Here is a 114,508-nt window from a genome sequence, read left to right on the forward strand (position 1 = left end):
ATATTCTCATTCTCATCCAGAATTGTGGGGTGCATGATGCCCCTGTTCTAAATTCATGGTAAATGTACAGGTCAGAGATTAATACATTTTTCTGCTCAACTGTCACCTGGCTCTATTTTCCCCATCTATCCTCCATTCTCCTCCCCTCTCCCCCTCTCATGTCCTCCCCTCTCCCATCACCTCCCCTCTGTAGACTATGACTAGGTCACACTGACCTAACAGATATACGGAGGTAATTTCACAGAGAACATCACAGAAGACGGAGACAAAACCATGGATGGAGAAGAAGAGAGAGGGAGGGAAACAGGGAGAGCATTGTAGCTTTGCATTCATTTTAGAACATTCTCTAATGGTCTGTTATTTTTTTAAAGTGAATAAGTAGAAGGAGATGTCTGCTTTATTTGTCTCAGAAACATTGTGTCCAAATAACACCTGCTATTTGGGGATCTGATAGTCCATGTGTTACGCTTCTCCCTGTGTATTACTCACTACCTATCAATTACTGTGTCATAAAGAGCTGATTCATATTCAACTTATGTTTCACTGGCACAAACTTCCTGACTGACTCGGAGTCCAGATGACAGAGAACATAGATTGGCTGCTGAGCTGAGGGTTGTCATACCGACTCACTGACTTCCTTGTTAGAAGCACCAAAGCTTCAGTATGCAAACACTCAGCAAAAACACATTAAAAAGGAAACTAATTCACTATAGTGCACCTATTCCGCAGGATACTTATTGAAATGATAACCAAAGTATGAGAAATAGCATATCACAACACCCCATTACTATAAAAGTCAAGAGCCCACTCCATGATGCCACAATCCCATTAAGAGACCAGTACCAACTTCCACTTTATGAACACTAAAGACCCCAGTCTGCAGAAGCACATTATTATGTTTACGTTCTGTGTATGAATAATTATAATTGACTATTTATTTCTGGGCAATAATTACAATATCTATAAAACACATCCGACACGTTTGGAAAACACCTGCTCTGGGTTGCAGTGATGTGTGGAACAGCTAAGATCCTTTAATCTTGACGAGATACTTCAAAGTGACTAGGCTACCTTCAAAGAGTAAAATACAAAACAGATATCATCATAGCTTTTTGATCAATGTATATATGAATATGCAAATGTAATTGATTTCAGTCTAATACAAATGAACACTTCAGAACCATTCTGCTCTCTCTCTCTCTCCGCTGTCTCTGACTTTCTAATTCCCATGTGAACTACTGTACAGTGCATTCTGAAAGTATTCAGACCCCTTCAATTTTTCCACATTTTGTTACGTTACAGCCGTTTTCTAAAATGGATTAAACCCCTCATTAGACAAAGCAAAAAACGTTTTTTATATTTTTTTGCAAATTTATACAAAATAGAAAACTGAAATATCACATTTACATAAGTATTCAGACCCTTTACTCAGTACTTTGTTGAAGCACCTTTGGCAGAGCTTACAGCCTCGAGTCTTCTTGGGTATGATGCTACAAGCTGGGCACACCTGTATTTGGGGAGTTTCTCACATTCTTCTCTGCAGATCCTCTCAAGCAAGCTCTGTCAGGTTGGATGGGGAGCATTGCTACATAGCTATTTTCAAGTCTCTCCAGAGATGTTTGATCAGGTTCAGGCTCTGGCTGGGTCACTCAAGGACATTCAGAGACTTGTCCCAAAACCACTCCTGCATTGTCTCGGTTGTGTGCTTAGTGTCGTTGTCCTGTTGGAAGGTGAACCTTCGCCTCCAGTCTGAGGTCCTGAGTGCTCTGGAGCAGGTTTTCATCAAGGATCTCTCTGTACTCTGCTCTGTTCATCTTTCCCTCAATCCTGACTAGTCTCCCAGTCCCTGCCGCTGAAAAACATCTACACAGCATGATGCTGCCACCACTATGCTTCATCGTAGGGATGGTGCCAGGTTTCCTCCAGATGTGAAGCTTGGCATTCGGGCCAAAGAGTTACATCTTGGTTTCATCAAACCAGAGAATCTTGTTTCTCATAGTCAGAGTCTCTAAGTGCCTTTTGACAAACTTCAAGCAGGCTGTCATGTGCCTTTTACTGAGGAGTGGCTTCCATCTGGACACTCTACCATAAAGGCCTGATTGGTGGAGTGCTGCAGAGATGATTGTCCTTCTGGAAGTTTCTTCCATCTCCACAGAGAAACTCTGGAGGCCGGTCAGGGTGACCATTGGGTTCTTGGTCACCTTCCGGACCAAGGCCCTTCTCCCCTGATTGCTCAGTTTGGCCGGGCGGCCAGCTCTAGGAAGAGTCTTGGTGGTTCCAAATCGTCTCCATTTAAGAATAATGGAAGCCACTGTGTTCTTGGGGACCTTCAATTCTGCAGGTACCATTCCCCAGATGTGTTCCTCGACACAATCCTGTCTCTGAGCTCTATGGACAATTCCTTCGACCTCATGGCTTGGTTTTTGCTCTGACATGCACTGTCAACTGTGGGACCTCATATAGACAGGTGTGTGCCTTTACAAATCATGTCCAATCAATTAAATTTACCACAGGTGCACTCTAATCAAGTTGTAGAAACATCTCAATGATGACCAATGGAAACAGGATGCACCTGAGCTCAATTTCGAGTCTCATAGTAAAGGGTCTGAATACTTATGTAAATAAGACTTGTTTTTTAAAACATTTTATACATTTGCAAATTTTTCTGAAAACCTGTATTCACTTTGTCATTATGGGCTATTGTGTGTAGATCGATTTTTTTATTTTTTATTTAATTTTTAAAATTATTTCATCAATTTTAGAATAAGGCTATACTTTCAGAATGTATTGTACATCCATGCTGAGAAACCATCAATCCAGACATGGCTTTATACAGCAATGTGTGTAGCTGTGAATTTATTACAATGCCAGAAAAATCTGATATGTATAGCTAATGTGTGCCCTCCAAATGTGTGCATTGCTTTTCTGGATGACTTGATGTGAAACTTACAATGAAGATAGCCTATATGGTTTCCTATTCACGTTCCCTGACAGAGGAGCTCTGATAAGAGGACCCACTGAAGCCCTCTGCACTTTCACAGACAAGCTCAGCCATTATTAATGTAATTGATTTACTAGGCTCGTGAGGCATGTTAAATAGCTGCAAGATTCCGCTACAATATGTTAATTGTGACCCTCAAATATTAGTTTTCATGCACTATCAATTACATTCAGACTACTACCTCTATCTGAGATCAATACCCTGATAAAGGTAGACCTATTACTTCCTCTTAAGGAATAGATTACAGGTCTACATAGGCCTTGATGATGAAATATAGCATCGTGGTAAGGCCCACAATGTAATATGTTTAATCATAATGACCAAACTATTTGAAGAAGCGTATCCTTATAAATCAGTGATTCATTGTTAATCATTATTTTTCCTAATTAAGAAATACTTTTAATTGGGCCTTACCTGCCCAAAAACCGAGCTGAGAATTGGGCGCAAATTGAAGTCGGATTCAAAGGATGCCGCACTGGACCTTCCGGAGCGGTGAGAGGATCGGCTGGACACGGGGATAGGCGATGAGAAAGCTGGGGAAGGCATGCTGGCATTCCCGCTAGTGGACGAACTTGGCCTTGTATGGTCCCTCGACTCAAAAAATAGCGCGGTGTCATCTCTGCAATCAGAGTGGGGCTGTATTCTGGGGTCCAAGTGGGTAGGTTGAGCGTGGCTGTGGTGGTTTGCAGGCGGTGGGTCGTCCCGGGTCGTTTTCCGGTGGGGTTGGATGACTTGCAATGTTTTCTCACACCTCGGCCCAAACCATGTTGCTCAGATGGGTCATCCTGGAAGTTGGCAGCGGGTATCTGGCCGTTGGAGGCGTGGGGCTGGCTCTTACTAGCTCGGGTCGTGTCCCTATTCTGGGTAACGTTGCGGAGTAGCGAAGGATGCCACAGGGGTCTCCGCGCACTAACGTCGCACTCTGCGGACAAGAATGACTCCTCTGCGACTTTGCTGCTCACTTGAATTGCAGCTGGACGATGATGATGACTTCGGTCGGTTCCTGTCGTGCGTTCAGGGAAGTATGTCGATCTACTGCTTACCGAGGAAGATTTCAGCAAGGACGTCCTAGATTCGGATTTGAGTCTTGCTCCTCGTCTCGTTTCAGCAGTAGACCTACTCATTGCCGTTTGGTTGTGTATTTTCTCACATTGTCGGCCTTCGTACGGTAACAACAAAACCATAGCTGCCTTCAAAAGCTGTTCTTAAAAGTTGCATTTACCACCTGATTGCTATGTGGCGCTGATGCAGGACGCGCGCAGACACGTAACGAAAATCATAGCACTCTGTTCACGTCGCTCACCTGTCACTACTATGAAAGTCCCTGGCACCTTGACATTTACAGTGTTTCGTTGTGGGAAGATCTAACACCGTGCCCATAAATGATTGTTGTAGGCAGTGGTGTAAAGTACTTAAGTAAAAATACTTGAAAGTACTACTTGAGTAGTTTTTTGGGGTATCTGTACCGTATTATTATTATTTTCACAACTTTTTACCCCATACATTTTCCCTGACACCCAAAAGTACTTGTTACAGTTTGAATGCTTAGCAGAATTGGAAAATGGCCTAATTCACACACTTACTGAGAGATCATCCCTGGTCATCCCCAGGGGAGCCGCCAGGGATTTTGGGCCCCATGAAAAGACATCACATTGGGCCCCACCACCACAGGCCACTCCAACCCTGCGCAATTGCTGTAACCACACACCTCCAGAACCCAATCAACCCATTCAAAGTTTTAAATAACTCTACCTTTGCAGGTTTGCAACTCTTGTAGTCCAATATTTACTGTACGGTATTTACTGACAGTGAGCTGTGAAAATGTAACATTGTGCAGACATGCAACATTCTGTGGAATTCACTATTTGATGCAGGACTGATACCCTCTATAAGAAATGTGCTAAAGGCCATCTTTTTACAGTCTAAATGTAATTTTAATGTTAACGTTCTTGAATAGAAAATTCTCTTAACATTTAATGAACAATTTAAAATAAATATACATTAACCTCTTCAATTAAAATAAATGAACATAACAAACAAAATAATAAAATCAGCAGCAGATTTTTGAACTAAGTATACATACCAACTAGAAAATAAGCAGCTGTAAAAGTGGAAATGAAAAGGCCTGATGGTGGCGCTAGAGGAAAGGTCAAAAGGTCACCAAATGAATAGGTTTCTTCCACTTGGGGTCTTGATTGTGCACAAGAAATTTTATGGCAATCCAGCCATTATTTTGAGATATATATTGTTCTCAGCCTGTGGGCATCATGTGTGTAGTGATCCAATATCCATAACCATGCCATTTAACAGCATTGCAAGACTGCAAAGGCTGTCCTGGGACATAGTGGAGCTCAATTCGTTTTTTAAAATCTGTTTTAGCTTACTGAAAGCTCTCGCCACCAGCAACAGTCACAGGCAGTGTGCAAAATATATGTAAAGCAACTCACACTTCTCCAAAAATGCTTTGCAGCTGCATCTTACAAATTGCATTCAGGAGACCAAGAGGGGACAAGTTAGGGGGGAAAGTGGCAGCATATACAGTGTTCAGGTGTCTTACTTCATGATGAAACTCAGGTGTAAGATCTCTGGAATACTTCATGATCAGTGGTTGGCACACAGGAGGGACTTTACCCTCACTAATCTGCCCAACTTTCAGAACAGCAGAAAATGATTCTACAATTATTGCAGTGTTCTGGAACCCAATGTCCAAGTCACTTATGATGTTGTCCAAAGCATTAAAAAACAGTGTTCTGGAACCCAATGTCCAAGTCACTTATGATGTTGTCCAAAGCATTAAAAAACAGTGTTCTGAAACCCAATGTCCAAGTCACTTATGATGTTGTCCAAAGCATTAAAAAACACTGTGTTCTGAAACACCGTTGCTGCACTGTCCTGAGCTGTCTCCTCTTGAGAGGTCTCATCATGGGATCTCTTCCTTTTCCTCTGGCGGCCGTGTTCCTTGCTAAATTGAGTTGCAACATCCATTTGTCAGTGTTGCCTCAGACAGGAGAGACTCCCATCCATCTCTAAGAGCCGGGCATCTCTTCCTTTAAGGCTCTGATATTGGCTGCCTCTGTGTCAACTGAGCTTTTTCCTGACTGGAGAATCACATTCCTGTCCTCAATGCATTGCAGTACCTGCAATTATGCCAACTGACATGTCATTCAACACAATGCTGCTCACCTCCTTCTACAGTTGGGAGTAGGGCTGGTTCAGGGGGGTGGGGATGGGGAGACACGGCTGCTGAGCCTGAAGCTGCATCTGTTGGGCCTGGCACCAAGCAGGGGGAAGGACAGGGACAACTGATTTAGAATGAATAGCTTGCTAAAAGTTTGCCTGCATTGATTAAAATGTCAACTAAAAGAGTGAAATGTAAACCCTGAATTCTCTGAGAAGATATTAAGATATTAAGTAACTAATGTTAGGGGAGCAAAATTTGCCTATTTCATGGTGGACTAAGCTAACAGGATCATTTCCACCTCTCACGGACTACACCCACCTTCCTTTGTGAAACATTGGGGGACATACTGTCGCCCTTTCTTTTCTCTCTCCTGTATTTCTTTTCTTTCTTTTCGTTTTTTGGAAGCCAGATTTTTCTTTAGGAAGCTGAGACATGATGCTCCACCGGCACTCCTCAACACATGCTTCACTTGTAAATGATGTCTCAGTGTTGGAGCATGCCCCTGGCTATATGTCAAAAGAAATAAGAAAATGGTTCCATCTGGTTTGCTTAATATAAGGAATTTGAAATGATTTATATATTTTTTATTTTAGATACTTAAGTATATTTTAGCAATTACATTTACTTTTGATACTTAAGTATATTTAAAACCAAATACTTTTAGACTTTTACTCAAGTAGGATTTTACTGGGTGACTTTTACTTGAGTCATTTTCTATTAAGGTATCTTTACTTTTACTCAAGTAGGACAATTGGGTACTTTTTCCACCACTGGTGGTAGGCTATGATGTCTTCAAATGGAATGGGTCATAATTCCACAGTGAATTTCTACTGTACATCTCTAATGATTTAACAAGACGTCAAAACTCCAATATGAATGTAGATAATAATTGTCTACTTTCATGAATACTGATGTTGCTATGCAAAAATTGATTAGATTATCTTGCCAAAAGGGTCCTCAAATTCACGGCAGGTAGCCTAGTGGTTAGAGCGTTAGGCTAATAACCGAAAGGTTGCTGGATCAAATCCCCGAGATGACAAGGTAAAGAAAGATCTGTCGTTCTGCCCCTGAGCTAGGCAGTTAACCCACTGTTCCCCAGGCGCCGAAGATGTCAATTAAGGCAGCCGCCCGCACCTCTCTGATTCAGAGGGGTTGGGTTAAATGGGAAGACACTTTTCAGGTGAAGGCATTCAGTTTTGCAACTGTACAACTAACCTTTGTGGCACTAACCTTTGTGGCACGCATTTGCCCTAACAGCAGGTTGCTGATCCATATTTACCTCCTCTCCATCTGCTCATACTGAAATATGGCACACCTACGCCCCCTGGTGCCACTAATATGAAACTGTAGAACAACATCATACCCAAGGGAATTGACATACATACTCACTGAATACACAAGCTGTTACAACAGTGTTACCATGCACAAATGAGATTCTGAATTCAAGACAGAAGTAGGCTGATTCAGATAATTTGCCATTTATTAAATACTGTTCAAAATGAGTACAAATGCCACAAATATGAATCTATTGGGGTAGAATATCACCATAAATTTGATATACAGCTGAAAAAAATCACAGCATTATATAAAATGTCACTGAACAATAGCCAAACATTTCAGATATCTAAAACTGAATGTATCAAAATGACAAATGCTCAGAAGAGAAGATGACATTACAGTACCAGTATATTAAGACCACACAATAACTTAACTATTGATTGTAAGACAATTATATTTCAAAACCTCTGATATGTTTTGTACTCCAACTCTATTTACAGAAATACAAAGATATCAAATACAACCATATTACAACCATTAATCAATTAGATAATTTACCAAATACAAGCCTTTCGTCTGTGTAGCAACAACACAGACTGTTTCAAGCAAATCATTTGATCTCTAAAAAAATGTTTCTATGTGCTTATCCAACCATGTTTTTGTGAAAGCTGTATTGATTTCTAAAGGAGAGCACAGTAAAGTATCACACATGGGCAGGGATAATCACAGAGATAAGGATTGGGGCTGTAAACATTCAAATATAACATTTTACATTATGGCTGTTTGGTCAAAGTCAGCAGGTGCTAAGAGTTACAGGGAGAAAGCAGATTCGAACAAGACAGAGAATATGTACACAGTGAGTGTGGGAACGGGACAAGAGAAATGCTCCCTCCCGCCCCACTCGCACTGTTCTCTACTTTTTTCACAAAATTTTGAAAGACATTCTCTCCGTTGCCCTTTACCTCTGTTTTTCTCTCTGTAGCTCTGTTTCTCTTCACCCCCCCCCGACAAACTCCTTGTCTTCTCAGCGCCCAGGGGTGAAGATGTAGTCCAAAGCCTGTCTCTCAGCAGCTGCCACATTAGGGTGCCAGAGGTCCACCATGAAGACCACCCTGGGGCCGTCCTCTGGGCCACCTGAACATAGAAAAAAAACACAGTTATGTCTTCCTCCAATCAACCCTTTATAACAGCTTAATAACACTTTCTCACAACAGTACAAACACACACACAGAACCCGGGTAGAAAAAGGCGAACCCTTTCAACCCCTCCACACACACAGCCGTCTCCCTCTCACCCTCATGGAAGGCCCTGTGGAGGAAGGAGTCATCAAACAGAAGACAGCTCCCCTCAGACCAGCACTGTGGTTCCCCGCCAACCACCAGCTCACAGGAAGAGGGCACTCTAAGACCTACGGAAGACAGGCAGCAAGTCAGTCTATATACAGTAATTACCAAGGAAACCAGGGAAAATATTACATGACACAAACACATACTGTATGAATATATTCTAAAATGTCAACTGTATATGTTGTCATGCAAAGAAAGCTTTACATCAACCCTATAATAGTAAACATCATTATTATCATTGTAATAGTTTCAGAGACACAGGTGAACACACACAGGGAGCCAGGTGCATCTTTGAAATCCCTATATTTAACAGTATTGTAGCCCTCCAGGCAGCTCCCTCCCCCTCTTACCCAGGTGGCAGCGCAGCCTGACGTTGGTTGGGCCGTAATGCTCAGTGATCAGGGCTCCCGGGGTTAGCACAGAGAAGCAGGCGTTTCCAAACACGTTGTTGGCGATAAAGGTGCGCAGCTGACCCAGCACCCTCCAGGCCCGGGGGCACCTCCTGGCATTGAGGGCCAGCGGAGTGCCCTGGTTCAACAAGTAGAAGGTCCACCACTGACCATGGGGGGTGCTGTTGGACTTCCAGCCCAAAGGAAGGGAGGAGCCAGCCCTTGCTGGGGGGGAGTGGTAGATGCTCTCAAACTCAGCCAGCAGAGCAGGGAAGCTCCTCTCCAGCAGCTCCACGTCGTGCTTCTGTGCGTCCCGGGAGAAGAAGGGTGCTGAGGGCAGGTCAGGGAGGAAGAACACCTCTGGTCTCTGGATGGTGGGCCGGCTGGTAAGGTAGCGACCCTGGTCTCGTACCCCTTTGTGTACCCTGCCCATGCCCGACCAGGTGTAGCGTTTGGCGTAATCTTGCAGGCTGTGGTACAGCTTCTGATTGAGACCGTCCCCTGTGTTGGTGCAGCGAAAGGACTCAGCGGACTGGCAGTAAGCAAAGCCGTTCTGCTCCTCCACCCCTGACACCGGCCTGCCTTTAGCCCTACCATCCCCATCTGTGCTGATCAAGGCCCCCCCACCCCCTCCTACTCGACTGGGCTCAGTGCTGTACCCCCCACGCAGGGGAGAGGAGCTGTGCTCACGACCTACCCTGTAACAGTACCACACAAAGAGCAGCAGCAGGCACATGGCTGTGCCAAAGGCACTGGACTCACAGTCCCTCATAGACTGCATCCCTCCAGCCACCATCTCCCTCACCCTCTCTAGTGACCACTCCATTCTGGCTATTCGCTAAAACCACTGAGTTTGGTCTAAAGAAACTACCGTTGAGAAGGTCAATAACCAACCCTGCCTGACACTGAAAATGGCTATTAGAGGAAAATGTTCCACAGGGTTTCTCAAAGGCTACTTTCAGGAAGCTCTTATCATCCCCCCTTCTGGATGCAGTCTGACACTATCTGATATGACACACTCAGGCTCCAGTCCTGAAATATCAGCACTCAGGGATGAGGGGAGGGTTCCCCCTGCATGGTGCCTGGCTGTCTGATATTTGTGCTGCTCCCTCCCTTGTTCATTTTCAACAAATGCAGACAGACAACACACCTCAGGGTATCTGGTCACTGCATCGGAGAGGGGGGGGGGGGGGGGGGGAGAGACAGGGAAAAGGTCATTAGACATAGGCACTGCACAACCAGATACACACAGCATCTAATAAAGAAGCAGAGTACCAACATGCAGATCTCATTGCAAGCTCAGTTTTCCACATTACCTCCCCCACTTAGCTGGTTTAATACGGAACTAACTCCCACCCTCTGCGCCACCCTTTACACAAACTCCCACCCCCACACTCAGCTCTGGACACACACAGTGCACCATGCGCACACACACACAGATGGCATTTAAAATTCAGTTCTCCACACACCTCCGCACTGCACTGTAGAAAGCCATGAGTCACATTGCTGCATTCAAACACCAAAACCTGTCTTTCTGACACACTGACACACACACACACACACAAAATCTCAGTAAGACAAAAATAATGGTGTTCCAAAAAAGGTCAATTTGCCAGGTCCACAAATACAAATTCCATCTAGGCACCGTTGCCCTAGAGCACACAAAAAACGATACATACCTCGGCCTAAACATCAGCGCCACAAGAAAACTTCCACAAAGCTGTGAACGATCTAAAAATACTTGAATCAGTTATAGAACCCATTGCCCTTTATGGTTGTGAGGTCTGCTGTCTGCTCACCAACCAATAATTCACAAAATGGGACAAACACCAATATCCTCAGTATATAACGTAAAACTCCAAATAATGCATGCAGAGCAGAATTAGGCCGATACCCGCTAATTATCCAAAATTCTACAACCACAGAAAAGGAAGTGATTCCCAAACCTTCCACAACAAAGCCATCACATACAGAGATTAACCTGGAGAATAGTTCCCTAGGCAAGCTGGTCCTGGGGCTCTGTTCAAAAACAGATCCCCAGAGCCCCAGGACAGCAACACAATTACACCCAACCAAATCATGAGAAAACAAAAATATAATTACTTGACACATTGGAAAGAATTAACAACAACAAAAACAGAGAAAACTAGAATGCTATTTAGCCCTAAACAGAGACTGTACTGTGGTAGAATACCTGACCACCGCGACTGACCCAGACTTAAGAAAAGCTTTGACTATGTACAGACTCAGTGAGCATTTCCCTGCTATTGAGAAAGGCCGCCGTAGGCAGACCTGGCTCTCAAGAGAAGACAGGCTATGTGCACACAGCCCACAAAATGAGATGGAAACGGAGCTGCACTTCCTAACCTCCTGTGAAATGTATGAGTGTGGCTCTAAGGCTATGTACACAAAACGAAATTCCTTTTCTAGAATAGCGCTTTTTAAATGTATTGTAGGAAGGATAAGGATAAGCATCATAGATTATTGAACATACTAACTGCAGTATTAAGCACTTACATAGACGAAAAGATACACTGTAACAAGCAAACTATGCAGTAAACATAAACACACATAAGCAAAGCTCGCACTGTACAGACCTTCCTATGCTTCTCCTGCACAACCATCTCACCAAAAATGGCCCGGCAAACCTGCTTGGAAAGACAGAACAGCCATCTCCTCTCGCGAACACAGCCCAGATGACAGTCCGCCGAGACGCACGCCCCCATAGAACCTCTCTAGCACAAATACACAGTTCGCTCGCTGTCTGCTGCCTTGAATTGAGGAACAGTCGTAACTGAACAAACCCTGAATGGGGGCAACCATCCATAACACTCGTCTGTCTGTCTGTCTCTCTCCCTCCCTCCCACTCTCAATTTCTCCAATATTCCTGCATCTAATGCCCATAAACCTGCATACATAAAGCTGTAGTTAGTCCGCCATCGTATCATGATTCACTCGCATAAAACCACGACAGATGTTCAGGGATTCACACTGTGTATTAACAATCTGCCACTTACACTTGTAGCGCATAAAAACAAAAAATGCAACATAATGATATTCGAAATAATAATAATGATGATAATATTAATAATAACTCACCCAATTTTCATGGTTTTGAAAGATATATAGACTAGCCTACAGGTTTACCATGTCACCAAGCAGCTAGTGAACTCTTTATCTAAGTATGCTACAAGTTTATTATTACATGTCAATCATAATTAGGCCCTAATCAATTTAGCAAAATGTAAAAAACTAACAGCAGCAAAGATGTTCTATTATATTGACAAGATAGTCAAGTGACCGCTCTAACAATGGAAAAACATGTCCCCAAATATGGAATGCAGGCAGGAGGATGCAAGATCAGGTGTGACCCTTCTAACCAATGAGACGGCAGATAATTGTGTGAACAACAGGCACATCTCAGAGGGTCGTCATTAGTTACCACAGCCACAAAGTCATAATTATGGCTAAACCCCGCCTATTTCTACAATTAACCTTAACTTTAACCCTAACCTTAACAACACTGCTAACCTTATGAATGACCTTAATCTTAAACTCGTATCGCCCAGAGTTCCCCCGCCTACTTCACTTCCCTCCATTGAAAATGAATAGGGCTCCATTGTTTCATCTCTCCTAATGTGTATGTGGAAATGCACTTTAATTCGGATAGTCACTCTTGCTTCACTCTCATGTGGGTGCTAGCAAACAGGCTAGGTAGTGCTAGGCATCAACAGCCAATCCAGTAGGGGCTGGAAGCTATAGTGAACTTCGATTGGTCAATACCGTTGCAATATCGCAGAGTATTTGCATAAAGTTCAGCTTTCCCCAACTTTGGTGTTATGTTGAAATGCACTGCGAGTAATTTTTTTCAAAGTTGCCGGAATGCCACGCGTATCCACTTATAACAGTACATTTGTAACAGCCTAAACATTACAAAACGTATATTCCATTAAATATACCTCACGTAATTCAACACTTTCTCATCAGTGGCATAGCACAGTTTTGCGGGGCCCCCACAAGGTCAGAGCAAGGCCTTAACTGTTTAATTCTAACATTAGGTTATTCAAGCATGTAATGCAAATCTCCAACCTCTTTTTGTTTTTTTTAATGGCACTATAAAATGCTTCAGGGCTAATTTCGTATAGCATTTTGGCATGTTTTTCTAGATTTTATTTTGTTACTTTTTGTTGCAGGGAGTTACAAGTACATTATCCATTTCAAATTATACGTTTATAAAACATGTACTCATAGGTTACCAAGCCCCTCCAAAAAATGTAAGAACTACATGCAAAGTTTAAGTTATAAAAATTCTGTATAAACAGGAAAAGAAAACAGAACCTCCCATCCCATCCCATTCCCCCAACCCCACCCAGCCAACATGTCTCCAATTTTTCTTGCAGTATTACTTTAGTCCCTTGTTGAAAAAAGGATGCATGTTTTGGAATATTTGTGTTCTGTACAGGCTTTCTCCTTTCACTCTTGACAATTGGGTTAGTATTGTGGAGTAACTACAATGTTACTACAATTGATCCATCCTCAGGCTTCTCCAATCACAGCCATTATACTCTGTCACTGTTTTAAAGTCACCATTGGCCTCATGGGGAAATCCCTGAGCGGTTTCCTTCCTATCCGACAACTGTTTGTAGTGACTGGGTATATTGATACACCATCCAAAGTATAATTAATAAATTCACCATGCTCAAAGGGATATTCAGTCTTTTTTTTTACCCATCTCCCATCTACCCTCTTCTTTGCGAGTTATTAAATGAACATTTTCCTGGTCTTTGTGGTTGAATCTGTGTTTGAAGTTCACTGCTCAACTGAGGGACCTTACAGATAATTGTATGTGTGGGGTAGTCATTCAAAAATCATGTTAAACACTATTATTGCACACAGAGTCCATGCAAATTATTATGTGACTTGTTAAGCAAATTGTTACTCTGGGACTTTTTTAGGCTTGCCATAACAAAGGGGTTGAATACTTATGGAATCAAGACATTTCAGCTTTTCATTTTTAATTGCTTTGACATTACAAGGTATTGCATGTAGGCCAGTGACAAAAAAATCTCAATTTAATCCGTTTAAATTCAGGCTGTAACACAACAGAATGTGCAAAAAGCCAAGGGGTGTGAATATTCAGACCCATTTCCTTTTTCCACATTTTGTTACAGTACAGCCTTATTCTAAAAATGATTAAATTATATATATAAAAAAAACATAAATACCTTATTACAAAACTATTCAGACCCTTTTCTATGAGACTAGAAATTGAGCTCAGGTGCATCCTTGAGATGATTCTACAACTTGATTGGAGTCCACCTGTGGTAAATTCAATTGACTGGACATAATTTGTAAAGGAACACACCTGTCTATATAAGGTCCCACAGTTGACAGTGGACGTCAGAGCAAAAACCAAGCCATTAGGTTGAAGGAATTGTCCGTAGAGCTCCAAAAGGATTGTGTCGAGGCACAGATCTGGGGAATCGTACCAAAATGTTTCTGCAGCATTGAAGGTCCCCAAGAACACAGTGGCCTCCATCGTTCTTAAATAGAAGAAGTTTGGAATCACCAAGACTCTTCCTAGAGCTGGCCGCCCGGCCAAACTGAGCAAACTGAGCAATCGGGGGAGAAGGGCCTTAGTCAGGGAGGTGAACAAGAACCCAATGGTCACTCTGACAGAGCTCCAGAGTTCTTCTGTAGAGATGTTAGAACCTTCCAGAAGGAAAACCATCTCTGCAGCATTCAACCAATCAGGCCTTTATGGTAGAGTGGCCAGACGGAAGCCACTCCTCAGTAAAAGGCACATGACATTCTGCTTGGAGTTTGGCAAAAGGCACCTAAAGGACTCTCAGACCATGAGAAACAAGATTGTCTGGTCTGATGGAAACAAGATTGAACTCTTTGGCCTGAATGCCAATCGTCACATCTGGAGGAAACCTGGCACCATCAGCGGCAGGGACTGGCAGACTAGTCAGGATCGATGGAAAGAGGAACGGAGCAAAGTACAGAGAGATCCTTGATGAAAACCTGCTCCAGAGCGCTTAGGACCTCAGACTGGGGCGAAGGTTCACCTTCCAACAGGACAATAACCCTAAGCACACAGCCAAGACAACGCAGAAGTGGCTTCGGGACATGTCCTTGAGTGGCCTGAATGTCCTTGAGTGTCATTGAGTGGCCCAACCAGAGTCTAGACTTGAACCCAATCGAACATCTCTGGAGAGACCTGAAAATAGCTGTGCAGCAACACTCCCCATCCAACCTGACAGACCTTGAGAGAATTTCTTACATTAGTACCCCAGGTCATCTTAGGTTTCATTACATACAGTCGAGAAGAACTACTGAAAATAAGATCAGCGTCAACTCACCATCAGTACGACCAAGAATATGTTTTTCGCGACGCGGATCCTGTGTTCTGCCTTTCACCCAGGACAACGGAATGGATCCCATGCAGCGACCCAAAAAAACGACTCCGAAAAATAGGGAAACGAGGCGGTCTTCTGGTCAGACTCCGGAGACGGGCACATCGTGCACCACTCCCTAGCATCCTTCTCGCCAATGTCCAGTCTCTTGACAACAAGGTTGATGAAATCCGAGCAAGGGTAGCATTCCAGAGGGACATCAGAGACTGTAATGTTCTTTGCTTCACGGAAACATGGCTCACTGGAGAGACGCTGTCGGGGGCGGTGCAGCCAGCGGGTTTCTCCACGCATCGCGCCGACAGAAACAAACATCTTTCTGGTAAGAAGAGGGGCGGGGGCGTATGCCTTATGGCTAACGAGACATGGTGTGATGAAAGAAACATACAGGAACTCAAATCCTTCTGTTCACCTGATTTAGAATTCCTCACAATCAAATGTAGACCGCATTATCTACCAAGAGAATTCTCTTCGATTATAATCACAGCCGTATATATCCCCCCCAAGCAGACACATTGATGGCTCTGAACGAACTTTATTTGACTCTTTGCAAACTGGAATCCATTTATCCGGAGGCTGCATTCATTGTTGCTGGGGATTTTAACAAGGCTAATCTGAAAAGAAGACTCCCTAAATTTTATCAGCATATCGATTGCGCAACCAGGGGTGGAAAAACCTTGGATCATTGTTACTCTAACTTCCGCGACGCATATAAGGCCCTGCCCCGCCCTCCTTTCGGAAAAGTTGACCACGACTCCATTTTGTTGATCCCTGCCTACAGACAGAAACTAAAACAAGAGGCTCCCATGCTGAGGTCTGTCCAACGCTGGTCCGACCAAGCTGACTCCACACTCCAAGACTGCTTCCATCACGTGGACTGGGACATGTTTCGTATTGCGTCAGATAACAATATTGACGAATACGCTGATTCAGTGTGCGAGTTCATTAGAACGTGCGTTGAAGATGTCGTTCCCATAGCAACGATTAAAACATTCCCTAACCAGAAACCGTGGATTGATGGCAGCATTCGCGTGAAACTGAAAGCACAAACCACTGCTTTTAATCAGGGCAAGGTGACTGGTAACATGACCGAATACAAACAGTGCAGCTATTCCCTCCGCAAGGCTATCAAAAAAGGTAAGCGTCAGTACAAAGACAAAGTAGAATCTCAATTCAACGGCTCAGACACAAGAGGCATGTGGCAGGGTCTACAGTCAATCACGGACTACAAGAAGAAATCCAGCCCAGTCACGGACCAGGATGTCCTGCTCCCAGGCAGACTAAATAACTTTTTTGCCCGCTTTGAGGACAATACAGTGCCACTGACACGGCCTGCAACGAAAACATGCGGACTCTCCTTCACTGCTGCCGAGGTGAGTAAGACATTTAAACGTGTTAACCCTCGCAAGGCTGCAGGCCCAGACGGCATCCCCAGCCGCGCCCTCAGAGCATGCGCAGACCAGCTGGCCGGTGTGTTTACGGACATATTCAATCAATCCCTATACCAGTCTGCTGTTCCCACATGCTTCAAGAGGGCCACCATTGTTCCTGTTCCCAAGAAAGCTAAGGTAACTGAGCTAAACGACTACCGCCCCGTAGCACTCACTTCCGTCATCATGAAGTGCTTTGAGAGACTAGTCAAGGACCATATCACCTCCACCCTACCCGACACCCTAGACCCACTCCAATTTGCTTACCGCCCAAATAGGTCCACAGACGATGCAATCTCAACCACACTGCACACTGCCCTAACCCATCTGGACAAGAGGAATACCTATGTGAGAATGCTGTTCATCGACTACAGCTCGGCATTCAACACCATAGTACCCTCTAAGCTCGTCATCAAGCTCGAGACCCTGGGTGAGGGGTGAGGGCCCTCGGAGTGTGGTGTCAGGAAAATAACCTCACACTCAACGTCAACAAAACTAAGGAGATGATTGTGGACTTCAGGAAACAGCAGAGGGAACACCCCCTATCCACATCGATGGAACAGTAGTGGAGAGGGTAGCAAGTTTTAAGTTCCTCGGCATACACATCACAGACAAACTGAATTGGTCCACTCACACAGACATCATCGTGAAGAAGGCGCAGCAGCGCCTCTTCAACCTCAGGAGGCTGAAGAAATTTGGTTTGTCACCAAAAGCACTCACAAACTTCTACAGATGCACAATCGAGAGCATCCTGGCGGGCTGTATCACCGCCTGGTACGGCAACTGCTCCGCCCACAACCGTAAGGCTCTCCAGAGGGTAGTGAGGTCTGCACAACGCATCACCGGGGGCAAACTACCTGCCCTCCAGGACACCTACACCACCCGATGTTACAGGAAGGCCATAAAGATCATCAAGGACATCAACCACCCGAGCCACTGCCTGTTCACCCCGCTATCATCCAGAAGGCGAGGTCAGTACAGGTGCATCAAAGCTGGGACCGAGAGACTGAAAAACAGCTTCTATCTCAAGGCCATCAGACTGTTAAACAGCCACCACTAACATTGAGTGTCTGCTGCCAACACACTGACACTGACACTGACTCAACTCCAGCCACTTTAATAATGGGAATTGATGGGAAATGATGTAAATATATCACTAGCCACTTTAAACAATGATACCTTATACAGTGCCTTGCGAAAGTATTCGGCCCCCTTGAACTTTGCGACCTTTTGCCATTTCTCAGGCTTCAAACATAAAGATATAAAACTGTATTTTTTTTGTGAAGAATCAACAACAAGTGGGACACAACCATGAAGTGAAACGACATTTATTGGATATTTCAAACTTTTTTAACAAATCAAAAACGGAAAAATTGGGCGTGTTGTGAAGAAGTTTAAAGCCGGATTTGGATCCAAAAAGATTTCCCAAGCTTTAAACATCCCAAGGAGCCCTGTGCAAGCGATAATATTGAAATGGAAGGAGTATCAGACCACTGCAAATCTACCAAGACCTGGCCGTCCCTCTAAACTTTCAGCTCATACAAGGAGAAGACTGATCAGAGATGCAGCCAAGAGGCCCATGATCACTCTGGATGAACTGCAGAGATCTACAGCTGAGGTGGGAGACTCTGTCCATAGGACAACAATCAGTCGTATATTGCACAAATCTGGCCTTTATGGAAGAGTGGCAAGAAGAAAGCCATTTCTTAAAGATATCCATAAAAAGTGTTGTTTAAAGTTTGCCACAAGCCACCTGGGAGACACACCAAACATGTGGAAGAAGGTGCTCTGGTCAGATGAAACCAAAATTGAACTTTTTGGCAACAATGCAAGACGTTATGTTTGGCGTAAAAGCAACACAGCTCATTACCCTGAACACACCATCCCCACTGTCAAACATGGTGGTGGCAGCATCATGGTTTGGGCCTGCTTTTCTTCAGCAGGGACAGGGAAGATGGTTAAAATTGATGGGAAGATGGATGGAGCCAAATACAGGACCATTCTGGAAGAAAACCTGATGGAATCTGCAAAAGACCTGAGACTGGGACGGAGATTTGTCTTCCAACAAGACAATGATCCAAAACATAAAGCAAAATCTACAATGGAATGGTTCAAAAATAAACATATCCAGGTGTTAGAATGGCCAAGTCAAAGTCCAGACCTGAATCCAATCGAGAATCTGTGGAAAGAACTGAAAACTGCTGTTCACAAATGCTCGCCATCCAACCTCACTGAGCTCGAGCTGTTTTGCAAGGAGGAATTGGAAAAAATGTCAGTCTCTCGATGTGCAAAACTGATAGAGACATACCCCAAGCGACTTACAGCTGTAATCGCAGCAAAAGGTGGCGCTACAAAGTATTAACTTAAGGGGGCTGAATAATTTTGCACGCCAAATTTTTCAGTTTTTGATTTGTTAAAAAAGTTTGAAATATCCAATAAATGTCGTTCCACTTCATGATTGTGTCCCACTTGTTGTTGATTCTTCACAAAAAAATACAGTTTTATATCTTTATGTTTGAAGCCTGAAATGTGGCAAAAGGTCGCAAAGTTCAAGGGGGCCGAATACTTTCGCAAGGTACTGTATAATGTTACTTACCCTACATTATTCATCTCATATGCATACGTATATACTGTACTCTATATCATCGACTGCATCCTTATGTAATACATGTATCACTAGCCACTTTAACTATGCCACTTTGTTTACATACTCACCTCATGTATATACTGTACTTGATACCATCTACTGTATCCTGCCTATGCTGCTCTGTACCATCACTCATTCATATATCCTTATGTACATATTCTTTATCCCCTTACACTGTGTATAAGACAGTAGTTTTGGAATTGTTAGTTAGATTACTTGTTGGTTATTACTGCATTGTCGGAACTAGAAGCACAAGCATTTCGCTACACTCGCATTAACATCTGCTAACCATGTGTATGTGACAAATAAAATTTGATTTGATTTGATTTGATTTTAGAATGTGCAGAGAAGAATTGGAAGAGCTCCCCAAATACAGGTGTGCCAAGCTTGTAGCGTCATACCCAAGAAAACTTGTGGCTGTAATTTTGGCCAAGGTGCTTCAATAAAGTAATCTGTAAATGGTCTGAATACTTATGTAAATGTGATATTTCAGGTTTTAATTTTTACTAAAATACCTGTTTTTGCTTTGTCATTATGGAGTATTGTGTGTAGACTGATGAGGGGGGAAAAAAACAATTTAATCCATTTTAGAATAAGGCTGTAATGTAACAAAATGTGGAAAAAGTGAAAGGGTCTGAATAATTTCTGAATGCACTGTATATATATTGTTATATATACAGCCTATAGGGAGGAGGTCAGATACCTGACCGTGTGGTGCCAGGACAACAACAATTCCCTTAATGTGATCAAGACAAAGGAGATGATTGTGGACTACAGGAAAAAGAGGACCGAACATGCCCCCATTCTCATCGACGGGGCTGTAGGGGAGCAGATTAAGAGCTTCAAGCTCCTTGGTGTCCACATCCCCAACAAATTAACATGGTCCAAGCACACCAAGACAGTCGTGAAGAGGGCACGACAAAACCTATTCCCCCTCAGGAAACTGAAAATATTTTGCAATGGTCCTCAGATCCTCAAAAGGTTTGTCAGGTTCACCTAGGGGTCATGAAAAGGGTTGTACCAAAATGTTTGATGTATTAGAATAATTGATTATGCTGATGTTGTATTAATAGAAGGGTAGGGGTTATAAGACTCCTCCCTCCTTACATTTATAGGGTCCTAGACTACAGATTAACAATATATATATTCATTATATAGTTTTAGAGTTGTTCTACAGTCGTTTGCTCTTTCTCTCTCTCTCTCTCTCTCTCTCTCTCTCTCTCTCTCTCTCGCATTGCACCCCCCCCCCCCCCCACTCTTTTACACCGCTGCTACTCTCTGTTGTTATCATCTATGCATAGTCACTTTAATGACTCTACCTATATGTACATATTATCTCAACTAAACGGTGCCCCCGCACATTGACTCTGTACTGGTACCCCCCTGTGTATAGTCTCGCTAATGTTATTTTACTGTTGCTCTTTAATTACTTGTTACTTTTATTTCTTATTCTTACTCACATTTTTTTTAACTGCATTGTTGGTTAGGGGCTCGTAAGTAAGCGTTTCACTGTAAGGTCTACCTGTTGTATTCGGCGCATGTGACTAATAACATTTGATTTGATTTGTATGTGTTGAACTTTATGGATTGTTTATTTGTATGTGTTGAGTTTTAGTTGAGATTATTCATTACAGAGTTAAGTATATTTGTCCAGGCCTCAATTGTTCATTGATTAGCACCAGAAATTCTCTCTGTTGATAATTCTAATGTTATAACTTTTAATAGTAATTGTATCCACTGTTGAATTGGGAGAGAGTGAGGTGATTGCCATCCAAGAGCCAACATATTTTTGTGGCAGTGCTGCCTGCTAGCAATAATCGTCTCTGAAAGGGGAAACAGTGAACAGTTGGGAGTTGGGGCCAATTTCATCGTAAAACATTTCCTTGATGTTAAATACAGTCTGTGAACAAACTTAAAATGTGTAAATTGATTGTTCGGTTAACTGGATGCCAAGGTAATGTTCTCCCATATTCTGTTCCAGTTAAAGGTTGTTCAGATTCAATTAGATCTGTGGACCATACTTTTTTAATGGCTCAGAATATGAGTGTTCCAAAAGCTGTTCATTTATTGTAGAGATGAGTCCTTGGATGGTTCGGTAGTTGGGTTTCCCAAGGGACTCCATAGGCCAGCATAGCTGACTTAAGTTGTAAATATAGAAAAAAGGATTTTCCTGGTAATGTGTATGTGTCTTTCAAGTCTTGGAATAATCTCAAAGGATTACTGCCCTTGATATTGGCAAGGATACAGATTCCTCATTTGGACCATTGGGGGGAAGCAAAAGGCTGCCCTCCAGATCGTAAGGCATTATGATAAAATATTGGAATATGGGCATCCCATTTTGATTCCCAGTTACATTGTTTTTCAATTTTGCGGCAAATAGAAATTGTATGATCAATAATAGGACCAAAGCGTAGTTTACATTGTTTAAGGGGTATATCAGTGAAGGATAATAGGAGACACCATATTTATCTCTATACTCAGCCAGGGGCGGAAGAATCATATCTAAACTAATTCAGGACGAAATACTAGTGCCTGAAAATACAATTGAAAATTTGGTACGGATAGCCCTCCTACGTCTTTCCCTCTTCGAAAACGTGTTCATTTTATCCGTGCTTGCTTACCTTGCCATATCCATTTTGAAACTGCACCATGGATTTTATCCCAATAGACAGAAGGGGGAGATAAGGACATCATTGAACTACAGATATTCAGCAGTGGAAATACATTCATTTTGACAGTAGATATTCTGCCCGTTAAAGCAACTGGGATATTAGTCCATTTACTGAGGTTGGATTTAATTGATTTGAGTGTTCTGTTAAAGTTTCTGGCCATGGTTTTATCTTAAGGACGGAAAAATATACACTACTGTGCAAAAGTTTGGGGTCACTTAGAAATGTACTTGTTTTAGAAAGAAAAACAAAAAAATGTGTTCATTAAAATACCATAAAATTGATCAGAAATACAGTGTAGACATGGTTAATGATATAAATGACTATTGCAGCTGAAAACGGCTGATTTTTAATGGAATATCTACATAGGCGTGCAAAGGCCCATTATCCCCAACCATCACTCCTGTGTTCCAATGGCACGTTGTGTTAGCTAATCCAAGTTGATCATTTTAAAAGGCTAATTGATCATTAGAAAACCCTTTTGCAATTATGTTAACACAGCCGGAAACTGTTGTTCTGATTAAAAAGGCAATACAACTGGCCTTCTTTAGACTAGTTGAGTATCTGGAGCATCACGACCAGTGATGGTAGTACAGCCTCCACGACCAGGGAAGGTTTCGCAGAGCTTCCGGTCACAACTTGTAGACGTGCTGCTGTGCGTTTTGTTGCTAACCTTACTTTGCTACCTGCCAACTTCACGGTTTTTACTTTTTAATTACCGTTTATATTTTTAGTTTTTCTCTCACTCAACTTTTTCACTCTGGATGCTTTATCTGGACGTGGTTTGTCAGGAACTCCACCAGCAGAAGCTAAGTAGTAACATTAACATTATGCCTTCTAATTGCAGTCGCTGTACTCATAATATACAGGCGACCTATCGCCTTACGGCGAGGATAGCTGTGCTACAAGCCCAGCTTCAGACGCAATCGTTAGGCAAGGATCATTTCAGTACAGATAGTAGTATAAATCCCCTCGCACAGTCCCTGCAGCCGGACAACTTTCTCATGGCTTCTGGAAGGAAATGCTGTAGGAATGCTCAACCAGTGTTGCTTATTCAGCCAACAGAAACTTTCAACCGGTTCTCCCCATTAAGCAGGGAGTCGGAGTCAGGCTGATCCTTCTCTGGTCTCTACTCCTCCTGTTACGGGGTCTGAGACACCGAAGCCTCCCACCATTAGCTCTGAGAAATTGAAAACCCTAGTCATTGGCGACTCCATTATCCGCAGTATTATACTTAAAACGAATCATCCAGAGATCATACAATGTTTACCAGGGGGCAGGGCTACCGACGTTAAGACTAATCTGAAGATGGTGCTGGCTAAAGCTAAAACTGGCAAGTGTAGAGAGTATAGGGATATTGTTATCCATGTCGGCACCAACGATGTTAGGATGAAACAGTCAGAGGTCACCAAGCGCATGTTGAATTTATTTTGGATTTATTATGGATAAATGAATAAACAATATCCCCATTTTAAATAGAATTGTATCTAGGTAAACTTATACTCTGTATGTTTAATAGACAATATGAGTTCATAAGAAGAAAGTGTGTGACAGGAGAAAGGAGTAATAAAATGTTAAAGAACACCATTCCAACTGGGCAGGAACAAATGGGTTGTGGACTGTGTAAACACATAAGGTCGTTAGCCTATGGTTCACCCAACTGAAACTTAGCTCTGGGGTTTTTAGATAAGGCAGTGAGTGCATTCCTAGGGTTTCTGTTAATTAAAACTGTCAGTTCAGTGGTGATCGATAATGTAGAGGGGTCAAAAGTTATCTGGGAGTGTGTTAGTAAGTTAAAATGAACTTTTCACCTTACTTTGTCCCGGTGGAGAGGAGGGGATTCGGTTAAGGCAGTGTAATGAAGTCATGATCTGTATATAAACTGATGCATGTGTTTGAGTGAGAGCGCGCTCTGAGAATAAATTCTATTACCTATTATGTAAAGACTGGTCTGCGTCTATTTTATGCAAACAAGAAATCTTACAAATTCTCATAAAATAGATGAAGGGCTTTCAATTGATGGAAGCACATTGGCATAATTAAATTATACTAACACGCAACATAGCTTCAGTGTGTAAATCAGCTAGAAAGATGTGTAGGTAATTGTCTCTGACCCCCTCCCAGTTAGGGGGAGGGATGAGCTCTACAGCAGAGCTCACAACTCAATCTCTGGTTGAAAACTGTTTTCTGCCCCTCCCAAAAGATAGAATTTGTAGTTAATTGGCCCTCTTTCTGGGAATCACTCAAAAACAGGACCAAGCCTGGCCTGTTGAGGAGTGACAGACTCCATCCTAGCTGGAGGGGTGCTCTCATCTTATCTACGAACATAGACAGGGCTCTAACTCCCCTAGCTCCACAATGAGATAGGGTGCAGGCCAGGCAGCAGGCTGTTAGCCAGCCTGCCAGCTTAGTGGAGTCTGCCACTAGCACAGTCAGTGTAGTCAGCTCAGCTGTACCCATTGAGTCTGTGCCTTGACCTATTTTGGGCAAAACTCAACATGGTGGTGTTCGCCTTAGCAATCTCACTAGAATAAAGACCTCCTCCATTCCTGACATTACTGAAAGAGATTGTGATACCTCACATCTCAAAATAGGGCTACTGAATGTTAGATCCCTCACTTCAAAAGCAGTTATAGTCAATGAACTAATCACTGATCATAATCTTGATGTGATTGGCCTGACTGAAGCATGGCTTAAGCCTGATGAATTTACTGTGTTAAATGAGGCCTCACCTACTGGTTACACTAGTGACCATATCCCCTGCGCATCCCGCAAAGGCGGAGGTGTTGGTAACATTTATGATAGCAAATTTCAATTTACAAAAAAAAAACGGTTTCGTCCTTTGAGCTTCTAGTCGTGAAATCTATGCAGCCTACTCAATCACTTTTTATAGCTACTGTTTACAGGCCTCCTGGGCCATATACAGCGTTGTAGTCATGGTAGTCATGGCAGATAATATTCACATTTTTGGTGACTTTAATATTCACATGGAAAAGTCCACAGACCCACTCAAAAGGCTGTCGGAGCCATCATCTACTCAGTGGGTTTTGTCCAACATGTCTCCAGACCTACTCACTGCCACAGTCATACTCTGGACCTAGTTTTGTCCTGTGGAATAAATGTTGTGGATCTTAATGTTTTTCCTCATAATCCTGGACTATTGGACCACCATTTATTACGTTTGCAATCTCAACAAATAATCTGCTCAGACCCCAACCAAGGATCATCAAAAGTCGTGCAAAGATTCCTAGATGCCCTTCCAGACTCCTTCTGCCTACTCAAGGACATCAGAGTACAAAAATCAGTTAACAACCTAATTGAGGAACTCAATTGAACCTTGCGCAATACCCTAGATGCAGTCGCACCCATAAAAACATTTGTCGTAATAAACTAGCTCCCTGGTATACAGAAAATACCCAAGCTCTGAAGCAAGCTTTCATAAAATTGGAACGGAAATGGCGCTACACCAAACTGGAAGTCTTCCGACTAGCTTGGAAAGACAGTACTGTGCAGTATCGAAGAGCCCTCACTGCTGCTCGATAATCCTATTTTTCCAACTTAATTGAGGAAAATTAGAACAATCCAAAATGTATTTTTGATACTGTCGCAAAGCTAACTAAAAAGCAGCTTTCCCCAAGAGAGGATGGCTTTCACTTAAGCAGTGATACATTCATGAACTCCTTTGAGGAAAGATCATGATCATTAGAAAGCAAATTGCGGACTCCTCTTTAAATCTGCGTATTCCAAAGCTCAGTTGTCCTGAGTCTGCACAACTCTGCTAGGACCTAGGATCAAGGGAGAGACAAAGTTTATTAACACTATCTCTTGACACGTTGATGAAAATAATAACGGCCTCTAAATCGTCAAGCTGCATACTGGACCCTATTCCAAGTAAACTACTGAAAGAGCTGCTTCCTGTGCTTGTCCCTCCTATGTTGAACATAATAAACGTCTCTCTATCCACCGGATGGATGTGTACCAAACTCACTAAAAGTGGCAGTAATAAAGCCTCTCTTGAAAAAGCCAAACCGTGACTCAGAAAATATAAAAAACTATCGGCCTTTATCGAATCTCCAATTCCTCTCATTTTTTTTTGAAAAAGCTGTTGCGCAGCAACTCATTGTCTTCTTGAAGACAAACAATATATACAAAATGCTTCAGTCTGGTTTTAGACCCCATCATAGCACTGAGACTGCACTTGTGAAGGTGGTAAATGGCCTTTTAATGGCGTCAGACTGAGGCTCTGCATCTATCCTCATGCTCCTAGACCTTAGTGCTGCTTTTGATACCATTGATCACCACGTTCTTTTGGAGAGACTGGTAATCCAAATTGGTCTACACGGACAAGTTCTGGCCTGGTTTAGATCTTATCTGTTGGGAAGATATCAGTTTGTCTCTGTGGATGGTTTGTCCTCTGACAAATCAACTGCAAATGTTGGTGTTCCTCAAGGCTCCGTTTAAGGACCACTATTGTTTTCACTATATATTTTACCTCTTGGTGATGTCATTTGGAAATTTTCACTGCTATGCGGATGACACACAGCTGTACATTTTGATGAAACACGGCGAAGCCCCAAAATTGCCATAAGGAAGTGGATGGCTGCAAATGTTCTACTTTTAAACTCGGACAAAACAGATGCTTGTTCTAGGTCCCAATAAACAAAGAGATCTTCTTTGGAGTCTGACAATTCATCTTGATGGTTGTACAGTCGTCTCAAATAAAACTGTGAAGGACCTGTGCGTTACTCTGGACCCTGATCTCTCTTTTGACGAACATATCAAGACTGTTTCAAGGACAGCTTTTTTCCATCTATGTAACACTGCAAAAATCAGAAACTTTCTGTCCAAAAATGATGCAGAAAAATGTATCCATGATTTTGTCACTTCTAGGTTAGACTACTGCAATGCTCTACTTTCCGGCTACCCGGATAAAGCACTAAATAAACTTCAGTTAGTGCTAAACACGGCTGCTAGAATCTTGACTAGAATCAAAAACTTTGATCATATTACTCCAGTGCTAGCCTCTCTACACTGGCTTCCTGTTAAGGCAAGTGCTGATATCAAGGTTTCACTGCTAACCTGCAAAGCATTACATGGGCTTGCTCCTACCTATCTTTCCGATTTGGTCCTTCCGTACATACCTACACGTACACTACAGTCACAAGACGCAGGCCTCCTAATTGTCCCTACAATTTCTAAGCAAACAGCTGGAGGCAGGGCTTTCTTCTATAGAGCTCAATTTTAATGGAAGGGTCTGCCTACCCATGTGAGAGACGCAGAATCGGTCTCAACCTTTAAGTCTTTATTGAAGACTCATCTCTTCAGTAGGTCCTTTGATTGAGTGTAGTCTGGCCCAGGAGTGTGAAGGTGAACGGAAAGGAACGAACCGCCCTTGCTGTCTCTGCCTGGCTGGTTCCCCTCTCTCCACTGGGATTATCTGCCTCTAACCCTATTACAGGGCTGAGTCACTGGCTTACTGGTGCTCTTCCGTGCCATCCCTAGGAGGGATGCGTCACTTGAGTGGGTTGAGTCACTGACATGATCTTCCTGTCCGGGTTGGCCCCCCCCCCCCCCCCCCCCCCCCCCCCTGGGTTGTGCAGTGTCGGAGATCTTTGTGGGCTATACTTCGCCTTGTCTTAGGACGGTAAGTTGGTGGTTGAAGATATCCCTCTAGTGGTGTGGGGGCTGTGCTTTGGCAAAGTGGGTGGGGTTATATCCTGCCTGTTTGGCCCTGTCCGGGGGTATTGTCGGACGGGACCATTGTCTCCCGACCCTTCCTGTCTCAGCCCTCCAGTATTTATGCTGCAGTAGTTTATGTGTCGGGGGGGCTAGGGTCAGTCCGTTATATCTGGAGTATTTCTCCTGTCTTATCTGGTGTCCTGTGTGAATTTAAGTATGCTCTCTCTAATTCTCTCTCTCTCGTTTTCTCTCTTTCTCTTTATTTTTCTCTCTCAGAGGACCTGAGCCCTAGGACCATGCCTCAGGACTACCTGGCCTGATGACTTTTTGCTGTCCCCAGTCCACCTGGCCGTGCTGCTGCTCCAGTTTCAACTGTTCTGCCTGCGGCTATGGAACCCTGACCTGTTCACCGGACGTGCTACCTGTCCCAGACCTGCTGTTTTCGACTTTCTAGAGACAGTAGGAGCGGTAGAGATGCTATGAAAAGTCAACTGACATTTACTCCTGAGGTGCTGACCTGTTGCACCCTTAACAATCACTGTTATTATTATTATTATTTGACCCTGCTTGTCATCTCTGAACATTTGAACATCTGAACATCTTGGCCATGTTCTGTTATAATCTCCACCCGGCAAAGCCAGAAGAGGACTGGTTCCTCTCTAGGTTTCATCCTAGGTTCTGGCCTTTCTAGGGAGTTTTTCCTAGCCATCGTGCTTCTACACCTGCGTTGCTTGGCCAGTCTGAGACATGGCTTTTTCATTGCAACTCTCCTTGCCTTTTTTTTTTTTTTTACATTTCCTTTTCTTCACATTTTCAAACAGTCCATTTATATTTTCCAACAGGGCTATACATTTGGGCGAGTTTTTTTTCTCACCTGAGTAGCCTCGTTTCACTGCCAAAAATAAAATGAAACCATCAGCGAAATAACAACACAATGTCAAATACAGGTAGCCTGGTCCAATAATTAACATCCAATCACGTTAACTGTTACTCTCTCGCGGGAATTCCACTAACGGTCCGTATGTAGCCAAACGTAGCTGCTGCTCATGTTGCACAAAAGCCATGACAGGGAGACATAGTGGAGTGGTAACGCGCGTGCAAGCAGTTGCTCCCAACGCCACTTGGGTACACTGCAGCATCCCCCGAGAGGCTCTTGCTGTCAAGGGAATAGCTGACAGCTTGAAAGACGTTTTGGAAACTACAGTGAAAATGGTTAACTTTGTTAAAGCAAGGCCCCTGAACTCTTGTGTATTTTCTGCATTATGCAATGATATGGGCAGCGACCATGTAACGCTTTTACAACATACAGAAGTGCGCTGATTATCAAGGGGCAAAGTATTGAGACATTTTGTTGAATTGAGAGACGAAAGTTTCTTTACTGGCCATCATTTTCACTTGTCTGATTGCTTGCGTTGAGACCAATTTCTCACATGACTGGCCTATCGGGGTGATGTTTTTTCTCGCCTGAATGATCTGAATCTTTGATTACAGGGACTCTCCGCAACTTAATGATTTTTTCTGTGCAAATGAACTCAAGCTTATGGACAATGTCAAATGTGATATAGTGAAGCACCTGAGTGAGTTGGGTGTGCAATTCCGCAGGTACAATTGCATTTTATCCATGGCAATTTGAATGCACAAAATTATCGTGACGAGATCCTGAGGCCCATTGGGAGACACATTTTTTTAAATGGATCTGTGACCAACAGATGCATATCTGTATTCACAGTCATGTGAAATCCATAGATTAGGGCCTAATGAATTTACTTAAATTGACTGATTTCCTCATATGAACTGTAACTCAGTAAAATGAATGAAATTGTTGCATGTTGCTTATATATCTTTGTTCAGTATATATATATATATATATATATTATTATTTGGGGGGGGGCCTTCCGCTTCCGTGGTATAAGTGGCATTATATGTATATGAATATATTTTTGATGAACTGTTTGTGGTTTTCCAAAAACAAAAGCCCATTTTGGAACAGTTGCATAGAGCGCACAATTTAGACAATCAAATGTTAGGAATGGAAAATCGACAAAGCCTCAAAGTCTCCAATACAGGCAATGTCACTGTACATTAAATAGCAGAGAAAATAAACTGTCCGGTGCGGAGATGTCTGTGAGCGCATGTGCAGTTAGCATTTATCAAGGTTATAATTGATAACACAACTCCAGCTTTTCAAATTCATTTTTGTTTATCTATGCATGTCTGGAAACAGAAGTGAAAGGACAGTGAGACACAGAAACGTACTGTAGGATCGATACGGAGGGTGCGGGGCAACAGAAGACAAACAGCAGAGGGGCCAAGGATTTTAGAGATTGGGAAAGGGCCGATGAAATGAGGGGAAAGTTTGCGGGATTCCACCCGGAGGGGCAGATCCTGAGTAGACAGCCGTACCCTCTGCCCGAGACGATAGCGGGGAGCCGGGGTTTGGTGGCGGTCCACTTGTCGACGATACCTGGAGGTGGTAATAAGAAGACTGGACCGGGCTTTCTTCCAGGTACGCCGACAGTGGCGGATGAACATCTGGGCAGAGGGTATGTTGACCTCTTCCTCTTGCTCAGACAAGAGCAGCGGCTGATAACCCAAGAAGCACTCGAAGGGCGAGAGACCAGTGACCGAGCAGGGAAGGATGTTCTGGGCATACTCCACCCACACAAGTTGCTGGCTCCAGGTGCTGGGGTTGACTGAGACAAGGCACCGAAGAGTCGTCTCCAGGTCCTGATTGGCACACTCTGACTGGCCGTTATAGATTGAGGATTGAGGACAGACTTGCTGGCGATATAATAAGGGTGCAGAACGCCTTCCAGAATCGAGACGAGAACTGAGGACCACAATCGGAAACTATGTCGACCGGAAGTCCATGGATTCGGATGATGTGCTGTATCATGAGTTGGGCCGTCTCCTTGGCTGAAGGTAACTTGGGAAGGGGGAGGAAATGGGCGGCTTTGGAAAACCTATCCACCACCATCCTTGGGGTGTTGCCATCAGACAACACAATGTCAAAAGCAGTGACAAAGTCCAGGGATATACAGTGGGGTAAAAAAGTATTTAGTCAGCCACCAATTGTGCAAATTCTCCCACTTAAAAAGATGAGAGAGGCCTGTAATTTTCATCATAGGTACACTTCAACTAACAAAATGAGAAAAAAGAATCCAGAAAATCATATTGTATGATTTGTAAAGAATTTATTTGCAAATTATGGAGGAAAATAAGTATTTGGTCAATAACAAAAGTTTATCTCAATACTTTGTTATATACCCTTTGTTGGCAATGACAGAGGTCAAACGTTTTCTGTAAGTCTTCACAAGGTTTTCACACACTGTGCTGCTGGTATTTTGGCCCATTCCTCCATGCAGATCTCCTCTAGAGCAGTGATGTTTTGGGGCTGTTGCTGGGCAACATGGACTTTCAACTCCCTCCAAAGATGTTCTATGGGGTGGAGATCTGGAGACTGGCTAGGCCACTCCAGGACCTTGAAATGCTTCTTACGAAGCCACTCCTTCGTTGCCTGGGCGGTGTGTTTGGGATCATTTGAAAATAAAGAGAGCCGCACACTCTAGGAGCTCAGATGCAAAAATGTAATTACCAACGTTTCGTCAGCCAAGCTGTCTTCATCAGGGTATAATCACAACACTGTGGGGTGACTCGTTTATGTAGTGTCAAAAGACACAGGTGTCTGTAATCATGGCCAAGAGTGGCCTAATATCATTGGTTAATTATCAAATATTAAAATGTCATACAAAGAACCGCATACAAACAACAAATGGAGAGCATACGATCATAGACAAATATGACTACACAAGCTTACAAACTATTACAATGGCAAAGTCACAATAATCACAAGAATGGCTTCAGATCAAAGTCTACGTTGAGACCGAAGGGCGCAAGGGTCTTTAAGTTAAAGATCCAGGCAGCCTCTAGTTTTAACAATAAATTATCAAGGTCACCCCCTCTCCTAGGGAGGGTGACATGTTCGATGCCAATATAACGCAGAGACGAAATTGAGTGGCCTGCCTCCAAGAAGTGGGCCGCAACTGGATAAGTAAAGTTTTTACACCTAATGGTGCTACGATGCTCTGAGATACGTACTTTTAATTCGCTCTTTGTTTTACCTACACAATTTTTACCACAAGGACAAGTTCTAAGATAAATAACTGCCTTAGTGGAGCACGTAATAACACCTTTGATTGGGATTGATTTCCCTGTTTGTGGGTGATTGAAGGATGTACATTTATAAGTGCCATTGCATTGAGCACAGCCATTACATTTGTAATTTCCATCCAGTAGGGGCGCAAATAGACGTTGTTCAGAAATATCTTGGGGTGGTAAATCAGAGTGTACCAATTGGTCTCTGAGATTTCTGCCCCGTGAGAATACGACCAAGGGTAGGTCCGAAAACACATTACCGAGACGATCATCGGATTTTAGGATGTGCCAATGTTTGTGAACAATTCCCTTAATTTGTTCAGAGCACTTTGAATAGCGGGGAGTTAGAACACAAGAATGCGTCTTTTTGCCAGACTGACCTTGAAAAAGATCATGTTTTGTTTAGAATTTTCTCAATGGCAATATTAATCTGATCATTCTTGTAGCCCCTCTCCTTGAACTTTCTTTGCGTCTCAGCCATATTTCTGTCAATCTGATGTTTTTTTGCAAATTCTTTTGATTCAACAGAATTGGCTGTAGGGCAAACTATTTTTCAAGGGAAGTGGGTGACAACTATCAGCCCTCAACAAACTGTTACGATCAGTAGGTTTCCTGTAAAGATCAGTGTATAGAACATTATCTTCACACAAGATCAGAAGATCAAGAAAACTGATTTGACGTGTATCAGATTGCATAGTAAATCTCAAATGCTCAGAACAGGAGTTAAGAAAAGCATGGAATGCCTAGAGCTGTTTTGCATCACCCCTCCATAGAACAAAAACATCATCAATATACCGTTTCCAAATAATGATGTGAGGCAAGAAAACATTTTTGAGAGGATTGAAAATAGACTGTTTCTCCATGTAACCCACACACAAATTAGCATAGTTAGGAGCCATGGGGGATCCCATAGCAGTACCTTTGTCTGTGTCTCTTCACAGTTCCCGTTGTTCCATAGTCTGTTCTGGACTTGGTGGCATGTGAAGAGACCTCTAGTGGCATGCCTTGTGGGGTATGCATGGGTGTCCGACAGCTCGGTACATTCAGCTTGTCAACACCTCTTGCAAAAACAAGTAATGATGAAGTCAATCTCTCTTCCACTTTGAGCCATGAGATATTGACATGCATGTCATTAATGTTAGCTCGCCGTGTATTTTAAAACGGCCAGCCGTCCTTCCCTGTTGTGAGCCAACTGCAATTTTCCCAAGTCTCTCTTTGTGGCACCTGACCACACGACTGAACAGTAGTCTAGGTGCATCAAAACTAGGGCCTGTAGGACCTGCCTTGTTGATAGTGTTGTTAAGAAGGCAGAGTAACGCTTTATTATGGACAGACTTCTCCCCATCTTAGTTACTGTTGTATCAAAATGTTTTGACCATGACAGTTTACAATCCAGGGTTACTCCAAGCAGTGTAGTCACCTCAACTGGCTCAATTTCTACATTATTCATTACGAGACGTAGTTGAGGTTTGGGGTTTAGTGAATGATTTGTCCCGAATACAATGCTTTTAGTTTTGGAAATATTTAGGACCAACTTATTCCTTGCTATCCATTCCAAAACCAACTGCAGCTATTTGTTAAGTGTTGCAGTCATTTCAGTTGTTGTAGTAGCTGACGTGTATAGTGTTGAGTCATCCGCATACATAGACACACTCTCCTTACTCAAAGCCAATGGCATGTCGTTAGTAAAGATTGAAAAAAGAAAGGGACCTAAACAGCTACCCTGGGGAATTCCTGATTCTACCTGGATTATGTTTGAGAGGCTTCCATTAAAGAACACCGACTGTGTTCTGTTAGCAGTGGCGGTTCTAGCTTGTATGGATCCCTGGGCGAACCCCCCCCCCCCCCAAGAAAAAAAGCACCATTCTGCACTAGCTGTAATTTTTATTCAGACATTTGGAACAACACAAATAATTAATCACAACAAAAAACTATATAAATGTAAAAATCTATACAAAAATAAGACCCAAAAAGAGGTCACAAAGACAAAGAGAAACAAATTGTAGTATATAAATAAAATAAATAATAAAATTATTACACTATTATCCTATTGCTAACAAAAACACACAAATAAAACTAAATTGCACAAATCCTATATCACACAAATACACAAATAGAATAACACACTTATAAAGAAGAGAACCTGATTATTACACTATTGCGCTTCAAACAAGAAAGACAAACTAAATTGCACAACTTCCATCTAAACCCTGACCTTTATGGCCTTCCTTGATGCAAAGTTATCAATTACATCATCATAAGAAATCTGCCCAGCAATTGCATGGTTAATACTGATGACAGCAAGGTCACTAATGCATTCCTGTGACATGGTGGAAGTAGGATTTGATGAGCTTCAGCTTTAAACTCCTCTCTGCTTCAGCTACGGTCACTGGAAGAGTAAGACAAATTCTGAGAGTGGGACACAAATTTGGATACATTTCTGAGCGCTCCCTTTCATGTATAAATATCAGCAGCTCAAGCAGGGTCCTGGTCTTCGATGTCAAGTCTGGCAAGTTCTTCAGTTCCTGTGCAAGCTCTTTGCCATCCAAGTCTGAGTGTTCTTTTATAGTGCAGTGTCATATTAAGGGCCTTCATTGTTCTGTCAGCTCCTCATTTGAGAGACTTTGGAAGGTTGACAGCACTCCAAACTTCTCTCCCACATTTTCCAATGTGGAAAATCTTTCCTGAAGGGCTGATGTTGCAGCATCAGCAACGAGATTGAAAAATGTCACCTCCAGCTTCTTCAGGGCATCACTCAAAGGCTCATCAACTTATTCATATGAAAAGTGCCGCTTTGTAGACCTCAGCCTTTTTGTTGTTGTACTGTAGATGGCCTCTACATTCATACCCTCGTGAATATCCTTGGCTGACGTTTGTGCAGTCATAAGGCCTGTTGCCCTGTAGTTGCTGAGACTTCTCTCTGTCTTTCTGAGAAGACTGACTGCAACATCCACATGCATTCTGGGAGACTGCATCAGCTTACTCACATGTTGGATCTGGCTCAAGATGCCATACCACACCACTGTACAGATGATGAAGCGGTATGATCCCACCTCCTCTGACAAGGACTGGGCCTCAATCTTTATCACAGTGTCTTTGGTTTGATCCCTAATCTCAATCAGTGCCTCTCTCACCACTGTGGCATGATACCTCAATGGCTCGATGCTCTTAACTTTACTCTCTCACCTTGTCTCAGTCCACATCCACATGTTTTTTTCAAGATGGCCCATCGCTGTGTGGAGGTTGAGAACAAGGTGTACAGTTTGTGTAAGATGCCAAAGTAACCTGTGACATCGACAGAACTTTTAGCAGCATCAGCCACAAACAGGTTCAATGTGTGAGCCTCACATGGCATAAATAGAGCTTTTGGATTCATTTCCAGTCTTCTAGTCTGGCTTGGACACCTTTGTTTTTGCCTCTCCTGTTAGCCCCATTATCATAAGACTGTCCTCTGCAGTCCTCAAAAGGAATTTTTAGCTCCTCTCATCTTTTGAGAATCAGGGATGCCAAATGTTGATCTGTGGACTCATCTGCCTCCAAAACCGCCATAAAATGTTCCTTTATGTGGGGCTCCTCCTTCAGTGACACAATTCTAGTCACAACAGACAACTGTCAGTGTGGCTGACATCTGAGGTGCAATCTAGAATGATAGAGAAAAACTTTGCCAGCTTGAAAAAATACATAATTAATGACTTAATTCTGTATTGGGTGGCCAAGGTAGCTGGTGGTGTGACTCGAGGTCCCTTTTTGGACACGTTTAAAGGTGCTTGTAACGGCTCTCCTCTTCGTCTGATGATGAGGAATAGGAATCATCATACCAACACGCAGCGTGGTAAGTGTTCATAGTAAATTTAATTAAATAAACTGAACACTGAATGACAAAAAACAACAGAGTGAACGACACGAAACAGCCCTGTAAGGTGAAAAACACAAAACAGAAAGCAACTACCCACAAACACAGGTGGGAACAGGCTACCTAAGTATGGTTCTCAATCAGAAACAACGATTGACAGCTGCCTCTGATTGGGAACTATACCAGGCCAAACACATAGAAATACAACACACAGAACAAAACAGAATGAAAAACACAGAATTCCCACCCCAACTCACGCCCTGACCAAACCAAAATAGATACATAAAAAAGGAACTAAGGTCAGGACGTAACAGTGCTCTTTCACGACTGGATCAAATTGTGCCATCAGTTCAACCTCTTTGAGGAAATGTCCATTTGATGGAGTGTACAGTGTTTCTGTGTGTCCCCTTAGTGTCAGATTTCTAATTGCCAGAGACTGCACAATAGCAGTCAGACGTGTCAACACCTCACTCCATCTTATCCTCTCAGCCTCCATAAGTGCCATCTCATGCTTATCAATTGTTTCCCCTTTTTTGATCCTCATTGCCAGTTCATTCCAAGTCAGCAAAGAACTTGCATGTTTCTAGTCTGTCAGTCGTGAGTTTGCTAAATTAATTTTCTTCTAAGAAAAGAGTTTGCAGCAGAAGCAGAAGAGGCTGTTGTTTCTTTCAAAATACACCAACCAACTTCTAGGGATTTTTTTCACCACTCACTAAGGTCTTCCTGAAATACTGGTGGTGGCAACTTCTTCCATCAGTCTCATTCCTTGGGAAAACAAATTTAGGTGGTACCTCACTTGTTCCTCTGCAAACTAGCTGTGTCCGAATTCTGTCAGTCAGAAAGGAAGGCCAGTCAGCAGGGTCCGTAGACAGTGGTTCATCCTCAGCAGCAGGATTTGGTGGGGATGCCACTACAAGCATTTCTAATGGCGAGCAGATGGGCATTAGTTTACACACATTACTCACAGAATGTATAGAGGTGGAACAACCCACATGCATACCCAGTGATAATAAAATAATTGTTACCTACAATGTGGAAACTTAAAACTTTGAAAAAGGGAAATTATTTGTTTTGTTTATGTAATGCAGGGATGCACACATAAACACATGTGCGTGAACCCACACACCAACACACACGTGTGCATGTGCACAAACACACATGAAGAATCCTGCTGGGGAGGTGGAAGCAAATGGGTCTTCACCCTCATCCTCAGACAACATTTGTGAAGACACCTGTGTGGCTGAGGAGGTGGATGGCTCCTCATCCTGAGACCCCAAGACAATTTCTGAAGAGGCCTGTGAGGTTGAGGAGGTAGATGGCTCCTCATCCTGGCCAGTGCCAGAGGGTGCTCCAAAATATTTCAGAAGTGCCCCTGAATTTTCATTGAAATACAGTATATGAGTCTGGCACCCTAAATACATTTGTTGCACAATTTAAATATTCATGTCATTATGCACAATTGAACAATCAAACTTTCAGAATAGAAACCAAATGAACCGTACAACCTCCTTGGCTAATTCTAGGCATAAGACACCCTTAAAGACTCAATATATCACAAAATATACAAAATATCAGCATAATATAGACGTATTTTAAGTTAGCCTACAGCATTGGAAATTCCCCTTACTGAGCTCAGGACCTAGTCAATACAATCACAGAAAACCTTTATGATGTCACCTCAATGAAAGTTAACTAAATCAATAACGTGCTAGTTAGGTTGTAATCCTTTTGCTGCAGGCTACACACATTATCATGATGAAACTGTGTGAAATTATATCCATTGTTATGTAAGTTGGTTGGACAGAAAACGGAATATTGTTTCCCTATGTGTAATAGCATAGCAAGCAACATAGGCTGACAAACATAAGTGTTATACTAGCCTATTTCATTACATGCATAATATTATACTCATAAAGAGATGACATAGCTGCATATCTTTATGTTTTGTGCGTTTCTCCTCGTCTTCTTTACTCTTTTTCCTAAACTGGAAACCTGATGGCTTAGACCTTTTTTTGTGTTGATTTGGCATCGATACATGACCCATCCCCTAACACTGTCAACCAAGAGTCAAGACTACATTACCCATCCCCCAACACTGTCAACCAAGAGTCAAGACTAAACCAATTCACCTTGGTGGTGTGCAGCCTGGTTTTATATTATTCTTAACGATTTTGCACAAACCAGAAAAAAACACAATATGTCTGTGAAACAATATACTCACAGTATTATGAATGAATGGTGGTTTATTTGGTAGCATTTCAGTGTGACTGATTTTACTAATTGCATTAGTACTGTACAAAGTTAGAGGTGTACTATTTGTTAGATTCCCCCCACTCCCCCTACCTCGGACTTCAAGTGGGGAGACCTGAGGTCAACCTACCCCCGCCCCATCTCATACTGCTGAGTGAGAGACCTTCCCAGGAAGTAGCCTGCCTAGCTCACAAACTAGGATCAGGGCGTCCACTCCAACAAACTTAATTGACTTGACGTGCAAATGAGCGATAGAAAACCGTTCCAATGTCACCATTCCAATTTGTTTTTGTGCGGGCACACTGTGCTTGTTTAGTGCCCTTTCCTATAAGAGTACTGAACGTGTGTTGTCAATTTGTTTACTGTGAAATAACATTGTATCTGGTCAAACACAATTTTTTTCCAGAAGTTTACTAAGGGTTGGTAACAGGCTGATTGGTTGGCTATTTGAGCCATTAAAGGGGGCTTTACTATTCTTGGGTAGTGGAATGACTTTAGCTTCCCTCCAGGCCTGAGGGCACACACTTTCTAGTAGGCTTAAATTGAAGATGTGGCAAATAGGAGAGGCAATATCGTCCGCTATGTCATGACGTTGGCCTGGGGGTAGGTTTATGACAGTCATAAATACCTCTTCCCCCCTTGTTCCTCTCTCTACCCTACTGATGTTACATTTGCAAACCCCTTGGTTAACATAGAGATTCTGGGAACATCAGAAGGTGGGGGGAAATGAACTATATTCTGGTAATGCGACCAATTGAACATATGCGGCGGTACTTAATGAATATGATGCCAGTTCGGTTGTCATCTGAGACATTCTCATCAATGATAAGATGACATAAACTCTACAGTGGAAAGTCTAAACAGCAGAGTTATCAGATTCACATGGAATTGTTGTTCAATTTAAATGTTTGAATATGAAATTATTCGTGATGGGATGAAATGGGATTTTAGCTTCTAAAATGTGAGATTTTGGTTTTGATAAGGTTAGGGCTCTGCTCAATCAGTGGCCCGCCCCTGTGAAGGGACATGGGCTATAAAACTTTTCAAACACGCCCTCCTCTCCCTTCCTATATAAAGCCTTGACGACAAAAATAACCTCCTGTTCCGAGGATGTGAGGACGACGGTCCGATGTCAGAATGGTTCAGATTATAACTACAGAACGAAGCCAACATCAGCGTGAGTTTTGGTTGCGAATGGTATGAACTTTGAGCTCTTATTCACTACAGAAGTGATACCTCCTAGCGTTGAGTTAGCAACGGCAGCTGCAAACGAGGGTTAGGAAGGAACAGACAGAGTATCCCGTCTATCACACAACGACGTTACTACAACGTATCTAATTGACCACCAGGGACATTCTTCAAAGGACTCGGTTTGGCAACACGGCCTTCCATCTACCACCAACCTACTGAAGCACAGCTCAGAGTAAATATTTATTGCATTTTCCTTTTCCAAATGGGCGGTAATTTAGAATGCATAAGATACTGTATTTCTGATAGCACAGCTTCGCCCTTTGTTCATCAGTCTTCCCACTCTTTCACTCAAACCCAGCCCTTTTCTTTTGTGTAACCAGCTGTCATATCTGTTCCGCCCGCTAGGGACGTTTTCCTTTATGACGTAATTTGTTAAGTTATGATTAATTATGTGTATGTGTAATTCTGTGTGATTAGTTAGGTATTTCGTAAATAAATAATTAAACCCAATGTTGTATTGCTGATTCAACTTGTTAGCCAGGGTTCGTGAAGATAACCAAGAATTTACAACTTTCAGATGAGACTGAATTAAGGTGACGATTAATATTGACTGATGTTTATGTAAAATATGACTAGGTCTTTAAGAGTTTATTCGGAAGATAATAGCTCTATAAATATTATTTTGTGGTGCCCCGACTCTCTAGTTAATTACGTACATTTACATGATTAGCTCAATCAGGTAATATTAATTATGGAGAAATTATTTTATAGAATAGCATGTCATATCACTTAATCCAGCATAGCCAAAGACACGACAGCTATTATCCTCAGTCATTTTCCATCCAGATTGTCAGACCCCGGTGGCTTGTCATTGTTGATAGACAACTGTTTGTTTAAATCTATCAAAAGTAGAGAACTGTACAGACTATGAATGGTCCTGTTGCACTACATGTAATGAGGATATGAATAAGGGGTAGAGCTGACCCTGCTCATTCCTGATTAATTTAGGATTTTAGACAAATCTGGCAGAGTTGACCAAATCTCTGGACACATGTTTTAGGAATCAAAGTTTTTAGAGAAATATTATTTGAAGTCAAAGAGGGCTATTGCAGGAAACTACATACGAAAATGTTTCAGTTAATATACATTTTTGCCAGTTTCTTTAAAAAAATGTAAACACTTTTTTTGACAGTTTGAAATTGGGATCCTTTGCTCCGGACAAGGGCATTTCCAGGCTTAGAGCCAACATGGAAATTCATAAAATACCTCACCCTGAGGAATGTGGGGGTGGGGTGGTGCTGTAGCTTGTGGTTGTTCATCTACAGTAGATGTTGAGCTCTTTGTTGGCAATTGCGTTATTTTGGTGGACTATACTGGACACAGACAGACAGATAGCCAGGCTCACTACATGTAAACTCCCATCAGGAGACATCCTGCAGAGAGGAGGATCGGCAGTAGATGGAGCCATTGCTGCGTTACTGTGCACCTCTGTCATCAACCCACAGAGTATGGGCATTGGCGGGGGTCCATATTCACGGTGATGGACAGCGGTGGTAAGGACACTTCATCCCCCTACTACAAGATACCACACAGACATCCAACTATTGAAATTTCAGAGGGGGATAAACACCTTTCATGCCATGTACCTTTGTTTATTTCAAAGGCACGGTCCGTCCCTCAGGAGTTTCATCCTGATCTACTGAGTGGATGCCCACAGATCTTTCAACTGATGACAGGTATTTGGAGTGAACATGACTAAACATGAACATGACTTGACTTGTTTCTGTTGCTGACAAGCATGTCCTTTCTTTCGCAGTGTGAGCTGTTTTTCTAGTTACTCAAGTTTTCCTTCATGTTGGCATCGTGGTGGGAATTCTGTGGAACTGCAGTAATCCTGGGGCAGCTATATCTTACTGATTAAGGCAGTATGTCAAGTGACAAACACACTATGCTGGTTTATAGGCAAGAGTTTTCAATCCTGGTTTAAAATCATTATTTAATGATGACATTTAGAGCCACTACAGTCATATATAGGATTGATTTCCATAAATTACATTTCCTCTCCAGACCCCAAACTCTTGCCTCCGTTCTGACAAGCTGTCTACTAATGTCAGCCTGCTTCTGGTTCTCCTCTCACTGCAAGAGGCAGATGGTTTTGCGGCTTCCTTTTGACTTCTCCCCTTTTCAATAAAATGGGATTATAAACGCACTAAACTGGACAAATGGCCAAGGGTCCCATGGACCTTTAAACAGGATGTTGTGATGTGCTGTCAGTTTGCTTTGTTTTTAATACCACTAATCAGTTTGTTATAAAGACTATAAACCAACATCATCTTCATTTGTAAACATAATAGGGCAAACTTCCACAGAAAATTTGAGAAATTACTATACTAGTCAAAATTGAATGGCTTGGCAAAATCCCTAAAGAAATCCACTCCTGATAGGCTTAACGGTCCAATGTAGTCATTTTTAAAGGGTAACAATTAAGTACCTTACTGTCATTGTTTTCAATCAATGGTAAAAAAAATAAAATACAATTATTTACCACTTTCTTGCAGGTATCCCTTTTATACATATCAGTGGATATCAACCAGCTTCTTCCATACCACCATCAAGCTGGCCAGAGAGGGTTTCCATGTACCCCAGGTTCTGGGCCACTTCATCCCACTGATCAACAGGGATGAGACCCTACCATTATGGTGCGCATGAAACTGGACAAACATAAACTAAGCTACAATCAGTAAATCATAACAATCTCAGGGATATGAAGATAGATAGATGCCGTGACCGAAGACCATTGTGGATAGAGAGAGAGAGAGAAGTCTGCTGTCCTGGGCTGCTTTATCCCACTGATCAACAGGGATTAGACCCACCCCACCATTACGGTAAGAAACACCCGGACCTTAAAGCGACAATCTGCAATTCAAACAATAACAAAGCGGCTATCCTCCCACTGATTTGGTAAACAGCTGAGGGATGGGACTGGAAAAATAGTACCACTCTGAAATTCATGGCTATGGATATAAGGACTGACCATTCATGATATCAACATTATAGTTTGAACCATGTTTTGGGGCTATACAGTGTTTGCATTTACATTGTTCATTAAAAAGTCGCAAAACAAGCTGATATTTTGTTTAAAAGTATTTCAAGACAACTGTCAAGCCATCATTCTGTCATCACATTGCAAGAAAATGACATTTGACCTGTTCTCTAGTCAGTTGTTTATAGATAAGGATGGAATCCTGCTGAAGGTTGGAAACACTGAAGTTTGAAACATTGGCAGATACTTTTCCAGTGTAAAAAGCAGCAGCGGATTTAATCTGCAACATAAAAGCTATGCTCTTATGTAGAGCAAAAACAATCATTAGCTTATTGATATTTGGGTAAACTGACACATAACTGACATTGATTATAATAATTTGAAGATTGAAAGCCTCATGGAGACCAGACAACATGCATTCTCACCTCCTTATTACATTTGACTTTTGTCTACAGAACACACCCTAAACTCAGCTTCTCTGATGGGAGAGCAAGTACTCTTTATTAACCTATCAACGCTACATCGAAGCTTGTAAGTTTTCCAACGGACTAAGGAAGTACATCTGTGATCCACACTAACTCAGGAGTAAGTTCCAGGAATGAATGATACAGTATAGGTCAAGACCAAGACGTTTCGTAAATCTAAGGATCTAAGTGGCTGTTTAACCCCAACAGGGCACTCTCAGTGTCACGATCATCATAATGATTGGGCCAAGGCGCAGCGTGAGTTCCAGATATTTCAATAAATCGAAACTCACCGAACAAAACAATAATGCACAACCGAAACGTGACGCTACTGGCGTGCACACAGGCAACTAACGGTAGACAAGATCCCACCAAGCACAATGAGGAAATGGCTACCTAAATATGATCCCCAATCAGAGACAATGATAAACAGCTGTCTCTGATTGGGAACCATACCAGGCCAACATAAACCATTAATCACCGAGATGACCCACCCTAGTCACTATCACGCCCCAACCAGCATAGAGAATAAACAGCTCTCTATGGTCAGTGCGTGACACTCAGGCTCATGTTGAGTGACAAGGGAGCAATATACAGTGGGGCAAAAAAGTATTTAGTCAGCCACCAAAAGTTCTCCGACTTAAAAAGATGAGAGAGGCCTGTAATTTTCATCATAGGTACACTTCAACTATGACAGACAAAATAATAAAATAAATCCATAAAATCACATTGTAGGATTTTTTATGAATTTATTTGCAAATGATGGTGGAAAATAAGTATTTGGTCACCTACAAACAAGCAAGATTTCTGGCTCTAACAGACCTGTAACTTCTTCTTTAAGAGGCTCCTCTGTCCTCCACTCGTTACCTGTATTAATGGCACCTGTTTGAACTTGTTATCAGTATAAAAGACACTTGTCCACAACCTCAAACAGTCACACTCCAAACTCCACTATGGCCAAGACCAAAGAGCTGTCAAAGGACACCAGAAACAAAATTGTAGACCTGCACCAGACTGGGAAGACTGAATCTGCAATAGGTAAGCAGCTTGGTTTGAAGAAATCAACTGTGGGAGCAATTATTAGGAAATGGAAGACATACAAGACCACTGATAATCTCCCTCGATCTGGGGCTCCACGCAAGATCTCACTCCGTGGGGTCAAAATGATCACAAGAACAGTGAGCAAAAATCCCAGAACCACACGGGGGGACCTAGTGAATGACCTGCAAAGAGCTGGGACCAAAGTAACAAAGCCTACCATCAGTAACACACTACGCCGCCAGGGACTCAAATCCTGCAGTGCCAGACGTGTCCCCCTGCTTAAGCCAGTACATGTCCAGGCCCATCTGAAGTTTGCTAGAGAGCATTTGGATGATCCAGAAGAAGATTTGGAGAATGTCATATGGTCAGATGAAACAAAAAAATATATTGTTTTGGTAAAAACTCAACTCGTCGTGTTTGGAGGACAAAGAATGCTGAGTTGCATCCAAAGAACACCATACCTACTGTGAAGCATGGGGGGGGGGAAACACCATGCTTTGGGGCTGTTTTTCTGCAAAGGGACCAGGACGACTGATCTGTGTAAAGGAAAGAATGAATGGGGCCATGTATCGTGAGATTTTGAGTGAAAACCTCCTTCCATCAGCAAGGGTATTGAAGATTAAACGTGGCTGGGTCTTTCAGCATGACAATGATCCCAAACACACCCTGGCAACGAAGGAGTGGCTTTGTAAGAAGCATTTCAAGGTCCTGGAGTGGCCTAGCCAGTCTCCAGATCTCAACCCCATAGAAAATCTTTGGAGGGAGTTGAAAGTCCGTGTTGCCCAGCAACAGCCCCAAAACATCACTGCTCTAGAGGAGATCTGCATGGAGGAATGGGCCAAAATACCAGCAACAGTGTGTGAAAACCTTGTGAAGACTTACAGAAAACGTTTGACCTCTGTCATTGCCAACAAAGGGTAAATAACAAAGTATTGAGATAAACTTTTGTTATTGACCAAATACTTATTTTCCACCATAATTTGCAAATAAATTCATTAAAAATCATACAATGTGATTTTCTGGATTTTCTTTTCTCATTTTGTCTGTCATAGTTAACGTGTACCTATGATGAAAATTACAGGCCTTTCTCATCTTTTTAAGTGGGAGAACTTGCACAATTGCTGGCTGACTAAATACTTTTTTTGCCCCACTGTATACAGCATCAGCTAGTTTTTACCTTTATTTAACTAGGTAAGTCAGTTAAGAACAAATTCTTATTTACAATGACGGCCTACCCCGGCCAAGACCTAACCCGGACGACGCTTGGCCAATTGTGCACCGCCCTATGGGACTCCCAATCACAGCCGGTTGTGATACAGCCTGGAATCGAACCAGGATCTGTAGTGACACCTCTAGCATTGAGATGCAGTGTCTTAGACCACTGTGGCACTCAGGAGTCTAAGGCACTGCTGCAAGCTTTGCTGTGCTCCAGTCTTAAATTACTATCCATCCCTGCTCCTTTTGACAGAGTGGAGTGGTCACGAAATGTGAGAAAAGAGCCCATTTAGCCAATATCACATTTCTGTGTGGGTCATTTACTATTGTGAAGTTAGTGAAGTCATATGCCTGTGTTACTGGCTTCTGTGGAAACTGAGAGCTTTGATCCATAAATTACAATGTGGAACATGAGCAGCTAACCTCACTAGAATTCATGTTTGTTTTAATGCCATTTGCTATCACAGTAACTCCAAATGTTGTTTGGGGGCCTGTTGTTGAAGGCATTTACTAGAGGCCTGCCACCAGCACTGAGACTGAGCTACGGATTTATTGAGTTCTCTCCTTTATGCTCAGCTGTCGTCAGCCAGGAACAGCAAAGGATTATTACAATCTTATGGGCTGAAGCAGAATCTATTAAACTACTGTGATCAGATATTCCTAGGTTTCTTTCACAGATTGTTCACAAGATGTCTTATCGCTGCACACCTGCTAGCCCTGAGACATGGCTGTATACTCGTAGGCGTCTGACTATGGCCTCACAGGATTCTGCAGCCATGCCTCAGGGCTAAACCCCTTTTCAAATCAATCACTATAGAATTAGGAATTAGAAAAGTAACTTAATGGGACCTAAATGTCACTCACACATAAAGCCAGCCCTCAAGATATTTCATTCAGATCTTAAGAACTGTGCACAGTTTATTCCAAACTGAACAGCAAACCATCCAAGAGGGTGAAACTAGAAGTGGCTAGTGATTCAACACACAGTACTGTTGCTACTGTAATGGAACATATACTGTAAATCCAACATCCCTGATCAAGGTCCATTTCCTTCCTTTGACCAGAGAGCACTTAAGTTCACTGAGCAGCAGTTTGCTGACCACTTCAGGGCCATGTTTAGCGGTGATGAGACCCATGATGCCCAGTACAACATAGTCACTCCATACCTGGACACCATGGGCAACACACATGTGTCTGTGATGGCTGATGATGGAACTGCTGTGTCTGTTATCTGCACTATCAACCACATGTGAGTAATTCACTGTGTAGAAGAATCCTTACAACAACCATCATTGGGGTTATGTCATAGATGTAGAATTGTCAATGACTTGTCAAATATCTTCTCCTTCACACAGGTTTGGATCCAGAGAGTTCTCCCCTATAACCAGTGTCATTTTCAACAATGAGTTGTCAGATGTCTGTGGGAACGCAGATCATAATGCCACCTTAATGATTTGTTTTATGGTTTGGCTTGCAAGTGAGCAGCTTCCCTGCTCCATGTCCACTGTTGTTTTTCAGTCCAAGTACAAAACCCTGGTGAGTGGCGGGTCGGGTGGCAGCATGATCACCACAGGGATGGCCTTGGTAAGTGACCATGGTATTAACTATATCGGATCAACATACACTTAGTATATATGCAAATACATCGAGCCACACAATAACAAATACCTGTGTAACACTCAACTACTGAACATGGGTCCTTTTGTGAAGTGTAACATTTCACCTAATTTTAACATTATGTCATAAAGCAATGGTTCTCAACTGGTTTTGCCTTGGGTCGCAAATTGAACCAGGTTGTCTCAGTGGTGATCCAATATTCACATTGCACATTCCTTTCCTTCCAATATCTGGAAAACTATTTTTAATATTGATAGTATGTGTGTCAGTTATATGACAAGGGAACAACAGTCCCACTTTTTTCATTGTCAATAATTAAATGTTGCCCATATTCTTGATGAAGAATGTTAAGTTCCCTGGTTTGAGAACACAAAATCAACTAAATCTGCTAAATAGCGGCACTAATAATTGTATATTGAAAATACTGTAATTAAGAAAAATAGTTTAGAGGTTAAATTATAGGTTCATTATAATTTCTACACACTTTCTATCTGGTTTTAGTCGTTTAAGTTCAATTATTAATTTTTAAAAAATTACTCAGACACTCGCTGCCCATTCAAAACCTCCCCCACCAGTTGAGAATCGCTCAACTTCATATAAACATGTTTTCCCATCCCAAGAGGTTCAATTTCAAAAATGACTATATGAAGTGCCTATTAAGTGCCAAATAAAGTAGCAGGGTTGACCATAACAGGGTTCACGATTTCATCTTAAACCAGTGATAAATTCCATTGTGATAGGGGGAATGGAAGCTTGTTGTGTGCAACAGGGTATGGCAATTGAGTTCACGCTTCACATTTTTGGTTTTATTATTGAAACATTTTTCAGAGTTGGCGTGTTATGCTCGACCCTCTCCGTTTTCCATCACAAAACACCAGAAAATGGCCAAAAAGAGTAGAACCCGCTCACCTGATTTAACACTTTCTTTCATTAATACATTTATTTTAAGGAACAGTTTCACCATATTAAAAGAGTTCAGAGTTCAGTTCACTTACAGTGTTGACCTTCAAATGAGGGACATACATACAGTATGTGAATCACTAATCACATGAAATAAATGATCATCTACAGAAATTACTTTGTTAAAGCAACATGGCAGCTAGGGCATTGCAGTGATGGTGAAAACTTTGAATCTTGTGGTTAAGTGGGATAAAATCTTCATAGAAGCCACAGTTGGTGCACTGATGGACATATCAAAATGTTGAATTTAAGCACTTTAGCAAGTCTTTATTAGATTTATCGAATTATCCATGTGGTCTATAAAAGGGAACTTCTTTTAATATAACAGGCTTGTAAAACGTAATATTGGTAGACAACTTCTACTTAACAGGGACGCAAAAGGCATTCATTTCGTGGAAGACCCACATACTGCACTGTGTGGCCAATATATGTTCTAAAACACTCTGTACCTTAAACACACTGTCATCGTAACATTCACTTTCAGTCCACATGCAGCATAAGCTCCCTGGTAGTAGTCCGTCTCCTCATGGTCTCATTTGTCGATTTCTCTCCTAGACCCACCTGTTGTTTGGAAAGAGTCTGGAAGAGGCTATTGCTGTCCCTGTTGTGTTTGTGGATTGCAAGAACGCACTAAAGTTTGACCAAGTAACAGCACACATCATGGAACTCAAAGATTAAAGAGGTATTCAGTTATGTTTCTAATAAATGATGGTCAATCACAGCTTTACACATCTGAGGGGCTAGTAATTCACAGGTTTTTCAGTCATTTCTGTATGTATTGTGCTCATAATTCAGTGTGTACGGCCTCCTGTTCCTGTAACTGTCTTCCTCTCTCCATAAGACTATTGTGGAAGATCTGAAGGCTCTAGGGCACACGGTGAAAGTTACAAAGTACTCTTACAATGTGGTCAATACAGTGGAGAAGGACAATGGTTGCATCTAAGCAGTTTCACATGCCAGAAAGATGGGCAAGGCAGCTGGGTATTAATCTGCCAGACCGTTGGTCATTGTCAGTGGCTATGGACAGTCTTCTAACTGTCTATATAGAGCAACTGTAGCTATAGTAAGAACATGGATCTGATTATATATCCGACACAGTGTGAGATGCACATTTTTAGTTCTGCCTTTAATGGAGTATGCATACAGCATATGTTTCTCATCCCTTGTATTACATCATCAACAGGCAAGGTGTAGAGCAGCAACCTGTGATATTAGTCATAAATTAGTCATTGTAATGTATTGGATGATTGAATAATTGCCCAATGCTAGATCTGTATTTTCTTCTCTTCCCCATCCCCTTTTCTATAAGTTATTGGATACTATTCCAGTACTGGAATGTATGTACTAAATAATATACAGTACCAGTCAAAAGTTTGGACACAGCAACTCATTCATGACAGCTTTGCACACTCTTGGCACCCCCACACCCCCACACCTCCTCCTCCATGCTTCACGGTGGGAACCACACATGTGGAGATCATCCGTTCAACTACTCTGCGTTTCACAAAGACACTGCGGTTGGAACCAAAAATGTCAAATTTGGACAGATTTCCACTGATCTAATGTCCATTGCTCGTGTTTCTTGGCCCAAGCAGGTCTCTTATTATTGGTGTCTTTTGTCACCACCGATAAATCTACGATAATCAAGGATTTCAATAAGAATTTTTCTACAGTTGGCCATGCTTTCCACCTGGCTACCCCTACCCCGGTCAACAGCTCTGCACCCCCCACCGCAACTTGCCCAAGCCTCCCCATTTCTCCTTCACCCAAATCCAGATAGCTGATGTTCTGAAAGAGCTGCAAATTCTGGGCTAGACAATCTGGACCCTCTCTTTCTAAAATGATCCGCCGCAATTGTTGCAACCCCTATTACTTACCTGTTCAACCTCTCTTTTGTATCGTCTGAGATCCCCAAAGATTGGAACGCTGCCGCGGTCATCCCCTTCTTCAGAGGGGGAGACACTCTAGACCCGAACTGTTACAGACCTATATATATCCTACCCTGCCTTTCTAAGGTCTTCAAAAGTCAAGTTAACAAACAGATCACCGACCATTTCGAATCCCACCGTAACTTCTCCGCTATGCAATCTGGTTTCCGAGCTGGTCATGGGTGCACCTCAGCCACGCTCAAGGTCCTAAACGATATCATAACCGCCATCAACAAAAGACAATACTGTGCAGCCGTATTCATCGACCTGGCCAAGGCTATCGACTCTGTCAATCACCGCATTCTTATCGGCAGACTCAACAGCCTTGGTTTCTCAAATGACTGCCTCTCCTGGTTCACCAACTACTTCTCAGACAGAGTTCAGTGTGTCAAATTGGAGGGCCTGTTGTCTGGATCTCTGGCAGTTTCTATGGGGTGCCACAGGGTTCAATTCTTGGGCCGACTCTTTTCTCTGTATACATCAATGATGTTGCTCTTGCAGCTGGTGATTCTCTGATCCACCTCTATGCCGACAACACCATTCTGTATACTTCTGGGCCTTCTTTGGACACTGTGTGTCGTGGAAAATTGCAAGATTATGTTATAATGCTTGTATTGCATTATAATGGTTGTTTTATTTAACAGACTAGAGTATTCTGTTAACTATTGTGTGTGTGTGTGTTCCACTGAGGATGGGCCTCTATGAGTTAACACTGACAGGGCAGATTTACGATGTCTTTGGGTAATAAAGCCTAAAGAGCATTCCAGATAACATGAGATAATGTTTTTGTGCTATACCGTACCAGGGTGAGACGGGTTCCAGTTTGGAGTAGGAGGGCCAGACACTGGTCTTTACAATGAAAACTGTTGACACAGCCGTTGCTGTCTGCTATGTTTTATAGATATCTTTCATACAAATCTTAACGTTTGAACTGTTCCTAAGATCTGTGGTTCGTCATGTAAGTTGAGAGGGGTGTATCTTGGCTATAAAAGATCTTTGTACTTTTCTGTTGGTACTTTCAATGGTTCATTAGAGATAGCGCATCATTTAAATTTAAAAAGGCTATTGCAAAGCTCTTGTGATTATAAAAAAAAATAGTTTAAGTATAACTCTGACTGGTGTGTGAAGTTTGTAACTCTCCTCATTTGGTAAAGCAGAAATATGCCACCACATGTGTTAACTAACCTCCAGATGAGCTTCAATGCCATACAACTCTCCTTCCATGGTATCCAACTGCTCTTAAATGCAAGTAAAACTAAATGCATGCTCTTCAACCGATCGCTGCCCGCACCTGCCCGCCCAACTAGCATCACTACTCTGGACGGTTCTGACTTAGAATATGTGGACAACCACAAATACCTAGGTGTCTGGTCCAACTGTAAACTCTCCTTCCAGACTCACATTAAGCATTTCCAATCCAAAATTAAATCTAGAATTGGCTTCCTATTTCGCAACAAAGCATCCTGCACTCATGCTGCCAAACATACCCTCGTAAAACTGACTATCCTACCGATCCTTGACTTCGGCAATGTAATTTACAAAATAGCCGCCAACACTCTACTCAGCAAATTGGATGCAGTCTATCACAGTGCCATCCGTTTTGTCACCAAAGCCCCATGTACTACCCACCACTGCGACCTGTATTCTCTCGTTGGCAGGCCCTCGCTTCATATTCGTTGCCAAACCCACTGGCTCCAGGTCATCTATAAGTCTTTGCTTATATCTCAGCTCACTGGTCACCATAGCAGCACCCACCCATAGCACGCTTACCAGCAGGAATATGTCACTGGTCACCCCCAAAGCCAATTCCTCTTTTGGCTGCCTTTCCTTCCAGTTCTCTGCTGCCAATGAATGGAACGAATTGCAAAAATCACTGAAGCTGGAGACTTATATCTCCCTCACTAACTTTAAGCATCAGCTATCACAGCTGCTTACAGATCATTGCACCTGTACATATCCCGTCTGTAAATAGCCCATCCTCTACCTCATCCCCATATTGTTATTTTACATTTTTTTTGCTCCTTGGCACCCCAGTATCTCTACTTGCACATTAATCTTCTGCACATCTATCACTTCAGTGTTTTATTTGATAAATTGTAATTATTTCGCCACTACGGCCTATTTATTGCCTTACCTCCCTAATCTTACCTCATTTACACACACTGTATATAGACGTTTGTTTATTCCATGTGTAACTCTGTTGTTGTTGTTGTTTGTGTCGCACTGCTTTGCTTTATTCTGGCCAGGTCGCAGTTGTAAATGAGAACTTGTTCTCAACCGGCTTACCTGGTTAAATAAAAGTGAAATAAAAATAAATAAATTAGTAGTGGTTTCTTTGCAGCATTTCGACCATGAAGGCCCGATTCACACACTCCTCTGAACAGTTGATGTTGAGATGTGTCTGTTACTTGAACTCCGTGACGCATTTATTTGGGCTGCATTCTGAGGTGCAGTTAACTCTAATGAACTTATCCTCTGCAGCAGAGATAACTCTGGGTCTTCCTTTCCTATGGCGGTCCTCATGAGAGCCAGTTCCATCATAGTGTTTGATGGCTTTGCGACTGCACTTGAAGAAACTTTCAAAGTTCTTGAAATGTTACATATTGACTGACCTTCATGTCTTAAAGTAATGACGGACTGCTGTTTCTCTTTGCTGAGCTGTTCTTGCCATAATATGGACTTGATCTTTTACCAAGTAGGGCTATCTTCTGTACACCACACCGACCTTGTCACAACACAACTGATTGGCTCAAACACATTAAGAAGGAAAGAAATTCTACAAATGAACTTTTAACAAGGCACACCTTGTGAGGCACATCTCATGAAGCTGGTTGAGAGAATGCCAAGGGAGTGCAAAGCTGTCATCAAGGTGAAGGCTTGCTACTTTGAAGAATATCAAATATCAAATATATTTAGATTTGTTTTAACACTTTTTTGGTTACTACATGATTCCATACAGTATGTGTTATTTCATAGTTTTGATGTCTTTACTATTATTCTACAATGTAGAAAATAGTACAAATAAAGAAAAAGCCTTGAATGAGTAGGTGTGTGTCACGTTCTGACCTTAGTTCCTTAGTTCCTTTGTTTTGTCTTTGTTTTAGTATGGTCAGGGCGTGAGTTGGGTGGGTTGTCTATGCTAGTTTGTCTATGTTAGTTTGTCTATGATTTTCTATTTCTGTGTTTGGGCTGGTATGGTATGGTTCTCAATCAGAGGCAGCTGTCAATCGTTGACCCTGGTTGAGAACCATATGTAGGTAGCCTGTTTTCCATTGTGTTTTGTGGGTGGTTATTTTTTGTTTTCTGTGTCTGTGTTTACCATACAGAACTACCCACCACCAAAGGACCAAGCAGCGTGGTGAGGAGCAGCAGAGCTATCTGGAGAAATGGACATGGGAGGAGTTGGCATGGCTGGCAAGGAAGCGTGAGAGGCAGCTCCAAAATTTCTTGGGGGGTGGCACACGGGGAGTGTGGCAGAGTCAGGAGTCAGACCTAAGCCAAATCCCCGTGCTTACCGTAAGGAGCCAAGGACGGAACCAGAGCCGGTCAGGGCGGAATTGGAGGTGAGCGAAGGGAGCGAAGCAGAGACAGTGAAGGAGTTAATGGGGAGATTGGAGGAGAGAGTAATGAGGGAGTTGCTGTGTCGGTGCATGAGGCACGACATCCGCCCAATGGAGCGTGTACGGGATTTGATGTCACCTGAGTCAGCTCTCCATACTCGTCCTGAGGTGCGTGCTAACCGTCTGGTGAAGACTGTGCCAGCCCCACGCACCAGGCCTCCTGTGCGCCTCCCTAGCCCTGCACGTCCTGTGCCAGCTCGGCGCTACAGCTCTCCAAGACGTGCTTACCATGGCGGGGATCGTACTGATCAGGCACCGTTTTATGCGGTGGAGCGCACTGTGTCTCCAGTACACGTTCTTAGCCCGGTGCGCTACATCCCAGCTCCCCGCATCTGCCGGGCTAGGGTGAGGAACCAGCCAGGATGGATGGTGCCAGCCCTGCTCTCCAGACCTCCAGTGTGTCTCCTCGGGCCAGGATATCCTGCGCAGGCGCTGCGCACTGTGTCTCCCGTGTGTCTGCACAGCCCAGTGCGTCCTGTGCCTGCGCCCCACACATGCCGGGCTAGAATCACCATCCAGCCAGGACGGGTTGTGCAGGCCCTTAGTTCGAGACCTCCAGTGCGCTTCCACGGCCCGGTCTATCCTGTGCCTCCTCCAAGGACCAGGCTGTCTCTCCGTCTCCTTCCTCCAGAGCCTCCCTCCAGCCCGGAGCTGCCAGAGCCTCCCTCCAGCCCGGAGCTGCCAGAGCCTCCCTCCAGCCCGGAGCTGCCAGAGCCTCCCTCCAGCCCGGAGCTGCCAGAGCCTCCCGCCTGTCCGGCGCTGCCAGAGCCTCCCGCCTGTCCGGCGCTGCCAGAGCCTCCCGCCTGTCCGGCGCTGCCAGAATCTCCCGTCCATTCGGGACCCGTGGCTAGGGTCCCCAGTCCGAGGTCGGCAGCGAGGGTCGCCGCTCTTAAGAGGCCACGGAGGCGGTTAAGGAGGCGGAGAAAGAATATGGTGGAGTGGGGTCCACATCCCGCGCCAGAGCCGCCACCGCGGACAGACACCCACCCAGACCCTCCCTTATAGGTTCAGGTTTTGCGGCCGGAGTCCGCACCTTTGGGGGGTGACCTTAGTTCCTTTGTTTTGTCTTTTGTTTTAGTATGGTCAGGGCGTGAGTTGGGTGGGTTGTCTATGTTAGTTTACCTATGATTTTCTATTTCTGTGTTCTGCAGCTGTCAATCGTTGTCCCTGATTGAGAACCATATTTAGGTAGCCTGTTTTCCATTGTGTTTTGTGGGTGGTTATTTTCTGTTTAGTGTTGTGTTGCACCTTACAGGACTGTTCGTTGGTTGTTTATTGTTTTGTTTTCAGTGTTCATAAAAAAATTTTAAAATATGGACACTTACCACGCTGCACCTTGGTCCTCCTCTCTATCTCCAGACGACAACCATTACAGAGTGTCCAAACTTTGGACTGGTACTGTATATGGAAGGAGCCTTTTAATCTGTTAATATGTATCTATACAATATGTCTAAGCAATATATATATTTTTATCCTATTTTAGTACATAACAGCATTAATGTTATCATCATTTCTAAAATTGATGCTGAAATGATTTCCATTGATAATTTCTTCATTTTAATAGTATAGTTGTTATTTTAATACCTGTATAACATAGCTCTGTTTATTTTACATATATGTTCTCTGAGTTAATGAAAGTTTCATATTTGGCGGCTACAAGCGAATTAACAGGCCTACAGCCACATGGCCTTTATAATTTATTCATATGCTGCGTGACACCTTATGAAAACATTCACTGACTCATAAATACAGATCACTGTTGGATAGGCATATGTAATATCTGATTTGTCATGGGAGTGGTGTTATATTAGCTGTGGTCTATCAGGTTGGTGATAGAAAAATGTTGAGGTAATACTGAAAGTTAATATCAGGCGTCACAGATTATGAGAGCATCCTACTGTTGACACTCCTAACAGAACAGTTACTCATATCATCAATTTGGTCTTCTGTCTATCAGGAGGTGCAGAGGGAAGAGCTTGTTTGCTCCAAATGTGAGAAACTGAGAGCTGTTGTGTTGCTATGAGGCCATAAAAAATAATTCCCCCTTGGGGAATAAGTGATGTTTCAGAAGCAGAGCTCATCCCTATAGTCTGCTGGATAATTATGTTGCTCTCTACCAGATTGTATTAGGAGCTGTCTGTTTGACCTCTTGGGGTTTCCCTTTTTTTTACAGTGTGCTGGAGCAAGATAATCAAATCAGTAAATGATTAATTGCAGATACAAAGCTCTTTCCTGGATCAAAGTTTCTGAGGGATTAAACTGCTCTTTTGTTTCCATGCTCTTTTGATTGTCTGATTATAGCAAGTGCTGTTCATATATAATATTTTTACTTCAATACTGTAAATGTAATCTGATCTGTTGGTATGATTATCATTGCCAGTCCAGAAGTTGTTAGCGTAGTAAACATATTGATGACATAGCCGGAAGATTTGAAGGGACTTCTATGTCAATGGTAGAAACCTTCATTGTGCCTTCAGAAATCATTCACACCCCTTGACTTGTTCCACGTTGTGTTGCAGACTGAATTTAAAATGGGTTAAATTGATACTTTGTGTCACTGGTTTACACACAATACCCCAGAATGCCAAAGTGGTATTATGTTTTTCGATTTGTTGACAACAAAAAAGAAAGGAAAAGCTGAAATGTCTGGAGTCAGTAAGTATTCAACCTCTATGTTATGGCAAGCCTAAATAAGTTCAGGAGTAAAGTCACATAATAAGTTGCATGGACTCTGTGTGCAATAATAGTGGTTAACATCATTTTTGAATGACTACCTCATCTCTACAATTATCTGTAAGGTCCCTCAGTCGAGCAATTAAATTCAAACCACAAAGACCAGGAAGGTTTTCCAATGCCTCGCAAAAAATAGTCTATGCACCTAGTGGTAAATGTGTAAAAAATTGTTTACAGACATTAAATATCCCTTTGAGCATGGTGAAATTATTAATTACACTTTGGATGGTGTATCAATACATCCAGTCACTACAAAGATAAAGGTGCCCTTCCTAACTCAGTTGCCGTTAGGTGTAGGAGAAAACTCGGATAGGAGAAAACTAAGGATGGATCAACAACATTGTAGTTACTCCACAATACTAACCTAATTGACAGAATGAAAAGAAGAACGTCTGTACAGAATACAAATATTACAAAACATGCATCCTGTTAGCAACAAGGCACTAAAGTAATACTGCAAAAAATGTGGCAAAGCAATTGAACTTTTTGTTCTGAATACAAAATGTAATGTTCGGGGCAAATCCAATAAAACACATTACTGAGTACCACTGTCCATATTTTCATGCATAGAGGTGGCTGCATAATGTTATGGGTATGCTTGTAATCGTTAAGGACTGAGGAGTTTTCAGGATAAAAATAAACGGAATGGAGCTAAGCGCAGGCAAAATCCCAGAGGAAAATCTGGTTCAGTCTGCTTTCTACCAGACCCTGGGAAATGAATTCACCATTCAGTAGGACAATAACTTAAAACACAAGGCCAAATATACACTGGAGTTGCTTACCAAGAAGACAGTGAATGTTCCTGAGTGGCTAAAACACAAGGCCAAATATACACTGGAGTTGCTTACCAAGAAGACAGTGAATGTTCCTGAGTGGCCGAGTTACATTTTTGTGTTAAATCTACTTGACAATCTATGGCAAGACCTGAAAATGGTTGTCTAGCAATGATCAGCAACCAATTTGACAGAGCTTGGAGAATTTAAAAAAGAATAATGCGCAAGTGTTGCACAATCTAGGTTTGGAAAGCTCTTAGGGCCCGATTCCAACCCGATTCCAACTCAGGTAATTACGCTTTTTTACGCACGCCTTTCCTATGCACTTCTCAGTAATTGGTATTCAGACTTACCTTATGAAGGTGCGTCACTGGCTTTGCAGGTGTGGTTCCCTGGCACGTGCTGAATGAATGTAATTCAACTGCTGAAAACCCTCCCACTTGCTGGCCAACTGATTTTCTTGTGGAGTTTGACGGTCGATACTGATAGTGGATAATATTTAACATAATAGAAATAGGAAACAGAGAAAGTCGGGGTAGCCTGTAATTAAGACATTCGAGAGTGCCCATCCCTGCAAGTTAAAAGGTCGTACGATTCAAATTCCGCATCATGGCACAGCATTTCATAAACTTTACTGTGGGAAAGTTGATAGACAGCAAAGAACACATTTACAGTGACGGCCAAACCCTAACGATGCTGGGCCAATTGTGCGCCGCCCTATGGGACTCCCAATCGCAGCGGGTTATGATACAACCTGGAATCGAACCAGGGTCTGTAGTGTCACCTCTAAGGCAGTGGTCTAAGGCACTGCACTGAGATGCAGTGCCTTAGACCACTGTGCCACTCGGGAGCCATGTCAATGTTAATATGGCAAACATTTGCTAGCTAGCTAACCAATAACTTTAACCATTTAATTAAGAGACAACAAGTGCTCATTGTGCAAATGTATTTATGATATCAATAAACATTGGAGACTAAATATAGTTTACAATCTACACCAACCCCGTCTGTTTTTCCCCATGATTGTGCACGCATCGGTTTTGTAGCTAAACTCTGACGCTCGTTGGATGTTGCAGGGCTTGCAAACTATTACGTAAACCCAGCTGCGAGCTGCCCAGTGACATGCAGACGGGCTAAATGCCTTTTACGCTCGCTTAGAGGCAAGCAACACGGAAGCATGCATGAGAGCACCAGCTGTTCTGGACGACTGCAGGATCGCGCTCTCCATAGCCGATGTGAACAAGACCTTTAAACAGTTCAACATTCACAAGGCCGCGGGGCCAGACGGATTACCAGCACGTTTACTCACAGCATGCGTTTACCAGCACGTTTACTCACAGCAACTAGCAAGTTTCTTCACTGCCATTTTCAACCTCTCTCTGACCAAGTCTGTAATACCTACATGTTTCAGGCAGACCACCATAATCCCTGTGGCCAAGAAAGCGAAGGTAACCTGCCTAAAGCGAAGGTAATCTGCCTACAACTACTCTGTGTTGTTGTATGTGTCGAATTGCTACGCTTTATCTTGGCCAGGTCACAGTTGCAAATAAGAACTTGTTCTCAACTAGCCTACCTGGTTAAATAAAGGTGAAATAAATTAAATGAAAAAATTACTACTGCCCAGTAGCACTCACGTCAACACCATCATCCCGGAAACCCTAGACCCACTCCAATTTGCATACTGCCCTAACAGATCCACAGATGAAGCAATCTCAATTGTACTCCACACTGTCCTTTCCCACCTGGACAAAAGGAACACATATGTGAGAATGCTGTTATTTGACTACAAAGCTCATCACTAAGCTAAGGACCCTGGGACTAAACACCTCCCTCTGCAACTGGATCATTGACTTCCTGAAGGGCCGCCCCCAGGTGGTAAGGGTAGGCAACAACACATCTGCTACGCTGATCCTCAACACATTGTTTATTTTCAGCGAGCTGGAAAGGTTTCAAACAACTCAATGCAACAAGTACACATGTCGATCAGGAGCTCAACCGGTTCCCTTATATACTGGTTACAGACACGTTCGCATTAGGCATAGTTCATAGGGTTGGTTCCGGCATGTGTCTGGCACATCTCCTTTCGTAACCTAAATAACAGCGTTCTGCCAGATGGTCCTAAGGAGGAGGTCATGATGCGCCCCCCCCCCCCCCCCCACATATTTTTACCAGGCACAGGCAGGAACCAAGGATTGTTTATGACACCAAAGACAAGATTAAAATTTTCAAGACTGTAAAATTTCCTTCGCAATGGCAACTGCTCGGCATCCGACCTTAAGGCGCTACAAAGAGTAGTGCGTACAGCCCAGTAGAGCCAAGCTTCCTGCCATCCAGGACCTATATACTAAGCCAGGGGTGGGAAATTTCAGTCCTCGAGGGCCTGATTGGTGTCACAGTTTTGCCCCAGCCCCAGCTAACACACCTGACTCCAATAATCACCTAATCATTATCTTCAGTTTAGAATGCAATTTGATTAATCAGCTTTGTTTGCGAGGGATGGAGAAAAAGTGACACACCAATCAGGCTCCCGAGGACTGGAGTTGCCCACCCCTGTACTAGGCGGTGTCAGCAGAAGGCCCAAAACAATTTCAAAGGCTCCAGTCACCCAAGTCATAGACTGTTCTCTCTGCTATCATACGGCAAGCGGTACCAGGGAGTGTTAAGTCTAGGTCCAAAGCCAAGTCTACCCCCAATCCATAAGACTGTTGAACAATTAATAAAATGGCCACCCAAACTATTTGCATAGACCCCCCCCCCCCTTTTGTATTTACACTGATGCTACTCGTTGTTTATTATCTATGCATAGTCACTTTACCCCTACCTACATGTACAAATGACCTCGACTACCCCTGCACATTGACTCGGTACCGGTACCCCCTGTATATGGCCTCGCTTTTTTATTGTGTTACTTTCTTTTTCTTTTTTTACTTTCAATTATTTAGTAAACATTTTCTTAACTCTACTTTCTTAAAACTGCATTGTTGGTTAATGGCTTGTAAGTAAGCATTTCACGGTAAGGTTGTTATATTCGGCACATGTGACAAATAAAATTGGATTTGATTTAAACAACCAACCCGTTTATGGAGAATGGTGTTTTTTCTATCTGAAAAAATAAAGTAGATGCTGTTTCCACTTGGAAGCGGTAGGTTCGCTAAACCTTATTTATGGTTTCCTCACATGTACAGGTGGTGGAATTATTAGGGAATCAAGTCAAGGTCAGAATACAGCGTATCTGTGAATACACCTCCGCCACGGCTTAATTTATTCAATCTCCACACAAAATGAATAGCAGGTGAATAGCACGGTATTCTCATGCTTAAGTTAATCGTCAGAATACGCATAGAGAAATAAGTGCAAAAAAAGGGAATTAGGTTCCATTTACGGGTCAGAATCAGGCCCTTAGAGACTTACAGACTCACAGCTATAATCACTGCCAAAGTTGATTCTACAAAGTATTGACTCTGGGGTGTAAATACGTATGTAAATGAGATATTTCCATATTTAATTTTCAATACATTTGAAAACATTTCTAAAAACATGTTTTCACTTTCTCATTATGGGGAATTGTGTGTAAATGGTTGAGAGGTATTTATTTTTTAATCCATTTTGAATTCAGACTGTAACACAACACAATGTGGAACAAGTCAAGGGGTATGAATACTTTCTGAAGGGACAGTAGCTACACTATACAGAAAAGAAAGAATCAAACCAAATAGTTTTCCCTTTGTTTTAGCAGAAGCAGGCTTGATTCAATAATCTATTCAAGTGTGCTTCCGCCTAACCCATTATGCAAACAGTATTGCTCTATCAGACAACATTCTCAGAATTTCAGATCAGTTCAACTATTCACTGGACAAAGGAAGAGGATTCAGAAAGGATGAGGCTCTATCTGAATGAATACCACAACACACTGTATTTTATGACCTTCAGATACATTTTGTGATTCTCTCTTCAAATAATACCCAGGAAGCCTCCAGTCATGAGCTGTGTGAACATATGAGATACAGCAAATCTGCCTGTCTTAAATATCAATAACATGCGAACTAAGACTTCTATATGCATGATGCTTAACTTACATATGCTATGTAAGTAAGACAAAATCTACAAGATGTGATGAAGTTACAGAGTGGCTTTCCTGAGGACTGTTACAGTGTGTATGTCTGACCTAGACCATGGTATTTGCGACCTGCGGATGTGACAGTCACACGGGGCCGTGACCATCTGTGGCAGCAGGAACAAAAGGACTGGGAGGAGAGGATGAGGGACAGGGTTAACCCTAACCTCGTGACTGACTCCCTGCCCCTGCCTCGCGCTTGTGCATGATGGGAGCTTCGGGTTTTTACTAGCGGAATGCAACAACGCAGATGACCCCGTGCCCTTGCACACAGCCAAACAGTAACCCCCAACTCCAAAAACTCTAGCCTAGCCATTCACATCCATCACCTCTGAAGCTTATAGTGTTGATCTGTTGTTTATTGACTCTTCTATACATCCTCCTATTTGTGCCAATGAGATCAGATCCACGGAAGATACCATTTCCATTGCTATTCACACGGCCGCAACACATCTGGACAAGAGGAACACGTATGTGAGAATGCTATTAACAATTCAGCATTCAACTATTGTTCCCATCAAGCTTGACACCAAGCTCAGAGTCCTGGGTCTGGACACCACCCTCTGCAAATGGATCCTGGACATCCTGACGGGCATACCACAGGCTGTGAGGACTGGTAACAACACCTCCTCTACAATAACTCTTAACACAGGGGCCCCCCAAGGGTGTGTCCTCAGCCCTCTGCTGTACTCCCTGTTCACCCACGACGCATGGCTTTGCACAACTCCAAGTCCATTATCAAGTTTGCTGACGACACCACGGTTCTAGGCCTTATAACAACAACGAGTCAGCCTATAGGGAGAAGGTAAGTGACCTGGCATTGTGGTGCCAGGTCAACAGCCTCTCCCACGTCAGCAAAACAAAGAAGTTCATTGTTGACCTCAGGAAGCAGAAGAGGGAACATGGCCCGATCCACATCAACAGGACTGCAGTAGAGAGCAAACAGTTTGAAGTTCCTCTGAGTTCATATCACAGAGGACTTGACGTGGACCAACAACACCACCACTCTTGTCAAGAGGAGGCAACAACATCTCTACTTCCTAAGGCGGCTGAAGAAATTCGTCATGCCACCCCGGGTCCACTCCAAATAATATCGTTGCACCATCGAGAGCCTCCTGACTGGTTGCATCACGGCCTGGTACGGGAATTGCTCCATTCACGTGGTGAAGGTGGTGAAGATGGCCCAGCACATCACTGAGGCCGTGCTCCCAACCATCCAGGACATGTACTCGAAATGGAGCCTGAGGAAGGCCCGCAGAATCATCAAGGACCCCACACACCCCAGCCATGAGCTGTGCACTCGCTTACCATCGGGCAGATGGTATCAGAGCATGAGGTCTGATACCAAAAGGCTCAGAAACAGTTTCTATCTACAAGCCATCAGACTGCTGAACAGTTAAACTGGACTGACCACCTGCTCTGATTCTCTGCACTTTAACAAACACGCATGCACGCATGCGTGCACACACACACACACACACACACACACACCACACAAACAACACAACTGCTGCTGCTACAAGACCTTTATAATGAATACTGCACAATTTAAACACTTGCCCCTCAATCCCCCTTCCCCGAATACACATGTAAATACTGGACTATAAATTGTGCCTTCCTGTATTATATTTATGCTCAAATATTTAATATAGTCTACTGAACCATTTACTTTATGTTGGTATTCTTATCTTTCCTTATTTCTTATAGCTGTTGCATTGTCGAGAAGGAACCTGCAAGTAAGCCTTTCGTTGGACGGACGACACATACAACTAATAAAACTTTAAACTTGAGGCCTCCCGAGTGGCTCAGTGGTCTAAGATACTGCATCTCAGTTCTAGAGGTGTCAATACAGATCCTGGTTCGATTCCAGGCTGTATCACAACTGGCCATGATCGGGAGTCCCATAGGGCGGTGCACAATTGGCCCAGTGTCTTCCGGGTTAGGCCAGGGGGAGCTTTACTTGGCTCATTGTGTTCTTGTGGTGGGGCCTGCAGGCTGACCCTCAGTTGAACAGTGTTTACTCCGACACGTTTTTGTTGAAAAGTGCGGTTTGGCCGGTCATTTTTCGGAGGACGCATGACTTGACCTGCCCCTCCCGAGCCCGTTGCAGCGATGAGACAAGATCGAAATTGGGGAGAAAATTACAAATTGTAACTTGAAACGAGCAGGTCAAAACAACCCATAGAGACAAACAATTAGCTCCTCATAGGTAATAAATGGATTCTCACATCCTCTCTTGTTTATACCAGCTCCCACACTCAATAATAACTTGAACATAGAAATGATTAAGGCTCTTGTGACCCTGATGCTGATCCTTTCTGGTAAACTTCATCCTTCAAACAGTTGCTTAGATTCACCGTTTTTATTGGCAGTGAAATTTCATTCAAGATATGGCATGAGATATACATACAACGACCCAGTTGACAAATAGTATAACAATGACACACGACGCTAACGTATATACCACGTGAGAAAAATATTTTCCTGTCATAGTTCTCTCCCAGGACAACACCTTTGATCTTGTATTTTTTTAAACACACACATACCTTACACACAAAGCACTTTCCTGTGCTACATTTCAGTGAACATGACAGTACTGGTAAGTCATTACTTTATTAATACCTTCATCTTGTGTGTCCCCTAATTGTTCCAGCAGAGTAGGTTAGTGTGCTCCTTTTCACAATTAGAATAATTACGGTAATTGCATGGTTCGACAAAGGACACAACATCAAAGCAGTAATACAAACCGTTACGACAGTAATCAGACAATACACAACAGCAAACACACATTAAACACCCTCACACATATTCAATCAGATGATACAACTATATTACTTTGTTATTCAATACATTGACTTCATTAATATCAGTTTGCTGAATGACCCTTATGTATACTATGGTTCCAGTGTGGTTAAGCTTCTCAGATATTATTGCGAGAAATGATTAGATGACTTGGAATAAACAGTTTAACGCATCAATGAGTTTGAAATGGACCTGAAGTCAATACATTTCTTACAATTCTTTAAGTGCAATGCAGCACAGAGCGCAGCTGCAGTTGGTAAACCCAACTTGACTAGCATGTGTTATTTTAAAGACCACCTCTATTCAGCACTACACCATACCCACCATGCTGATTATCAGCCCTGGCAATATAGCCTACAACGGAAATGTAACAGTCATGTTCCTCCCTTAAAACAAACAAGTAAGCACATATAAATGTTAATAATGACATATTGGTATAAAGGGTGGTCAGTATGTGTTTACATGTTGGGTACCCTTACTACAAAGAGATGAATGGGTTCACTCTTGGGGGTTGGCTGTACTGTCATTGATCCCACATGTATCCTAAAATGTAGTGGCTATGATAATGACTCAAATTGCTAAATGGAGCCGTGAATATCGGGGTTTTGGACACCGCAAACAATCAGTGAAAATAATCTGTCTATCGTTGAGTCCTACCTGTTGTCTTATAAGATGCCTTTGTTCATCTGCGGTGCACTAAAAAAGCCTGTGGAAATAGAACAGAGACATGTTTTGTGTCATCATTTACATCTACGTAGGTATTCACAAGTGGACATTTCGAAAGGGGGGGAAAAAGCAAAAAGTCTTGACTTAGCAGTTTTGCTGGCGTCACGTGACTGGTCGTCGGCTGTATAGTCTGTTGAACTTGTTTCACAGCCTTTGTTGAGAGATTAACAGAGAACACACAATGTGGAGCTAGGCCCTGCCTGCCAGGGATAGTCTCGGTGACAGTCCTGGTAGAGAACCCGGTTGGGACCTGCTGCTTCCAAACCAACAGCAGCTCATTAGACCACCAGCGTCATGCCGCTCCTCCGTCAGGCCGTCTGATCTGAAGTCCTTGGGATTTGCTCAACAGCTGCAACTTTAAGAGAGCGAGAGAGAGAGCACCTTTTCCTAAATTCGTTCAGCCCCCTCCAATGAAACCACACCTCGTTCCCAGGAGCACCATCCGCCAACACAGTAAGTCACTAACATAATCGTCAGTTACTGCGGTGGTCTTGTGTGGGTTAACTCATAGATGGTGAGAGATTATTTGGTGGCTGTGTTGGGACAAGGGTCTCTGAATGTGTGGCGCTGAACATCCCTCATGCCACAATGGGTGACTGGGCTCATGGTGTGAGGGGCAACAGGGGAAAGGTAGGAACTGGGAGCTGTGGGAAGGCCTTTCAAATACAGCAGGGCCGAGCCAGGGGGAGGTCACCGCATCACCTCTCACAGTAGTGTAGGGTGAAGTCCTTCGAAACCTTTCCACCCCCAATACCCCAAGGCTCCAGCTCATCTTCATCTTCCTCCTCTTCCTCTGCCTCCTCCTCGTAGTGGCTGGGCTCCTCGATGGAGGTTTCCATGTGGTAGCAGTAGGGCTGACCCTCTGTGTACTCGTAGATGGTTGGCAGGCTGCTCTTCAGGCTGCAGCGGCGTCGTAGGGCCACTAACAGAGGCTGGGGCATGGTGAAAATGTCCAAGTTGTTGCTCAAGTCGATCCAAACCAAGCTGGAGAACTTCTTGGGGTCCTTTAGGATCTCAGTCAGGTCTTTGACTATGGCCAGGGTCAGCCGGTTGCCATTGAGGGCCAGGGTGTTGAGTTTGGGCAGAGACCCCAGGTGGGGTAGCAGGATACGGAGGTTCTCGTCCAGGAGCTCTGTGAAACTGATGTCTACAGCCACCACTGCATCCCCACTGTTCTGGAGGTAGAAGGCCACGTGGCGTACGTCTCGACTGGAGAGAGGGATACCAGACAAGTCGACTCTGTCAGTAGATACCTTTCTCTGCAGGGTTGTCTTGAGACTGTAAAGGGATAACAAAAATATATTGAAAACATGTTCAGACATTCTTGGATATGAAAGTACACTTGCTCAGTTAAGATATCTCAGAACTTAAGGAACAGGAATGAGGGATATAGAGGGGCTGAGTGCGGAAATGTTGGTCTCAATTGTATCATCTATATGTGTGACCTGGGAACATGGCCTTCGTGCCATATTGTGTTTCCTGTGTTGTATAAAGGAAGGGGGTTGGGCACGCTTGGAGTGGAAGGCTGAATTAGAGTCTCCAGCATGAGGATTTAACAGTGTACACTGTGAAGGGCCAAAACATACGAAACACCCAACCTCCTCATTCAGAGAGTGAAAAGAATTGCGTTCCTTATTACCAATTGCCAAAAACATTTACCATCTGATTATATGACACAAAACATTACAGGGCTCATTTCTAAAAGAGAACTTGGTCTCAACATGACTCAAAATAAAGGTTAAATAAAAACATTTATTGGCTTAGTTCAAAAGTCAAACCATGAAATTGCAATCCTGTTTCAATGATTGAAACGAGATGAAACAAAACATGTCTAGAGAGACAAAAATGGCATACATTTGAATCAACTAAAGTTGCTGGCATAGAAAATGTATTTGATTGCATAAGTTGTGTTGCTTCAGTGGATTTAACTACTTTTCTGTAAATGGCAGTTGTGGGTTCCATTTGATATGAGGCTGTGACAAAATGTATTATCATGTCTGGATATCTGTCTCAGTGTATAGCCTCACAGCATGAGAGTATCAGAGGCAAATCCTCCTGCCTTTTGAAAGATGACATTTGTGTGATGTTGGAGTCCATGGCTGGATTTATATTAAAGGTATTGCACTTTGATGTTGCTTTAACGCTGACTTCCAGGAGTTGGCATATCATATCAGTGACTCATTCTGAGCAATGACGAAGAGAGACAAGGGCAACAACCACTGATCAACTGCACTGTTCTGCTTCATAAATACACATTACATTTGTATATCATCTGCATACCACCCTATAACAACTTTTCCACATGGCAAATATGCCATACTGTTTGAGGACTTCAGTGCTTAACCAATCCCCATTCTCCAGCTGACAGAAGAGCCCTGAGTCTCTGATGTAGTATGGGTTTGAATTACAGCGTCCCCCAGACATTCATCCTTTCTGTCCTCTGAGTAATGCTTCTGGACCTGACAGGAATAGAAATCAGCCGTAGAAATGTCATTTCCAAAGGCTCACCTCACATGTAAGTGTTACAGCAGTGCTGTGACACAATGGTGAAAATATGACTCTCTAATGTGAGTTTAATAGACAGGGGTCAGGTGTTCTGCCACTGTCTACTCTCTGTTTAGGGCCAAATAGCATTCTAGTTTGCGCAGTTTTTTTGTTAATTCTTTCCAATGTGTCAAGTAATTATATTTTTGTTTTCTCATGATTTGGTTGTGTCTACTCTCTCTCTCTCGCTCTCTCAATGTCACCCTCTCTCTCGACACTCTTAGAAAAAAGAAGAACCCTTTTTAGTTCCAGGTAGGGTTCTAACTGGAACCAAAAAGGGTTCTTCAAAGGGTTCTCCTATGGGGACAGCCGAAGAACGCTTTTAGGTTCTAGATAGCACCTTTTTTTCTAAGAGTGTAGAAACAGGATCTTAATTGAGCCCTGCACTCCTTTACGGCCCTTTCAATGAATTTATATTGTGGTCATTAAATCCAGAGGAATTTATATTGTGGTCATTAAATCCAGAGGAATTTATGTTGTGGTCATTAAATCCAGAGGAATTTCTTACAAGGGTCTGAGGGTCACTGTAAATTAGAAGGCTCATTGTGTCCCAATCTGGGTCTGACATTTCCAGGAATCTGAAATCATTGAAACTAGGCTACTTGAGCGTTTATAAATGTAATTGGAACAAATATAAGTGGATACCAAGATTCAGTCATAAATTATGCAGAATGAACACAAAAATATTGTTTTTAATTACCTAGGCAGGGTAAACTGCTAAATATAGTGACTGTCAAAATGAAGAGCCCCTAGAGAGGCAGATGGCCATGAAAAAGTAATACTGCTATGCACTACAGTTGAAAATCATTTCTTCAAGGAGTCCATATATCCCCTGAGCTACTGCACAGCGCATATCATTTTGTTTTTGCAAAGTCCTTCATGCTTAAAGCATTGCTCTTTAAACAGTAAACATGTCATTCATCTTTTCCCTTCACAACCACAGTAAATCCCAGAGCAGAGGGACAGGAGCAGAATGTCAAGTCGAGTCAGACTGAATAGCCAGGTTACCGCCCCTTATTTCCCCCTCCTCACCCCAGGTGTCTGCTGCACTCCTGCTGGCTGGCTGCAGGTGTGACATTTCAACTTGTGACAGACAGACAGAGAGGAAGTGGCCATGCCAGGTTACCAACTGTCATCATCCTTAGCTGACTCCTGTGTGTACAGGTTCCCTGTGGATTGAGCTGCCGAGCGGCGCAGCAGTCTAAGGCAATGCATCTCAGTGCTAGAGGTGTCACTACTGACACCCTGGTTCGATTCCAGGCTGTATCACAACCGGCCGTGATTTGGAGTCCCATAGGGCGGTGCACAATTGGCCCAGTGTCGTCTGAGTTTGGCCGGGGTAGGCCGTCATTGTAAATAAGAATTTGTTCTTAACTGACTTGCCTAGTTAAATAAAGGTTCAATAAGAAAATACAAATGATGATGGTCCTGAGATACTGTATTCTCATTAATCTCATATACAGTAGTATACAAATAAAGAGTATGTCTAAACCTATGAAGAGGAATTTGCAAATTAGCCGGGTGAGAATAAATAAATAAAAAATAGAATATGCCATGAAATATCTATAGCAGCAAATGTATTGTAGTGAAACTGCATAGTCGGTGGTTATTATGCATTAGTTTAGCAGTGTGGTATAATCGTGCGCATTGCATAGCATTAGATTTGTGACGGTTAAATGAGCTCCACTGATAATATCTGAGTTCAAGAATATTTGCCCCAGAACCAGAAATCCTTTATTTTATGTTTTGCTCCAACTCAATTAACTCTGAATACAGGAACCCTTTACAAAGTGCCATTAAGTGTTGAATACGAATGAGTGTAGTTTCCTTAGAGCTGAACCTAAAAGCGATGGGAGGTGATGACTAATGCTTGTCCTGCTGCCTCAGACTGTGTCAGATAACCACTTCATCTACAAGTTCAATATGGGAACATGCATAATCATATCCTGCTTATTTTTCATTAACATAATTACTAAAGACTCAGAAACAGAATAACCTGTCAATTCATTTGCAAGCGATTTCCATTTTCATGATTTGCACATCAATGATTACAAAACTGGCTGGTACAAATAATGTGTTTTCATCTAAGGAGCCAATGTATCTTATTTCTATACAACCCCTCTATTTCATCCCAACCAAACTGGCCACATTTGTAGGCAGGCTACTGTCTGTATGGAGAGTGGCCTGTTCTGAGTCAAAGAGGACTGATGCCATTGCACAAACCATTGCTGTGGTGACAGCAGCACCACACAGAGGAATGATTGACACTTCTGGTTGCCTCTGTGGTCCTGACCTGCCTGGCCAGCCCAGAGGCTGCTGTGTTCCAGCCCTATTGAATGTCAGACAAACCCACTCAAAACTCACTTAGGGTGCTTGTCATAAGTCTGGCTGTGGCATTGGCACCATTTTAGATGGCGGTGTTAGCATTTGGGCAGTTTAGAGAGTTTTATGTGTGAAAGACTGATGGCTAGATGGAGGAGCTTACCAGGCCTGGGACTTCCGCCTGGACATGCTCTGTCTGAGCCACTTAGAATGAGGTGTCAGGTGATAGATCAGCTGTCTGCAGATCTTATCTGATGACTTGATGGTGTCAGCATCTTTCTGGGGGAAGAAAGGCTCAAAGATAAAAAGTGAAGTGTAACAACAAAATAATACCAGATGCCCTCTTTTTTGCTTAGTTCTAAATATGGTTGTTACTTTTTGAGACCACGTATAAGAAAAATACAGCACCTTATATAACAGCTCAACTTTTGAGGTACATTGTCAATTTAATCAGAGCTGGTGTGCAACAGTGTGGAAAACAGGAGTCATGGTGAGGAAATAAAGAGGCCAGATAAAATACAAAATCTAGTGAACACTTTTTCTTGTTATTTCTATCCGTTGTCTGTTTATTGAGTTTTTGTTTTTTTTACAGGGACAGTGCACATTAATCAACTTTATGTAAAGTCTAACTTTTGGCATCCACATCCCATTTCAACTCAATGTGTAACTGTCGCAAAATTGAAAAATGATCATGTAATTGTTTTATCAATCTTCCAGCTCCTCTGTATGTGTCACACCCTGATCGGTTTCACTTGTCTTTGTGATTGTATCTACCTCCCTCCAGGTATTGCCCATCTTCCCCATTATCCCCTGCGTATTTATACCTGTTTTCTCTGTTTGTCTGTTGCCAGTTCGTTTTGTTCGTAAAACCTTCCAGCGTTTGTTTCCATGCTCTTGCCTGTTTCTTGCTCCTGTTTTCTAGTCCTTCCCTGTTTTGACTGTTCTGCCTTCCCTGACCCTGAGACTGCATGCTGTTCTGGACCCTTTACACCCTTTCTGGATTATTGACCCCTGCCTGTCTTGACCTGTTGTTTGCCTGCCCCTGTGGTTGTAATAAACTCTTGTTACGTCTGCATCTGGGTCTTACCTAAACGTGATAGTATGGTAATAATACACTGGTGTCACGTTCGTTGTATGGAGGAGACCAAGGCGCAGCGTGGCAAGTGTACATACTTATTTTATTAAAGAAAGAACACTAAACAAAAGTGCCACTATATAAACGAGTGCTGACAGGCAACTACACATAGACAAGAACCCACAAAACCAAAAGGGAAAATGGCAACCTAAATAGGATCCCCAATCAGAGACAACGATAAACAGCTGCCTCTGAATGGGAACCAATTCAGGCCACCATAGACATACAATTACCTAGACTTACAAAACCCCTAGATATACAAAAACCCTAGACAAGACAAAACAAGCATACCCACCCTCGTCACACCCCGACCTAACCAAAATAACAGCGAAAACAGAGATAACTAAGGTCAGGGCGTGACACTGGTGAGAAGAAGGCAGTGGGAAGGCAGGCCTCTAAATGGAAGATACTCCAAAAAAGAAGATGAGTAGGCGGCCAGTACGTTGTAATAAACTTTCGTGAACTATTAACAGAAAATATTTACAAAAGAATACATATAGGAATTGTTAATAGTTCACTAAAGTTTATTGCAATGTACTGGACGCCTATTCGTCTTCTTTCCTGGAAATAATACACTGACATTATTATAGCATTAGGGTTGCAAAGGGAGGGTATATTACTGGAAACTTCCAAAGTATACCAGTAAACTACTAGAATTTCGGTAACTTTCAAAATTTATTTGGAATTTTATAAAATTACATTAGTGGGTACTTCAGTGTCATGTATTGTCATGTTGTGTCTTGTTTCTGTCCTTTCCCTTCACCCTGTCTCCCTCTGCTGGTCGTTATTAGGTTACCTTTTCTCCCCCTCTTTTCCCCAGCTGTTCCTTGTCTCCTCCTAACTACCTCGTCACCCCTTTTCCCACCTGTTCCCTTTTTCCCTCTGATTAGTCCTCTATATCTCTCTCTGTTTTTGTTCCTGTCTTTGTCGGATTCTCGTTTGTGTTACTCATGCCTGAACCAGACTATCGTCGTGTTTGCTGCAACCTTGTCCTGTCCTGTCGGAATCTGCCTGTTCAGCTAACCTTGTTCTGTCCTGTCGGAATCTGCCTGTCCATCTGAGCCTACGTGTGTTTCGTCATTAAAGAAACTCTGTTTTGTTAATTCGCTTTTGGGTCCTCATTCACGCACCGTAACAGAAGAATCCGACCAAGAATGGACCCAGCGACTTCGGATCCTCTCCACTCAGCCGTCGAGATCCAGGGAGCGATGCTAGGCAGACACGAGCAGGAATTGTCTGCTGCTCGACATGCCGTTGAGACCCTGGCCACCCAAGTCTCCAACCTCACAGAACAGGTTCACCATCTCCGCCTCGATCCACCGGCCACTTCCAGGGCTTTCGAATCTCCGGAGCCCAGAATCAATAACCCGCCGTGTTACTCTGGGGAGCCCACTGAATGCCGCTCGTTCCTCACCCAGTGTGATATTGTGTTTTCTCTCCAGCCCAACACTTACTCCAGGAGCACTGCTCGTGTCGCCTACGTCATATCTCTCCTTACTGGACGGGCTCGTGAGTGGGGCACGGCAATCTGGGAGGCAAGGGCTGAGTGTACTAACCAGTATCAGGACTTTAAGGAGGAGATGATACGGGTTTTTGATCGATCTGTTTTTGGGGAGGAGGCTTCCAGGGCCCTGTCTTCCCTATGTCAAGGTAATCGATCCATAACAGACTACTCTATTGAGTTTCGCACTCTTGCTGCCTCCAGTGGCTGGAACGAGCCGGCTTTGCTCGCTCGTTTTCTGGAGGGTCTCAGCGCAGAGGTAAAGGATGAGATTCTCTCCCGGGAGGTTCCTTCCAGCGTGGATTCCTTGATTGAACTCGCTATTCGCATTGAGCAACGGGTTGATCTTCGTCACCGAGCTCGTGGAAAGGAGCTCGCGTTCTCCGTTGCCCCCCTCTCCGCATCACTACCATCTTCCTCTGCCGGCTCGGGTGCTGAGCCTATGCAGCTGGGAGGTATCCGCATCTCGACTAAGGAGAGGGAACGGAGAATCACCAACCGCCTCTGTCTCTATTGCGGTTCTGCTGGTCATTTTGTCACTTCATGTCCAGTAAAAGCCAGAGCTCATCAGTAAGCGGAGGGCTACTGGTGAGCGCTACTACTCCTGTCTCTCCTTCAAGATCCTGCACTACCTTGTCGGTCCATCTACGCTGGACCGGTTCGTCAGCTTCCTGCAGTGCCTTAATAGACTCTGTGGCGGAGGGCTGTTTTATGGACGAGACCTGGGCTCGGGAACATGACATTCCTCTCAGACAGTTAAGGGAGTCCACGGCCTTGTTCGCCCTGGATGGTAGTCCTCTCCCCAGGATTCAGCGTGAGACGCTACCTTTAACCCTCACTGTTTCTGGTAATCATAGCGAAACCATTTCTTTTTTAATTTTTCGTTCACCTTTTACACCTGTTGTTTTGGGCCATCCCTGGCTAGTTTGTCATAATCCTTCCATTAATTGGTCTAGTAATTCTATCCTCTCCTGGAACGTCTCTTGTCATGTGAAATGTTTAATGTCTGCTATCCCTCCTGTTTCCTCTGTCTCTTCTTCACAGGAGGAGCCTGGTGATTTGACAGGGGTGCCGGAGGAATATCACGATCTGCGCACGGTGTTCAGTCGGTCCAGGGCCACCTCTCTCCCTCCACACCGGTCGTATGATTGTAGTATTGATCTCCTTCCGGGAACCACTCCCCCCCGGGGTAGACTATACTCTCTGTCGGCTCCCGAACGTAAGGCTCTCGAAGATTATTTGTCTGTAGCTCTTGCCGCCGGTACCATAGTCCCCTCCTCCTCTCCCGCCGGAGCGGGGTTTTTTTTTGTTAAGAAGAAGGACGGGTCCCTGCGCCCCTGCATAGATTATCGAGGGCTGAATGACATAACAGTGAAGAATCGTTATCCGCTTCCTCTTATGTCTTCAGCCTTCGAGATCCTGCAGGGAGCCAGGTTTTTCACTAAGTTGGACCTTCGTAACGCTTACCATCTCGTGCGCATCAGGGAGGGGGACGAGTGGAAGACGGCGTTTAACACTCCGTTAGGGCACTTTGAATACCGGGTTCTTCCTTTCGGCCTCGCTAACGCTCCAGCTGTCTTTCAGGCATTAGTCAATGATGTCCTGAGAGACATGCTGAACATCTTTTTTTTCGTTTACCTTGACGATATCCTGATTTTTTCACCGTCACTCCAGATTCATGTTCAGCACGTTCGACGTGTCCTCCAGCGCCTTTTAGAGAATTGTCTTTTTGTGAAGGCTGAGAAGTGCTCTTTTCATGCTTCCTCCGTCACATTTCTCGGTTCTGTTATTTCCGCTGAAGGCATTAAGATGGATCCCGCTAAGGTCCAAGCTGTCATTGATTGGCCCGTTCCTAAGTCACGCGTCAAGCTGCAGCGCTTTCTCGGCTTCGCGAACTTCTATCGTCGTTTCATCCGTAATTTCGGTCAGGTGGCAGCTCCTCTCACAGCCCTTACTTCTGTCAAGACGTGCTTTAAGTGGTCCGTTTCCGCCCAGGGAGCTTTTGATCTCCTCAAGAATCGTTTTACATCCGCACCTATCCTTGTTACACCTGACGTCACTAGACAGTTCGTTGTCGAGGTTGACGCGTCAGAGGTGGGCGTGGGAGCCATTCTTTCTCAGCGCTCCCTCTCTGACGACAAGGTCCACCCTTGCGCGTATTTTTCTCATCGCCTGTCGCCGTCGGAACGTAACTATGATGTGGGAAACCGCGAACTGCTCGCCATCCGCTTAGCCCTAGGCGAATGGCGACAGTGGTTGGAGGGGGCGACCGTTCCTTTTGTCGTTTGGACTGACCATAGGAACCTTGAGTACATCCGTTCTGCCAAACGACTTAATGCGCGTCAGGCGCGCTGGGCGCTGTTTTTCGCTCGTTTCGAGTTCGTGATTTCTTATCGTCCGGGCTCTAAGAACACCAAGCCTGATGCTTTATCTCGTCTCTTCAGTTCTTCAGTAGCCTCCACTGACCCCGAGGGGATTCTCCCTGAGGGGCGTGTTGTCGGGTTGACTGTCTGGGGAATTGAGAGGCAGGTAAAGCAAGCACTCACTCAAACTCCGTCGCCGCGCGCTTGTCCTAGGAACCTTCTTTTCGTTCCCGTTCCTACTCGTCTGGCCGTTCTTCAGTGGGCTCACTCTGCCAAGTTAGCCGGCCATCCTGGCGTTCGGGGTACGCTTGCTTCCATTCGCCAGCGTTTTTGGTGGCCCACCCGGGAGCATGACACGCGTCGCTTCGTGGCTGCTTGTTCGGTCTGCGCGCAGACTAAGTCCGGTAACTCTCCTCCTGCCGGCCGTCTCAGGCCGCTTCCCATTCCCTCTCGACCGTGGTCTCACATCGCCTTAGATTTTGTCACCGGACTGCCTTCGTCAGCGGGGAAGACGGTTATTCTTACGGTTGTCGACAGGTTCTCTAAGGCGGCTCATTTTATTCCCCTTGCTAAGCTTCCTTCTGCTAAAGAGACGGCACAAATCATCATCGAGAATGTTTTCAGAATTCATGGCCTTCCGTCAGACGTCGTTTCGGACAGAGGTCCGCAATTCACGTCTCAATTTTGGAGGGAGTTTTGCCGTTTGATTGGGGCTTCCGTCAGTCTCTCTTCCGGCTTTCACCCCCAGTCTAACGGTCAAGCAGAACGGGCCAATCAGACTATTGGTCGCATCTTACGCAGTCTTTCTTTTCGCAACCCTGCGTCTTGGTCAGAACAGCTCCCCTGGGCAGAATACGCCCACAACTCGCTTCCTTCGTCTGCGACCGGGCTATCTCCTTTTCAGAGTAGCCTCGGGTACCAGCCTCCGCTGTTCTCATCTCAGTTCGCCGAGTCCAGCGTCCCCTCCGCTCAGGCTTTTGTCCAACGTTGCGAGCGCACCTGGAAGAGGGTCAGGTCTGCACTTTGCCGTTATAGGGCGCAGACTGTGAGAGCTGCTAATAAGCGTAGAACTAAGAGTCCTAGATATTGTCGCGGTCAGAGAGTTTGGCTCTCCACTCAGAACCTTCCCCTTAAGACCGCTTCTCGCAAGTTGACCCCGCGGTTCATTGGTCCGTTCCGTATCTCTCGGATCATTAATCCTGTCGCAGTGCGACTTCTTCTTCCGCGATATCTTCGTCGCGTCCACCCGGTCTTCCATGTCTCCTGTGTCAAGCCCGTTCTTCGCGCCCCCGCTCGTCTTCCCCCCCCCCCCCATCCTTGTCGAGGGCACACCCATCTACAGGGTCCGTAGGATTTTGGACATGCGTCCTCGGGGCCGTGGTCATCAGTACCTAGTAGATTGGGAGGGGTACGGTCCTGAGGAGAGGAGTTGGGTTCCCTCTCGGGACGTGCTGGACCGTGCGCTGATCGATGATTTCCTCCGTTGCCGCCAGGCTTCCTCCTCGAGTGCAGTAAATTACCGGCAGCTTTGCAACCCTATATAGCACCAATCATTATAAAGCCAAACCATTTGCATGGCAAATGTGGAAGTCTTTCCTCATTAGTGATTGTATTGGAACAGCATATCATTCTATTCATGATGATACTTGTTCTGTCGACATCTTGATTTCTGGAAGTTTGATTCCAAGCTAAGCAGACAATACACCTTGAGATAAGGGTTTTGGAGATCTTACCTTCTTGGGACACTGCATCTCGCGAGCCAGGCTTAGCAGCAGCTCATGGGAGATGGGATCCACCAGGTTGAGAAAAGCAGCGTTCTTATATAAGATGTCATTTAGGGATGTTCCTTCCAAGCCCAGATCCTGCCAAATCAGACAAGAGACCGTATTACTCAAAATGCCTTAAGGCCACATTTCTCACTCTTCGTATTTTATGAAAACAATGAATTGTGTACAAAGAGCAGCATTATCACAGACACATCTGACTGATGATATTATGAAATGATGAAATCGACATCTGTTTGAAGTGCAGGACTAGCTGGATATATACGGTATAAAGAGGATGTTGAGAAGTTCCAGCAATAATGTAATGCTACTGTAGATGAGACACAGACAGAAAACTGTATTTAAAAAAATCTCTATTAATTTAAGGGGTGAAGGCTTTCATCTGAAAAGAGCTATTCCTGAATACTGTAATGTGCTTAATGTGCCTTGCACCAGGCAGAAGCATTACTTTTAGGATATTCACCTACACCTCTGTGATTTAAAGTTTCAGAGAGCTTTAGCATGCCACAGCATTGCACAGTCTGCATCTCTTAACTTTAGTACTATGGTGTCCTTCTGATGAATCCTGCAGGATATGAGAGTTCAATAAACATGATATGATGGATGAGCATTTGGTTCCTCTTTTGATGTTTAATGCAGCATTTTGTTTAGGTCTGCCATTGCGCAATACGTTCTAAACATTAGACTAAAAACAACTAATCTATGAATGGCGCAGACACATTTGCGAGGGCAGACAGACACAAAAGAGTTGCTACAGTACATGACGGGTTGAGAGAATGTTTTTAAGGTGAGAATGATGTCTGTAACAAACTACAGATCAGAGCCAACTGAAATAAATTATTTGCGTACACCTTTTAAGCCGCAAATGAAGAAGTAGGTAAGGAGAGAAAATAGGGAACTGAAAATGAAAGATTTTCACAGGCTGCATAGAATAGCTGTTCCTGAGTCCTCTACAAAGGCCTAATTAGGCTGTGTATGTGAGGGGTAGAGATTGGATGCGCACATAGAGAGAGCTGAGAAATTAAAGACATGGAGGATGGGAACACACACACACACACACACACACACACACACACACACACACACACACACATACACACACACACACACACACACACACACACACACACACACACAGAGAGAGACACACACACAGAGAGAGACACACAAAAAAAGTATTGATTGCAATGGACAGTTTGGGTGGGAGGCTAGCAGCCACCCATTACTGATTTCCAGTTAACACAAACAAGACAACACATGGGTGGGAAGTTCCTTCTCTTTTTTTCAAGAGCGAAGGTCTAAAAATACTTCCTTTCTTTCCTTTGTTTGTGTTTGTGGCCCACATCTGATCATCTCAGAGGCAGGCACTGAAACAGGATCAATACGGATGTAACCGCACCACACCTGAAGCAACGAGGAGTCCTTTTTAATGAGATATTGTGAAGAATAGACTTTGCTACCTTACTGCAGACGCAACATTATGAACTCAGTTGCCTATACAGGTACATTTTCATTCTTCAGTTGTTACAGAAACTCTAACCTAACCATAGCATGTCTACTAACTATACAGTGGATAATTGAGTTACAAACCAAAATATAATTGAGGCACGTGCCGATTTGCAATAGCCTGAATGCTGATAACGTGAGTCTTATTCAATTAAAACAGAGCTAATTTAAAAGAGGGTCCCCTGTGATGTGGCTGTCATGCAGCTTTGGCACTCTGGGTTATCTCCTTGCCTTGATTAAAGAGATTCTACAATCTCCTCTGTCAAGTCTTCAGCGTAATTAACTACAGATTGGACAACCTCTGAACGAGAGAGGAGCTTACGATTGAGCTAACAAACAGGACTATCAGATGTACTGTTATAGCGCATTAATAGTCATGTTATCATACTGACAGTATTCTTATAGAAATGACTCATTTTTCAGCTGATAACATGCTTTGAAATCTGATCCGTCCCTAGAAACATGATGCAAAGATAGTGAATACATAGAGCCAAATCCAAACTTGACAGAATGGATTATACTTGGGAATTTTCAAGACATCTTGTATTCCTTTTTCTTAGTGTGATACTAACCATGACTAAGCATGAAGTGTAGCAATCAGTGAACTACTTGTAGTTCAACTAGTAATTTAACTACATTTTGCAGCAGCTTGGTGGTACTGGAACTAACTTTAAATCAAATCAAAAGTTTATTTGTCAAGTGCGCCGAATACAACAGGTGTAGACTTTACAGTGAAATGCTTACTTACAGGCTCTAACCATTAGTGCAAAAAAAGGTATTAGGTGAACAATAGGTAAGTAAAGAAATAAAACAACAGTAAAAAGAGGCTATATACAGTAGCGAGGCTATAAAAGTAGCGAGGCTACATACAGACACCGGTTAGTCAGGCTGATTGAGGTAGTATGTACATGTAGATATGGTTAAAGTGACTATGCATACATGATGAAAAGAGAGTAGCAGTAGCATAAAAGAGAGGTTGGCAGGTGGTGGGTGGGGACACAATGTAGATAGCCCGGTTAGCCAATGTGCGGGAGCACTGGTTGGTTGGCCCAGTTGATGTAGTATGTACATGAATGTATAGTTAAAGTGACTATGCATATATGATAATTAGAGTGCATCAGTAGCGTATAAAGAGGGGTTGGGGGGGCACACAATGCAAATAGTCCAGGTAGCCATTGTGTTTGGACCATTCTAGTTGGTTGTTGATGTGGACACCAAGGAATTTGAAGCTCTCGACCTGCTCCACTAGAGCCATCTATCATCTCCTTAGTCACGTTGAGGAATAGGTTGTTATTCTGGCACCACCCGGCCAGGTCTCTGACCTCCTCCCTATAGGCTATCTCATCGCTGTCGTTGATCAGGCCTACACTGTTGTGTCGTCTGCAAACTTAATGATGGTGTTGGAGTCGTGCCTGGCCATGCAGTCGTGAGCGTCGGAGACGGTGTAGTATGATTCAATCTTAGCCCTGTATTGACGCTTTGCCTGTTTTATGGTTCATCGCAGGGCATAGCAGGATTTCTTGTAAGCTTCCGGGTTAGAGTCCTGCACCACATCTCTACCCTTTAGCTCAGTGAGATTGTTGCCTGTAATCCATGGCTTCTGGTTGGGGTATGTACGTACAGTCACGGTTGGGACGACGTCCTCGATGCACTTATTGATAATGCCAGTGAGTGATGGGGTGTACTCCTCAATGCCATCGGAAGAATCCCGGAACATGTTCCAGTCTGTGATAGTCACTGGTGCTTCCTGCTTTAATTTTAGCTTGTAAACAGGAATCAGGAGGATAGAGTTGTGGTCGGATTTACCAAATGGAGGGCGAGGGAGAGCTTTGTACACGTCTCTGTGTGTGGAGTACAGGTGATCTAGAATGTTTTGCCCTCTGGTTGCACATTTAACATGTTGATAGTAATTTGGTAGAACTGATTTAAGTTTCCCTGCATTAAAGTCTCTGGACACTAGGAGCGCCGCCTCTGGGTAAATGCTTTCCTGTTTGCTTATTTCCTAATACAGATGACTGAGTGTGGTCTTAGCGCCAGCATCTGACTGTGGTGGTAAATAATGTAGTTAGCTTCTTGATATGCCACACCGGTGGATGGATTATTTCGGCAATTGAGAAATGCTCACTAACAGGGATGTAAACCAATTTGCGCCCCAAATCTTTGAGAAAATAACTTTTTGTGCATGTGGAATATTTATCTTTTATTTCAGCTCATGAAACATGGGGAAACACTTTACATGTTTTGTTTATATTTTTGTTCAGTATAGACATTTTTGCACATTGATTGAAACTGAAATACAGAAATATTTAATTTACACTTACAAGTATTCGCACACCTAGGACTGTGGCGCTCATGAAATATTTCAGCCTGAGATTGTCAAGCAAATAAAATTCAAATACAATTTTATTGGTCACATACACATGCAGATGATGTTAATGCGAGTGTAGCGAAATGCTTGTGCTTCTAGTTCCGACCATGCAGTAATATCTAACAAGTAATCTAACAATTTTACAAAAACTACCTTTTACACACAAGTGTAAAGGAATGAATAAGAATATGTACATACAAATATATATATGAGCAATGGCCGAACAGCATAGGCAAGATGCAGTAGATGGTATAGAGCACAGTATATACATATGAGATGAGTAATGTAGGGTATGTAAACATTATATAAAGTGGCATTGTTTAAAGTGACTGGTGATTCATTTATTACATATAATTTTTAATTATTAAAGTGGCTAGAGATTTGAGTCAGTATGTTGGCAGCAGCCACTCAATGTTTGTGATGGCTGTTTAACAGTCTAATGGCCTTGAGAAAGAAGCTGTTTTTCAGTCTCTCGGTCCCAGCTGTGATGCACCTGTACTGACATCGCCTTCTTGGATGATAGCGGGGAGAACAGCCAGTGGCTTGGGTGGTTGTTGTCCTTGATGATCTTTTTGGCCTTCCTGTGACATCGGGTGGTGTAGGTGTCCTGGAGGGCAGGTAGTTTGCCCCCGGTGATGCGTTGTGCAGACCTCACTTCCCTCTGGAGAGCCTTACGGTTGTGGGTGGAGCAGTTGCCGTACCTGGCGGTGATACAGCCCGACAGGATGATTGTGCACCTGTAAAAGTTTGTGAGTGTTTTTGGTGACAAGCCACATTTCTTCAGCCTCCTGAGGTTGAAGAGTTGCGCCTTCTTCACCACGATGTCTGTGTGGGTGGACCATTTCAGTTTGTCCTTGATGTGTACGCCGATGAACTTAAAACTTTCCACCTTCTCCACTACTGTCCCGTCGATGTGGATAGGGGGGTGCTCCCTCTGCTGTTTCCTGAAGTCCACGATCATCTCCTTTGTTTTGTGGACGATGAGTGTGAGGTTATTTTCCTGAGACCACACTCCAAGGGCTCTCACCTCCTCCGTGAAGGCCGTCTCGTCGTTGTTGGTAATCAAGCCTACTACTGTAGTGTCATCTGCAAACTTGATGATTGAGTTGGGGGCATGCATGGCCACGCAGTCATGGGTGAACAGGGAGTACAGGAGAGGGCTGAGAATACACGCTTGTGGGGCCCCAGTGTTGAGGATCAGCGGGGTGGAGATGTTGTTTCCAACCCTCACCACCCGTCAGAAAGTCCAGGACCCAGTTGCACAGGGCGGGGTCGAGACCCAGGTTCTCGAGCTTGATGACAAGTTTGGAGGGTATCATGGTGTTAAATGCTGAGCTGTAGTCGATGAACAGCATTCTTACATAGGTATTCCTCTTGTCCAAATGGGTTAGGGCAGTGTGCAGTGTGATTACGAGTGCGTCATTTGTGGACCTATTGGGGCGATAAGCAAATTGGAGTGGGTCTAGGGTGTCAGGCAGGGTGGAGGTGATTTGATCCTTGACTAGTCTCTCAAAGCATTTCATGATGATTCAACATTATGTCAATGCTGTACTTTACCTGTGTGAATCTACGTAACACATTTCCCCTGTATATCTTTAAAAATACTGAGGCAAAACTTGAATTAACCAATATGAAATGGGCCGATTTCTGGAACCGTCAGCTGCTCACTCTCCTGCTGTAACAGACGAGGTCCATTACAGAGAATGGGCTGGCAGTAGGGAGGAAGACATTAGGGGAAGAGAGAGGGTGAATGTGTAGCTCTAATGGGTGCATTAGACAGCAGAGAGTGGAGGTGAGATCCTGCCCTGTCCATACCAGGGGATAAAGGGGTGGGATGACAGGGAGGAGGGGGGGCAGCACTCACACCCACAGTCCCATAAGACAATAGGAGCAGAAGAGTAGTCAACCGGTGACCTGTCAGTAGAAGAGACTGTACCGTGAGTTAGGTGGACTGTGGTGGGGGTATTGATCTGGGCTGTGCAGACATCCAAATTGCACTTAGACTAATAACTGAGAATTGCCATTTGTGCTTCGTTTCAACCCAACGCAAGAAATTGTAGTGGCAAATGAACCTTATTTTAAGCCATTTATGGACAAAACACAGCCGACATGACATAGGTCACAATTAAATTGACCAAATCAAATGCAGGTTTTCCAACAAATGTCAATACTAAACACATTATATTAACATTACATCATTATGGGTGGAATGGCATAAGATAATGTAATGAAATAGGAACACTTTATTAATGAAAGAAATCAGCTTTAATTCTACAGAACGACACTTAGTAGTAGTCCCATGTTTAACACCACTGCTGTTGCACATAGAATTCCCTATTTATGAGAATAAATAGCAGAATCACTCTATCCCACAAGCTGGTCCAGCATCCTCTTTCTGGTATTATTAGAAACTCTGAAAAGTGCATGCACTCAGACAAATCTGTGTAATATGTTATGTCTATCATATTGTGAATAGTAATTGTGATGTTGTTCAAGATTTATTTGAAATAGCAGCAGCACATGGAAATGACCAGATGCCAGGGATGACAGTGAGAGTAGTGGGCCTAATAGTTTACAAACACCCTTCAAAAACAGGTCAATAGTAGAAGCACCTGTGGCCACTGTATGGGTGGGTAGTCTACTTCAAATGTAGGTTCAATAATGTTGAGGTGCTCCTGCATAAACGGAAATATTGGGATTTATCCACGACAGTCTAAATTACCCATGCTGCATATGATGCAAGGTTTATATATCTGTTCGAAAAATTCTCATCAAAATTGTTGGAATGGGACAGACAATACACATGGTGACAAGCAGCGCAGTGATGACAGGCATTTGCCATGAAAGCAGATCGATGCACATTTGCGCGATGTAGGCCTACTGTGCGCAATTTTGATCGATTCATACGCAATAATTCCAATGTAGATAGTTTGTCCTTACCTTCCTCAATAGTTTAAGCACGTCGGTTGCCTGATCTATCCTGCGATCACGGAGCAGCTTTTGTATCTCTCGGATCCATGCCACTCGCCTCACGTAGGGGCTGTGATTGGACCGCCTCAGCATCCCCGGCAGTTTATCTGATTTCAGCATCATCGTAAACAGAAAGTCGCCGCCTTGAATTCTACCGCTGTCGCCTTCTCCTGTGCTGTTAAGAGGCTTGCAACGCCTTTTCGTAAAATTCTCATTGTCCAGACTACTCTGTCTACTTAATCTAGAACCCATATTTAAGTGTTTATATCGACAGTATTTTACAATTGCACAATGCAACCATAATACTGTCTAAACTCAGAAATATACCCCAGTTCAATAGCCCATATGTTATCTGTAGCCTATTGCCTATTATTCAATACTGACAGCAACACAGCACAATATTCCTGATTTACCTGTTACCGGATATTCAACGACTGTCTATTGCGCCCGTGACACATTTACGAGGACAGACGAATGCTCTGTTAATTTGATGATCTCTCAGGGTCTACGTGTGCCAGTATGCTCGGTGGATGCTCGTGCCTTTACGCTGTTGTTTAGGTTTGTGCAGTGTTGCACGGCAGACACCAGGCTCGTGGCGCGCATAACCAATCACAGCCTTCGTGTGCCATTGCGCGCCCTACGAAGTTACGACACGCCCTTCTCACGACTTCAATTTAGGAAGGTGCATGGTATGGCCACTGAGTGCACACCAGTTGTGAATAAACTCTACCACCTTTATTTAGGCTACTGTGACATTGCACTGTATTTGCATTAAACCTTTTGCAGCAATCATATGGATGGCATGGGGGTTGTTTGTTATAAAAATGATCAGTGAGACCAGTTTGGGTTGGGGCCACAGTGCTTTATTGTCTTACATTCATTCCCTAGTCACAGGGGCCATCAGGGGTTCAGAACAGTATGCAGCAATAATAGACAATGGTAAGCACATAGAAATAGAATCCTACTATTTGGAACCCTATCTATGGGTGAGCTGCTGTTAAATCCACAAGGGAGCACATTCTGTGCATTTGAGCAATCTATGGAAGTAAGTTCATCATCAACTATAAGCTGTGTGATTTGTACTATCAAAATGATTAGGATATAATTGTTTGATATTGAGATCATTTTTGGGGGGGAATTGGAATTCTGTCAAGTGTTCTGACATGGTTGGCAGGGATGAAACACTGTAATTTGTTGTGAAATAGGCTGTTGTGTGATTCAATTATAATCACTTCTGGACTCCTTCAAAGAGCATATTATGCATCTAATAAAGGATTACAAGGAACTTTACAATTTTAAAATGCAATGTGAAAAATATTTTTGTCTCAAAAACGTTGGTTGTTCACTATTTGTTAACTGCTTGTTAACTCGGTATGGGGGTTTTAACCATCTATTCTGTCTAGAATGACATGGCTACCCCAATTCCCGTCAAGTCCTATCCAACTACTTCATATGTCTCCAGTGTTTGTCTGGTAAAATATGGTATGTCTGGCCAAATCAACATTACTGAACACTGAACACGTCATTTAATTGAGGCAACATGCTGTTGTGTGTGCCAAAGCTAGTTATGGCAATTTAGTGTGGTTATAAAAATGATTACACATGCTGATTAGGCTATGTTGATTACCGGTCAATTACAGAGACAGAACATGTGGTTAAGGCTGAAAGTAAGGAGCTTTTTATGCTGTAAATCAGTAGTGCTGCTGGACACCACAGGACTAGGCTAAATGTCACTGAGTAACTCATTACAGTGTTCAGTAATTCATTACAGTGTTCAGTAACTCATTACAGTGTTCAGTAACTCATTACAGTGTATTTTTGTTCTCTTCTGAACAGCTTAGTTCTAAAGTGTAGGCCAAATTTCAGATATCAGGGTTACATCTATTATGTAAGTGTTGCCAAATGGTTGTTAATATAAAAAATTGTTATTCTATAACACAATGTACTTTATGGTGAAGAGTACATTGATGTGGTTGCCATGTTTTCTGCCAAGGCAATTCCTCAGAAATGGAATTACAATGAGACTCAGATTTTTCACTTTAAAATATATTTCAAAGTTTAACCAATAGCAGAAACCGTTATTTGAGATGTTAAACTTTGAAATCAATGGATTTTGTTTGGTATACGTTGAGTTTACATAACATGACATAGACTGACCAGGTGAATCCAGGTGAAATCTATGATCCCTTATTGATGCGAACGGTTCACCACCCAAAGGACATCCAGGCAACTTGACACAACATGGGCCAGCATCCCTGTAGAATGCTTTCAAAACCTTGTAGAATCCATGCCCTGATGAATTGAGTCTGGGGCATGAGGGCTTTAAGTCAATACTAGGAAGGTGTTCTTAATGGTTTATACACTCAGGGTATTTGTCCAATTTCTTGTATCTTACTCTTAATTTTATGCTTCCTATGTAACGGAGACCGGGGTTGGTTGTCACAATGTTTGTCACAGGGCTGTGAGATCATTTCAAGATAAACATGTGTGTCCTCTATTGGAGAGGTCATACACATGGTAAATTCAGGCCAGGATCGCAAAACATTGAGGGGAGAGGAATATTATCATTTTTCAAGGGTGAAAGTAAATATTCACTTGAAATAAAGTGTATCATCATTAGACAAATGTACAATCACAAGGAATTCACACATTTACATTTTTAGACTCTTATGGTCAGCTCTGCTCCCTGCTCATTCAACCTCAATCCCAGGTAGTAGGATACCACGATTATCTACCAGTAGTTTTTCTTTTATTATGCTTGAGTTGAAAGTTTAATGGAGCTTGTCAAATAGAAACCATCACCTCCGTACCATTTTGCAACTCACAGAAAACATTAAGTGACACATGCAGGGAACTCAACAACAGCCTCTGACAGTTTAGACTTGAGTCACATGTATATGATTGAAAACCCACAGCATGCTCCATGGGGGACCTCTGCATTGGGAGGATAGTGATGACATTAAGATACAATGCCCATGGCTCTTCGCAGGTTCCTTTGACAGTGTTTCATCAGGCAGACACAGCACTAAGACTAACTGCATGCTAAAAAAGCCTATTACTTCTAATTATATAATCATTTGAAACAGGAAGATACAGTAGCTGTAAGGCTTCTGTCTAACTGTAAGATGTGTTGGTGTGTGTTGGTTCCCCTGGGCAGGAAAATGGTCAGGAAGTCCCTGGTGGCTGGCCTGGTGGTTTTGCTGGTGGCTGCAGTAGGAGTGTTCGTGGGGGTGTTCATGGGGGTGGGAAACAAGAACCCCATCTCACCCTCAGACCATTTCTACTCAAAAGCTGCCGTGGCTACAGATGCTGGGATATGCTCTGAGGTGGGGAGGTAAGTAACGGAACACGAGCCAACTAATTCCCTTTGATACAATGATTCATGGTACAAGCTTAGTCAAATGACAGGACACGATTAAGTTCTACAAGGAGCATTAAGTGTGTGTGTGTGTGTGTGTGTGTGTGTGTGTGTGTGTGTGTGTGTGTGTGTGTGTGTGTGCGCGTGTGTGTGTGTGTGTGTGTGTACCTAGGGACATCCTGAAGAGGAACGGCTCAGCGGTGGATGCATCTATCGCCGCCCTGCTGTGTGTTGGCCTCCTGAACGCTCACAGCATGGGCATTGGAGGGGGTCTCTTCTTCAACATCTACAACGCTTCCACAGGTGAGTCAGTGAGTCCTCAAGACACCACAAATTAAAAATCAAATCAAATGTATTTATATAGCCCTTCTTACATCAGCTGATATCTCAAATTGCTGTACAGAAACTCAGCCTAAAACCCCAAACAATAAGCAATGCAGGTGTAGAAGCACGGTGGCTAGGAAAAACTCCCTAGAAAGGCTAACAAACACATCCATTTGTCTGTATTTTGTATCACTGCTCGACAGGGAAGGTAGAAACCATTGACGCGAGGGAGACAGCACCCATGAACGCGACAGAAGACATGTTTGGCAATAACACCCAGCTTTCTCGGAAAGGTACCATTTTTACTGTTCTGGAATGTACGTCAGGTTCAGGGTAGACTAGGCAGGTTCTGTAGTTCAAACCATCCTGAGATAACAGTTGAATAGTAATATCGTAGCTGTCATGTATCACAGTGGGGTAGGGATGGAGAGAAGTTAACACTGTGTTTGAACCTTCTGGCAGCCTCTTCCCTGATCTTCCATCATTCTAAGGAAAATGAGCTCTAACCTTCTGCATCACATTGTTAAGTAATTTTGTAATCAATGTTCATCAATTTCAATTATCTTTATCTGTCTGCTACCCAGAGGTTGTAAAGTTCTGGTCTTAAATGAAACAGACAGAATTCCCAGCTCACAATTGATCAGATCCAAGTTTATTTGCGAGAGCTCCCCTGTACATTCACAAAGACGTTCCTTTTATAGCATTCTAACCTACGCACATACATACACACTAAGATTTGGATTCTCTCTTCTTCTCCTGAAGTTTATTACCACTCAGCTGACAGTTCCAGTCCCCCACAGATACGGGAAACCTGGAGGGGCTCTCCCTGTCCTATTTTATCTCTCCAGAGTTATTGCTTGGTCGGTTCAAACATAGGTTAAGCATCCTCTTTGTTTTCGTTAGGCACACACATACATTCCTTTCTTCCCCCCTCCAACCTAGTTGGGGCTGTGTTTATTATTTTTAATTACTCATTGTTCATGCTACATAACCTCTAATCCCTAATGGTTAAGTTTATGTGTAGAATTATTTAATAATTTATCTTAAACCTTAATAAAATCTTTTAACACATATGCATTGCTAAGGGGGCAACAGTTTGACCTGTCAAAATGGGGAAATGGACTGATATGCATTTTAAATCCTTTCTGGGCAGGGTTCCAACTTTGTGCAAAATGTGGTAAAGACTTCTTTGCATAACAGGTGGATTGTCTATAGCCATTCCAGGGGAGATCCGTGGTTACGAGATGGCACACAGGAGACACGGCAGGCTGCCATGGAAGGAGCTGTTTGAGCCAAGCATTAAGTTGGCACGCGTAGGTTTCCCTATCGGCAAAGCCCTGGCCAAGGCCATCGCCAGCAACAAGGACGCTATTCAAGGAGATGCCAATATGTGGTGAGGATAGGACAGAAGATCAAAGAAAACAAATATGGGGGGACAAATTCTGTAATTGTTATATTACTATTACTACCACTATTACCACTATTATTACTACTACTATTACTACTAAAACCACTTCTACAAATCTAATAATATTGACAACGACAGACTTAAGTGATATGGATGGTTGATAATAGCTACCCTTTAATGAGAGTGTAAATTAAATGTTCTATAACAGGGATGGGCAACTTTGATGGGGGTGGAGGCCACAAAAAATCTGAACTCATTATGAGGGGTCGCAGTGGCTCGCAGGTCTGTGTACCAACATCCATACCCACACATACAGTCAGTGTCGGCCCTAACCTTTCTGGCCCTAAGTGACATTTTGTTGGGGGGTGGAGAGAAGATTTAGCAATTGCATAACTCATTTCATGCAATTCTATTCATTTTGCCATGGGACTGAGAGAAAAATGTGCAGTTTTACAGCTCATTTCCTGAAATTCTACAAATTTTGCCATAGGGTGGAGAATTGTTTTTCAGTTTTGAATATGATATCTGAGTAACAGTGAATAACAAAATCAATGGGGTCCCCTGGTCGGTAATTTGACCATGATCACTACACATTTAGATAGCTGGCTAGACTAATTTACCAATCAATTTTTTTTTAGCTGACATAGGCTAGTTGAGTGACTGACATAACAAGAAAAAAACAGCTGATGTCCAACAACATTTCTAAATGTCACCTTGTGTGATCTACTATTCTAACTCTCAACATTAAGTTCAGACCCCGACTGAGTTCATCCCTGCTCAATAAAGTGCTGTAATTGGATGATTAGTTGGATTTTACCACATTGATATATTGCAACCAAAAAAATGTGATTACATTGATGTCCAAAATTCATGGCTTCCTCTGTGATTTATTATGACCGTTGATGATTTGACTGGCCGCTGTAAAACCTATGATGACAATGCCATGGGAAAGCTGGTCCTTTTACTTGTCGTGTCTTTGGCTATGCCGGATTAATTGATAAGACAAGCCATTCTAGAAAATCATTTCTCCGTAATTAATATCACCTGATTGAGCTAATCATGTAAATGTAATTAACTAGAGAGTCGGGCACCACGGAATAATATTTATAGAGCTGTTATCTTCCTGTCACGATCGTTGTATTGAGGCGACCAAAGCGCAGCGTGGTGTGAATGCATGATTTAATGATTGACGAAAAAACCACGAGGTACACTAAAACAAACTAACAAGACGAACGTGACCGCTATAGAAACTGAGTGCTAACATGCAACATGACATAGACAATAACCCACGAACCACAATACAAAACAGGCTACCTAAATATGGTTCCCAATCAGAGACAACGACAAACACCTGCCACTGATTGAGAACCATATCAGGCCAAAACACATAGAAATAGACAAACTAGACATACCACATAGAATGCCCACTCATATCACACCCTGACCAAACAAAACATAGAAACAAACAAAGCAAATCATGGTCAGAGTGTGAAACTTCCGAATAAACTCTTAAAGAACTAGTAATATTTTACATCCATAGCAGTCAACATTAATCTTCATCTTACTTCAGTCTCATCTGAAAGTTGTAAATTCTTGGTCATCTGCAAGAACCCTGGCTAACAATTTGAATCAGCAATACAAAATTGGGTTTAATTATTCATTTACCTGCAAGAACCCTGGCTAACAATTGGAATACCTAACTAATCACACAGAATTCACATAAACAAAGAATGAATTATACATGGATAATTCTTTACGTCATAGAAAAATTTCCCTTGCGGGCGGAACAGATATGACAGCTTGTTACACAAAGGAAAAGGGGCTGGGTTGAGTGAAAGAGCGGGAAGACAGGAACCAAGGCGAAGCTGTGCTATCGTAAATACAGTATCCTATGCATTCTAAATTACCGCCCATTTGGAAAAGGAAAATGCAATAAATATTTACTCTGAGCTGCGCTTCAGTAGGTTGGTGGTAGATGGAAGACCGTGTTGCCAAACCGAGTCCTCTGTCCTTTGAAGAATGTCTCTGGCGGTCACTTGGATAAGTTGTAGTAACGTCGTTGTGTGGTAGATGGGATACTCTGTCTGTTCCTTCCTAACCTGCGTTTGCAGCTGCGGTCGCTAACTCAACGGCTAGGAGGTATCACTTCTGTCGTGAATAAGAGTTCAAAGTTGATACCATTCGCAACCAAAGTTCATGCTGATGTTGGCTTCATTCTGTAGTTTAACTGAACCATTCTGACATAGGATCGTCATCCTCATATCCTCGGAACAGAAAGTTATGTTGTCGTCAAGGCTTTATATAGGAAGGGAGAAGAGGGGTGTGTGTGAAAAGTTTTATAGCCCTTGTCCCTTCACAAGGGAGGGCCACTGATTGAGCAACCCTATCTTATGAAAACCCACATCTCATATTTTAGAAGATAAAATCACATTTCATCCCATCACAAATCATTTCATATTCAAACATTTAAATTGAACAACAATTCCATGTGAATCTGATAACTCTGATGTGTAGACTTTCCACTGTAGAGTTTATGTAATCTTATCATTGATGAGAATGTCTCAGATGACAACCGAACTGGCATCATATTCATTAAGTACCACTGCATATGTTCAATTGTTCGGATTACCAGAATATAGTTCATTTCCCCCCACCTTCTGATGTTCCCAGAATCTCTATGTTAACCAAGGGGTTTGCAAATGTAACATCAGTAGGGTAGAGAGAGGAACAAGGGGGGAAGAGGTATTTATGACTGTCATAAACCTATCCCCCAGGCCAACGTCATGACACACTCTACAGATTTGTTTGAATAACTCCTGATAAGTTCTCTGCTCCTGTTTTTATATTCCAGCGAAGTGTTCTGTGACTCCCAGAAAAACATCCTGAAGGAAAATGATATCATTAAATTTCCCAAACTAGCAGACACCTACAAGAGGATAGCGGAGGAAGGACCTGGTGTTTTTTACAATGGGACAATGGCACAGACAATTGTTGATGACATCCAGGCAGCAGGTCTTTCTCTATTTCTTGTGCATTATAATATTCTATTAAAGCTCATCATTCTTGCTGTACACACTATGATGATGATTAGGAAAGACAGATCTGATAGGCAGTTTGTCGATGTGCTTCTTCAGCAGTTATTATTTTCACGTCTCAGGTGGGATTATCACCCTGGAGGACCTGTTGGACTACTGGCCTGTGTTGAATGAGAACCCACTGAAGCTGACCGTGGGCGAGTACACCATGCACGTCCCAGACGCCCCCTCCAGCGGCCCAGTCCTGGCACTCATACTCAACATAGTGGACGGTGAGCAGCAGCCTAGATAACTCTGAGTGTGAACATCATCATCCACCACTAGTGACTGTAAACAAACAGCTCAGGCCTCCCAGTTTGTCATCTCATCTTAAGAGAGATTTGCTGTAAGCAGTCTGGACATTATCTCACTGGAAATGAACTAAACTGCACTAGTCCTCTACATCTTGACATCAACCATAGCTGTTAGCTAACAAGGACTGAATCAGATGGAAATGACCCTGTGATGGAAACATCGAATTACATTAAAACTGTATCTTTGATAAATGAACACAGTTCTTTTTTTGGGCTGACATATTAGATCGATTAAATGTGGCCCGTGAGGGATTTTTAAGCTTTTTGGGGGGATAATGAATCGATACATTTTCAAATAACTCCCCTTTTCCTGCCCACAAATTCATTTTGACGAACAAATCCGTTGCCAAAAAAATCTGTGCGGCCATCCTTTGAATTTTGAAATCCGCGATGTGGCCTTAGAGTCAAAAAGTGTAATCACCCGTGTATTAGATCAACATTTTTTGTGTGCTTTTTCTACAGGGTATAACTTCACTGGCACAAGTGTTTCAACGGTCGAGAAAAAGACTCTGACATATCACCGCATCGTGGAAGCTTTCCGGTTTGCTTATGCCAAGAGGAGCAAACTAGGGGATCCACGTTATCTCAATATCACTGATGTGAGAACCCTGACACACAGCTTTCAAATAGAAAGTTTCACTCACACACATATATATATACACAGTGCATTCAGGAAAGTATTCAGACCTCTTGACTTTTTCCACATTTTGTTACCTAACAGCCTATTTCTAAAATTAATTAAATTGCCCCCCCCCCCCCCTCAACACATTACCCCATAATGACAAAGCAAAAACAGATTTTTAGAATTTTTTGCAATTGTATTAAAAATAAAAATCACATTTACATAAGTATTCAGACACTTAACACAGTACTTTGTTGAAGCACCTTTGGAAATGATTACAGCCTTGAGTCTTCTTGGATATGACGCGACAAGCTTGACACACCTGTATTGGGGAGTTTCTCACATTCTTCTCTGGAGATCCTCTCAAGCTCTGTCAGGTTGGATGGGGAGCGTTGCTGTACAGCTATTTTCAGGTCTCTCCAGAGATGTTTGATTGGGTTCAAGTCTGATCTCTGGCTGAGCCACTCAAGGACATTCAGAAACTTGTCCTGAAGCCACTCTTGCATTGTCTGGGCTGTGTGCATAGGGTCGTTGTCCTGCTGGAAGGTGAACCTTCACCCCAGTCTGAGGTCCTGAGTGCTCTGGAGCAGGTTTTTATTAAGGATCTCTCTGTACTTTCTCCATTCATCTTTCCCTCAGTCCTGACATCCCCACAGCATGATGCTGCCACCACCATGATTCAACGTAGGGATGGTGCCACGTTTTCACCAGATGTGACGCTTGGCATTTAGGCCAAAGAGTTCAATCTTGGTTTCACTAGACCAGAGAATCTTGTTTCTCATGGTCTCAGAGTCCTTTAGGTGCCTTTTGGCAAACTCCGAGCGGGCTGTCATGTGCCTTTATCTGAGGAGTGGCTTCCATCTGGCCACTCTACAATAGAGGCCTGATTGGTGGAGTGCTGCAGAGTTGGTTGTCCTCCTGGAAGGTTCTCCCATCTCCACAGAGGAACTTTGGAACTCTATCATCGGGCTCTTGGTCACTTCTATGATCAAGGGCTTTCCCTGCCGATTGGTGAGTTTGGCCGGGCGGCCAGCTCTAGGAAGAGTCTTGATGGTTCCAAACTTCTTCTATTTAAGAATGATGGAGGGCACTGTGTTCTTGGGGTCCTTCAATGCTGCAGAAATGTTTTGGTACCCTTCCCCAGATCTGTGCCTTGACACAATCCTGTCTCGGAACTCCACGTACAATTCCTTAGACCTCATGGCTTGGTTTTTGCTGTGACTGTCAACTGTGGGACCTTATATAGACAGGTGTGTGCCTTTCCAAATCATGTCCAATCAATTGAATTTACCACAGGTGGACTCCAATCAAGTTGTAGAAACATCTCAAGGATGATCAATGGAAACAGGATGCACCTGAGCTCATAGCAAAGGGTCTGAATACTTACTGTATGTACATTACATTTTTTATACATTTGCAAACATTTCTTAAAATCTGTTATCGCTTTGTCATTATGGGGTGTTGTGGGTAGATTGATGAGGATTTTCTTTTTTAATAAGGATGTAATGTAACAAAATGTGGAAAAAGGGAAGGGGTCTGAATACTTTCCGAATGCACTGTATTTGACTTTAAAATAAAAATGGTTTGTAGTGGTTTACTGAACATGCTCTATAATCACATGCTGTTGACTGCTGTTCAACATTGCCAAGAGAAACTAATTTAATTCATATTTGATGATTTTATCTTCTCTCCAGCTCATCTACAACATGACCTCAGACTACTTTGCTGACGGGATCAGGAGCAAGATCACAGATGACACCACTCAACCAGATAGCTACTACGAGCAAGATTATTTTGTCCCAGACAATCATGGGACAGCACACCTGTCCGTCATAGCTGAGGATGGAAGTGCTGTGGCTGCCACCAGCACAATCAATCTATAGTAAGAGTCCTACAAGGCAAGACCTCCTCTGAGACAATAGGACTGATGAATACATAATGCTACAGGGTAGATTATAGATATCTAGAGACAGATCGTTAATATAGTATACATGTGCACTCTAAATAAACTTTGTTGCCGATGGTCTTACTAAGAATCTTCTATTTGCATTTAACCCAAAAATAACATGTATAGGTTACTTAACTCCTATAATTACTTAACTCTAGCTACTTAACTATCATTCCTATCTTCAGTTTTGGCTCAAAAGTCATGTCCCGATCCACTGGCATCATTTTCAATGATGAGATGGATGACTTTAGCTCTCCATACATCACCAACGGCTTTGGAATCCCTCCATCTCCTAACAACTTCATCCAGCCTGGTGAGAATAGGAACTGAAATCAATATCCTTATTGCTGGTAGGCTACTGAAAGTTCTCAATTTACACATGGCTCCAGTTTGAACCCTGGCTGGTTTGTTTTCTGAGAATACCTTTTGGTCTGAAGATTGATCTACCTTTCATTTTTAGGTAAAAGGCCTCTCTCTTCTATGTGCCCAACTATTATCTCTGACAAAGACAATAGAGTGAAAATGGTGGTGGGAGCCTCTGGTGGAACAAAGATCACCACAGCAACTGCCCTAGTAAGTTTAGATCCATGCACATAAATGTACTCTCTGAAACAGATATAGCCTTTACTAACACATGATATCCATCTATCCTTACATAGTGATATTGTGATGAATCAGAGGACAAGAAGCTTTCTTTTCTCATTTACATAGGTGATTCTGAATACCTTGTTCTTTGACTACGACCTCAAAAAAGCTGTGACACTACCTCGAATTCACAATCAACTCAACCCAAATATGACTGTAGTGGAGGACGGCTTTGAAAAGGTGGGTAATTCTGAACAATATTGCATCGTATATTGTTGAATTTTAAAAAATGGTTTCATAACTCTGGACTTTAATCTGTGTGTGTGTGTGTGTTTATTTCTGTGTTTATGCATGTGTGTGTTTGTGTAAAAGAGTGTATTAGATGGCCTGGTAAAGAAGAACCATGTGACAGAGCTGCTGATGACTCCTGATTCAGTGGTTCAGGCGGTGGTGAGACAAGGGGAGCGGCTCTGTGCCGAGTCCGACCCCAGGAAAGGGGGCTATCCAGCGGGCTACTGAGTCTTACCTCACCTCTTCCTTCCCAAACCTGGAGTGTACCTCCATAAAAAGGCAGGGATAGAGCTAAGTATCTGGAAAGACACGAAAACAATGCCTCCTCAAGGTGACACAGCCACTCGCTTTCTTCAGCTGAAATTCATTTCAAGACGTGGAAAATGACTTTACTCCACATCAATACCTCCTCCCTTCACACCAAATAATCGGCGGCATTTCTGCTTTTATTTCAGCATTACTCATTATTTATTTTTGTGTTTTGAAAAAGAAGTGAGGTTGCAACTCTGAAAGTAGCATTTTTTAAATCCTAGCTGTATCAAGAGATCATCATTATCAATTATCCTGAAGATGGAAGTTTATTAATGCAATGCAGTGGGGTAGCAGAAAGCTGGACTGCAACTTTCGTTTCCTGCTGGATGTAAATACCAATGGGCCAGAACTTTATGGACGCCATGAATCTTCTGATATACATTATGAAATAGTTTGCCTAGGAAGTATTAGCCAACATAATAGTCAAATTACTCTGTGATGATGAGCGATCATTCTGTTTGACAGAAAAATAGCCATTTATCTGAGATTTAAGGAAAGCAATGTTTTAGGGGAGATTATGAACACCAATATGGAAGGTTGTCAAAGTAGTTTGTCTGTCCATTGAACAAATCAAATGTAGAGACATGACTGTTTTATCTCTCCATCAAGGAAAAATGGTCTGTACGTTTTAACCTCAGGCCTTAACCTCAGGTCTTAACTGGTCAGGTTGCTATATCTGTTGGTGCTTTATGGGTTGGCTAAATCACAAACATATCTGGCAACCAGGCTACAGGTCTACCTGCCTTATGAAGATGTTGGTCACAGGTAGCTACATTTCTCCTTTCATGAGGAAGCATATTCTGATCTGTTAACTGAAAACTGTGATTTCTGTTTTTCTGATTTCATCTCAACTCTGACCGTTGCCCATGGGGGCCTATTGTTAACAAGGGCTCAAATATGGCTGCCATTTAACTATTCAAATGGTACTTTTACATTTTTTGTGATGCAGAATGTTGAGAAAAACACAAATTGTTCATGTTTAATATGGAGTAAGACCATAGCAGTACAGTGAATGTATAGTGTATTTTACATTTGCAGATATATATTTTTAAACATGCATTGTTCTCATGCCATGCTTGTTATTAAAATGTTTAAAATAAGATATATTTTACATTAGTCAGCCTGTTCCCCATATTTTTAGAGGCATCTTTCTCTGCATCGATACCTGTAACCAAAGAACGGATGAAAAATGTACAAAATAGATTAATAACAGCTACATGATGTCTAAACAACTGACTGAAGTACAATTTTACACCTACAACCTAAAAATTGGGCTCGACTTCCTTCAATAGCCTGAAGAACAAAATACAAAGCAGCTTCCTTCTGACAAATCTTAGCAAGATGTGGCATTTGATGCCAGCTGGGGCTTTTACAAAAGCCTCCAAATGAATTATTTACTTTTTTGTTTTACCAGGCAAGTCAGTTAAGAACTAATTATTATTTACAATGACGGCCTAGTGGGTTAACTGCCTGTTCAGGGGCAGAACGACAAATTTGTACCTTGTCAGCTCAGGGGTTTGAACTTGCAACCTTGCAGTTACTAGTACAACGCTCTAACCACTATTTGTACCTTGTCAGCTCGGGGGTTTGAACTTGCAACCTTGCGGTTACTAGTACAACGCTCTAACCACTAGGCTACCCTGCCGCCCCTGAAGCAATTTCTTCCATAGACCAGTGATTCATAGGAAGCTACGTAGTCGACTCAGGCTAAATGCTTCCTCTCTATCAAAGTGTTGCTCTTCTCCTTTATTAAGACACTTTATGTTGATGTTTCCTTTATTTTGGCAGTTACCTGCAGCTGCTAAGTAAGTCAACTCTACTGTGCACAGAGATGTGACATCCAACTAAAGTCCATCTATGGTAGTATCCTGTCGTCTATGCTACAACAAGTATCCTGTCGTCTAGGCCCTATTGAATGTGGCCTGAGACACTATCTGCGTACTCTCTACTCTCTGCTTCCCTGTAAGAGCAAGAAGATCCATATTCATTCAGACAGAATTCAGCCTGTGGGCAGATGGGAAATGATGGCTAATGAAGCTGTATGTTACATACAAAAATAGCAAAGCAAGAGTTTTTCAATCCTTTGACACAGCTCATCTAACTGTGCTAATAGAACATTTCCCAATCCCCCGACTAATGTGATACTCTTGACAGCACAGGCCTGAACAGAGTATAGTGTCAATGTTGATGCACAGTGCTCACATACAGGGCAGGCCACTGGTTCAGAGGACATTTAGCGTCACTAGGCACATGCCCCATCTAGTGTTGCCTGATGAAAAGACATCCCACGGCTGCAGCTCACCCTCTCCATCTCGCTCTAGATATATCAACACACACACACAAGAGCAGAGTGAACTATGCAGTGTGAGTCTGTGTCTATTTACACAGACAGTCTCTGTCCCGTCTCCTGTCCCATGGAGGCTCATTATCTACTGTATTTGTTTATAGAGCGAAGTGACATGTAGCGTGTTTCAGACCCCGCACACGGTCTTCGAGTTCTTCTTGTGCAAACATACCAATAAACATCTGGAACAAACCTACATGGTAAAGTTTAGACGGATAGGGCAATGGAACATACTTTCTTTTTGTCTAATGTAAGCCGTTGACGTCAACCAAAAAAGGCTCAAGTAATGATGACAATGCTTTTTTCATGTAAGAGGGACATGCAGAACATTCTCAAAAACCAGCCCACTCAAATGTTAAATGACATAGGCTTTCAACTTAATTGGTTCTGCTTTGTACCTCAAATGCTTAGAGACCCAGAATGTAATATTTGAAGGCTCAGGGCTATATCACCGTGTCAATGCTTTGTTTCAGTAATAAAACTTCAGTGTTTTCATACCAATGTTAGGTCATGTTTTAAATGCTATTAGGCTAAGCTTATTCTGTATACAAACCAAAGGGCAATTCAGGATATTGAAAATATCCTAATATTTCATAATACCTGATCTTGGCTCAATGCCATTATGAAGAGATAATGTCAATATAATGGCGCTCATGACTAGCACTGACTGAGATGCTGAATAACTTAACCCAATAAAAAAATTATCACTCTCACAGTTCGCATAAATCTACACCAGGCTAACAAAAACAATGTGCAGTGTCATTGTCAGCTTAGTTCTCACAGATTGTCATGTTATGGCACACACACAAAGATATCATTTCAAATCATCTCAGGACTATTACACTGATGTGCACATATCTCTGGGAAATCTTTTCCTTTGCTAAAAGTTTTTTTCCATTGGCATGCTTCCAGTTGAAGAACAATCACAATGCTCTCTCTAAAACATACTCATCTTCTGCCCGCCTCTGATTTGATATCACAATCACTCATCATATCGTGGTAACTCCGACAGCTGAGATACATTAAACCGTTCCTCATTCTCTAAGCATAGATGAGAACGCGGATCCTCTATGCTAGATATCTCTGTATATTTATCTTTGACCTATGATGGGATCCCACCACCGGGACTTTGAAGAACATGATGATAAATGACAAAATACAAGTACATATCAGAGAATGATAGTGGCCAAAGGGCAAAATTAGCATGGACAGTGTCATTGAGGACTCCCACCATTTTAATGTGTCAACTGGGTGAGACTTCCAAATTCATTGGCTGATCCCTCCTGTTGGAGTCATGTCCAACCGGGTCATCAGGAGGGATTAGCCTATCGTGAAGAAAATGTAATGTTCATAAATGAAGAGATCCTCAATGGAGCTGCCCACACCATCACAGATGCTATAATTGCAGTTGCAAAGACAAGTCCTCTATGTCTATAGTCCAGATCTATTCTATCGACATCCTACAACAGAGGCTATGACCTACCTCTAAAGAATCAGATCTCTCTGGTCCTGAATAAAGGATACTGTTGTATAACGATATGTATGCTGAAATTCAAATACTATGTGGGTGCTACTCAAAGAGGTGGTGTGGCGGCATCTAGGTTTCCATATCGAGGCCTCTGGATCCTGCACAGTTATCCATCACGTCCTGAGGGAAACACCTACGTTTGTTGGAACTGCTTTTACTGCAAATAAACATTACAATTGTAGGGAGGCCCAAACAGGCTGCACTCTTTCTAGTGGTAGTCAGACAAACATTTCAGGTGGAACAAATTAGTGATTTTCTTGTTTTCCATTTTGCCAAAAAAAGCACAACAAACATGAGAAAAGATTATAGAGACTTAAAGTCTGATCTTTATATTGTAGATAGACGATACAAGCTTGCAATGTAAATTGGGAGTGCCCTAAACCAGTGGTTTCTCTACTCATTAACACACAAGCAATGTTGCAATTTGAACCAAAATATAGGATAGAATGCGAAGTCCATGACAATGACAGAGTACACCAGTATATGTTCCGGTCTGTGTCGGAGAAGGCGGGGTGGTGATGACTGTTCAGAGTCGCATGGCGACAGCTGCCCCCGGCGCCTGCAGCTCCTGGTCCAGGAGGCGGAACAGCATGGCACATTTGTTGCGCTGGGGGGTTTGTCCCAGGGTGTGGTGCAGCCGGGCCTGCAGGTAGTGGACATCACGGAGACGCTCCTTACAGTCCAGCATGGAGAAGTAGGCTGCAGCCTCTCCCAGCGATTGCACAGCCAGGCCTAAAGCTGGAGGGAGACAACAGGGAGGAAGACTCTGAACGACTCTGACCCAAGTAATTGTATCTGCAAACATGTACATTTGAGGTAGTGAGTGATATTAAGTTTGTGTTGGGGATGTGTGCTACCTGCATGCCTCTGGCCATTGGACCGGGTCCCAGCCATGGCCATCTGACAGCGGGCTGCCAGGAGCAGAGCTCTGCCCTTATCCATGACCGCTCCGTGGGCCAGGATGGGCTCCATCGCCTCATGAAGGACACCCAGAGCCTGCTCCGGCACTCCCAGCATCAACTGGACATAGGGAAGGAGAAGAACACAAACTATTGGGAGTTTTTAAATACACTGCTCAAAAAAATAAAGGGAACACTTAAACAACACAATGTAACTCCAAGTCAATCACACTTCTGTGAAATCAAACTGTCCACTTAGGAAGCAACACTGATTGACAAATTTCACATGCTGTTGTGCAAATGGAATACACAACAGGTGGAAATGATAGGCGATTAGCAAGACACCCCCAATAAAGGAGTGGTTCTGCAGGTGGGGACCACAGACCACTTCTCAGTTCCTATGCTTCCTGGCTGATGTTTTGGTCACTTTTGAATGCTGGCGGTGCTTTCACTCTAGTGGTAGCATGAGACGGAGTCTACAACCCACACAAGTGGCTCAGGTAGTGCAGCTCATCCAGGATGGCACATCAATGCGAGCTGTGGCAAGAAGGTTTTCTGTGTCTGTCAGCGTAGTGTCCAGAGCATGGAGGCGTGCAGGACGTTTGGCATTTGCCAGAGAACACCTAGATTGGCAAATTAGCCACTGGCGCTCTGTGCTCTTCACAGATGAAAGCAGGTTCACACTGAGCACATGTGACAGACGTGACAGAGTCTGGAGACGCAGTGGAGAACGTTCTGCTGCCTGCAACATCCTCCAGCATGACCGGTTTGGCGGTGGGTCAGTCATGGTGTGGGGTGGCATTTCTTTGAGGGGCCGCACAGCCCTCCATGTGCTCGCCAGAGGTAGCCTGACTGCCATTAGGTACCGAGATGAGATCCTCAGACCCCTTGTGAGACCATATGCTGGTGCGGTTGGCCCTGGGTGCCTCCTAATGCAAGACAATGCTAGACCTCATGTGGCTGGAGTGTGTCAGCAGTTCCTGCAAGAGGAAGGCATTGATGCTATGGACTGGCCCGCCCGTTCCCCAGACCTGAATCCAATTGAGCACATCTGGGACATCATGTCTCGCTCCATCCACCAACGCCACGTTGCACCACAGACTGTCCAGGAGTTGGCGGATGCTTTAGTCCAGGTCTGGGAGGAGATCCCTCAGGAGACCATCCGCCACCTCATCAGGAGCATGCCGAGGCGTTGTAGGGAGGTCATACAGGCACGTGGAGGCCACACACTACTGAACTTGTTTTAAGGACATTACATCAAAGATGTATCAGCCTGTAGTGTGGTTTTCCACTTTAAATTTGAGTGCGACTCCAAATCCAGAACTCCATGGGTTGATAAATTTGATTGCCATTGATAATTTTTGTGTGATTTTGTTGTCAGCACATTCAACTATGTAAAGAAAAAAGTATTTAATAAGAATATTTCATTAATTCAGATCTAGGATGTGTTATTTTAGTGTTCCATTTATTTTTTAGCAGTGTATAACCCAGTATGAATTTCCTTGTTTTGCCTAAATGTGGGAGTTTACTTTGCATACAATATGCAGTTATGTCTAAGTTAAGGGGTTTGAAGATGTGTGTGTTAGTATGTGTAGGGGTTTGAGAGAGTTTACGATGGTGTGTTTGCCATAACAGGGTTACATATTGCATGTGCGCGCGTCTGTTGTGCTGACCTGAGTGAAAGCCAGGTGAAGGATGGTCTCGGAGGCCAAGGCCTGTAGGTGGTGCTGTCTGGCCAGGGCCAGGGCCTGCAGCAGGAGAGGAAGGGCTGTGGCAAAACCTGACGACTCCCAATGCAACTCAGCTGTGACCAGCATCACCCTGCACAAGGCATACCAATATGTCTAAAACACATAACTGATAAACAACCCTTACCCCAAAAATATGGAGTCTGTTGTTTCATTTAGAGCCTACCTGATGATCATCTCTGTGTACTTGGTCTTCTCGCAGTACAGCTGCAGCCTCTGCAGGATACTGTATGCTTCAGTAGTCCGGTTCAAGGCCTTCAGCACTTGAGCTTTCCTGTTAACACGACAGATATACACATGGGTCGTTCCACGAAAAGAATGCGGTTTGCGTACCTTTAATATTTTAAATTGTGCACCAATGTTGCATTTTAAAAGCCTGTTCTATGAAATTAAGTGCCCTTTAATATAGACCACCTTTAATAAATCTGTCCCTTCATCAACACCGCGTCACTTCTAGGAAGATTTCAACCCACACACCCCCAAAATGTATACTAGCTTCCTCATCATTGTAAAACCCTGGTTATTTTGTTACTTGGACAAAGTCATTTCTGAAGGTGATTATTTAATGTGATTAGTGATTAATTTACGTCTGTCACTCATTTTAAGGTCAACACTGTTACATTAATTGAACTCAAATTTGAATCTGGTGAAACTACTTCATTTTAAAAGATTTGGTTTCAAAAGAAAAATGTAACATTAATAGTTAAATCATAGTGTAAAAAAGCAGGTGATCTGGTTCTACTCTTTTTGGCAATTTTCTGGGTGTTCTGTGGTGGAAAACTGAGTGTGTCGAGAATAACATGTCAACCCTGTTACCCATAGATAGACAGGCTTGAAACGTTTTAGCAATGTCACATTTTTTTGTGGAACTTACATTCAGTTGCCCCTCCCTGAGGTACATAACAAGCTTTCATTGTGCCTGTCACAAGAGGATTTGTGGCTGATTTAATATGAAATCATCAACCCTGTTACAGTCAACCCTGTTCCTTTTTCTGCCACTTAGTATAGTCTTATTTATTTGTATCGCTTGAGATGGGAAAAAGTGTGTCTCATCAAGTTGAACATGTGCTCTTTATGACAATGTTCAAATTAGGTGAAATCAAAACGTTTTTGGGGACCAAGTTACACTTCTCAAAAGCCACTGAATTAGTGGAAAGCCCCACATACAGATAGTTACAGCACTGGAAGACTGTGTAAAGGTGTTCTATGTTCTGAGCCTTCCTTACCTATAAAGACCCTCAGTTTTGTTCAAGGCAGCAATGGCTGTGACATGGGGCTCTGCCAAGTGGTATTTCCCATCATTCATAGCTCTGTCAAACTGGATCTTGAGGTCACAGAGCATCCACAGCTGGGTGACAGAACACAAAACATTAGAGTGAACAGCCCACCTCATACCAGCCATGTCAGTGTCATCGCCTTTGAAAAGAAGACAATGGCGTTTCTGTGTACCGCAACAATAGGAAAATGCTAAACATGGGGATTGAGGCCAAGTCTAAAGTTGATGGATAGAGAAGAGCAGGAGTTCAGAATGGCTCACCTTGGCATGTTGGGTGTGAGGTGGAAACTGCTCCTTCAGATGCTTCAGGACCTCAGACACAGCCCCATACAGTCCCTGGAGGGAGGGAGACAGGAACATGTAACTGGTGCAGGCCTCACCCACAGCCTACACAAGTGCACATCTCCTGAGCTTTAATCTGGATCACATCAATGGTTAGGAAACGGCCCTGAGTGACTAAATGAGCACGGAGGGAGACGTGACAGAGGGACTGAAGCCAAAGAGAAAGAGGTGGGATGAGGTGTACCAACTACAGTACCTGTTCAGCATGAAGCTCAGCCAGGTGGCAGAGGGCCACAGCAAAGGCCTCTGTGTTGTTCTGCTGGACCCCAAAGTTAACCTGCTCCAGGCTATTCATGTTCAGGAGGAGCTGGGCCTGCTGCTGAGCCATGGTGCTGGAAGAACACATACGTTCAACAGGACATGAATGTTGGAGACATGAATTCAGTGAATGTGTGTTGGATTAATTCAATTAGTCAAGACTGGATATCAATAATTGACATTCACTCTTTTTTTCTTACCAATCGAGTAAAAAACAGGTTTCATACTGAAAGATAAACTTACTGGTTGGGATTGTTTATGTTCAGTGTGGATTCTGATTGTCAGGGAGGATCAGGATGCGTGAAGGAGACCCACCTCTTGCCATACATCCTCCATATGGACGTTGTCTGAGCCAGGCTGATGTCTATGAGCTCTGACAGGCTGTGCTTCCAGTGCAGGATGTCTGTGTCCTTCAGAGCATCCATCAGCTCATGGGCTGTCTTGCCCTGGACCGCCCCCTGCTGGACCAGGGACTGAATGCCAAGAGACACCAGGTACTGAGAAGGAGAGAGAGAGAGAGAGAGAGAGAGAGAGAAGGTAATTTGAGGCTTAGTAAACACCTGGCTCTACTGAACTCCCATAGCCTGACCTCAGTTTCAAACCTAAGGGCAGACCCATCGTTGCCAGTATTGACTCTTCTAGAGCCACTCTCCAAATGTGTTGATTCTTTCATTAAGCCTATTGTGGAAAAACTCCCCGCATTCGTCAAAGATTCTACAGATGTAATTAATAAAATATCAGAACAGTCTAATCTCCCCGACATCATCATATTGGCTACATTTGAGAGAGAGGCTCTACACAAATATCTCTCATGGAAAAGCCCCAGATGCACTGGGATATTACAGGACCGTGAAGGAGAAATGTCACCACCTAATGAATTAATCTGTGAACAGCTTCTCTAGTTTTCAATCGCAACTATACTGAACAAAAATATAAATGCAACAATTTCAAAGATTTTACTGAGTTACAGTTCATATAAGGATATCAGTCAATTGAAAAACAATTCATTAGGCCCTAATCTATGGATTTCACATGACTGGGCAGGGGTGTAGCCATGAGTGGTCCATGGAGGGCATAGGCCCACCCACTTGGCAGCCAGGCCCATCCACTGGGGAGCCAAGTCCAGCCAATCAGAATACATTTTTCCCCACAAAAGGACTTTAATAGAGACAGAAATCCCGCCCCCATATGAAGAAGCCGGATGTGGAGGTCCTGTGCTGGTGTGGTTACATGTGGTCTCCGGTTGGACATTCGTCAAAAACTACATTGAATGCAGCTTATGGTAGAGAAGTGAACATTCAATTATCTGGCAACAGCTCAGGTGGACATTCCTGCAGTCAGCATGCCAATGGCACACTACTGCAAAACTTGACACATCTGTGGCATTGTGCTGTGTGACAAAACTGCACATTTTAAGGTGGCCTTTACTGTCCCCAGCACAAGGTGCACCTGTGTAATGACCATGCTGTATAATCAGCTTATTGATATGCCACACCTGTCAGGTGGATGAATTATATTGGCTAAGGAGAAATGCTCACTAACAGCAAAGTAAACATAGTTGTGCACAGAATGGGAGAAATGTGTTTTTTGTGCGTATGGAACATTCCTGGCATTTTCTATTTCAGTACAAAAGCTGAAGAACATACACACACCCAGGTACATTCTGCAGGTGCTGGAGATGTAGGCAAAGCCTTGGAAAATAAAAAGGCAAAACACTGCTGCTCATGCTCCTAGGTGATTTTATGTCCAACGACAATGTCTGATGAAGACCTAAGGGTCTAAACGTTATAAATTGTTTTTTAAATTACCTGGGAGCATGAGCAGCATTTTCCTATCTGTTTTATTTTAGCTCATGAAACATGGGACCAACACTTCACAAGTTGCGTTTATTTTTGTTCAGTGTAAATTCCCACCCAAAGCCTTTATGATTAAAAACAGTGATCAAGAACCCCCCACACCTTTTTCATCTACAAACGAGGCCCCGGTCTTCGCAGTAGAATGGTCCAAGCCAGCCTCTACACACGGGTTCTAAACAAACCCTCCTTACTCCCCCGAGAGAAGGAAATTACGCCTGTAGTTATGGTGCTCAGTGCAACACCAGAAAAGAACTGAGTTCCGACACCCTAGGTCTGGAAAAATATGTGTTAAAGGGCCGATCACATGCAATACAAAATGTGATTTCTATCCTACACTGTGTTTGTGATAACATGTACATGGGCAAGACATCCAGAAGATTGAAACAGAGCTCTTTTTGTTCACTTATTCTATAAGACGCAAGGATGAAAATGACCCTGTTGCTTTTCACTTTATCCAGTGCGTCTTCTCATTGCCCTGGAATTGTAGAGGTGTGTCACCAGGAGGAGATAATGACAGTTAACTCTGCTGGAGAGAACTCCTCTGGATTCATACTTTAGGCGCCGTTATGACACAATGAGGATTTTGATAGGAGTGTCATGCAATTATTGTCATCATCTTAGCATCACACCCAACCCCTTCACTGGTATGAGGGTGTCCTGTATTCAAGATGGCTCTAGTGGCCCGATACTTACCCAACAGGTTACCTTAAAATGTTATCTACTTGTTTTCTAGATTTTTTCTGGTTCTACATATGTACAGTGCATTCGGAAAGTAATCAGACACCTTCCCCTTTCCCACATTTTGTGCGGTTACAGCCGGATTCAAAAATGTACTAAATTAAAATCGACACAACACCCCACAATGACAAAGCGAAAACAGGTTAGAAATGTTTGCTAATTTATAAAAATATATTTATATTTAAATACCTTATTTACATTAGTATTCTGACCCTTTGCTATGAGCTCCTGTTTCCATTGATCATCCTTGAGATTTCTACAACTTGATTGGATGCCACGTGGTAAATTTATTTGGATACGATTTGGAAAGGCACACACCTGTCTATATAAAGGTCCCACCGTTGTTAGTGCATGTCAGAGCAAAAACCAAGCCATGAGGTTGAAGGACAGGATTGTGTTGAGGCACAGATCTGGAGGAAAGTACAAAAACATTCATGCAGCACTGAAGGTCACTGAAGTTTGGAACCACCAAGACTCTTCCTAGAGCTGGCCGCCCGGCCAAACTGACCAATCGGGGGAGAAGGGCCTTGGTCAGGGAGGTGACCAAGAACTCAATGGTCACTGACAGAGCTCCAGAGTCCCTCTGTGGGATGGGAGAAACTTCCAGAAAGACAACAGTCTCTGCAGCACTCCACCAATCAGGCCTTTATGGTAGAGTGGCCAGACAGAAGCAGTCACTCAGTAAAAGCCACATGACACAACTAAAGGACTCTCAGACCAGGAGAACCAAGATTAAACTCTTTGGCCTGAATGCCAAGCGTCACGTCTGGAGGAATCCTGGCACCATTCCTATGGTGAAGCATGGTGGTGGTAGTATCATGCTGTGGGGATATTTTTCAACGGCAGGGACTGGGAGACTAGTCAGGACTGAGGGAAAGAGGAACGGAGCAAAGTACAGAGAGATCCTTGATGAAAACCTGCTCCAGAGAGCTCGAGACGTCAGACTGGGGTGAAGGTTCACCTTCCAACAGGAAAACGACCCCAAGCACACAGCCAAGACAACGCAGTAGTGGCTTCGGGACAAGTCTCTGAATGTCCTTGAGTGACCCAGACAGAGCCTGCCCTTAACAGCAACACTCACTATCCATCATGATAGAGCTTGAGAGGATCTGCTGAGAAGAATGGGGAAAAACTCCCAAATACAGGTGTGCCAAGCTTGTAGTGTCATACCCAAGAAGACTCGAGGCTGTAATCGTTGCCAAAGCACTGAGTAATAAAGGGTCTGAATACTTATGTAAATGTGATATTTCCATATTAAAATGTTTTATAAATTATAAATGTATAAAATGTTTTGCCTTGTCATTATGGGGTATTGTGTGTAGATTGATTGATCCATTTTAGAATAAGGCTGTAACATAACGTGGAAAAAGTCAAGGGGTCTGTATACTTATGCACTGTACTTAGTGTTGTATACATTTTCCTTTTCTTATGACATTTCTCAGCTTTATTGCTCTGAGAGTATGGGTTCCTTATGCTAACACCACATTCCCTGTGTATGTTTTTGTTCTAGTAGAAATACACCTATAACATTTGTTCTATCCTGAATTTCTATCTGATATTATGACAACTTGTGGCCGTTGTGGGTACTTTAGGTGTTGTGGGTAGTTTAGGTGTTGTGGGTACCCACAGGTCTGCAATTACTTCTGGCTCGCTGTGTGGCCTTACCTGTCCCACTATTGTTTGTGGAGATATGCTCGGATGAAGGTCGACTGACCAAAAGCTCAGCTATAATTTAAATAAATTTGCTTCTGGCTGGAAGTGTGCATAGACATTCCTGTTTCGCCTCCACAAATCAGCTTTGGGTGTGCGGTAGATTCAGACTATTATCTGAATCTATTGCATAAAACCGTACGAGAACCTGGAGTGCGCCAGTCTGCACGCTCATGCTATTCTTACCGGTAGACAGAAGTGGGCAGCCATTTTCACTGAGTCCTCAGTTAGCACAGAACTGTCAGATCCTTTCATCTGTTCAAGGGTATAAAGCCAACTCTGAAAGAGATACAAATACATAAGACGATTTCACAGACAAAGTATTGGTGCTGAGAAAGTGGTACAAGACATAGACACGGACCAACCTTGACTACCCATATTGTGTAAATACTCCATGTTGAGCATAGAACATGAAAGTAAAAGCTCCTACCAGGCAATGCTGCAGGCACACGTGATCGTTGGACTCCTGGGCGATGCGGATAGCTTCCTGTAGAGCCAGGTCAGCCTGTTGACTGATTTAAGAGATATATTGATTCTTGTCAAATGAAAAATCACCTCTTGCATAGATAAACTGCAACTGATTGACAGACTTTCCATATCTACGCCCACTACTACTCACTAGTGTCCAAAGCGACAATGCAGTGCTGCCAGGTTGAGGGCAGCGTAGCGGAGACTTCTCCCATAGCCTTCGTCCCCGTTGCTCTTTCCCTCGCTCCCTGACAGGATGAGGCGGTCAAAGTAATGTAACAGACTGTGGGTGGAGATGAAGATGTCCTGGACTCGCATGCTGTTCAGGTAGCTCAGGTAATGCTGCAGACACAAAACAGCTGCCTCAAGCACAATCAGGTTGACCAAAAATCACTCAAACGCTCACTTTCTTTATGCTCCACACAAATTTCCTGTCAGGTTTGTTTGAGTGAGTCCATAATATTAACTGATAGTAGAGCCTCACCGCCTCAGCAAAGTCAGGGTTGAACTTGAGCATGTTGTTCAGCTCGTCCTGCAGGGCAGATGGCTTCAGGGCTTTGTTCTCGTCATTCTTTAGAAGGTACGCTTGTCTAGCAAGAAAGTACTCTGCTTGCTTCTGCGAGAGTGGGCCTCTGCTTGGGGCATCCTCATTTCTATAGAAAGAAAAGTAGCAAATAAGGAAAAAGAACAATATGCAAAGGATAAACTGATGACCATCACACTGATGAGAATGATTACTACATGTCATGCCTGGTGTTCAACCTTCCCAAGGTCTCCCATGTCACCCCGCTCCTCTGCACACTCCACTGGCTTCAAGTCGAAGCTTGCATCCACTACAAGACCATGGTACTTGCCTACAGAGCAGCAACGGGAACTGCCCCTTCCTACCTTCAGGCTATGCTCAAACCCTACACCCCAAACCGAGTACTCCACTCTACAACCTCAGGTCTCTTGGATGTTCCACCTATATGCGGGTCAGCTCCCGCTCAACCCAATCAAAGCACTTCTCTTCCTGGCACCCCAATGGTGAAACCAGCTTCCCCCTGAAGCTAGAAAAGCAGAGTCCCTGCCCATCTTCCAATATTTACAACCCATTCCCTCTACTACCACCTCTTATTTTACTTATTCAAGTGAATTATACAAACCTTAGCTCAGACTCATGCAGCGGTGCAGTATCCAGCTCCTCCTTCTCCATCCTCTCCCCTACGTTGTCCTCTGTGCTGGTGAGGTCCATGTCAGAGTCGTCTGCAGCCAGGGCAGGCAGCCCCACCTGGACATCACCTGGCTGGGCGTAGTGACTGTGGTAGTACTGCTGCAGGGCTTTGTACAGTTTGTACACCTGGCTGAAGGACAGCTTGTTGTAGGCCAGGAGCATGTGTCTCGTGAACAGGCCTGAGAAAACAAAGTCAAGGTCATGATGATAAAACCTCAAATCTGTCAAATTCATATAGCACCACTAACTAAACACGATGCTCCATTGATCCAACCTTTGGACTTCCAAATCAAATTATGCTTACTATTACTCACCAACAACACTGGTCTTATACGCCTCAGAATCAATAGCGCTGAAAGGAGTGGGGAGGGTGGCAAAGAAATATTCCATGTCCTTCAGCTCTCCATCAGCCATTTCATGTAACCTGTTAAGAGAAAATGTGTGTGATGAAAGAGCAGACAACATGCATCACTGACCTTCTATACTAGACATAGGCCACAGCAATTGGGTCAAGGACTCATCCATACCGGAGTTTCACAGCATATGCTGTTTGAGGGCAACATTCTTCCACAGTCTTCAGGAATTGGTCAAGAGTCAAGTCTGGACCCTGATAGACAGACAAACCTTTGATAAAGAAAAGCAAGCAATTGACAGTGGAAAGTAGAAGTTGTAAGGTAATCAATAGCTATTCCAACCTGTTGTAGAGGCAGGATGAGTTTGTTCAAGCGCCTTCTTTCCTGAAGAGCAATTGGTTTTGACGTGGTCATCTCGTACAGCAAGGCCAGCACAGAGATTTTATACGGAGTCACCCAATCTTTGATGCCAAACACATTGGCATGGACCACCCCATTGGTCATCATTGGGTTGAAATACAAACTTTCATGTACGCTCGCCATTGTTTGAATTGGAAAGTTAACTCGCTAGCTAGCTTGCTAAATAGTATAAAACTACATTTCAACAGCCTTGTGTGAAGTCAAATAATCAAGAAAAACATGCAACAATTCGCAAACCATATTATCGAGCTAGCTAACGTTAGCTAAACTGATATTCCTTGCTAGCTAAACACGCTAGCTTGCTATCTAACTCCTTGAGTAGCTAACTCTTATATTTTTGTGAGCAATTTTGTAGCCAGGATGCCTAATGTTATTTCAAGTCTGCCACATATGGCAATATTGCCAGTATTATTTTGGTAACAAACTGCATGAATATTAGAACATGGTTTACCACCCCGTCGCTTTTGCTTCAAACTGCCCTCCTTCTGTCCCTATTTAATGACGTTCCGACATGGCCACGCCCCTAGAGTGGATTGCAGTCATCGATTGGTCCCATCAGCACAACAAAAAGCTCACACAAATGTATTTTCGAATACATTATTTTAATATGATGGATATCGTCTTCTCCATAAAATGTTAGGTTTTCCATAGTATCATCAGTTCCCTTCATGTAGGTCAGACCTACTTATTCAAGGGCATCGTTTTTATATCCTAATTGTACATATCCCATGTCAAATATACCTCACACAATTTAGACTTACATTTGACTTATTAGACACTCTTAACCAGAGCAACTCACAGTAATGAGAGCATACATTTTCATACGTCATCATACTGGTATCCCGTGGGACTCGAACACACAACCCTGACATTGCAAGCACCATGATCTACAAACTGAGATACACAGGACTCACCTCTTGACATGCATTTTTATTAACAAAACAACAAACATCAACAACCAAAAGAGGAATAGTCACACAAAAAAAGCATACATACAAACCTTTTACATTGCCAGGAATCCTAAACAAACCAATCATGTTCATTAATAATACTAGAGGTTTTAATTGCCTTTTAGTTTTTTTAAAAATAAAGTAGTGCCATATTGTCAGTGGTGTAAAATACTTAAGTAAAAACACTTTAAAGTACTACTTAAGTCGTTTTTGGGGGTATCTATAGTTTACTATTTATATTTTGGGCAACTTGTACTTCTACATACCTAAATAAAATTATGTACTTTTTACTCCTTACATTTTCCCTGACACCCAAAAGTCATTGTTACATTTTGAATGCTTAGCAAGACAGAAAAATTGTCAAATTCACACACATATCGAGAGAACATGCCTGGTCATCCCTACTGCCTCTGATCTGGGACTCACTAAACACAAATGCTTGGTTTGTAAATGATATGTGAGTGTTTGAGTGTGACTTTCACTTTTACTTGAGTCATTTTTTATGAAGGTATCTTTACTTTTACTCCAGTATGACAATTGGGTACTTTTTCCACCACTGCATATTGTTAAAATTAATTTATAAAGTAAAAAAAAGTTAGGTTTTAAATCAGACCATTTGCATTTTATGATCTGACATTTACTTGTTATTATTAGCTGTTGAATTAAATATACTACATCTGTTTTTTTTATTTTTAATACATTTGCTTTGTCATTATAGGGCATATTGTGTGTAGATTGTTGAGGATGTTTTGTTTTTGATTATTTTTTTAATAAAGCTGTAACGTAACAAAATGTGGAAAAAGTCGAGGGGTCTGAATACTTTCCGAAAGCACTGTACTTCAGAATCCAATTTATTTAAAAAGTTTTATTTAGAGTATTGAAATCTAAAACCCTGTTCTTGGGTATTATTGAGAAGATCTTTCCGTAGATAGTGAGGCTTCTTAGTCCTTCACAATTGTAGGGGGCAATTCAAGTGATAATGAGTCATTGTCACGTTCGTCGTATGAGTGAGACCAAGGCGCAACGTGAGTAGAGTTCCACATAATTTTAATAAATCTAAACTCTGAACAAAACAACAACCAACCAACCAACCAACCAACCAACCAACCAACCAACCAACCAACCAACCAACCAACCAACCAACCAACCAACCAACCAACCAACCAACCAAATGAACCGTGACGCTACTGATGTGCACTAAGGCAAATATACATAGACAAGATCCCACACCAGAAAGTGGGAAAAGGTGCTGCCTAAATATGATCCCCAATCAGAGACAACGATAAACACCTGTCTCTGATTGGGAACCATATCAGGCCAACATAGAAATACACAACATAGAATGCCCACCCCAAATCACACCCTGACCTAACCAAATAGAGAAATAAAACGTCTCTCTAAGGTCAGGGCGTGACAGTCATAAACCGACCTACCATACAATTAAATATATTCTAGTAACTAGAGGTTACATTTATTTTTTGTTTTCTCAATAATGGGGTTAAACTTCAAATTACTCCTTTGTTTTTCATCCTTGCATATAACAATACCAAGATAAGTAACCTTATCTTTAATTGGGATACCATATTCTTCCTGTAAAACACAGTCCTTGAGTGGAAATAAGACTGACTTATATTCATTTCCAAAAATGATACCAAGGAAAACTGTTCAATACAGGAAACTGCTTTGTAGACCTCATTCCTGTCTCTCAAAAATATGGTGGTATCATCAGCCAGTTGACACAATTCTAATTCCATGCCAAGTGCTGAAATACATTGAAAATTCCCATTATTGATATGAAGAGCCATAAATTGAGTAACCAATAAAAATGAAAATGGACAACTTCCCTCTTTGATACAGTATATAGCCTACTCTCGATATAAAAATTATGTTGTTTTAGGTGAACTGTAGTCAGCAGAGGGCCCCCAAATCCATTGGTAATGCATTACATCAGTGTCTTTTTAGAAACAGCTGCACTGAAATCCCTGATTGTCATTCTGTTCAAGAACATACTACAAGAATGATCTGCTTTCGTCCACTATTTCCCATATTTTTCCCCAGGTGGGTACACAGGCCCTACAAATCAACATTCAGGGCCTCTAAGAAAAACATTCAATTAAAATCAATTAAATCCAAATGTTGGGGCATGTATTTCATTATTTTTCTATGGGGGAACAACAGTGCGGCTCTGTCTATAGAGTGATAGTGGAAGCACTATAGACCACATACACTAATGTTAGCAGATAATAATTTAATTGGACTATTTCAGATTACTACTAGCAAGAGTGTATATCAGAGAAGATATTTACTTTAAGAAATTCCTATACAAATCAGGTTTAAAATAATGACCGGGCTCTCTCTAATAACCAAGCACAAAGCACTTGGGCTCCAGAGTGGCGCAGTGGTCTAAGGCACTGCTTCTCAGTGCCACAGGTGTCACTACAGACCCTGGTTTGATTACACGCTGTATGACAACCAGATGTGATTGGGAGTCATAGGGTGGCGCACAATTAGCATAAAAGTAGACATCATGCAAAACCACAAGTCCCTGCAAGCTCCTGCACGTCATCTCTAGCTGACACCTTTGCTAACAGGTATTGTGTCAGTTTAAAATGTACACAAGACAGTTCACAGAATTGTCAATTAAAAGAAATATAGCCAATGTACTATGACTTATACTGTAGTACTCTATACACATGCTGTGTTCAACCAATTTCAGAGTTTCCTAGTTCCTGACTAGCACATAAATGTGGCAGAAGTTGGTAAAGAGCAACTACATAATTTTGAAGTTGACTGCAGTCAAAACTTCATGACCTTTAATCACGTGGTTTTTGTAAAGTTCATGCAGTCAGTCATGTAGGCACACAGGCAAGGATATTACTGCCAGTAAGATTGCACCTAAATCAACCATTTATCGGATCATCAAGAACTTCAAGGAGAGCGGTTCAATTGTTGTGAAAAAGGCCTCAGGGCGCCCAAGAAAGTCCAGCAAGCGCCAGGACCTTCTCCTAAAGTTGATTCAGCTGCGGGATCGGGGCACCATCAGTACAGAGCCTGCTCAGGAATGGCAGCAGGCAGGTGTGAGTACATCTGCACACACAGTGAGGCGAAGACTTTTAGAGGATGGCCTGGTGTCAAAGAAGGGCAGCAAAGAAACC

The 114,508-nt window shown here is 43.0% G+C and overlaps 5 protein-coding genes and 1 pseudogene across 11 annotated transcripts; 2 read left to right on the forward strand and 4 right to left on the reverse strand.

Moving 5' to 3' along the window:
- Positions 1-200: 200 nt before the first annotated feature.
- Positions 201-4,289, reverse strand: LOC149979627 (uncharacterized; annotated as a pseudogene).
- A 3,355-nt stretch (positions 4,290-7,644) lies between these two features.
- Positions 7,645-27,783, reverse strand: asphd2 (aspartate beta-hydroxylase domain containing 2). Of its 7 annotated transcripts, none has more exons than XM_090190474.1 (5): positions 27,620-27,731; positions 10,665-10,737; positions 9,157-10,362; positions 8,755-8,868; positions 7,645-8,594 (listed from the first exon to the last, which is right to left on the reverse strand). In XM_090190474.1, exons 3-5 carry the CDS (start codon positions 10,019-10,021, stop codon positions 8,485-8,487), a joined length of 1,089 nt encoding a protein of 362 aa, XP_090046600.1. In that variant the 5' UTR covers positions 10,022-10,362; positions 10,665-10,737; positions 27,620-27,731; the 3' UTR covers positions 7,645-8,484. The 7 variants fall into 7 exon arrangements, with proteins under 7 accessions (XP_090046600.1, XP_036791651.1, XP_036791650.1 ...); XM_036935756.2 differs by lacking the exon at positions 27,620-27,731 and adding an exon at positions 12,295-12,502; XM_036935755.2 differs by lacking the exon at positions 27,620-27,731 and adding an exon at positions 11,793-11,991.
- Positions 27,784-30,379: 2,596 nt separating this feature from the next.
- Positions 30,380-53,207, forward strand: LOC149979628 (glutathione hydrolase 5 proenzyme-like). Its single transcript, XM_090189062.1, has 5 exons — positions 30,380-30,542; positions 46,290-46,497; positions 46,604-46,832; positions 48,381-48,507; positions 53,080-53,207. The coding sequence occupies exons 1-4, from the start codon at positions 30,380-30,382 to the stop codon at positions 48,501-48,503; spliced, it is 723 nt and encodes a 240-aa protein (XP_090045188.1). The 3' UTR covers positions 48,504-48,507; positions 53,080-53,207.
- A 10,133-nt stretch (positions 53,208-63,340) lies between these two features.
- LOC110535928 (leucine-rich repeat-containing protein 75B) lies at positions 63,341-83,590 on the reverse strand. Its single transcript, XM_021621317.3, has 4 exons — positions 82,985-83,590; positions 76,120-76,248; positions 69,551-69,666; positions 63,341-65,799 (listed from the first exon to the last, which is right to left on the reverse strand). The coding sequence occupies exons 1-4, from the start codon at positions 83,264-83,266 to the stop codon at positions 65,220-65,222; spliced, it is 1,107 nt and encodes a 368-aa protein (XP_021476992.2). The 5' UTR covers positions 83,267-83,590; the 3' UTR covers positions 63,341-65,219.
- Positions 83,591-86,175: 2,585 nt separating this feature from the next.
- LOC110535059 (glutathione hydrolase 1 proenzyme-like) lies at positions 86,176-95,272 on the forward strand. The gene is made up of 12 exons (XM_036935758.2): positions 86,176-86,348; positions 86,545-86,675; positions 86,900-86,989; positions 87,897-88,089; positions 90,956-91,116; positions 91,262-91,411; positions 91,955-92,091; positions 93,809-93,996; positions 94,248-94,375; positions 94,523-94,635; positions 94,774-94,887; positions 95,020-95,272. The coding sequence occupies exons 1-12, from the start codon at positions 86,176-86,178 to the stop codon at positions 95,164-95,166; spliced, it is 1,725 nt and encodes a 574-aa protein (XP_036791653.1). The 3' UTR covers positions 95,167-95,272.
- A 4,148-nt stretch (positions 95,273-99,420) lies between these two features.
- On the reverse strand, positions 99,421-110,909 carry anapc5 (anaphase promoting complex subunit 5). Its single transcript, XM_021621319.3, has 16 exons — positions 110,326-110,909; positions 110,158-110,237; positions 109,945-110,054; positions 109,563-109,809; positions 108,902-109,070; positions 108,569-108,759; positions 108,380-108,461; positions 108,136-108,228; positions 103,961-104,142; positions 103,584-103,719; positions 103,307-103,381; positions 102,996-103,117; positions 101,936-102,043; positions 101,695-101,842; positions 99,980-100,142; positions 99,421-99,860 (listed from the first exon to the last, which is right to left on the reverse strand). The coding sequence occupies exons 1-16, from the start codon at positions 110,524-110,526 to the stop codon at positions 99,649-99,651; spliced, it is 2,319 nt and encodes a 772-aa protein (XP_021476994.3). The 5' UTR covers positions 110,527-110,909; the 3' UTR covers positions 99,421-99,648.
- Positions 110,910-114,508: the final 3,599 nt, after the last annotated feature.

This window comes from Oncorhynchus mykiss, chromosome 11 (genome assembly GCF_057628025.1).
Source record: "Oncorhynchus mykiss isolate SJ-2025 chromosome 11, ASM5762802v1, whole genome shotgun sequence".
NCBI lineage: Eukaryota > Metazoa > Chordata > Actinopteri > Salmoniformes > Salmonidae > Oncorhynchus > Oncorhynchus mykiss.

What these genes read in the sequence shown, in the direction of transcription:
- LOC149979628 (XM_090189062.1), top strand. Translation starts at nt 30,380, where the DNA reads ATGAGGGGAAAGTTTGCGGGATTCCACCCGGAGGGGCAGATCCTGAGT. An exon ending in ATCTGCACTATCAACCACAT is followed by an intron (nt 46,498 to 46,603) that starts GTGAGTAATTCA and finishes TCCTTCACACAG; the next exon opens with GTTTGGATCCAGAGAGTTCT. An exon ending in TCACCACAGGGATGGCCTTG is followed by an intron (nt 46,833 to 48,380) that starts GTAAGTGACCAT and finishes TTTCTCTCCTAG; the next exon opens with ACCCACCTGTTGTTTGGAAA.
- LOC110535059 (XM_036935758.2), top strand. Translation starts at nt 86,176, where the DNA reads ATGGTCAGGAAGTCCCTGGTGGCTGGCCTGGTGGTTTTGCTGGTGGCT. An exon ending in ATATGCTCTGAGGTGGGGAG is followed by an intron (nt 86,349 to 86,544) that starts GTAAGTAACGGA and finishes GTGTGTACCTAG; the next exon opens with GGACATCCTGAAGAGGAACG. An exon ending in GTTATCTCAATATCACTGAT is followed by an intron (nt 92,092 to 93,808) that starts GTGAGAACCCTG and finishes TCTTCTCTCCAG; the next exon opens with CTCATCTACAACATGACCTC.
- asphd2 (XM_090190472.1), bottom strand. Translation starts at nt 10,021, where the DNA reads ATGGAGTGGTCACTAGAGAGGGTGAGGGAGATGGTGGCTGGAGGGATG. An exon ending in CAGGCTGCGCTGCCACCTGG is followed by an intron (nt 8,869 to 9,156) that starts GTAAGAGGGGGA and finishes TGTCTTCCGTAG; the next exon opens with GTCTTAGAGTGCCCTCTTCC. An exon ending in CCACAGGGCCTTCCATGAGG is followed by an intron (nt 8,595 to 8,754) that starts GTGAGAGGGAGA and finishes TTCTATGTTCAG; the next exon opens with GTGGCCCAGAGGACGGCCCC.
- LOC110535928 (XM_021621317.3), bottom strand. Translation starts at nt 83,266, where the DNA reads ATGGGTTCTAGATTAAGTAGACAGAGTAGTCTGGACAATGAGAATTTT. An exon ending in TGCTTAAACTATTGAGGAAG is followed by an intron (nt 76,249 to 82,984) that starts GTAAGGACAAAC and finishes CTGATTTGGCAG; the next exon opens with GATCTGGGCTTGGAAGGAAC. An exon ending in AGGCGGAAGTCCCAGGCCTG is followed by an intron (nt 65,800 to 69,550) that starts GTAAGCTCCTCC and finishes ATCCCTTTACAG; the next exon opens with TCTCAAGACAACCCTGCAGA.
- anapc5 (XM_021621319.3), bottom strand. Translation starts at nt 110,526, where the DNA reads ATGGCGAGCGTACATGAAAGTTTGTATTTCAACCCAATGATGACCAAT. An exon ending in CTGCATGAGTCTGAGCTAAG is followed by an intron (nt 109,071 to 109,562) that starts GTTTGTATAATT and finishes TTCTTTCTATAG; the next exon opens with AAATGAGGATGCCCCAAGCA. An exon ending in CTCACACCCAACATGCCAAG is followed by an intron (nt 103,118 to 103,306) that starts GTGAGCCATTCT and finishes TCTGTCACCCAG; the next exon opens with CTGTGGATGCTCTGTGACCT.